At 40.9% G+C, this 121,896-nt stretch overlaps 2 protein-coding genes and 1 pseudogene across 5 annotated transcripts; all 3 read left to right on the forward strand.

Annotated features, from left to right (window-relative positions):
• The first annotated feature begins 16,302 nt into the window (after positions 1-16,302).
• Positions 16,303-44,851, forward strand: UBAC1 (UBA domain containing 1). Its single transcript, XM_084650154.1, has 10 exons — positions 16,303-16,607; positions 24,356-24,476; positions 28,970-29,043; positions 31,798-31,905; positions 33,660-33,762; positions 35,719-35,827; positions 37,579-37,810; positions 41,123-41,209; positions 42,076-42,214; positions 44,657-44,851. The coding sequence occupies exons 1-10, from the start codon at positions 16,470-16,472 to the stop codon at positions 44,770-44,772; spliced, it is 1,227 nt and encodes a 408-aa protein (XP_084506280.1). The 5' UTR covers positions 16,303-16,469; the 3' UTR covers positions 44,773-44,851.
• CAMSAP1 (calmodulin regulated spectrin associated protein 1) lies at positions 42,076-120,921 on the forward strand. Of its 3 annotated transcripts, XM_084650151.1 has the most exons (21): positions 53,083-53,177; positions 53,866-53,957; positions 61,633-61,753; positions 75,604-75,766; positions 89,164-89,426; positions 89,632-89,793; positions 91,686-91,766; positions 92,776-92,808; positions 97,919-98,060; positions 99,748-99,887; positions 99,973-100,069; positions 104,268-104,445; positions 106,813-106,904; positions 108,421-108,505; positions 108,921-111,357; positions 114,714-114,850; positions 114,959-115,167; positions 115,248-115,350; positions 115,695-115,810; positions 116,657-116,775; positions 118,843-120,921. In XM_084650151.1, the coding sequence occupies exons 3-21, from the start codon at positions 61,694-61,696 to the stop codon at positions 119,143-119,145; spliced, it is 4,920 nt and encodes a 1,639-aa protein (XP_084506277.1). In that variant the 5' UTR covers positions 53,083-53,177; positions 53,866-53,957; positions 61,633-61,693; the 3' UTR covers positions 119,146-120,921. The 3 variants fall into 3 exon arrangements, with proteins under 3 accessions (XP_084506278.1, XP_084506277.1, XP_084506279.1); XM_084650152.1 differs by lacking the exons at positions 53,083-53,177; positions 53,866-53,957; positions 92,776-92,808 and adding an exon at positions 42,076-42,214; XM_084650153.1 differs by lacking the exons at positions 53,083-53,177; positions 53,866-53,957; positions 61,633-61,753 and adding an exon at positions 74,552-74,827.
• LOC311532121 (small ribosomal subunit protein uS11 pseudogene) lies at positions 85,226-85,935 on the forward strand (annotated as a pseudogene). Its single transcript has one exon. The product of its transcript is annotated as a small ribosomal subunit protein uS11 pseudogene (transcript).
• Positions 120,922-121,896: the final 975 nt, after the last annotated feature.

Genomic DNA, 121,896 nt, shown 5'->3' on the forward strand with positions numbered 1-121,896 from the left:
CATCCATTGTACGGAAATAGGTATGTCCGCTGAAGCAATGTGAACATTGTTTATGCTGGATGTTTTCCCAAAGCAACATTGTAACCATCCTTGAATACTCATAAGTGGATGAACTGAGCAGCATGATGTTTCTGTACATCAGAGGTAAGCATGGCCACCTCCAGCCTAGAGATACGTTTACAGTCCCTTTCATTCCAAGCTTTCAAAGCGCTTTGCAAACATCAATCAACGGGAGAGTCATCTCCCCACAGAAAGGCGGGTGAGCATCATTATCCCCATTTTACAGATGGGAAAACAGAGGCACAATGAAATTAAGGCTCAGATTTTCCAAATTTCCCTCTAACTCTGGTGCCTCAACTCTTGGGTGCCCAACTTTAGATACTGAGGTTCTGATTTGCACAGGCGCTGAGCAGCCACAGCTCCCACTGACTTCAGCTGGAGCTATAGGGGCTCATTCCCTGTTAGTATTTAGATGTGTTTGTTAGCCTGAGATAGAATTTTGGGTTTGATTTTTGATACATTTATATCCTTACTAATATGTGTGAACAAAGACCCAGGGAGTTGCTTCTGCCTAACCAGATGGGCTTTATAGCACAATGAGAAGAGATAAGGAAGTGAGTTAAAGTCTTGCTGGGTATGGTGGGAGTTTAATGTATAAGCATGCACCTGAAGACGGTCTCAACTCCTGTCTCAAGGCAAGGTCAAGCAACAAGTTGGGAGGTGCAAAGGGGGATGGAGGGGAGGCATAAGAAACCCCAAAAAGCCAGAGAAAAGATGACCCTGGCCGGCACATAACCTCACTCCTTACCCCTCCCATGAGGCACAAAAGAGGTGATGCTGAAGCCCCCAGGCTCACGACTCTCCGAAAGGGAACATGACCATAAATTGTAAGGGGTGGGGCCGGGGGCGGGCACTACAGGTATGAATATGCCTGCTAAGAAAGAAGAGGGGGACAGGGAAAGCTCTGAGGCATGCAGAGCTATGGACATGCTTGCTTGATAACCCCGATAAATGTCACTTCAGACACTTCAGACTCTGGTCTTCTGCTTTCTGCCTGTGTGACAAGAACCAAGGGAGGGCGAGGGGAAAGCCCTAACATTGCCCCCCCCTGAAAATCAGCCCCTAGTTTTCTAAAATAAGTTACACTCCTGGGTTGTTGAAGTTGTGTGCACTGCACTCCAGTGGAGGGCAGGCTGTGCAACCCACTGGGTTTCCACCCATCGAATGGAGAAACTTTTGTCCACTCCTCTAAGGGTTCCATATGATTTCCACTGGCAGGTGTGGCTTTGAAGAGATGCTCAGCACATTCTTCCCCCCCTTCCCAGTCATTGCTGTTCCTGTCTGGTCCGTGCTGTACAAGGGAGGTGGCAGCTGCTTTCAGAGAGAGCCCTTCCTTCAGCCCTCTCTCGGTGGCTGTAGGGACTACTTGCTACTGCTGCGATAGACCCAAGAAAGAATTTAGCCCGCTGCATGAAAGGCAACGGGAGATCTTTGGATGAAAGATGCTGCTCTTAAGGAAAATTGTTATGAGTGTAAAGTGCCCTCCATTCCTTTTTCAGGACAAAAAACGCAATTAAACACCTGTTTGGAAAGGACCAAAAGCATTTTCTACCTTTTCAAAATAACATTCAAGGAAATCGGCAGCTAGCGATTGTAATTGAGATGGATGAAAAGGCATCTGACTTCCCCCAAAGCATTTCAAGCAACGCACTTGAGAAGAATAGGAAGTGCTGCTGCTCTCTAAAGATCGCCACACTGTGGCTCAATTATTAATGACTAGGAACAATTTCATATTTAATCTACAGACCATTAATTACACCGCAGAAGAGCAACACACCATCCCGAAAGCCCCTCTCACAAACTGAATAATTTAGTGATGCCCCATATTTTAATCTGATGTCAAGGAAGACAGTGACACATCCCCTTCTGTGAACAAACTGATGGCATTTTGGACGGAGATGAATGGTCCCAAAGGTAAACGGGTTTGAGGATTTCAAAAGCTTCTCAAGAGCTGGTGCCCAGTTCCCAGGTGAGCTCTGGCTTCAAAGCAGCTCATTTTTAACTGGTCTCTTGAAGTGGATCTCAAAGCTTTCGTCAGGAGTCATAGATGGACTCTTGGGTTATCGAGTCATTTCCTCTTGGCCAGCACAGGAGAAGCTCTCCGATGGCAGAGATTGGAGCAGATTTGTTTATATCCGTGGTGCTGGGTTAGTTTATGCCAGCGGGGAATTTAGCCAAGTCCGTTCCTGATGCTGTGTATGAGTCAAGTGATGGGCTAGGGAGACTGCTCTGCAGGTTGATTTAGTGAAGAAAAAGACCCAGTGAGCCCAAACTGGTGAGGTGCTCCATGTCTCCCTTGCAAAGCCATGAATATCCTCAGTTCCCATTGAAGTCAATGGGGAATTGAGGCTGCTCAGTATCTTGCAGAAGCTGTTGCGTGTCTAGCAGGGCTCAGGGCCATTGCTGGCTGGCAATCCAGGGAGTGGAGCCCTGGGTGTGCACTGCCAAGTGGGAGATCTGGATTCAAATGGTGGCCATGTGGCTTTGCTCCCCAGACCAGCAGGCAGGAGGTGCTGTACAAGGTCTAAACCTGCTGTTCTCACACTGCGATCCCAGGACATCTTGTGGGTGGTCTGCAGAGAGCTGGTCACATAATACTGGCTCTCCTCCTTGCTTCCAGCTCCTGAATCGTACCGATGGACAGCTAAAAACATGCCAAATACTCCCCCAGCATGGCTTCTCTGTGAGAGCAATGGCTGCCATCACCACCGGGACGGCAGGCAGTCACCAGTGTGTGTGTGTGTGGGGGGGTGGTCTGAGCTATCACTTCTACGAGCTTATGAAGCCACTGACTCCTGCTTCCACTCTGCCCATGGCCTCCTCCGTCTGGGGGTTTGGATCGCCTGCCCATCCGCATCTCCCTCCAGCCAATGCTGCCCCTGCTCACCCCCATCCCTGGTTCTCCAAACCTGTCTTCACCGGCGTGCCCGCAGGTCACTCCTGTCTGGCACTGGGGAGCTGGGCCAACTGCTCTTCTGTTCAACTCTGTTCATTCTGTTGCTGTACCCACCCTTCCCACCCTGTGTGTGATTTGTCCCCCTGTCTGTCAGGTAGATGGGAGCTCCCTGCAGTCGGGATGGTTTTTGTTACATGACTGTGCAGCACCCTGATCCTTGACAGGGGTTCCTCGGTGCTCCCCCAAGTAACAACCTATAGACTAGGCTGCCTAGTAAAGACCCACTTGGCCCACACATCATGTTTCCCCCGTGGGTTTGACAGCTGCCTGTGGCTGGCAGCCTGAAAAGAGACTGCAGCAGGGAGGTGGGGGAAGGGTGCTAAGTATCTCTCCTTGCTGTCAGCTAAAGAGAGAGCGAGAACAACCCCCTCAGTGATCTGCAGCAGGTCAACAGCTTGGCAAAGCACCAGCTGTACAGGGTGTTCCAGCTGAGCGGAGCTGTATTTATATGCAGAGAGGCTACTGGAGTAGTGAGAGCCAGGGCTGAGTGTGCACAAGCAGGCTTTGCTCACCTCATCTCAACAGCCGGCATGGGGCTGCTCTTTTGGTAGCCTGAGACGGACAAAGCCAATCTAGGTAGCGTGGTGCATTTGCAATAAACAGCAAAACCGGGGCTGTGGGGGTGGGGGTGTCTGTGTTGCTTTGATCAGTGCTGTCCCTAGAGCTGATTCAAGCACCCGTTGGGCATTGCAAAGACTGGGCCTCGCTCTAGCTTAGGTTGTAGCTCTCAGAACGACAGCCCAGTTCCGGAGGTCACAGAGTCAGAGAGTTTAAGGCCAGCTAGGCTGAGCTCCTGTCTATCACAGGCCACCACCCCCATCCAGCACCCGCATGCTAACCCCAACAACTAGAATGAGACCCAAGTATCACAGCCCACAGGAGACTAGCCTATGACGTGCCACAGGCCAAGAAGAGGAGGAGCCGGGGGGCACCAGGGAGCCTGAGACCCCAGCAATGGCAGAGAAATGATGAAGTGAGAGAGACCCAGATAATCCTGGCTAGTGGCCCCCCCCCCACTCTCGCACTGCAGTAGAAGGTGAAAAACCCACAAGGTCCCTGCTAATCTGACCGGGCGGGGGAGGGGGGAATATTCCTGCCCAACCCACCTAGGGCAATCAGACCCTGTGCTTATGACCAAGAGCCAGGCAACCTAGTGCCTGAGAGAGAGACTGCTCAGGGCCATCTTAGAGTCCTGGCCCACCCCATCCAATGGCCCATCTCCAGCCATGGGTGGGCATCTTTGATGCTTCAGAGGAAGGAGATAAAAAAATCCCTCCCTACACAGCGGTGGGGTGGGGGTGGGGGGTGCGGGGTAGAGCCCTTCCTGACACTGCAGGTGGCCGGCTGAAACCCTTACTCAGACCTCACTTTCCTTGTACCCAGTATGGTGCAGGCCTTCCCTCACAGCACCCCTCCTCCCCAAAACAAGAGGCAATGTTTACCCTGCCCCTGCACACTCATCCCCTCTCCCTTGGAGTGCTCGTCTCCTCCCTGCCAGTACTGGGGGAGAGGCCTGGTCAGGATGGGGTGGAGACCTTATTGCATGAGCTTCCCTGCGTCCGCTGGCATCTCTGAACAGCAGCTGTGTGGACTCCCTCCCACCCTGGTCAGCCCAGCCTTAGTGAGGTTGCTGCAGAGCTCCCACGTGCCCCATGCTGGTAAGACCAGAGGGCTGGGCACCCTTTAGGGCTGGGCAGATGGGAGTGTTACCTGAGCAGAGGCTTTTGGTGTAATCTGATTGGTCTCCTTGTCCAGGTTCTGCGTGTGCTGTGTAAATACCTACAGCTGTTTGTTTTTTTACAGATGTTTACTTGTCCGCCATTAGCGTTAAGCTCGCTGATCACTATTATGGTGATTCTAGGGATGATCATTAAAACGTGCAATGGGCTGTTTAATAATAATGCGTAGAGCGTGCAGTTTGCTTCACATTATGGGGAAGTTTAAGCAGAAGCCCAATTAAGTTCCTGAATATTCCCAGTTATGCAAACTATTAGGCAAACTACAGGCTCCCCTGGAGCCTGGCATTCTGCAAGCAAGTCCCTGCTATCCTGAAGCCAAATGAAAATCCTATTGTGCTGGTGCTGTTCATATTTCATGCTCTTGTTTCCAACAATTAAATTGTGACATTTTGCCAGACATTATGAGGAAATGAAACCACATCCTTTACCAGCAGAGAGGAGAATTCCAATGATCCCTTGTGGCTCCTAGATACTGTGGTGATGGTCACAATACAAACTGCAGTTGACTGGATTAGGTAAAATGATGGAGATGGTGGGAGGGGCGTTTACATAACAATTGTAAGCTTTTTTTTTTGTTTCTTTTTTTTTTTCTCCAGATATAAATCATTGCATCAGATCCTCAGCTGGTGGAAACCAGTGTAGTTCCACTGAAGTCAGTAGAGCTAAGCTCATTTACACCAGGTCAGAATCTAGCCCAAAATGTATTTTCTCCTGATCTTTAAAAGCAAAATGTTTAATACCCACACTTCTGACTTACATTACTGTACAAACACTGAGGACCTGGTTCTGCCATCCTTCCTCACCTTGAGCAGGTGCTAATTCCATGAATAGCTCATTGACTGCTAATTTGTCCTACCAGTCCCCACACTCTAAGTTCCTGTGAGCTAGGGTTATTAATCCATTTGGGGTTTTTTCTTTCTCTTTCAGGTGAATTTGATGCTGGTGAAAAATAACAGAGTGGTAGCTCTGGAGTGAGAATTTCTTTGTAGCCAAAGTCAATGTACAGCCTAGGCAGCAGCTGTGCAAGCTTTACTGTGCTACCTTGCATGGCCTGGATGGAGGAAAACCCCTAAGTAGGTGAGAGGGGTGTCGCGACTCTCTGACCCATTGAATCTGTGGCCTCTCTGCTGAGACAATTGGACTGGTGGAGCATGGTGATGCGGATACACGTCTACAGGCAAGGTCTGAAAACCACAAAGCCCATGTCGCTGAGCAGCCGCCAGACGGAAATAACGTTTGGTCCCAACCATCCTGTACTAGATGGCAGCTGGCGAGACAGAAGGGAAAGTGCCCATCTGCCGGTCACCGTCCTCTGTGCTATCCAGCCTCCTTTCTAACCCTTGTGTTTCCACATGCAACACTGGGTGCTGGAGTGGAAAGGTTGGAATTCAAGCAACATCCTCCAGCACTTTGTATTTCCCGTTTTAAGCCTGAAATGTCTGGGGCCTGAATCTGATCTCACTTGCAAGGCAAGAGTAATCCATGGCAGTCAGCAAGATTCATACAGTCACAGAGTTTAAGGGCACAAAGCCACAAGGGACTAACTGACCATTTAGTCTGAGCTCCTGCGTAGCACGGGCCCCCAACACCTGCACACTAAAGCCAATTGTAACAGGTAGTCCCATGCTTCTTCTGATCACAATGAAGTGAACCTTCTCCAAGCACAAAAAAAAAGTGTTTAGGTATGGCACATGGGGTGTTACAGAGGGCCCAGACTCCAAGGCATGGGCTTGCAAAGGCTGCCTGATTGCCCTTGCCTGTTTTTAAGTAGATGCCAGCTGTTCTTTAAACAATCTCTTCCTAAGGTAATAAGGCACACTGCTGAAAAGAGATTCTCTCAGATGAAAAGGGCAGAAATTGATATAAAATTATCTGTATTGCCTGGAATTCTGACTAGATAAAACCAGATGTGGCGAAAACAAGCTTGTTTAAAAAAGAAATGACTATTTGGTCACTGCTTAAAAGTTGGTACTTAGACATTCCATGAATTTTAAAATAAAGACATCATGAGATTTGAACATTCTTTGACTACACACAAACTGCGGTATCTAATACCTTCCTTGCCCATTAAAGAGCTGTGCTGGAAAGCAGAGTATGTTAAGTATTATACTGATAGAGTAGTTAGTTAAATAGGATAATAGAACCGTGTTTGTAAGGGTTGGAGTCAAGGTATAGAGACCACACATAAACAAGGCCATTACCAACCATGGTAAGCAGAGAGAGAGAATTTCATGGATATCTCCACAAAAGGCTTTGTATATTTATAACAACCCTGCACAATGGTTTGGAACACAGTCAGAGGGCTTTCAGAATGATTCTGGGAGTTAAATATCACTGCATAAATATGTCTTACATCACTTTGGAATCAGCCATAAACCCAGCTTCTAGGGGCTCTGACCCAAAGTGAGGCTGGAGCCTAGAGCCCTGCACCCCTTCATTGATTAATGATGGCAAACATTTTTAGGCAGAGCACAATGAAGGCAAATAGAAAATGGTTTTGAGACACTGGGGTGTAAAAATAATTGTATGATCATCATGCTGATTCTTTATTTGTGTGATGCTAGCACACACAGGTCATGTGTGACCCCATTGTGCTGAGCACTACGCAAAGTTATAGAACTAGAGCTGCTTGGAAATTTTCTCATGGAATGTTTTTCCCTGGGAAAATGCTATTTCATCAAAACCAAATTTTTCCATGGGATTTTCAATGAAATTTCATTTCGAAATAAAAAGTGTTTTGATAAGACTGAAGCAGAACATGTTGAATGCAGTCAAATGGAATACTCATTTTCAAAGGACATTTGTTTGGAAATTAATTTTTTTATATTGTTACTTATGTTGTTGTTTTTAAAAGTCTGAACTGGACAAAAAAAATGGTTTTGATTTTGTTTAAATGGAATATCTCGACGGGCCCAAAATGAGATTATTTTTCAAAGATCTTCTTTCGTGAGACATTTTGATTTGGTTTTGGTTCTTGTTCCAGTTTGGAATGGAAACAAATGTTGAACCATTGGGATGTCCCGGGGGACAGAAATTCCAAGTTTTGACCAACTCTCGTCACAACATCTGTAATGATATCTCAGACACATAGGAGCTAGATCCTCAGTGGGATTTATACCAGCTGAGGATTTGGGTCACAAGAATCTCTCAGAAGGAACCATTCTGATCATCTGGTCCAACCTACTACATCACACAGGCCAGAGAATCTCACCCAGTGGTTCCCTCATCAAGCCTCTAAGATTCTTGGTGGATTCTTTTCTATCTGAGGGCTCCCTGCCTCCTCCATGTGCAAACAGAGCCACAAACTGAAACGAACATGGCTTTTGTGTGTGTGTAAGTTTCAGTCTACTCTTCTCTGGCAGGTGGAGGAGAAAAGCAGAGAGGGTAGAGGAGCAAGAGAGGCTAGGCAGAGGAGCTTATTCTTTAGCATGTAGGAGAGCAGCAAACAGAGGGATGCAAATGTCAGGAACCTCCATGGCTGGAAATCACATAGAAGGAGTGAATTGGTGAGTCAACTCTCTTGATATTACCAAATGAAGATCAACCGCTAGTGGAAACATGCTCTGCTTCCCAAGCTGAGATGTAAAGTTAAGAGCAAATGAAATTCATGTCCCTTCCCCATGTTGTAGATGATGAAGATGACAAAAAAGACAGACTTTTCCAGATGGATTGAAATGTAAATCAAAAATGGAGAAATTAATCTGGGCACTTTCCACTCACCCATGTGTCTTTAACATACTAACCCCACAGCCAAATGATAGGGTTCCTGCAAGACTCAAGACAGCTACAGGGTATAAATAAAGTTCACAGCCAATCAATGGAGGCTGTTGATACCTGAAGGCAGGTAGAGTCTCCTTCATGATAGGGAGCAGACAGGACTCAGCAGTAATGAATATAGAGTAGACTCCTTCTTAAGGCTGCTGGACCCAGGCAGATCCTGTGGTTCTCTCTGATTCCTTTTGTTACAACACAGGGTCACTGAGAAGTCATATAAGAAACTGCTGACTACATGACAGCAGCGTACAAAGATGCTGCTCAGATCCAATGTACCAATAGTTCCTATGATTCAAAACAGCCTAGTCAGAGCAACCCTGCATGCCCTGAGAGCCACCTCTGCAAGGAATTCAGACTCTGTGTAAAGTAATTGCAAGAGATCACCATCCAAAGCATATTGATTGCTTTAATTTCAATAAATAGGTATTTTGTATTTACAAAAACTTTACTCTGCAACTGCTGCAAAATCCGAAATGAAGCGATACAGCAGTGCGGCACTATCCATAATAAAATGCTAATTGCAATTCATAAATTATATTGGGCTGCACAGGACTATTGAGGAGCCCTGAATGAAATGTAGTGTTCAATTTATCCTATGCATGCTGCCAACTATGCTGCCAGCCTCCTCCATGTCCCCCTGTGTTATTTTGTCATTTCTGTACTATCACCAATTTATCACAAAGGCAACTGAACCCTGCGATGTCCACCCCCCAGGTGACTGTGTCCTCGCTACTCTATGACTTCTAAATTAAATTGTCAAAACATATTATGGAGAAAAATATTGTGAAGGGAAAGTTCTTTACCCCTTTATCCCATCGGAGGAGTGAATCTGTTTGATTGGTGGAAGACAAATCTGCTTCATTATCCTTTCCACTAGCATATTTCTTCACTCAAAGCCATCAGGAAAGATACTCAGTGCTGAAGTCTTGAAATAAATGATGATCTTCCTGCAGTAGGTGTGTATGCCACAGAGACCCTTGGCAACGGGTCCTCTGTTCTTTGCAAACAACTTTCACCTCAGACCTGCCAAACTCACTCCACCAAACACATATCTTGCAGGGTATTTATCCATAAGGGGTATCATGTGAGGTGATTACAGAAAGCTCATAACTTGTCAAGACTCATAATCATACTAAGACATGTGTACGGGAAATATTTAAGGAACAGTGTGTTTATAGTCAAGGTATGTTTTCTGGACTTGGAGTTGAAGGTCATGGCCCAGTCATGCCACGGGGAGCTGTCACTCTGCCCTGTCTGGCCCATGATGCAATATTAGGTTCAATTGCTTAGCCTCTTTCAATACTAACACATTGAATGGGAAACCATCAGAGGCCACGACAGAGTCGAAACCGCTTAAAGGTAAAATAGAAACTGCAGCAAGACAGGGTTCACCCTGTCTGCGAATAGAAACAATAGCCTGTTTCAATATCACAGAGTGAGGGGAAGGATGTTCTGGGTCCATTCGCTGAGGAAACCCTCCGTGGGGAGCAGGGGTGAGATGGGACATTCATGGATGCTTGGATTCTGGGTTGTCTGAAATCAGCCAGCTCTACAAAAGACTGAACTTCAGGGGAAAATCAGTTGTATTAGATAGGAAAGGAGCCACTGATAAGTGTAGACCCAGATTCACGTTCTATGTTTTGTTTTGTATTGTAACCAGATGTTTCCACCATTCTCCCCTCTTTCTAGTTATTTCTTTATTACTTTTTAAATAAATCTACTTTACCTTTACCATAGGTGCTCACAAGTGATGTGTGGTTCACAGGATTGGGGGCTTAGGGTGAAACTGGTAAATTGAGGCACACTGCACCTTCAGAGACAAAGGCTCTGGAAGCTCTGTGAGTAGTCAGTGACAAGCGCTGGGTATCTCAGGGGAGTGATTCAAAGAGATTCAGGGGTTGGGGTGCACCTATTGTTAACCTGGCAAGGCAAGGAAAAGGCTGGCCTAGCCCAGAAGAGTGTGCTTGAGTGGCTGAAGGGCTGTCAGTGTCAGGGATCTAATGCTGAGCTACCACAAGCAACACTCCCTCTTGCTGGAGGTGGGCGGGGGTGGGAGGTAACCAGATGTATCACAGTTCTGGGTACCCTGAGAACCATCACAGTGTGTGTGCGTGCGCACTTAATCAGGGCACGAGAAAGGGGCCAATTCTCACCCATGCACAGACTCACTGTAAGCCCCTCGATGGGAATGCCTCGCACATAGGGGAGTCCCCAGCTGGTTCCTACACTGCCCTTCTTGGAGCACCTGGAACAGAGGGTATGTCAGGGAAAGAGAGCAGCCACAGCAAATGCACTCTAGGTATCCTCAGCCAGTGTGTCATCTCTAGGGGACCAGAAGCAGTTTGCAGATGTTAGAGCAGCCTTAATGCTGCTCTGACTTGCACTTGGCACCATGAAGAGAATAAAGGAGGCATAACCAACTCCCTGACAGCTCCTCTCCTCTCTGTTGGGACCATCGTAAGGTAACATCAGAGAATCTGTCCCAAGATATGTAGTGATTATGGCCTGGATACCCACTGAGAAACACATGGCATAGCTCTAGAGGGACTTGCAAAGGTGGGTGGTCTTTGCACTCCCCTCTGTATATTTCTGGTCCCTTGGTGTCATTTAGAGCAGCCCCCATGCCAAATCCGAGTCACATTAAATCAACGGGAGCTCTGCAACCTTATTTGGTGAGACTAGTATTTGGCCCAGTCTCTAAAATCAAGGAGATTCTTGCTGCTGGAAGCAATCACCAAAAAAAAAAATTGAGCCAGAAACATAAAATGGCAGATATGGGTTCTCAAAGGAAAAAAGACTTTGGTTTCCACCTTTCATCATTCACACATTTGGTCTTTAAGTTTGGTGTATTGGTAATAAAAAGCAGGTAACACACTATGCACTGTTTGGCTTTGGATGATATTAACATAATAAACAGATTATGTATTTATTCTGCTACAGGGCAAATAAAGCAGGTAATGTCCCTCCTTTAAACAGACTATTTTTAAATGCTCACAGTTCTTTAGCCTTTATGATGCATTACCCATCAGTAGCCAAATTGCCCTGTATTTGCAACTTTATGGGCACATTTTATCAAACAAACAGGGGCTGCACTCAAAGCATGGAAATAAACCATTCAGCTTCAGTTTGGCATATAATATTCATGTGCAAAAAATGGCCAGAAAAAATCCTTTTCTCTGCTGCAGTTCCACACTCCTCTCCAAACCACCTCAGCCCTTGTGGAGAAGGGGCTGTGTTCACTTGAAGTTGTTTGATATGAGAGGTTGTTCTAGGATAAATGTTGTTAAGCAAAATTGTATGATGGAGTATGTTGATGGACAAAACCTAGAAGAACATATGTTGCAGGGTGCCCGGAGACACAGGCTCAGAGTTTGGGATGCAAACTCCATCCCAGTTCTCATTTGGCACTTTGGGGAGTTGAATTTGGAGGGTGGTCGGAAGGCTCCCGAGCAGAGAGGGAGCAGAATCACAGAGGGGGTTAGGGAGCTAAACTGTGATCAGGAACGGAAGCCCGGCCAGGCTTTCCCTTTAGGAGAAGGAAGTAGAAGAGTCGCTGCTCACGACTGTTATGTTTAATCTGGTTAAATACAAGTTTAGCCATTTTTAAACCCAGAAGACAGAGGCATAGTAAATCAGTAACATTTTCAAGAGAGCTGCAGGATCACCAGAACATAAGAACAACCATACTGGGTCAGACCAAAGGTCCATCTAGCCCAGTGTCCTGTCTACCGACAGTGGCCAATGCCAGGTGCTTCAGAGGGAATGAACAGAACAGATAATCATCAAGTGATTCATGCCCCATCGCCCATTCCCAGCTTTGGGCCCTTGAAATACAGTTAGGAAAAGCCGCCAGAATCACCCGATATCCACAGGAAAGTGTCCTGACAGGAAGCTTAGAAGGGTAAACAACTGTACTAGTGACCCAGAGACACCAGTGTTGAAAAAGGTGTGTGCCAAGGAAGGGGTGGGTCATCACAGTCCAGCACCAAGGGCTGCTGACAACCTATGGTCGTGCCAAAGTCTACACAGCTTAGACGGGCGTAGAGCTCACTGCTGAATTTAGCCCATTGTGGAAATCGCCTGAATGTTTCATTGGTTTTAAACATCTCCTAACTAAATATACTGATTCCTTCTGGCTTAGGTGAGAGGAGCTGCGAGGACCTCAGCTAGCTGCATTGTTCATTCAGAAGCCAAATGTTCATCTTTTCCCAGGACTGTGGAACCCATACATGTCCCACTAAAGAAATAATAATAGTAATGATAATAAAAGTATGGCTGCTGGTTCCTTTGGGGAGGAAGACTGACAGTGTTGCTGGCAACTACCACAGGCCTGGCAAAGGCTGAGCCACAGCAACAGCTGTGCACAGACGTGTAATTGCGGGAATGCTTTATGTTAGTAGAAAGTAGGTGTGAAGGGTCCCAGGCTAACGGAAGAACACCAAGGTGCCTGGGAAGCCAAGGGCTAATCTGCTGCCCACTGAAGTCAATGGGAAAGCTGAGACTGACTTCAGTCGGAATTGGATCAAGGCCCAAATGTGCTGTGATGAGTAAACTGCTAAGGGTGGGAGAGTGGGGCATATGTTTCAGCACCTTGGAGAGGAGGCAGTGAGACATACACAAAACTACAAACTCCCCCCGCCTCCTCCTCACACCCCTAAAAAGAACATATACATGAGCCCCTTCTGCTAAGAACTGCCCAGGTAAAAGCACCAGGCTGAACCACAAGCAAAACCACAAAGTGCTTTTGTGTCTATTATTATTTGGTTATTTGACTTGTATCGATGAGCAGAGATAATCTCTAATGAGAAAGGATTTCTGGAACTGTCAGCCAAGGGCATCATGAGTGAAGGGCGGTTAGCCTGGGTATGGGAAGAGGGATATAATACTGCAATGTCACAGCCCTTCCTTTCTTTTAATTTTAGTTCCCTTTTGTTATTCCATTAATAATGGAGGGGATCCCTGTCAACAGATGTGAAGGGAAACCAGCAGGACATTCAAATAGCTTATAGGGTAAAGCAATGGTCTTTTTTATGAGAAGACAATCTAATCATCAGCTGGAAGGCTCTTGCAGTCTCTCCCCAGAGTTGATGGTAGGTGGCAGGGGATCATCAAAGAGAAATTTGCTCCCTCTTGTGGTCTGTTAAGCCGAGATCTCAGAGGCTTTAGGTTGGTACAAGATGCATTTGTTTAATTTGACTTTGTGACTAGGGCTAATAGCTGAGTGGGTATTTATTGTCTTGAAGGACATGACAGTAGTGAGGAACAAACAACTAGTTAATTTTGGTTGCCAATCACTTTTATTTTAATTTCTATAAATTTACCCACATATTTTCATTATGCATGTGATACAGAATACAGTAGAACCCCTATTTTATGAACTAACTGGGGACTGAGGAGTTCACAAAATTTAAAACTTCATAAAATTGAACATCTCCAAATTACAGCAGGTAGGATACGTACATTGCACGATGATGCACTACGTTAGACACTTCAAGATTCTACCATGGAAAAAGGTACTATGTAAGTGCTGCATGTATTATTTTTTTTATAATTGTATTTATTTATGATGATGATCTTGAGATGGGAGTCAGGCAGAGTGAAGATGGAATAAAAACAGTGTAAGGACTGCTTTGGCCATAATCTTTTCAAGACAAGACCATATCATCCTAAATATACACCACTTGTTTAGCACTCTGATTTTTGCTACAATAACCTTCACCCTACTAGGTATATATTCTGACTCTCGGGGACATGGTGGGGCAGGCTGATTGTAGCAAAATTGTCTTCAAAAGAAATAATTAATAATGATGAATAATAAAATCCCTAGCTCTTAGTGCATTTCATCAGGCGAGCTGAAAGAACTGGTACAGGTTTGGTGTGCAATCGGAAATGGGGTGCACCACAGCCAGTAGCCATGTGTATGTGTACAACTGGGGCGATACAATGGGCCTTTCAAAATCATTGACAAATTTTGACCAGACTCCTCACCTTGAGAAATAAATGTTCAGTGCATGAACCCACCGAGCCACTAGGAGTGTTTGGATTTATTTTTTCCAGAAAGCTTCATCTGCCTGTCAACCACACTTTATATTTCCAGTAATCCTTCCTTCCTTTTCAAAAAATCCTAAATACAGTTTATTGTCTCCCCCCAATGGCCAAATTGAAAACTTCCTGTAAAGTCCCACAACTTCCAGGGGTTTGTAGAAATAGGTGCCCAAATGTTCATAAAATACCTAGTTACCTATACATAAGGGTTTTTTTAAAACAGGAAACCGATGTGCCTACAGAAATGGAAGAACACAAAAATAATATCCAGTATTTCACAGGTTTCAGAGTAAGAGCCGTGTTAGTCTGTATTCGCAAAAAGAAAAGGAGTACTTGTGGCACCTTAGAGACTAACCAATTTATTTGAGCATAAGCTTTCGTGCTTAGTCGCTAAGGTGCCACAAGTACTCCTTTTTAGTATTTCACAGTGTTTCAAAGCTACTTTGAAAGTCCCCGGGGCATGGTGGGGGTTGTACTCTCCTCAAACAACGTGCCTTGTGGGGATTGCACATCCTCTCTCTGAATACAAAGGGCTGCCAAGTGCCAAGGGAAAGTACATAAATTCGTTTATCACCTTCATTACAAAACATTGTCAAGTACAATTCTCCTAAAATGACATCTTCTCTTTTGTTCCTACATCAACAAGAGGGAGACTAGAAGATGCAAAGGGCTGCGTGTCTGACACCTAGGTCCCGGCTTTGAACCCAGCCCATTAGTGGTAGGGCGGATGCCTGTGAGATGTTTTGTAGTTGTGAGAGAAAAAACGCAGAGAGAGCTAGAATAGATAGAGTACAGTGGGTTGTTTCCGAACCAGGACTACAATTCCCATAATGACAGGTTTCAGAGTAGCAGCCCTGTTAGTCTGTATTCGCAAAAAGAAAAGGAGGACTTGTGGCACCTAAGCGACTAACCAATTTATTTGAGCATCAGCTTTGGTGAGCTGCAGCTCACTTCATCAGATGCATTCTCCCATAATGCACTTGTGGTTTGTTTTTCTAACAGAGACTACTACTCCCACAATGCACTTGGGCTTTTTTTCGGGGCTAAGACTACAATGCCCATAATGCTCTTAAGCGTTATTTTTTTCCAATAGGGCCTGCTACTCCCATAATGCATTTGGCCCACTTAATTTTCTGTCCGGGACTACAAATTCCACCATGCACTGGCAATTCACTTGGCAGCCCTTTGTATTCAGAGAGAGGATGTGCAATCCCCACAAGGCACGTTGTTTGAGGAGAGTACAACCCCCACCATGCCCCGGGGACTGCAAGTTTACAGTGCGCCATGCCCTTCTGCGGGTGCGGGCTCCAACTCCCATCAGAAACCAGGAGGCTTCCCGCCTCCCTGCCCGCCCCAGGTAAAAAACTACAGCTCCCAGAGTGCACTGGGCTCCCTTCTGGCGTAGGGTTCCCAGTTTTAGTTGGGCATATTCCCCGCGGTTTCATCACATGACAGAATCTTTAACTAAAAATAATCTTTCATTCCTGGAGGGTTGGCAACTGGAGAGGGAGGTAGAGGGGGAAACCTACAGCTCCCGACAGGCCCCTGGGCCCGCACTTCCGGGGCTGTGGCAGGACGGGAGGGCGGAGAAAACTACAAGTCCCAGCATGCAGTGCGTCTCCCGCTTCCGGAGCCGTGTCATCCTCCGGCAAGGGCGCTGAGGGCGAAGAAAACTACAAGCCCCAGCATGCCGTGTAGCCCCTCCCTCACTTCCGGCGCTGGGCGGTTGCGGGAGCCCCCCGGCCGCGACTGCGAGCGCACGCAGGGCGGCGGTGACAGGAGCTGCCGCCGGAGCCTGGGGCGTGCGGGAGGCGCCGAGCGAGGGGCCGGGCCCGCGCCCCGGGCAGCCGGCCGCAGCCGCCATGGCCGCGGGCTGGTGAGGGCGGCCGGGCGCCATGTTCGTGCAGGAGGAGAAGCTCTTCGCCGGGCGGGTGCTGAGGCTCCATGTCTGCTCCGCGGAGGGCGCGGAGTGGCTGGAGGAGGTGCCCGAGGACACGACGGTGGAGAAGCTCAAGGAGCGGTGCTTGAAACACGTCAGTGAGGCCACCCCCCCCTCCGGCCCGCTCCCCGCCCCCCCCTTCCCAGGCCCCTGGCTATTTACAGACCCCCTGCAGGCTGCCGGGGGGGGCGGTCTGCAGAGCATTGGCGATAGGCCCCGAGTGTGCGGGGGGGGGCAGCTGTACCGTCCACCCCCTCCCGCGCTGTCTGTAGCCAGCCTGGGGCGGGCCGGGGGGCGCGGGGTCCCTAGTGCCCTCTGCCTCTTTCCCCCACCCCACACAAGAAGAGTTCCCTTGACGCCATTTCGTGGGGGGGGTGGGGGGGCCTGCGGTCAGTTCCCTTTGACTGGAGCGAGTTGTTGCATGTCCTTGGGGGTGGGGCGGGGGTGTAACGATTACGTGCCTAGGGGGTGCCATTGCAGTCTGGAGGCGTCGTACGCTATGTGACCCCTGAGCCTGCTGGCCCAGGTGGATACTGCAGTGGGTACTAAATATTTCAGAATTCATATGTCTCCTCTCTCTCCCCCCCCCCCCCCTTTAAAGGTGCTGTGGAAAAATAGAGAGTTGTTTTCCCTCCCGACTCCTTCCTTTGCTGTGTCTGTAATTGTCCCACAAAAATTGAGGCATGGTGCATTTCAGCCTATGAGATGAATACCTGCTTCAGAAAGTTACAAGTTCATGGGGGGAAAACGGGATTAATATGGGAATTGCTCTGCAATCTTTAATGACAGGAGTTTGGATTCATGGGACCCCTAGACTACATATTTCTAGCTCTTATACTCACAGTATTGTGCGAGTTGGCAGATACAGCTTGTGAGAAATTGCTGAAGTGGTTTTGGATGATTCCCTACAAGCGACTGCAATGTTTTTTTGTTCCTTGGTTTTCTGTGTTTTCAGAACAAACATAAAGAACAGGGGTAATAACTACAAGTTCTTTGAAGTTGGCAGTGGGGCAGTACTTGTGGGAAGATTACTACTTACTACATCACTACTGCTTAATAGGTGCAGTATTGTTGTGGGTTTCATGTTCTCCTTACCTTCAATCGATTAAGACTTTCACATGTCTCACAGTCCTTTGCCCTCTAGGAAACTGATTGCACTGAAGAGAGAATATGTAAAGGTGTCATTGTAGCAATGTGGCTGAAACACAGGGGGTTTCTTCATTCTAGTTTGCTTATTTACCATACATGTCTTGTTGGTGACAGGCTTTGGATCTGTTCACCAAGTAAATGAGTCAGTTTGTTGGAGGGTCTATTGGACTGCAATTCTAAGCTTGTAATAACTGTTCTATTTTTCAATAAAATGTGACAAATACAGTAACGTATAGGATCTCCGTACATGAGACACTTACCATGGTTTGCCCCAGAAGATGCAATTCCTGGGCCAAGACAGCGTGTTCTAGTTGTCTGAGCCAGGAACTCCTGAGTTCTAATCTTGACTCTGACGCTAAATGGCTGTGTAACTGAAAAGGGGGTGGGCGGGGGGCAGTCCTTGCCTATTTCTCGGAGGAGTAAAGGATATTGCCTTGCAAAGCACTTTTCCTTTTCAAAGTGTTGTTGAAATGTGAAGTTTTGTGTCTTAGTAATTGTGTGTGTGTGTATAGATTTTACATATAGATATATGAGAGCAAGCAGTTATAGCAGGAGCCTATAATTATGTTTACGCTTTCTGTTGCTTACATAACTTTAAGTGAAGGGGTTTGTCTCTTAGATGTGTAGTGATTCTGTTTCAGTAAGGGTGGCCAGTAAGCTAAATGTAGTACACAAAATTTTTATAATGGGTCCCCTCGCTGTTTATTTTAAAATACAGAGCCCCTGGAAGCAATAGGTCTCAGCATGCAATATTCCAACTTGATGACCAGTGCAACTGTTGGTTGGGCAAAATTAGGGTGCCTCTGCATTATAGAATAGGTGTGGGACTACCACATCTTGCAGAGCTCATGGAGAATTATCATGTTGCTATCCTTATTCAGCCCAACTGCGTGATTATGCACAAGAGTGGTGTGAGGATTGCCAAGGCAGAGTAGTACAGTGATTGCATGCATAAGTGCAGATCTGAAAGACCTTTAATTTTCAGGAAGCCTAATTGAAGAAGTGCTTGTAGGTAATGTGAGTCAGGGCAGAAGACAATTAATAACTAGGCAGTGGTGGTTGATCTCATTCTGTCTGCTTCTTAGTGGTAATGGTGTGGATTTGCATAGCCATTATGGATAATATATAACCTTATGAAGAGGAAAAATGGAAATGGGAAAATCGTGTCTAGTGATCACAAGCATATTGTAATGAATCTTGGTAGCACCTTCAGATAACTAATGCAGCCACCTCTAATGAGATGCTAATTAATCTGTTCCCCAAAGCCCCTGCAATCACTATTGCTGTGAGTAGTAGAAAGTAACATTCGCTACATAGTCCTACTTTGGATAAGGAAAGGAGGTGTTCCATTTCTCACCCCTTTTCCCCTCCAGTAGCTTCCAAAAGGTCACTGAGCTCCAAAGTTGTCACTAAGTATCCTGATGTCTTTTCCTAACTAATTCTGCACTCTGATCCAGTGGCGAGCTCTTTATCCCTAATTAGCTTTCCACTTGGAGGGGTGTCTGTTGCAAGTGTTTGTGCCTACAAAAGGGAAGCATTTTCCCCCAGTTATCTGTGACCCAAGACCCCAGTCCTACAAGCTGCTCTGTGTGGGAAGATGCCTGCCGCTGTGTGGAGCCCCACAAACTTCAGTGGGGCTTGGTGCCATGGTCACACGACACCTCGCAATATCAGGACCCAAATTTGCCCAGTTCTGGTTTTGAAACTGGCAGTTTTTAAAGAGATTTTTTTTAACAGTCTGTTCAACCACACACAAGTGGGCATAATTACATTGCACTTTAGCAATTGGCGGTTCAGGAAATGACACTGTGGTTGGTGGAGACATTTCGGAATAATTCCAATGCTCAATTGTTAAGCAAAGAGGAGGGTACATGAGTCTAACATGGGGGATTTGTCACTTTGAAGAGGTGACTCTACAGAAAATACAGTATCTTCATCATTGTGACAGATCCCAAAGGGTTGTAGCCTACTTGCAGGTCAAGCACCTCCCAGATCAGCCTCTAGCTAAATCCTTAAGGTGGTCTGGCTGGATGTTCAATCTTTGTCCACCATATGTTTAGTGGTGTGATAAGAGACAATGGCACACTGCAACCAGATGGCCCTGGAGTCCGATTGTAGATGTGTAGTGCAAATTTTAATAACCCACACTCTTGCTGTAACTAGAAAAGCAAAAAAGAATTTCAAAGAAAAATGTATTGAAAGCAAAAACACACAAACTCCCAACGATAGCTTCTTGTCTACCAAGGAAGATAGCAGTGCAAGCAAATATTAGTGTTGTGTACCCATGATTTTGCATACTTTAAACAAAAATTTAACTGCAGCCCTTAGATTCCTACCAAGACGCCAGTATGATACCAATAGTTGCAAAGCTCTGTAGTTTAATCTAAGCTATTTCCCCTAGAGTTATCAGCAGGGCCAGCTCTAGGTTTTTTGCCGCTCCAAGAGCATAACTGCCCAAGGAAAAAAAGAGAAGGGTGGCTGGAATGCCGCCCCAAGCACGTGCTTGCTTTGCTGGTGCCTGGAGCTGGTCCTGGTCATCAGCCCCATGTTCTTTCACAGAAGAGCCTTAATCCAAGGATTTGTGAAACTAGCATCCCTATGGTGTCTAGAGTTCAAACGCACCACTGATGGTTTCTTCTCATGCATTTTGGGTACCTCGTTAGATCAATTTTAGGAGTTTCTGTTTGATCCTAGATTCTAATGCAGTCTTTGGATTTAGATCAGCAGTTAACATGCTGAAGGACTAGTTGTAAGTCACGGGTATGCAAAGCTAAAACAATCTCACTGCAGCCCTGTTGATGTGTTAGGTGTTCAGAAATAATTTAAAATCGGGAGCTGAAGACTTTTGGTGAAAACTGGTGCATTTTGATGTATAAGTAAAGGAACAAACAGTTGAGCTCTCTAATGACCACACTGAATGCAGGGCAGGTAGAGAGATCATGGATTCTGAAAGCACTCTGAAGACCCTGAGTTAGATTAATACTAATGTTTGCAAAAAACCCATTGCAGTCGATGGTAAATGCCTTCTTCTAGAGGTGAAAGACACTTGCAAAGAACAGACTAAAAATGCTTAGTTAAAAATGTATATTGAAAATAATCTCATTCAGAAAGCTCTTTTCATTTTTGTGAACAACTTTGTAAGGTCTTGCTCAAGGTTGTTGTTAAGTGTTTTGCTTGTCCTCAGTGTGCTGCCTGGGTGAGATGAGTGACTTTATCAGTCTTTAGAGTAGCAGCCGTGTTAGTCTGTATTCGCAAAAAAGAAAAGGAGTACTTGTGGCACTTTAGAGACTAACAAATTTATTTGAGCATAAGCTTTCATGAGCTACAGCTCACTTCATCGGATGCATTCAGTCTTGTGGCTTCAGTGATTTTAGTTTCTCCCTTTCTAACATTTCAACTGTTATATTCCCTATTTCCCCTGGAATAAATGAGAAGCCTCTAGATGCACTGATGTAATGTTGTTCTGGGAGTCTATCGCTCTGGGTCACTGAACCATTCTCGCGTGAAGATGAGCCAGTTCAAGCTGTGGATGGATTCGTATTTTGTGTCGCAATGCTAAAATAGCCAAGCAGGGTGAAACGCCAGGCTCCTTTTCTAAAGTTCCACTGTGGTGCGTACATTCAGAGGCTAGATGCTTACATTTGCTGAGCTTACCAAAAGCTTAATCCTGTGCAGTCTTTCTTTGATACCTGGACAAAAAGGGCCAGATCCTCAGCTGGTGTAGATCAGCAGAGCGCCGTTGACTTCAGTGGAATTTTGCCAATTTACACCTGCTGTGGGCCTGATGCATAGTCTTAGTTTATATACTTGGTGCTACGGAACAGTTTTCAATATTCTAATCAGATTTTTTTTCCGAGAAAGAGGAGAATCCCTGGTTTTGTGTCGGGCTTTGTAAATACACTGTTCATTGCTGAGCACTGTTGTAATCTAACTTCTGACAACATTTCTATGGGAAGCCCAAGGGTTTTGAGATTCCCGTTTCCTAATGAGAATGCAGTGACACATGCTGCAAAAATATCTTCAAATGCTCCGGTACCCTACTTCTGTTTATAATGGTTGGTGCATTTTTAGACATAGAATACTAGGAGAAACATGAGATTTACTGTGAATATTTCTCAGATCAAGAAGAAAAGCTACAGAAAACACTGTTCAGTCTAGTGGTTTACAGACAAAAGGGATTCTTGAGGCTAACTCTGTTGTTGATTCCATTGAGTGACCTTGGGCAAGACACAGAAATTCTTCTACTATTTGTGTGTTCTTCTGTACAACAGGGAGTTCTTGTTGTGCTTAGTGTTTGCAAGTGCTGTGAGATCCTCTGACAGGTGCAATAGAAGTGCAAAGTATCACTACATATGATACTGCGTGAGGAAATAGTGATTACTAGATTAGGGAGAAGGCATGTGCATTTAGCACTCCTTGTGAAGGAGATGCCTGATAGCGGCATTGCAACCTTCAGTATTGCAAGAATGCTTTAAAAGCTCAGTATTAGTTTTCTTTAGCCTTTTAACTTGAAGGCCTAATTGCTACTGTCTGAGCTGTCAGTCTTTTCCCCAAGTCTCCCTTTTGTCTGTATATTGGCCCTAGTGCCCAGAGATTTCACCCCTGAGCACTGGTGTTAGACTCTGCTCTTACACCAGTGTAAATCCAGTCTACATGGAGTTATATTGATGTACTTGAGATCAGAAGCTGACTCACTGAATGCAGATCTTCGTTAACTGCTACTGTCCTCACCTCCAATTCTTCCGGAGGTAGCTGATCACAAATGTCACCTATTAAAAGTGAAATTGTTGGTTCGGCTTTAAAGCAGTTTTCTTAGCAAACCCGTTCTATCTGTGGAATTAGGAAATATGTTTGCTTTTATTAGTGATAGAAAAATTGCAAACCATCTGCATCACCCCAACCCATAGAAACATAGGACTGGAAGGGACCTTGAGAGATCATCTAGTCCAGTCCCCTGCACTCATGGCAGGACTAAGTATTGTCTAGACCAGTGGTTCTCAAAGCTGGTCTGCTGCTTGTTCAGGGAAAGCCCCTGGCGCGCTGGACCAGTTTGTTTACCTGCTACGTCCGCAGGTTTGGCTGATCGCGGCTCCCACTGGCTGTGGTTTGCCGCTCCAGGTCAATGGGGGCCGCAGGAAGCGGCACGGGTCAAGGGACATGCTGGCCGCCCTTCCCACAGCCCCCATTGGCCTGGAGCGGCGAACTGCGGCCAGTGGGAGCCGCGATCAGCTGAACCTGCGGACGTGGCAGGTAAACAAACTGGTCTGGTGTGCCACGGGCTTTCCCTGAACAAGCGGCGGACGGGCTTTGAGAACCACTGATCTAGACCATCCTTGACAGGTGTTTGTATAACTTGCTCTTAAAAATCTCCAAGGATGGAGATTCCACAACCTCCCTGGGCAATTTATTCCAGTGCTTAACCATTCTGACAGTTAAGAGGTTTTTCCTAATGTCCAACCTAAATCTCCCTTGCTGCAATTTAAGCCCATTGCTTCTTGTCCTATCCTCAGAGATTAAGGAGAACAATTTTTCTTCTTCCTCTGTGTAGCAACCTTTTACGTACTTGAAAACAGTGATCATGTCCCCTCTCAGTCTTCTCTTCTCCAGACTAAACAAACCTAGTTTTTTCAATTTTCTCTCATAGGTCATGTTTTCTAGACCTTTAATTATTTTTGTTGCGCGTCCCTGGACTTTCTCCAATGTGTCCAGTCTGGGTGCCTCACTTCAGGAAGGATGTGGACAAAATAGTCCAGTTGCAGCCTACTCAGCGTGGAATAGTCTCTCGAACCGTGACTGCTCCTGAGGTGCTCAGACTGAAATGAACATAGGACATTATTTACGCTCAAACCTATTTTTCTCAGCAGTACATATTTTTTTAAAAAATCCCTAGAAACTCTGAGTCTGGACATTAGGAGGGCAGACCTAATCAAATGCTAGCAATTCCAGTTGAGAGGCCTACCACTTTAAAGCAGTATTTTAGCATTGGTCTTATATATTTCATTTGAAAAGTCTTAAGGGTTTTTGGACTAATTTGTCACTTTTTAAAGAGAGAAACAAAATTAACCCACTCCGATAGTGCTAAATTAATGGTCCCTCATTCCCATGTTTTCCAGATCACCATATTAAATAAATTGTCATAATAAAATATTATGTCTTACCAAATATTTCTATCTGACATTTTTCAGTTTTTTGAGACCTGATCATGTAGCTATTACATGAGTAGCCTACTGACTTCCAAAGGACCATCCATATGTGAAAGGGCTGCAGGGTTTGGTCTTTGAAGTTAGCTGTTTCAAAAAATTGTTTAGAGCGTCAGTCAGTCAGCAGGAACCTAGATGTTGCTTTTTGCCAGCTTTTAATTTTAAAAGCATCACTATGATAAATCTGAAATCCTCCTTTTGGATATTTTCCCCTCTCAGCCGGGGCACTTGGCTATGTGGAAAAAAACCCATTTTCTTGTTCACTACCACAGTGAGTACTGTTACACCATGACTCAAATCTCCATTTTTTTAGTGCATATTATACTCAGCACATTAGCCTCTGGCATACTGTCTATTACTTAAGCTATTAAGAGATTCGTAAATGCTGGCACAGTTCAAATGTGGCGACTCCCTTTAAGACGAGGTATAGTGATTTATGCAGTAGGCTTATTATTCTTGTCCTCTGATGCTTAGTATTTATCACTTTCTCTAGTGTGTACCTGGGAGCTTAGAGGATCCAAAAAGCATAACGCATCATAAATTGATCCATGCTACTTCAGAGAAGGTCCTGACAGATACGAAAACAGTCTTGGAGGAAAACATTCAAGATAAAGGTAGGAGAGCTTTATGATTAAACCTCATTCATGCAATCGTAGCCTGTGAGCCTAGTAACATGAGACTGTATTTAATTGTGAGGTGCATGCCAAACTGTGACCTTAACGCCTATTCTGGATTCTGATACAAGGGCACTGATAAAATGGCTAAAAGGTACAGGAAATAGAAAGTGTTTAGACTATCAAATATGTTTTTGTTGCTTGCTGCAACATTGTGTGTTCTTTTTTTTTAAAGAAATAAACATGAATTATACACACCGTAGTTGAGCCAGTAGATTAAATGATTTTTTTATTTTGTAAATCTGTTTTAACACAAACAAAAAAAGGAACTACAGTTATAAGCTGATATGTCTCATAGGTTCATACAGCTTTTACCCTTTGCAATTGTGTTTGAGGACGGTAAATACAAATTAGGCCATTAGGCCTAATACCACCCCATGCATTCTTTTATTTTTACTTGGCTTTTGGATATTTGGTAGGGCTGTAAAGCGATTAATCGCGCGATTAATTTTGCTTGATCATGCTGTTAAACAATAATAGAATACCAATTTTTAACATGTTTGGATATTTTCTGCATTTTCAGATATATTGATTTCAATTACAGCACAGAATACAAAGTGTACAGTGCTCACTTTATATTTATTTTTGATTACAAGCATTTGCCCTGTAAAAAAAAAAAAATAGTATTTTTCAATTCACCTAATACAAGTACTGTAGTGCAGTCTCTTTATCACGAAAGTTGAACTTACAAATGTAGAATTAGGTACCAAAAAACCTGCATTCAAATATAAAACAATGTAAAATTTTAGTGCCTGCAAGTCCACTCAGTCCTACTTCTTGTTCAGTTAGTTGCTCAGACAAACAGGTTTGTTTACATTTGCAGGAGATAATGCTGCCCGCTTCTTGTTTACAATGTCACCTAAAAGTGAGTACAGGCGTTCACATGGCACTGTTGTAGCCGGTATCGCAAGATATTTACATGCCAGATGTGCTAAAGATTCATTTGTCCCTTCATGCTTCAACCACCATTCCAAGGGATATACGTCCATGGTGATGATGGGTTCTGCTTGATAACAATCCCAAGTAGCGTGGACCAACGCATGTTCATTTTCGTTATCTAAGTCAGATGCCACCAGCAGAAGGTTGGTTTTCTCTTTTGGTGGTTCGGATTCTGTAGTTTCCGCATCAGAGTGTTGTTCTTTTAAAAGCTCTGAAAACATACTCCACACCTTATCCCTCTCAGATTTTGGAAGGCATTTCAGATTCTTAAACCTTTGGTCGAGTGCTGTAGCTATATTTTGAAATCTTACATTGGTACCACCTTTGTGTTTTGTCAGATCTGCAGTGAAAGTGTTCTTAAAACGAACAAGATGTGCTGGGTCATCATCCGAGACTGCTATAACATGAAATATATGGCAGAATGCGGGTAAAACACAGAGCAGGGGACGTACAATTTCCCCCCAAGGAGTTCAGTCACCATTTAATTAACGCATTATTTTTTTAACAAGCGTCATCAGCGTGGAAGCATGTCCTCTGGAATGGTGGCCAAAGCATGAAGGGGCATACCAATCTTTAGCATATCTGGCATGTAAATACCTTGAAATGCTGGCTACAAAAGTGCCATGCAAATGCCTGTTCTCACTTTCTGGTGACATTGTAAATAAGAAGAGGGAAGTATTATATTCTGTAAATGTAAACAAACTTGTTTGTCTTAGCGATTGGCTGAACAAGAGGTAGGACTGAGTGGACTTGTAGGCTCTGAAGTTTTACACTGTTTTGTTTTTGAGTGCAGTTACGTAACAAAAAAACGCTACGTTTGTAAGTTGCACTTTCATGAGAAAGAGACTGCACTACAGTATTTGTATGGGTTGAATTGAAAAGTACTATTTCTTTTATCATTTTTTACAGTGCAAATATTTGATAAAAAATAATATACACTTTGATTTCAGTTACAACCCAGAATACAATATATACAAAAATGTAGAAAACATTCAAAATATATAATAAATTTCAATTGGTATTCTATTGTTTAACAGCCCAATTAAAACTGCGATTAATCGCGATTAATTTTTGTAATTGTGATTAATTTTTTGAGTTAATCGTGAGAGTTAACTGCGATTAATTGACAGCCCTAATATTTGGCTATAAGTAAATAAAAATAATAGATTAAAAAAAAAAAAGAAAGAAACCACCTTTATCAGATCAGGTCTCTAAGTCAAATCGTGGGCTTATGTTGCTTTCTGAAGATTCTGTTTCAGCGTTTCAGTTTTATGGCTCTGTACACTTATGCTGTGCTTTGCAGATTTAGATCAGAATGGATACCTAGTATAACTCTGCTGGCTATAATGGAATTGCGCCAAGTGTGCATTTAGCCTGTAGAATTAAAATGCAAAAAGGCTTAGTGTGAAACAAAGGACGGTCTAAAGGTTAGAGTAGCCAGGTAACTGGATTCTATTCATATTGGGCATTTAAATTTTCAGAAATGCCCATTAATTTAGGCCTCAACATCTTTGTCTCCCCATTTCCCCTCCTGTAAATTGTTATATTAATGACCTATGTCACAGGGGTACTGGAGACTTAATTAAGCCAATGGATGTAAAGTGCTTTGAGACCTTTGGAAGAAAAGGTGCTTTGTAAGTGCAAAATATTAGTATGAAAAGCCTAAAGGGAAAGCATGTGATGCGTCCTGAGATCTTTCAGACTTACCTTTATCTACCCAGAAGATTTCCTCCAGTTATAGGCATTGCTGGGCAGTCACCAGTGCAGACACCTAGTCTAAGCGGAGAGAGCTGCTCTAAGCTGCCATTTGCACCTCAGTTTCAAGTATGGGTAAGCTTCACTACTGCAGGTAGTGGCTTTACATGCATATACTAGGGGTTTGCACTGGTGCAGCTATACAGGTGGCTGGCAACTCATGGCTACAATTAGGGCAAATCCCCAGTGTAAAGAACACCGTAGGTGGTTTGGCTCTAGGTTTTCTTTCCAGCCTCTGGTTTGGCAGGAAACACATTGCTACAGGATTCTTATTGTGTTGGAGCAATTGTTGTCACTTTTGCAAACAGCACAATCCATTTTAGGGGACTTGGGGCCCACAAGGAGCTCCTTTCCTGGGGCAGGGGGGAGGCGGGGAGCAGAACTAGGGATAAGCGGGTTTAACATGTAGACAAAGTATAACTAATGATGAGCCATGTTCTGAATTCTATTAGAACTGTAAATCCAGGATCAATCCATTGTTTAACTGATGTCAAAATTTGGCTGCAAAGGTCTAACTTTTTAACTGTACATATTAAAATAAGCCATTTCCAAGCAATATCTCAGATGATTACGACTGAAAGGATTGTTCAAATCTAACTTTTCAGCATTTTATTTACTCTTTGTATGTCACTCCGCCTCACCCATAGACCAGTCAGTTTAACTTTGTCCAGTACTTTATTGTCAGTTTGTTTTTTTTACTTTTATGCCCTAATATAGAGATACAGCAGTTGAATTGCTTGCACTAGCATAATGCTGGAGTGCATGAGTTGCAAACAGAGAAGGGGAATGTTTAGATCCAAAAACAGTTAAATCTGGAAAATCCCTGAAACAGTGCAAAGAATGCAAACAAAACCCCATTTCTATTAAAACCTTCATTTTACAATTTCTGATGTAACTGATGTTGCAATCACATGCAATATCTCTGGGGACTGTATTGTATTTATCACTGTGGGGCAGGGATTGTATGCAACTCCAGTGGGGAGGGTTATCACAGCTCCTCCAGGAACCGAAAATAGTAAGGGGTGACTTAGGTGAAACACCTTTGGAAATGTGCCACTCTCTGGGATGGCCGGTATATACCGATGCAAAGTGGATTTTCCAGAGACCAACAAAGGAAGGGTTTGGGGCATAAAAAAGCTGCATTTAAACTGATTCAGGCCTTCTTTCTGATCCAGCAAATGGACAGGACCTTCTGTCCAGGGGCCCCAACCCTTGTGGAAGGGTTGGGAAGATTTTGGCCCCATAAGACTGATGGGTGACCTCTGGTAAGCTTTTTGCATGCATATAGGAAATTTCATTGGGTTTTTTTTTGTTTACTCTGTAATGCTTTTACTTCAAGAATAAAGGTGCTAGCTCAGAAAGAGCTGAGCAGTACCTTGTAACTGCTGGGGTTATGCTGTTCATGCCCCTCGAGGAGAGAAAGCAACACACGGGCTGCTGGCAAAGTCTGTCCGGCAAACTGGCTTGCTGGGTCATCACAGTGGATGGTGCGGGGCTGTGCAGCCTTAAAACCCCAGTCGGCAGGGAGAGAAATACAGGTCTCTGCTCAAGAGAGGTGCATCTGGGAGCTGGAAGCTCTCAGTGGATGTCCTTGAGGGACCATGCAGGGGGTATACAGGAGCAATTAGCCCAAAACTAACATCCTTCATTTTACAGTTTGTAAATTTTGGGTTCTGAATTGCCCGACAGTGACCCATTGCATGTTACTTCTAACATATTCCAGTATCTTCTCTTTCTAGATGTCTTGTTGTTGGTAAAGAAGCGAGCTCCCCCTCCACCTCCCAAAATGGCAGAAGTATCAGCAGAGGAAAAAGTGAGTTCAGAAGATTTGTAGGTTTTTCTAGTCTGCATTTCCCCCCTTTTATTAACAACTTGGAAAAGCGTAGCTGTGGGTGTTCACTAGTTATTTATGGAGGCAAATGCATCCATTTAATTAAAGATTAAATAAATTAATTTCAGGAGGACTCATGTTCCTTTGAAACTTCCCAGAGAATACCATAAGCATTAGGACTGAAAATTAACAATAATGTTTGACTCAAACAGGATAGATACGCTCTGTGGAAATGCTGTAAGGTTGATCTTTGAATGTCTAATAACAGAATAAATCTATTATTTTAAGTTGTGCCATGTTGTGCCTTCAGATAGATCTGCCCTTTAGAAAGTTGTCTAATTGCTCTAATTTCTGTCTTTAGCTCTACTTGGTCTCTGTAACCAGGAGTTTGTCTACACTGGAGCTGGGAGCCAGCCAAAATAGCTGTGGGGATGTTACAGCACCAGCAGGGAGCTCAGATCTAGGGGGTAGAATCCACACAACTATTTTTAGCGCATTAGCGCAAGCACCACTAACACAAGTCTGTCGGCTCGAGCTGGAGGACTGGCTCCCAGCCCCAGTGTAGACATACCCTGGGGCACAAGCATTGACCCTACTAGAACTTCAGTTTTTTTCTCCAACTGGGATAACAGTGGGTTACTCCTCCCCCCGCCCCCCGGGGTGTAATTGTTATTACAGTGGGTCAACGCTCTCCAAAAGGACATTTCTGCCCTGGTGGTGCAGTAGCTGCCATCATCTGCAGATGTACTGAGCTGTGCCTTTGCTTGTCCTTGTGAATTGCTGGCGGTCTCTCCTTGTATGTGCAAACCTGTTTTTCTCTTCTGGCATTTGCTTCCTGTAGGTATCTGTATTTCCCTGTGCACTGCCCTTCTGAGGTCTTGCTGTGCTGCGTGTCACACACTCTTCCTCACACTATGTCCTCTGTGCATCTGTGTCTTTGGGCTTCAAGCCTTCCATTTTTGGACTGTATGTTGAAAATTTGGAGCTAGTCCAGGGCACTGTATTTCCCCATGCTGTATTTATAAACAATGCAGCGCTTTCAGTATTAAATGGCACATAAGGTGTTGACACAACTCACGTCTCCCTACTAATTTTGAACAGAAAACAGATGCATTTGAAGAGAGTACCCTACAGGGAAGGAACACTGTGACAGGATTGGGCCCTTTGGGGTGTCACCTGATGTGCTGGGATGTCACTGAGTTAGCCTATCCTTCCAACTATGCCACTGTAACCATGCCTCAGTGGGCCACAAATGAGGATGCCAAATTCAGAACAAACTGCTGAGAAACAGGGCAAACATAACCCAAAACTGGTGGTTATTCTTTCATAAGATATCGCAAACCAGCCACACAAGTAAACTCCTGTTTCACCACACTGGCTAACAAGAAGTCATTAAAAGCAGTTTCCTTGGGCATTCCAGTTCTTATATCGCCACCAAAAACACTGGATTCAGAGATTAGTGGTTCTTTACAACCAGTCTCATCAAATGAAAGGTTCTTCTGATCCCAAAGGACCAGCCACACACTCAGGTCAATATATAGCTTAGATCTTACCCAAAAATCACGCTGATGCCAATCCCTTAGAATTTAAAATCTGACAGTTTATAAATAGAAAGAAAGGTGAGAGTTAAAATTGGTTAAAATAATCAAATATGTACAGTAATTGCAGAGTTCATGGTTCAGGCTTGTAGCAGTGATGGAATAAACGGCTGGCTTAAGTCAAGTCTCTGGAATACATCCACAGCTTGGATGGGTCATTCAGTCCTTTGTTCAGAGCTTCAGTTTGTAGCAAAGTTCCTCCAGAGGTAAGAAGCAGGATTGAAGATCAAATTGAGGTGTTTCCAGGGCCTTTTATAGTCCTGTCCCCCCCCCACATGTGGAGGGCATCCCATTGTTCTTACTGTGGAAAATTACAGCAACAAGATGGAGTTCGGAGTCACATGGGCAAATCCCATGCCCAGGCATGTCGCCCAGTCACAGCAGGAAATTCCATTAAGTGTAGATGGGCGTCTCCCATGATCCATTGTCAATTAAATGTTCTTTTGATGGGCCATTTAATTTGAATAGTCCCTCCAAGATGTGCTGGTTAGCTACCTTGTGGGCGTTACCCCAGGAGCAAACATTTGAAATCCAAGTCTAGAGCCGATACTTATAATTCAAATGGAAAAATGATACATTCAGACAGGATAATCATAACCAGCAAATCATAACCTTTTCATAGACACCTCAGTTGACAACCTTTTGTACAAGATTTTCTGGAAATATATAACAGTGGTTGCAACAATGATCTATATGGTCATATTTTAATCAGATAAAGTCACAAACATATCATAGTGGTTGGAGCATGGGACTGGGAATGGAGACTCCTGGTTTCTATTTCCCAACACTGTGTGACCTTTGAGTCAGTTCCCCCTCTCTGTGCCTCCATTTCCCCATCTGCAAAATGGGGATAGTTAAATGAAAAGCACTATGTGGCCCTGTGAAGAATGTGGGAAAACTGATTTATTTTTATGAAAAATATGTGACACCGCAGGTCTGATTTGGAACTGTGATTACAAAGTATTGGTGCTATTAACCAATTGCACTGCTAGTCAATTCCCCTAGTCACAAGTTACCTTACATCGCTTGCTTGCCTACAAGAGAATATGAAATCAGTCAGCTATAGCATAATTTTTATTACTGTATTTCAGTGGATAACAAACTGTAAAATCTGATCATGCTTCCTTTTCTTGGTTAGAGGAAGCAGGAACAGAAAGCTCCCGATAAGGATGCTATTATCAAAGCAACAGCAAATCTGCCCTCTCGCAATGTAGATCGCACTGTGGCCCACCACAACATGAGGGATGTAAGTATGGTGCTTTTTATCTCCTTTAATTTACGTGCTAAATCTAGATTTCCTCCCTGATTTAACCCTTCTCTGCCACATCCATAGGTTAGTTCATCTTGTCTTGAAGACTTCGCTGAAACTTGGGCCTATTGCTTATTTCTTTTGAAATAAGTGAAAATCTATGGTTCATGTCTCATGTGAAAAATAATATTTTTGGTGGGGGGTGTGCTTAATATACCAGTAGCGCAGATAATTTAAAACTGAATTTTAAGAATCAAATTAGGGTTTTTCCCTGATTATGCTGTGTTTTACTTCTTGCATTTCTCACGGAATGATACAGCCTAGTCACTTTCAGGTTCTAATGCACTAGCACAGCAGTGCAAAGTTTGATTGGAAATACTGCAGGGGAATGTGGGTTTTTTTTGTTTTTAAAGAGAAATATGATCTTCGTTCCCTGGTTTTAGGGTATTCTCATACATGGTGGTAATAGTGAAACTGCCCTATACCTGTACAAATATTTACCCAGTTTGTTCCATGTTTTTCCCCAAAGGAGTTTTTTTTTTAAAAAAGTACCTGATCTTTTGTCTTAGTGGCTACCTGCATGGTTCTAATAAAGATCTTAATTAAAAGACCAGTGTGATTATAAACTGTTCTCCACAGAAAATAAACTTTTTTAATTCCAAGTTTGTACTGCATTCTGGGTTACATTAAGGTTCCGTTTATAAAGGATTAATGAATACTTATTAGAAGTTTTAATAAATGGGTTAATCAAATGTTAGACTAACAGGTCAGTGGGTTGCTTATAACCATCTATAATGCCTCATGCTGATATGGTTATAGCACCTAAGATACTTAATACATCTGATCATTTCTTAACCCTTTATGTTACGGTTCCGTTTATAAAGTGTGACTGCATTTTGTTTGCATAAAATTTTTGATTATACATTGAGTTTGAGGCAGTTAGTTTTCCTCTTGGCTCTATTTTCAAAGTTTAAAACTGCCCCAGCACTGTACAGCTTTCAAAATGCTGAAGGACCTTGTGAGTATGTGTTCAATGTGTGTTCAATAGTGTGATTTCCTTCTTCAGGTTTGATGCTGCCATGTGCATGAAGTAGAAAAGCCCTACGTGCATAGTATATGCTATTAAATAATCAATAAATAAAATATTGAAAATTTTTCTTTTTTTAAAAAAAGTTAAATGTTCCTAGCACTTACTATTAATTAAAATGAAGCATGGAAAACTTAATACGTTTAGTGAGCAGCTTGCCCTGTTGTATATGGTATATAGTAAAAATCTTTCCAGATGAAGGAAGGGAAGCCATGACACATGGGTATGACAAATCTCAGAAGAAGCTGGTCGTAGGAAGAAAATGACACTAGCCAAGAAAACTCATCCCTTAATAGAAACAGTCCTGAAAGGAACTCCACAGCATCTGACCAGAGGCCCACTGACTTCTGTCTGCCCACACAAAGCTCCTTACAGGGTTGGGCACGTTTCCATTAAGAAATAAGCTTTCTCAGCTAGTGTCATTTTCTTATGGGACTAAAAGCAGTGGAAGAAATAAACAACCCTTTCTGCATGTCAATTCTTGCTCTATATAGCACTCCACGGGAAACAGGCTAAACGCAGTGAAAGCAAAGCCATAATAAAGCAACTTCCTCTACAGGGGGCAAGGGCATAGCGTACAGACTCTCTAACAATAGATGTATTAAGTGAAGATGGCTATTGGTAGCTTCCTATCTAAATGTTTTGACAGTTTCCTTTCTTGCAGTTCCAGACAGAGCTCCGGAAGATCTTAGTTTCACTTATAGAAGTTGCGCAGAAATTGCTGGCACTGAACCCGGATGCAGTTGAACTATTTAAGAAGGCAAATGGTAAGAACATGTCCCTAATGTGTTTTGTGGATCCTTGTTTTGACTAGTCTTGTCAAGAAGTACCAAAAATGTTTATTCATCCTATTACAAAAGGCTTGTAGCCATACACACCTTGTTCTGTGATTCCGTCATCTCTCCCAAGCTAAGCAGAGGTGGGATGGGTCAATATATCAGTGGGACTCTTCTGAGGAATACCCAGGTGCAGAGGAAGGAAGTGCTGTTGGATATTCAGTAGGTAACACTCTTCCCTCTGACTAATCAGTCTCAATTTGATGGCTTATTTTTTAAAATATGCCTGTCCTATATTTAGGACCCTACCAAATTAACAGCTGTGGAAAAACATGTCCTGGACTGTGAAATCTGGCTAGTGTAGAGGAGGGACAGGGTTGGGGCCTCTTACCATGTGCTGGTCTCCAGATGCTGGGGAGGGACCGCTCCCGGGACCGGGTCAGACCCATCTCTGGGAACTGCCCCCTGCTGCAGGTAGCTCCACGGCTGCTGGCTATGAGCCCAGCCCTGAAGGCAGCGCCACCCCAGCAGTAGCGCACAAGTAAGGGTGGCAACACCCGGGCCCCCGGTTATAACACTGTGAAGTTTCAGATTTAAATATCTGAAACTGTGAAATGTACGATTTTTTTAAAAACCTATGACTGTGAAATTGACCAAAATGGACTGAGAGTTTGGTAGGGCCCTACCCATACTTTAGGGGACACAGAGCAGCAGGATGTGGCATATTTTCAATGAGACATAACCATAGCCAAGGTCTTGACAACTCATGATCACTAGAGACCTTATGGCATTTTTCACAAGAGCAGGGGTCATAGGCCATGATGTCTTGCCAGATTCCACTTAAATAACATTTGACCTCCTTAACACGCCATTTGGTTTCAGTTGGGTGCAGTATTTGTCATTGATTGCATAGGGTTGCTATAGGCTATAAAAAAAGCTGTTAACTTCCACTCCATGTGTGTACACTTCAGTGTCAGGGGAAGCATTCCTGGGCTGAAACCCAGATCCCATTGAAGTCAATAGCAGAATTCTCATTGAATTGAATTGGGGAGGATTTCATCCCTGATGTATTGGTTTTTGTTTTAAAAGCACTTTGGGATGAGAGGTACCATGTAAATGTAAAATTATTCCTAGTATAACTACTGGAAAACTTCACTCAAACTGCAGCTCTAGGGATGGTGAGGAATGGTTTAGGGTGTAGGGCACTAAAAGGTATGTCTACACTGCAAAAAAACAAAAACAAAAGTATGTTCTTAACTCCAGTTGGCTAACCTGCGTTAGCTTACTGGGGTTAAATAGCAGTGAAGACTCGGTAACTTGTCTTTTAACTTGGGTTAGCAGCTAGAGGTAAAGGCTATAGGGGACCGTAGGGTTGAACTCAAACTGCTAACCTAAGTTGCCATGTCTTCAGGGCTATTTTAACGCAAATTAAGAAAACCCTTTTTTTTGTGTAGACCTACCCTAAGAGTTAGGATTAAATGGAGAAAAGGGAAAAAGTAGGGTGAATATAATGGAAAACTTCCTGACTCTGGGATTTATTAGGGCCTGATCCCACCACAGTTCTCTCTCTCTCTCTCTCTCAAATAATTCTTTAATGTGTTTCATAGAAGTCTGCAGCACTGCTTGTTTGCGTAAGGACTGCTCATGTCTAAATGCTTGAAAGCTCAGTCCCGAGTGGAATAGAATGTTAAGGGTAGTGGGGAAACCCACGCCGCATCATTTGAGATGTTGAACACTGTTCTTGACAAAGCCCTGGGAACAGTCCAGCGTTAGCTGAGCTAATGGGGTTGAACTAAAAGACTTTATAGGTTTTTCTCTCTCCCCTTCTGATTTGTTAGGGTGGGAAAGGGAAGACTAAGGATTCAAACTTAGCAGATATCTTTCCAGATGGAGCAGGGACTTATTTTGGCTTGAAATACTAACCTGAATTTGTTTTTTTGTCTGTAGCCATGTTGGATGAGGATGAGGAAGACAGAGTGGATGAAATAGCCCTGCGCCAGCTTACAGAAATGGGGTTTCCAGAGAGCCGAGCTGTCAAAGCCCTTCGTTTAAACCAGTGAGTATACGCATCACCCAGCATACAGAATTGCTAATTACTGAGATAATTGGTGCACATAATTATTTGGATAATAATGCATTTGCTGTAAACCGCCTCTTGGAGCACCTAAACCAAGATGATACAAAGCACTAGCACAGGGAACAACCCTGCTCAGGGTAGAGGTCCATCCGGGGGCAAAGAGGTTTCGAGTGAGAGAACCTTACTCTGCTGCTGACTGTGCTGGACTTGTTCTGAGAATAAATGGAGGTCTGTATATTTGGCATCATTCATGAGTATTAAATTCACGCTCTCAATTTAAAAAAAGAAAAGAAAAAAACAGACCCAATCCTTAAACTGCAGAAGAAATGTTTCACACTGACTTCTAAAACCATTTTAAATTATTCATTTCTGTCCCCACATCCAAACAGTGATATCAAGGGCTGTTCTTTTCTTCTTTGGTTATAAAATTACTTGTGTGGTTATGCCAATCCCATCTCTGGATTTTTCCTTTCTCTGCTTTCCCCAGGGCACAAATCGGGGAGTGATATGCTGTTACTATCCCAAGCTTCACCTATGTCAGATACCAAAATGACATGACACAGCAGATTATGCAGAGGTTCAAAATATGATCACAGTGATCTTCTTGAGTTTGGCGTCTTTTCAGTGGAGTTCAAATGCTCATAGGCGCTGCTTGGTGGGGCTCAGATGCTCTTTTGGGCTCCAAGGATAAGTGTGGGGGAAAGAAGGGGTGATGCTCACCCAAGCAGCATCCAGTCCTCGTACCAAAATGAGCTGTCACTCATGATAAATTGTGTACATGTGATGTGCTTGTTCCTCTCCTTATTTTCATGCTTTGATTGACAGTGAAACAGTTCCCAATGTTGACATTTTCAATGATAGTCACTGGGTATCTGAATTAACACTCCAGAGAGATGAACAGGGGCAGTTCACCTCTCTAGACTATGGTTTCAGGTTCCGTGGAAACTTGGGCAGACATCACATTGTTAATTCACCCAAAAATTGCAAAGTGAGAGTTTCTTCTGACTTGTAAGGGGAAGAGTGACTTTCTATGTTGAAATGAAGCTGAGGTTCTGGAGAGCAGGCGATGCCCTCAAAAGCCTGTTTAAAAATGCTAGATTGCTAGTTCAGCTCATCTTGAACCTTGGCTTTCCTCTATCTCCACCTCTCCTCTCTTTTCACTATTAGCTCAGGAGAAATCAGTTTGTGGTGTCTGTGGTATTTCAGGAACATCAAGTCTGAGATGTTGCACCAAAGTTATTTTATAACCAAGCACAAAGAAAGCTTAAAGGAAGCAAATTTGTATTTCGTGACCTCTGATACAAACTAGCTAGTGACGATGAAAGTCCTAGGAACAAAAGCCAAACCTGTGTGAGATGATGATTTACTCACTGACGTCTGTCTACCCTGCAGCTGGGAGTAAGCCTCCCAGACTCCATCGGCTTGAGCGTAGACGTTGCAGCTCGGGCTCTCAAGCCCAACTGATCCCCTGATCTGAGCTCAGGTGACTAGCCAGTGTCTCTGCTGGAGCCACAGTGTCAACACCGATGAAGTGAGCTGTAGCTCACGAAAGCTCATGCTCAAATAAATTGGTTAGTCTCTAAGGTGCCACAAGTACTCCTTTTCTTTTTACTGTTAAGCTAGTGGGAGTCTGTCTAGCTTGGCTCAGAGGCTCGCTCTGAGCTGCAGAGTAGAACATACCTGTTGAGCTTTGACTCCCCATAATCGTTTCCATTAACTTTGTGTCTCAGTATGTCAGTGACGCAAGCAATGGAGTGGTTGATAGAACACGCAGATGACCCCACGGTTGACGCACCGCTTCCAGGTCAAACCTCATTAGAAGCTGCCTCTGAAGTGGGTGCTTCCTCTGCTGGAGCAATTGCTGGTCCTAGTTTGGAAGCTGGTGGGGAAGAGCCCAAGGATGAGCTGACGGAAATATTCAAAAAAATCCGCAGGAAAAGAGAATTTCGTCCGGACCCACGAGTATGTCTTGTCTGTCTTTTACTCTTTACGCAACAAATGTAATATGAAGGAAACCATGGGGACACAGTGGGCTCCAAATAACGATGTTTTCTAACTATATGCAACATGTAAGGTCTGGATACCTAAATACACTGCTGCTCCGGGAGGGTTCTGGAGGCTTTTAAACACAGAAGATGTTGAGGACCATTAGAGGACTCTTAAAATATTTAAAAGAGTACCACCCAGTACCTACATGCTACAGTCTCTAATGCAGGTGCATCTAAATTACCAGTGTTGTTAGGTCTGCCCTAGTGTTGGGGCTAATCTCTTGACGTAGCCTTTTGTAATCATGACTTGCTTCCACCACTAAAGCCAGTGGAAATAATGCAGTTGTGTGTATTGGTGAAGAAGCACCATAGGGTATTAATTATGGTGCCCTGAGGACTCTTACCGTAGAAGGGTACAAAAGAGCATTTAAACTGAATCTTGAAGAGTTTGCAGAAGTGACAGTGAAACATCTTTTCAAGCTGTTTATCTGAACAGTTATAAATACCTTGCATAGAAAATGTATCCCTGTTCAGAACAACCAGGAGGTGCTGTTTAGAATTCAAGATAGATCTGCTTTTACCACTGAAGATTTCCTGAGACTTTGACAAGATTCATCAACAACTTAATAGCTAATATTAAGACATGAGTAAAATTACTTAGGTCTGAAAAAGACCTTTTAAAATATTCAGATACACAGTTCTAAATATTTAGTGCGCACCAGGACTAAATCTAATTACTAGAACTTGCAAATGCACATGACAGCATGTGTGTTATTGCCAGAAAACCACAAGCCTTGGATAGGGAGTATAAAGTACAAGTTTTAAAATCCTGTCTCCCATCCCCAGCATTCCAGTTATCTGGCTCCATACCAGATCATGGCTGTGTTCTCATAACTTGCATGGCTGCATTTCCAAACACTAAATTCCACTCTGTTGCACCAGTGGAAATTTCAGAGGAACTTCAGTGAACTCCTAGATTCACACCAGTGTAGTTAAGAACAGAATTTGGCTTACAAACTCTACTTTCTGCTTCCCTTTAAAAAATCTGCAGTTGTTCCCTTGGGTCTTGCCTCCTCTCTAATATTTCACAACACATTTCAGATTCTGCTTGCTCATTTCTTACCTTTTTCATTCTGCTGCTTAATCGTCTAATCTAAATCATGAGTATTACAGGCAGTTAACCTTCTTAAAAAGACCAAGCTGAATACACTTGTCTTGCCAATCTATATTTCAACTGTGCCTACTGTTTAATGTCCTAATCACTAAATAACCTGGATCCAATTTGTTTGTTTGTAAATTGTTTTCTTTCTGTGCCATGAGGAAGGTCACCTGTACATGAAATCTCAATTTGCCTACATTGCAATGAAATAATGTAGTGATGGAAAGTGGACTAGTTCCAGATCAATGTTTAGGAATCATTATTTGTGTAGCACCATAACATCTGGAGTATTTGGCCTTGTAAGAACAGTTAATAAAGGAAGCCCCTTAACCACAGGAGTGAAATCCTGGCACCACTGAAGTTAATGGGAGTTTTTCCCTGTGTGGAGCCAGGTTTCTATCCTTAGGATAGAATCCTGGGTTCCTTTTGCCTCGGGCAGACTAGATGGTGGCTGGGTTTCCTAAGATAACTGTTCCCAATAGATGTAAGTACATTTCTACTTTTTGAGTTGCATACAAATAGGAAACAGGAATAAAACTATCCCATCTCTAGATACAGAAATGGAAACCAAAATATCTGAAGAGTACGATGGGATATTAGAAATGACTGATGCAAACAGCAGCCTTCCTTGTCCTTATTCCAAGGAGTGTGTTGAACCTGAAGGAAACCGTGGGCTACAACCAAATGCTGCTTAGTTACGCAGCTGGAACCTTCACTGAAATCAACCTGGTTTGACCCTGTGTAACTGAGAGCAAAATCTACCCCTACAAATGCATAGTGGTAAAGGGGAAATGGAAGTAAGTTGATTCAAAGCAAGTAACTTCTGTCCTTCAGTACAAAACAAGTTACTTTCAAATGTGGATGTGAGACTTAAAGCAAACTGTCCCATTTGACATGTGGTTTAGACTTTAACCTACTTCTTAAGAGACTCTCTATCCTGGCTTCTGACCCATCACAACCCTCTCCTAAATGTCACATTGCCCAATCTAAAATTAGTGCCACAGCCTGCAAAGGGCACATGTACTGTAATTGAACACCTGACGCTCATTTAAAAAGAAGGCATTCTGATATGAACACATCCTGATACAAGCAGCTAAGGTGTATGACCAGAGAAGAGTAAGAAAAGGAAAAGAACTAGTTCTTCCAGTGCTTGTTTGATGTGTAGGAGCTAGGTATGGAGAAGTTCACCTCTTGCGTGCTGGGGGCTGCATTTCCTTATATATAATTTTACATTGGTGCTGCTGTGTTTGCCCAGATGTTCTGTGTAAGTAGTAGGTGCAGGATGGAGACTGCCAGATTACCAGCAAAAAGAGAGGCTTCTGGTGAGAGTAATCTGTTTCCTCTCTGAGTCCCAAGGATATTGATGTGGAACAATATTATAACAAGGGATCATTCAATCATTTCTCTTTCACCTGTGCGTTGGAACAGTGCAGTAATACTTAGTACTCTTAATCTTCAAATAGCTCTGCAAACATTTTCCCTCACAGTGTGCTAGTGAGATAGGTAAGTCTGAGCACTCTGACTGATGAGCGGGAGGGAAGACAGAGGCAATGGAGATGAGTGAATTGCTCATGGTCGCAGAAGGAATGTGTGTTAGACATGGGAGCTCCTACTACCCATCCTATCCTGCTTTTTTAGAGCCAAGTCCTGCTCCTTATTTTAATAGAAGCAGGATTTGGCTGCTGCTATTTTATTATTCCTTGTATTACAGTACTGTCTAAGGACTCCAGTCACAGATCAGGGCCTGGTTGTGCCATTGCATTGGAAACAAGCTACTTGTAGCCTGATGGTAGACCTTTAAAATCTCTTGAATCTCTGCTAGCCAACAGTTTGCACCCAATAAAAGCCTTTTAGAAAAAAAAATAGTCGAAAGGGAATATATTCTGCTATATTCTCCTCTCAGTTACACAGAAAATCCCATTGGCTCCTCTAGTGAGGAGAATCTGACTTAATAAAGCCTGTCAGGATTCTTAAAACCGGGACCATCGCCTTCTGCTCCTTTGCTGTATGTGGAGAAGGAAAAGCTTTTCTCCAGAAGAAGGGATACGATTCATTCCTTGTGTGTGTTGTAGCTGCCATGGACCAAGCTAAATGCTGTGTGTAATAAGCTGTGTGTTTCTGATTTAGGCTGTCATTGCCTTGATGGAGATGGGCTTTGATGAAAAAGAGGTGATAGATGCACTAAGAGTAAACAACAACCAGCAAAACGCAGCTGTGAGTATCCTCTGTTGTTTTATTCCTAATTGCTATGATGATCATTTGCTCAATTGAGAATTCTTGATCGTTGAACTGGATGGCGCTTGGTCATATTTTTAATTCAAACTAGCCTCATGTTACATGGTCTTGCTCTTTGTATTCCAGCCCTAGCAGTTATTGGAGTTGAAACAAACATGATTAAATATTGTGCATCTTTGAAACTAGCTACGTACACCACTGGAAAGCAGTCACTTCTGGGCTGGAGAGTGGCAGTCAACCAGCATCCTGCACAATGTTGAGAGAACTACTTGCAGAGTGGAAATGTTGAGATGGAGAACTTTGGCCAGGGACATGAAATTGGTTTTTGAGGTTCTCTTCTGAAGGACCACACACGCATGCATACAGAGGAATGCTCATTTTATCCTCTCCTGAAGGAAAAAGGGCTGAGCTGACCTTGTTGGGATTTTGAGATGTGCTTCTGGCACTTAGATCAGTGAGCCTGCCCTCCAGCTTTGGATTCGGGAATCCTGGCCAGTTCTTGGGTAGGAGGAGGACAGTCCTGGAGCAAGCTGTAGATTTCCAGTGTGATATATAGAATGTCACCTCATGTGGGTTTGAAAGCTAGAAATCACTTTTATTGCTGTATCAGGCTCTAGTCCAGCTCCCGCTGGAGTAATGGGAGCCTTGCAGTTGACCTAGAGCAGGACTTAAGTGAATAGTAGTTAATGTATTACATGGTTTAGTCTTCAAATTGCATGCAGGGATGATAAACTTTGTCTAGGATGTTCTATCTTGTGCCTTACTTACATGCGGGATTGAAGTCTCATGAGCTTGCGTTTTAATGGAACTAATTATAAACTTGTCATGCCTGCTGACTTTTACAGTGTGAATGGCTGCTGGGAGACAGACAGCCATCTCCAGAGGATTTGGATAAGGGAATTGACACCACTAGCCCTCTCTTCCAAGCCATCCTGGAAAACCCAGTGGTACAGTTAGGGCTAACGAACCCTAAAACGCTGTTAGGTAAGTACTGTCCTGGCTTCTGACAAAGAAGCCTTGCCTGCACAGTTGCTGACTATCAGAAAATACTCTGAGTAAAGCTAAGGGAATAAACGGGGAGGGGGCAGCCTGACGGCTTGCTTTGTAGTGCTGCGTATGATGCCATGTGGGCAGCAGGGGCTTGGAACAATCATGGGGCCGTCACAGATATGACACTGAATCTCCAGGGCAATGGTTTCAACCTGCAACCATCTAGAATGTCATGGCTGCTGGCTAGAGTATCCGTGTGGATCTAGGAGACTTGTTGCACTCAACTTGGCCAGAGTTTGGCAGGGAAAATGTAGATCTCTGCTTGGTATCCTGGGGTCCTTAGCTGCAAAAAAAGGTGTGGAAGAGAATGCATGCTGTAGTACAGCTCACTATTGATTGAAGTCTGCTTATTACTCAGAGGGCAGTGATTGGCTGAGTTTAACTGAACTGAAAGCTGCAAGCTAAGGACTTCTGTGTGTGTCCTGCCAAGGCTGAAATAACAGCTATGGACACATGCTTCACCCTTTTTGGAGGTTTGCCCTGTAGAGCATCTGTGTTTTCTCAGTCAAAAAGCATCTGTGGCTCGGAAAGCCGCATCACTAATGAGTCCAAAAAAGACTGAAATGTAAATCTGTGGTTGATGGGTCACTCTGAGGAAACTGTGCACAGGGAGATATTTAGTAGGGAGAAATTTGGCATTTCTGCAATATATAAACGTGCTTAATCTTTGGCCTCAGTGGTTAAAGGCATGTTTTAAAACATACATTGCATATGAATTCCTTTGCAGTAGATCTTTTGAACACTTACATTTACTGTGAAGTTTTGTGGGTTTTAAATAATGCAGGAGCAGAACCTGCCCACCCTGATTTCTAAACAAGTGGCATCTTCGTTTCAGAGGAAGGTTCCATGCTGCAGCGCAGGATATAAAAATAGAAAATGAAATGTCATTGTACACATGTATAATGCTTGGATGAGCATCAGAGCATGTACTGTTGCTAATGATACCTCGGCTTATTGCCAGTGTCATGCATTTTAACATGAATATTTGCATTGAATTAGAAAATTCCTAGTTATGAAAAAGATGATGAAAAGTCCTTTAGTTCAATATATTTTTAATCTCTCGCTTCTCCCCAAAAGAGGAGGTCTAGTGGTTGAAGCATGAGAGCTATATTTTATTCTCAGTTCTGCCAGAGACCTACTTTGTAACCTTAGCAAAGTATTTATAGTGTGGCATTCAGAGGTGTTGAGTACCTACAGCTCTCGTTGACTTTATTGGGAGTTGTAGGTGCTTATCACCTTTGGAAAATTGGATCATTAACCTCTATGCCAGAGTTTGCCAGACTCTGTTATGTAAATTGTTACACTGATCTTTAGGTGACTTCTGAAAAGGTCAGACTTTGTGTGTGTGTGTGTGTGTGTGTGTGTGGCCCGTGAGTAAGTTCCAAATGTCCCAAGCATCTGTAAACTGTTGGCTCAAATGTTCTTGTTTCCTGCTGTGTTTGCAACCCAAATCTTGCAGCAATGTACTAGTGCATGAGAACCACACAGTGGCACTGACTTTTCTGTGAATCATCCAAGCTGAGTGAAATGCAAAATAAGTTCAGTCAAAAGTAAATAAGTGGAATAATCTTGGGATAGAGGGGTTATTTGACACAGGTAAAGAGAACTATTTTTAGCCATTTGGGCCTAGGTCATCCTTCCTTCCAAAATCTGCAAATGGAGGGGACCCTTCTACCTGCACACACCATGGAAATTGGGGTCTACTGTCTCCATGGCATCATGCATGCCCTTGACTCCAGTCCAAGGTGAGAGGGCAGTGATTAGGCTGGTGGAGGAAGGAGCTTGCTGGCTGGTGGGATAATATACATTATTCCCTCTCTAGCCCCAGAGAATTTTTCCAGGAAGGAAGGATTGTCTTGTGGCCAAGGCACTTGAGTGGGAATCAGGAGATTATAGTTCACTTCCTGGCTCTGCCATGGGCGACCTAGGGGCATGCATCTGTGCCTTAGTTTCACCCCTTGTAAAATGGGGATAATGCTTTACCTCACAGGGGTGTTGAGAGAGTAAACTCATTGCTGGAGGCATTGAGGTACTGTGGTGATGGGCACCATAGGAGTACCTAGGTAGAACATAACACAGCTGGCTTTTGTACTACCTCCTTCTCATCACCCCCAATAGTCACAGCCAGGAGGAGTCGCCGGCAGTGCCGCTCCAATGGAGTTGTGTTGCCAGGGAGCTTGGTGGTGGGGGGAAGGCCTCTGCGTGGGTGGCTCTGGCCTCCCAAGATCTGTCCTGATGGAGTTGTGGTGATCAAAGCAAGTCATGATTCCTACTGCAATTTAAACTAACTTTTTATTTTGTAAAACATCCAAAATACCCAATATTTGCCAAATAAAACATCATGAACTGAGTGTTGCCACCTCCTTTTCTCGGCAGCCTTTGAAGATATGCTTGAAAACCCCTTAAACAGCACTCAGTGGATGAACGATCCAGAGACGGGACCTGTCATGCTACAGATCTCTCGAATCTTTCAGACGCTGAACCGCACGTAGAGGGGAATGCCGATCCACTGTGCCACTTCTTGCTGTCTCTAGCTTCATTTCCTGAACAAGAAGGAACATAGATTTTTGGGGGCGGGGGGGGGGGGGAAATGAAGGGGGGTCTGAGGGAAGAAGGTAGCAGAGGAAGCAAAATAGCTTTTTGTTGTTTGGGTAGGCACGTCTCAAATAAGAGTGTGTGTAGTTATGGCCATCCTGAAGTTAATAGCCTTGTGGATTTAGTGGAGGAGGTTTGAAGACTTGTTCTGGGGGTTTTTTTGCTTTCGGATGGTAGGTTGAAAATGAAATATATATCCAAATACAGGAAAAAGCTTTGTAACACAACTGAGCATCTGATTGACCGAGAAAATAATATGATGACATTGCCTCATGTTTCGATCTTCTTGCTCAAAAGGCCTATGACAGCAGTTTTACTAGCCAGTGGTTATAGCAGCATCTGGCTAGTGTTTACAAAAGGTCACTGACCACTATCATAGGATAATAATCATACTATTCATCTCTATACAGTGTTAATTTATGTCTATATCAAAATACAAAATACTTTTTAAATTGACACTTAGGAACTTGTTTTTTAAAATAAGTCCAAATGTTGAGAGAACATGTTTTTATCCAGACTTGTCTGTCTTACATTTTAATTTAAACAGAATAATTCATAGATGGAATTTCTTTAATTAATAAATAGCGTTACTTTTTCCTATTTATTTTCTGCGTTAGTGTTGTTCCAATCCTGTGAGCTCATGTGTTTGCAGGAGATTTCACTCAACTAGGTTAAAGATGCAGTATCTCCTTTCAGAAAAATGTAATTTGTCATTCCAGCAGTTTGGTTCTCAAGTGCTACAGTTCATAGGTTTGTCCTGTTTTAACATATCTTAGTTTGAAAGGTGACATGTTTCCATGTACTTTTGCATTTCTGAATGTATATTTTAGGAAAGGAGTTCTGTTTTGCAGGCATCTTCCTTTTCTCTGCTTGCAATGCCAAAAGCTACTAACTTGCTTGGTTTTTAATTGAAAGGTCACCTGCACAATGAAACAAGAATCCATACAAAAATATTTAGGTTTGTGTCCTGTTTTTGCTTGCTTGTTGTATAAAACACACTTGAAATGATTGCCCTCTTCCAAATAAGGAATTTTCCCCTGCTTGTACTTTACCTTAGAAATATCAGGAATTTCAAGTCTTGTCTTCCCTTGTCTTTATTGGAAGACTTGCTGGAGGTCTCAGGTGTGTATTGTGAGTTTTGTCAGGCTGCTAACTAAAGGAGTACACATGCTGAATCTCGCACATAGATCTCTTCTTCCAACTATTTATGCTGCAGTTGAGTTACACGGGTGGTGATAAAATTTTTAAATAGCTGGACTAAAAATCATTTCCCTTTTCCATCAAGTTTCACTTGCTTGGTGTCTGCAGTGTAATAAACCAATCCTCCGCTAGTCTATACAGTCTGCCATGAAAAACAGGGTAAACAAGACCTGGATTTCTAATGTAAAAAGTATGCTGAGAAAATTAAACCTTTTAAGTTTTCATTAGCCACCATAAAGGTGTGTATATGTTTTGTGAGAGGATATTCTGCATAACTTTGTAGGTCGCCTTTTAAAGTGATCTTACTGAGGGCATCTAGATTCAGACCTAAACCACAGAACAAGTTTTGGCCTGATCTTGGCATCTGAACTGTAGTAATATGCAGCTGAGACACAGAAGTTGCCAATTTCACATAATGTGGATGGGTGGGGAAGTCAGTCACTCAGATCTTATCTTTATGTACTATCCCAGTTTTATTTTTGGCTTTTGTAATATCATTAACAGTCTATTGCACTTAAACAGATTTCTGTAAGGCACTTAGATTTCCAAATCCAAAAGTAACCATTTTCAGCACCCCTGTTTTTCTTTCAACCCGTTCTTGGCATCCTCAAAACTTAATTGCAGTTTTGGTTTTAAAATCTGAGTCTGATTCTTCAACACAGTAATTACTCAAATTAGTCAAATTTCATTTCATTGCAACTACTCACGTGAGTAAGGGTTATAGATATAATATTGAGAATAATATTTAAGCAAGTTTCCTGATACTGAAGGATTTCAGTTGTTCGTTCGATCAGGCTTTTTGTTTTGCAATGGTTTCCTTGAACTACTACCTGAAGATGTTATTACTTGAAGTTCTAAGCATTTGAGGCACTGATATGTATGATATTCCCTCTTCCATCCAAGTTCTTGTAAATAATCAGTGCTTGTTTCTACAGGACAATATTAGGTAGAACCACCATCATGTGATTATACTGATTTCCTTACTAAACAAGAATTGTTCCAGACTGCGGTTCTGAATGTATTGGACACAAGTTGAGACAGCAGCATGTCCTGTAATAACTTACGGTCTGATCATGTTCCCATTAAGTCGTGCCCAAGCTCCCATTAACTTTCATGCAGTAAGATCAGACACTTTTTTAAAATAATTCATAAACTGATTCCACAAAGAACTAACATATTGTTTTTATCTACATATCCTTCATACTTAAGCCTTCTCTTTCAAGGAGCAGAATGGTTCACTTTTAGACTGTAAGTTCTGCTGTTTGTATACCTCTGCATTATCCCCATGGCAATGGACTTGAGTTAGATTGTATGGTTTCATCACTGTCTGTTTCTGAACAGGGTGTATTTGTTTCTATGTCAGGCTTATCTAGGTGACACAAATACATCAAAACTGCACTTGTTGTCTTGTCGCAACAGGTTCAACGCATCTTTTAAAATAGCTTTCAATAGAATTGCAGTAGAGAAACTGAAATAAATGAAGGCAAGAATGCCTTGTGTATCAGCTTTCCTAATAAAATTAATATGGCAACTATGATATAAGAAACCTTGTGATTAAAGGAATACTGCATCTTTAAAAAACTAAAAAGTTTGAGGATATGCAGTTTTAGACTCTATTATTTCAGAGCTTTACTCCTGTACAGTGTAAGTGTAGAAGGAGAGAGGCTGGTTATCATTATAAAGTGTCCTCCAGCCTTGGTTTTTTCATATGGCTTTTTATTTTTAAATGCTGCTTGACTTTTGAAAACACAAGTTTCCAGTGGCCAATATCTGGGATTAGTGGAAGGTTATATGGATTTAATGTTTTTCAGCAAGACTTGGGCATGAATAAAGATGTACTTAACTATGTCAATTCAAATGTAACTTAGAATGCCACTTAAGGAATCAGTTGATTCAGCTCATTAGTATGAATGTCTGACACTAATACATGCTGTGTGCTGCCAGCGCCTCGGGAGCTAGAAGTCCAGTGGCACGTCCTGTGAGCTGGATGGGTTGCTACTCCAAGGTTACTATTGCTTTTTAAGTCCATTGTGGTTGCAGTTGTGGCAATTCTCCTGTGCTTTCTAGAATTCTGAAAGCATAAAGATCCCTACATGGGCAATGAGGCTGGGATTCAGCATTTGAAGGGGCTGGTTCCAGGTAGTGTCATGATGAAAGGACTGTGGGTTCAAATCTGCAAAACCACAAGAATCTTGGGAGTAGACGTTTTTTAAAAATCAATGGGATTACGTGTGTGAGTAAGTAGTAGTTGCGTGAGTAAGGATTTGCAGGTTTGAGCCATGTGCTTGCATGTCTGAAGTCTCGATTAAAGTTAGCAAAGAGATTAGCAGTGGTGCTGGCTTCATTGTAAAGTGTCTTATTGCATCATCGGAACTAGGTCAAGGGAAAAAGTGGAAGATAGATAAAACCAAGGAAAAATGAGGAAATGGGCCAGGTAGGTGGATTATCTGCTGCAATATTGACTGCTTATAATTGTTCTTATGCTTGGTCTATACTTGCCCCATCAGTTGACATAGACAATCTCTTACCTTTTGATATGTGTGACTCTTAAAAGCTAGCTAGCTATTTATTTAAATATATATATGTGTAACTTATAATTTTGTCATCACAAAGCTTTGATATTTTTAATAGAAATGTTCTATATAGAAGTTTGTTCTCAGGGCTTCATATTTATACTATAGGGCAATTCATTTAAAGGGATGTATTTGGGGTGTGGGGGGGAAGCTAGTTGCCACTTTGCAACTTAAATGTTGGTTAGTCTAGACCTGTGAGACCGAGCTAGCATGAGACTCCTCTGAGCCACTGTAATAGACAAGTCCAAAGAATCCACCGTTGTTTCCTCTTCCATCTCTTGAGGATGGTGGAAATGGTCACACAAGAATACACAGCAGCTTTGCACATTGTTGTCCTTTACACAGTTCCAAGGACACTTCTGCTTTGTGTGTATTGATGGAAGTGGAAAGCTAATTCACGCAGTTTCTAGTGCAGTGGTCAATACACCTGCACTCTGCTAGGAGTCCAAGAACGCATGGCTGCAAGAGCTCTTAGGTTTCCAGACCATCTCCCCACATTTGGCTACTTGCAGTCTGTCACAGTTGTTCCCCAGAACCTTTTACCCCATTTTGCCTGGAGCCAAACTTGACTTCTAGAGGTGGCTCTTGGTATCTGAGAAATGGTTGTGTTTATTCAAATGCTTTTTAGTTGGAGCAAGTTGCAGTCTTCTGGCATCATGATCCATGGGCTGAGAATCTTTGAATTACTGCATTGGAAGCAACTGTGCAGATGGACACAACACCAAATGATGATTGTATTCTATCACTGTGTCGGTATATCTTGTCTATTGAGCAGGCACACAAGTTGTTCCCAGTAGTCTGAGGTTCAAAGGCACTATTTACAAGATAGAGTGTTATCCAAAGGAAATACCTCATTTTTCTGCTAATTAGAGTGGCATTTTTATCAGTTATTAATCTTTACTCCTAGGACTTTATAAAGAGCTGATGGAATAACTGCATCCACAGCTGGCCATTTACATCCACAGATATGTTGGATAAGATAATTTAAAAGGGATATAAATCCTCATGCTTCAGGGCGTAACCCAACCACTAAATGCATCTTCACTTATGGGCAGATTATTCCTCTGAAGCATTTGGTGCTGGCCATTGTTAGACTAGTTAGCAGACTAGCTTAGCCACTAGTCTGAGTCAGGATGGCAAATCCTATGAAAGAAAAGCAAGCAGTGCATATTACGTTTACATGAACATGGTTTAAAAAGTCCTGTTCACTTGCATCCCAACCTTTCGTCATTAGAGACGGCATGTATTTAACATGTGGTGAACCTTTTGCTCTAGGCTTAAAGAACTTACATGCAGATCCCTGTTTGAAGCATACAAACTTTAATAAATGTGAAAGCATTAAATTCTTATTGAATTTGGTTATAGTTTTTTTTATATCATGTTCTGGACCGGGGAAAAATTGTGCTAACATTTTAAACTAAAAACCTACCAAATGAAATGTGTGTTGTCTTGTTGCAGCAGGTAGGAAAGGCGTGTAGACCTTTTTTAATTTGCAAGTTTATTTTTATTATAGTTTAATGAACTGTACAAGAATGTGATTTGCCATACAGCACTGACCACAAAGTAGCACTAGTGAAGTTATACTGTAAGGTACTATGACTTTTCATTTCATCGGTGTATAGAATGGGTACAGTACATAGTTTTTATATGGAATTGACACTGATGTGTGGCATGCACAGTTGTTTTTAAGATGTAATGTTACTTTTATGAAGTTTAACTTGGGTCAACATCAACAAACCTATAGAATTCAGGGTTCATTCTAAAACTTACTAGCATGGGTCAGTGATCTGCTACACATCTGCAGAAAGATTCAGCAACGACTAGTGCTAATACTAAACATTTGTCACCCATTTTTGCTTTAATATGATTGTCTGACCAAAATAAAATCAATTCTGCATTGTTACTAATCTGATCCCTTTTAAACAGTCAGGCTGTTATCTGCAGAAATGTATTCTGAGAGACTATCACGAGTGTTTGGTTCGTGTGGCTTTGCTGGTAACTATTACCTACGTTAGTATGGCTAAGTTGGACCCATGAGCGTGATTAGAATGAACGCTGAGTCTTTTAAACCTACACACGCGCACTCTGAGAATGATCTGGTAATGTGTGTTGTACATTTATAACATCAAATAAAGTTTTTTGATTTATTACGAGCTGTTTCTAAACCTTTTGAAAAGTGTCATTGGGCTGACAAATCCAGGTTACTGACCAGTCTGTATCGGAAGGATTCTAGAACTGTGTGCCTATTGGTAAGCTTCAGAGTAGCAGCCATGTTAGTCTGTATTTGCAAAAAGAAAAGGAGTACTTGTGGCACCTTAGAGACAAATTTATTTGAGCATAAGCTTTTGTGAGCTACAGCTGATGAAGTGAGCTGTAGCTCATGAAAGCTTATGCTCAAATAAATTTGTTAGTCTCTAAGGCGCTATTGGTAAGCGATTCATTAACAGACTATCTTTTACTGACCAGCTCTACTGGTGAGCAAACCTGGAACAAAGAGTGAGCAGCACAGTCTGATTCCAATAATCATTTCTGCATCTGGGAAATATTCCTCTTCCTTCCTATCAACTTGGCTCCTTCAGGGTGAAATTTACCCTAAGGGCTTAAATGGAGCATAGACCTTGTGCTGGCCTTCTGCATAGTGGTGAATGTTTGCTTACCAGGGATTATCCTGAATCTTAGTTGATTTGTTGAGCTGAAAAAAGTCATATCCAGCATGCGCTGCACTCTCGCAACAGACTGACTGGAAAATTCTGGGCTAGAAAGAAATGGAGCTAAAGTAAATAGGGGTAGTGCGGAAGCAAGGTGGGATGCATCAGTACGATCGTTTGCATATGAGTTACCTAAAATGCTGCTCCTACTCACGTTCCAGTACTACTGTGGCTATTTGGGAACATCCTTGAAGACTTTCTCCCTAAGTTTGCCTGTGTGTGGTTGCCTTGGAGGCTGCTGAGCATGAAACGTAGCTGTGTCAGATGGTTACTCTGGAGAGCATCTGGGATTTATTAAAACTTTAACAAAATGTATAGAGGAGAGAAGAGCCTCTGCAAAGAAGAATTGGACACTGTGCAGCGTGTAATAAAGAGCCTGCCATAACCCTGACTACATCCTTTGCAGAAAGGAGATGACTTGGCTCCCAATTCCTATCAGGTATTCCTTCAGAATTCTTCCTCTCCTCTGCCTATGCCATGTGGCACAGTACAGGTTAGATAGTTTGAGGTGGCTCCAGAGAGCAACTGATTGGGATTTTGGAAAGGTTTCCATTAGGAAGTTTACAAATATCCTAGATCAGCTGGACTCGAGAGTAACCTTGAGTAATTGTCTTGAGTTTGCAGATGACAAAAAAATTGGGGAGGGGTAAATAAGGAAGAGGTCACTGGTTCAGAGCATCCCTGATCACTTGGTAAACTGGGCACAAGTGAACAATGTGTTTTAATACGGCGCAAGTAAATGTATACTAGGAACAAAGAATGTAGACCATACTTACAGAATGGGGAACTCTATCCTGGGAAGCAGTGGCTCTGAAAAAGATTTGGTGCAGGGTATGATGGATAATCAGCTGAACATGAGCTCTGTGTGATTCTGTGGCCAAAAGAACTAATGCGATCTTGGGATGCATAAACAGGAGACTCTCGAGTAGAGTTAGGGAGGTTTTTACCTCAGTCTTTGGCATTGGTGTGACCATGGCTGGAGTACTGTGTCCGGTTCTAGTGTCCACAATTCAAGAAGAATGTTGATTTTAAATTGGAGAGAGTTCAGGGAAGAACCACAAGAATGATTAGTAGATTAGAAAAGATGCCTTCTAGTGATAAACTTAGAGTTCAGTCAATCTAATTAACAAAGAGAAGGTTCAGGGATGACTTGATTAGTCTGTAAGTACCTACATGGGGAACAAATATTTTATAATGGACTCTTAGAGCATGATCCAACGGCTGGAAGTTGAACCGAGACAAATTCAGACTGGAAATAAGGTGTACACTTTTAAAAGTGAGGTAATTAATTAACCACTGGAAAATTTACTGAAGGTCATGGTAGATTCTGCATTGCTGACAATTTTTAAAACGAGATAGGATGTTTTTTTAAGTAATCTGTTCTAGGAATTATTTTGGAGAAGTTCTCTGGCCTCTGTTAGAAAGGAGGTCAGACCAGGTGATCACAGTGATCCCTTTCTGGCCTTGGAATCGATGAACCTCCAGTTCTTCAATAGTCAGTTCTTTAAAAGTCTTCAATCATGGTTTGACTGCTGCACATGATTAGGTAGTAGCACTTCAAACTGAATCTAAATGGGCACAGCAGGGTTTCTCACATGTAGCGGCTGGCATCTCAATAACCAAAGTTTAGACATTGATTCAGTCTGTGTTCAGAAATCACTTAAGTGCTGAAAATGGCTAAGTGCGATTATTACTAATGTTGTTCTTCAGCAGTGCTGACCAGAAGTGATCCTCTATTCTGGTCTCAAAGTTGCAGTGCATTACCTTGACTGAGACCTTGTGGTCAAAACCTGTGTTCTGCCCTGAAAAAGGATGGGAAAGGTAAGTGCTCAAAGCATGGCATCAATCTGAGCCTAGTCCTTATCTCAGGCCTTATGGACAGCAGCAAAATGTAGACACTAACCAGCCTTCACCCTAGGTTGGCTCATCCTTGGGTTACTTCCTGCAAGCCCTTTTTGCCCTTGCCTCTCCAACTTGTCTGTCTCTCTGAAGGGGGAAGAGAATGCTCCCCCACCTTCTTTACCCTGAATTGGAGCTAATGAGTAGAGATGCTCTAAAAATAAGGGGTAGAATCCAGTGTAAAATTGTTTGACCAGCTCAACTAATGTATGCCGTCTGGACTGGGTTCAAGGATAGAGCAGAATGAGTCAGCAGATGCTGTCCCTGTGAGGTCCTAAAATCTGGAAGTCCATCATAAACAGGTCATGGATATAGTCCCCTCAAGAGCATGTATCCATCTAATATCTCATAGTACGTTTGATCTTACTGTTAAATACAGTAAACTTGTGATAAGGAACATCCAGAGTACTGGAAAGAGTCAGCCAGTAGAAAACTGCTCTGAGATGAGGGTACTTCAGTGGTTGTCTAAGATGGGATTGCAATATTTGGGGTGGGGAAGGAGGATGGGTTCTCTTGGGGCAGAATAAATGGTATTAACTCCTCTCATCCCACCCCCCAGCCAAAAATTCCTAACTCCAAGTAAAACTTTGATGTGTGTGTTTGAACCTAGCCATAGCTCAAATGTCTTTAGCCTGGAAGTTGACTTTCAGCTGGAAAACATCTCCAAAGTGAATGTGGAAGCACTGGCGGAAGACCTACCACGTAAGTGCAGTGAGACCTGAGAATAGCCTCCTGTTGGCCAAACCCTTGTGTATCTAGTATCACTAACAATCCTGTGCCATTTTATATAAGCAGGCCAGAAGCAATGTGTCCTTTTGAGATGTAAAGGACTAGACCGTACTCTACCAGAATACGAGTGGACGGTGTGGCTAATGTTTTCAAACATGAGTGTTTAAACTTTGATGCCTAAACAGGGACCTGCGTTAAATAAGTGGCCTAATTTTCAAAGGTGCTGTGAACCCTTAGCTCCCCCGGAGATCACTGAGGGCTGTGGGTGCTCAGCTCTGGAAAATGTGGCTGCTTATTTTAATGCCTCATTATGAAACAGGGTCCTTAACTTCAGGCAGTTGAGTTTTGCAATCATTGGCCTGTGATTCTGTGCAGTCTGGATTAGGCCCTGGTCATGCGCATTGTTAAAAAGGTACAGAATTAACCAGATTACTTATTCAATTGTCTCTCTAGCATTGCTGTGATTAACCAGTTCTCTAACCTGTTTCATTAGACCTCGCTGAATATTCTGAAGACGACACCAGTGATTGCACAAAGGGCTCTCTCTCATTTAGTCTGGAAAAGTCATGTACATCAAGCTGGGAGCTTGCTTAACTGGTTGAACTTCTGATCACTTGCCAGCATGTGTGCACTGATGAAACCAACTTATGCCCAGATCATACTTAAGATTTATTCTCAGCAAATGCTATTTAAATTCCATTAAATGTATGTATTTAGCTGTAAATGTCTGCTGTAAATATCCAAATGCAGCTGCTGGTGCACTCCTAAAGAAAGTGGTTTAATCAAAGATTTCCTTCTGTTATGTCAGAGCTGATTGACAAAATCCATGGAGCTATGGCCGAACTCCTGATTTTAAAAATGCACAGTAAGAGTGAAGCACTTGTCCCTTCCCCCGAGAGTGTTTTGGGTTTGTCTTGTATACCCCTCTTCATCACTCCCCCCCGCCCCCCCCCCCACACACAGAGCTTTTTATAGTGAATTATTTATTCTGGAGCTTTTTGACATCCATCCATACTGTTGCCAGAAGAATAGTACCATTTCTAAAAAGGCTATTTGAAGTAATTGACTGACCTGAATAATGCCAGTGTGGCGCTTACTAGATCTCCAATTCTTGCGCTGTCAAGGGCTGTGTGTATGCAGGAGGAGGGATGGAGATTAAGACAATTTTTGGATTCTTTGGTAATGAGATTTTTTTTATTTTTCTCCCCTTCTTGTGCATTCCCTTTCTCCGTACAGAAAGGGGCAGCAGTAACATTGCAATAGCCAGAAAATGCTCACTGCCAATTTACAACCATGTGACTGAACTCCATGCAGCCAGTGCATGGAAACGTATTTAGCTCAGCTGTCCAGAAGACAAGGGAAATACTTTTAGTTCAGCCCTTCTGAATTCCCCTAAAAGGACACTGCCATGGGACTTCCATATTGCTGCCGACTCTTAACAACAGCCCTGTCATGGGTGTGTTTCTCTACACACAAGCTTGTTGCTCGTGGTGACTGCTGGGCTTTAACGAGGTTCTCTTCTCTCTTTAATAATCTAGCAGCATATTTACCTCTGTAAATCACAAAACTGTAAGGATTTTGATCTCGGTTCCTCATGTGTGTTTCCTTCTTCCCCAAGAAGGGGCAATATGCTCTCAAAAAAAATCTGCTATCAGTACAGTCCTGTATTTGTTCAGAGCTCTGAAACTACAGTAGAAAACCATAAGTGATGGGAAATGTAGCATCTTGGTCCTTGAGGTTGCTTCTCTTCCCAGCTGTGTCCCGGGGTCCTGGCTGACAAGGGATATCGCTGCCAGAAGAGGGAGGTGGAGGTCTCATTAGTTGAGATCTGGGAACAAAAAATTAGCTTAGATCATCTTCCAATTTAGATAGAAGTGAAGTGTGTGTGGTTTTTTTTGTTTGTTTGTTTTGTTTTTGTTTTTAAATAACAGGCCACCCATATATTTGGGAACAGAGGCAGAGATAGATAGAAAGGCCTGGTGAAGTACACAATGGAGGATCAATTTAGGCCATGTTTTGCAATGGTCTCCATAGTGTTGGACCCATGTGCCCCTGCTCAGCTCATTGCAGGATCAAGTGTAAATTATGCTCCCCATGCCCCCCTTGCTTGGGTGAAATGGCCCAAGAGTGAGACCCTTTATAACTCTCTGGCATTCATCAATGTTACATTTCCTGAGCGAATAAGTCTATCAGGTTTCCATCAGTTAATACTATGTCTATATATAGCTTTCCTTTCTGAAAATAAACGCTTATGGTACTTGAGCAGTGGTCTATTCCATGACCCCGGCTTCATATGAAAAAGTACATAGGAAAAACTGCCAGAGGAGTGGGGAGCCATGCATGCAGGCACTAGGGACAAGTCATTCATGTGTGTAACTCCTCATGCAAATGGCTCTCTAAGAAATAAAAGCAGTTGAAATTACAGTATTTCTTAATTTTTAGATTAGGTGGGAAGTCTGTTTCACTGCAGCTAACTAATTTCCTACCATCACTTTATGCTAAATGTGGAGCCTTGCACAGAATTTTTACTAAAAAATATTTCTTGCTGTCATCTCTGGCTAGGAGATCAAATAAACAAAGCCTGTGACTGAGAGATAATGAAGCTTCAGTATTTCTGGTTTTGTTTATTTGATCTTATAGAAGAAAGGTACTCACAGCATTGCTGTGAGTAACAACTCTGTGAAATGCATCAAATTATGAAAATATTTGTTTCTGAATGTAAAGTTAACATGACATTTGCTTTAGAGTAGCATGTGTATTTTAATAGTTCTCTAGCATCTTTAGCCAAGGAACTCAGTGTTTCCAGACTTAGGAACTGATCTTACCAGCTTGTCCATGCAGGCAGAGCCTATGGGGCTCTACATGAGCAAGATTCCCGCCTGCGCAGAGCAGACCTCAGGAGTGGGGCTCAAGTGCCTTAGGCAGTCTCCCAATGCCCCTGTGAGGCAGGTAAAGTAGCTCGATGATTAAAGAGAGGCACCGATTCAGTTGCTTGCCAAAGGCCAGACAAGGAGACAGTGGTAGAACTGAAGAGAGTGCTTGAGAGTCCTGCTCCCGGTGCTGTGCTTTAACCAAATGGCTCTGGAGGTATAATCACCCTAAGGCCGAGGGAGGCTCTCAAGGGCTGGAATGTTGGGCCATGTCTGCATTTCTAAGAAACATTTTTTTCCTAAGCTCTGACTCAAAGATGCAACTATCTGATGACTAGTCTGAATCCAGTATGTAACTAGTGAGTGGTCTAACTGCAGGTCCTAACAGACAGGGCATCACAAATAGCTTCCCCATCCTAATGGGCAGAGATGTGATGGAGACTGAACTTCCCCCTCATCTCTCCAGCACACAGAGCAGACTGGGGCACGTGAGGAAGCTTGTTCTGCTGGTCTCTACAGTGAATGTATTTCAGGGCTAAACAGAAGGCTTCAGGTTCCACTCCTCTGCATGTGGCACCTTTCCAAAGCAATCAGTAGATCTTATTTTTTAAAGATGATGTGCCCAGGAGTTTTAAAAATAGAGCTTGGGCCTTTTGATTCTGCGGTGTCTGAAAAAGGCTTGACAGGGTTTTGTTTAGGCTCGGACTTCGTTTTGTTTTTACTTTCAGGCAATGTCTAAACTATGCGCTGGGGGTATGATTCCCCTGCTCATGTACGCACATGCTAGCTCTCCTTGAACTAGCATGAGTATAAATAATAGTGAAGCCGCAGCAGTGCGGGTAGCAGAAGGGGAACCATGGCTGAGCCATATGCGTCTGTACTAAGCACAGCTCGGCTATGCCTCCTTTGCTACCACAGCTAAGCTGCTGTTTATACTTGTGCTTGCTCCATGAGAGCTGGCGTCAGCGTGAGTACACGAGCAGGGGCACAACACCCCTACCTCGTAATATAGACGTAGCCTTAGAAATATCGGGACTCTCAAAGCTGCTCTTCCCTTGTTTTGCTGGTGGACCTCTTGGGGAGGGGTGTGGGTGTGAGAGTGAGTGAGTGCATCTGTACCGTGAGTTCTTTCACTTGAGAGGGGCGGGGCTGCTCAATCCGTGACAGATATTTCCTCCAGAATGTATGTTAGTCATTGAAGTAAAGCAGGCACGAACAGAAACTAGCAAACCAGTGCGTTAAGCAGTCTGACTAACAATCCCTTGCCCCCTCAGCTGTTGTGGTGTGCTCATTTCACTGTCATTCATTCATGACATTCAGGACCGATGAAACCTGAATTTCTAACACAAAAAACCCCCATTGCACATGGGGGGAGACAACTGTCTGTCCGGCCTTCTTTAGCCCTCAAAAGGAAACCTAAGCAAGGGATATAAGCACAATTTCCCGCCCTTCATGCAGGTCCCCTTTAAAGCAGGCTGTGTCTTGACAGTAAATGTAAATGCTGGGTGTGTCTTGCTAGCATTTGCCCAGCAGGGGGAGATGTACTAGAAGAGAACAAAGCATAGCAAGGGCAAAATAACACATGCTGCTGCTAAATGCTAGCAGAGAAAAGTGATCGCTAGGGCCAAAGAAGACGACAGGCAATGAATGGAACAAAAGTGAGCAGTGAGGTTAGGAAGTGATGCGTAGTTAGTCAGGGGAATAATCCCAAATGCACGAGGACAGGGCAGTTTCTCTCTCCTGTTGGACTATAATAGAGGACAAATGGCCCTAGACTGTATAACTGTCTAATGATCTGAATTAAATGATAAATTTAACTTCTGTAGCCTAGCTCATAACAAATTCATCCCTGTGTCTGTTTCTCTCTGTACGCAGGCTGAAAAACTAGCAGTGCTATGAAGATGGTACTATTAACTATTTTAAAACAAAGCCCTTAGAAACTCAGTCCTTAAACTAGCTCAGATTTGCCAGTGAAACAAAGAACCGAATGAAGTGTCTGGGGAAGTCTTGTAACAATGCCACTTAATACAAGGTACTTAAACTAACAGGGCAATCTAAGGGATTGGATGCTGATTCAGCTGCATAAGGAAAATGGAAATATAGTAAATTATACTGGCATGGCTACAGAGCTAACTGCCCCCTTGGCCCTGCTCCACACATGCTCTACTCACCCCAGTATTTCTCATCAGTTGGGGCAGCCATGAGGGGCTTGTCCCCCTGCAGAACAGGCCTTAGCCAAGCAATGCCTTTTGTAAATGAGGGGTCCCCAACTTTTGCTAGGTATGAACCCTCAAACCTTCCCCTGAGTTGAGTTCCATTCTCTGCCCCTCCCCTGAGTGGGGTCAGGATCCCCTCTGGCAACACCCCAGCTCCCCCATTGAGGGGTGGCTGTGGACTAGCCCTTTGACCGCCTGGGCTTGCACCCTGCATGGAGGCTGTGGGGCCCCTTTGTTCCATATCTGCTGAGTAGAGGTGAGCCGTGCTTCCTCCCCCATCTGACTCAAGGACGTTTCTATTGGGGATCTGGCTGTATTTTTCTCTTGGGGTGCAGCAGGATAGGTGCACAGATTGCTGAAGTATGAATTCAGTCACATGTGCATTTAACCTCCCCTTTGGGGCTATATCCTCCTGATTAGTCTGCTGCATTGGAGGGCCAGCATCCCAGCCCTCCTCTGGCCTGAATATCAATATGCTCACCTGCCAGGGCTCCATGTCAGTGGCTGAGCCCTGGGTAGTTGGCCTGTTGGTGTTCTGATCCCTGGCAGCTAGAACACCTCAGATCTCTGGTCTGTTTCCTCCCACCTCAGTCCAGTGTTGGTCCTTGGTTCCTTTCCAGAGCGTCAGAATACACTGGATTAACTGATGTGGTCCGCTCTTGAGAGTTGAGCTGCCTGTCTGCATAACTCCGCCTGCTGACTTTTCTTGAGTTGCTTGTAACCCATCCTTCATGTCCATCTTTTCCCTATTCTCTTCCTGGAAAAGAATATAGGGCTGGTTTTCTCTTTTCTTTTTCTTCTGCAGTATTTGCTTTCACTGCTCTTGGCACTTCACCACTGTCCCCATCTCACTGTTGCCTCCAAATATGTCCCAGTTACGACACTAACTACACTTCTGACCACTCCTGGGGTCCCTTGAAACACCCCCACACACACACCCCCAATGCAAGGTCTTGGGCCTTTAGCCATCTGGAATCACACAATTCTCTCACACTCAGAACGGCCCCTGGGTTGCAGTATATCAACAGAAATTATCTCAGCAGGTCTGACTTCGGTTCAGACCCTGCAGTTTTGTTCCCTCTAGAGCTAGGATGATAGTATCCAGAAATGAAACAGCCCCCTTAGAGCAAAGTATTTATTTAGAACAAAAGCGTTTCAGAGAAAACAGACCTTGAAACAATCAACCAGGCTATATGCATGAGTGCCTTTCCCTAAGGCTTATCCTTCCCTGGATCTAGGATCCAATGCTTTCCAACTCCTCCAGAGTCTCTCCCCATCAGCTGGTCTCTCCCTGGGCAGCACCCAATTGACCTCATTTGTCCCAAGGAAGGTTTTTTAACTGTTTCCTTTTCTTTTGATGTCCAGTCTCCCAGCCTGGCAAAACAACTGTCACTTTGGCCTGGAGTCTGAAAGTAGGCCATTGTCAATCATGTGTGTGCTGGGGTGTTCTCATTTGGGGAGCCATTTCCTTGCCTTCCTGTTTGTTCTTCCCAGACCATCTATTAAGTGAGATCAATGCATTTATACAGGCAAGTCTTACTACCCACTATGCAATAACTTCACTGACCAGGTCACCTGCAGTGTTCATCAGATTATTACATCTCAGTATGCTTAGATTATTACGTGGCAGCTCCTCATCCATCTCAAATACCCACCTTTGCTTATGGGATCAGATTCAGTTAAAACTTCCTTGTCTCTCTAATTATAAACTGTTCAATTACAAAATAAACAACACTGTAGTGGTATTCATCACTGTACCTACTGGATAGCAGATGCATACATAGTTACATACAATACACACAATAAACCAGCTTAGTTCTGGCTTTGGTAAAAGACTTACCAAAGAAAAGTACGTAAGATGCTATCAATAACCATTTTAGAAATTTCATTGTAAAGGGTTGATGTATTATAGATACTTGTATCTTGGTGAACAAGCAGATATTACTCAAATTAGGTTTGTATTATTACTATCATAATGACTCTTAACTCTGGATGTGCATGATGGGCTAAATCTTCCAGTGCTTCACTGGGAGTTTTGACTGTAAATGAACTGCCGGATTTGGGAACATAAGTCATGCCCAGGGCACGGCCTAGGAAAGAGCCAGGAACAAAATGGTAAAATGTCACATGTTGTGACACTTGCATCTGAGATCAAAAGGATTTCACAGCTTCTCATGTGCAAAATGATCCTTGGGGTAGTTTCTCACGAAAAAAGATACTGTTTTAATCCTCCATTTTAATGTCTGCTTAAGGAGTGATTTATCCATGGCAGGGTTTACCTAAAGCCTCCATTGTTAATGCTAAATCTCTCCCTTCGTTATAACCGCTAATAAATATTTGATGGTGAAATTCACAAATTAGGTGACTGGGGCACAATAGATAACTTAGTTATTTCTCACCCTTGGGGGCAGAAATGTCAGATTGATGGAACCTATCCTGAACAGATGGCTGCTTGTCTCAGCTCAATTTGTGAGGGAGGGAATATAACCCACTATCCAGTATTATCAGGCTTTCCATCCATTCATCTGATGTTATTTGCATTTTATTTTTCTTTTCTCAAAGGAGATGGAGGACCAGGATTTCCTGATTTAACATGCAAGACCTGCTGCCCTGAGCCTTGCACATGCAGTGGTTAGGCAGTTGGTGGTGCCAGTCAGGTCCTGAATCACAAAGAAGGAAAGAGGTAGGTTTTACAGGCTGTGACAAATTTCTCTCCTCTTGGGCTTAGAGCCTAAGCAAAGGGAGAGGAGTAGCCTTCACTGATGAACCAGTGTGTCAGTTATTGAGTGGCTGTCACTGCAGAACTGTTGGGAAGCCATCAATAGAGGTTGCTATGCTACCACCACTAGTAAGAGTCAGAGGAGGAAGGGTGTGCAAATAAAAGGACAATAATAGTAAGTGTTGATATCAACAGGGAGCTGGGATAAGCACCTGCCTCAGCCTGGTGCATAAAAGCAAAAGCCCTTAAAGAAACCATCAGAAAACTTGGGGCCAAATGTAAGTTTCATGTTTAAAAAAAAAAAAAAAAGTTATAAAACATGCTTTTAAATTTAAGAAGAAACTCTTATGATTGGACTTACGGTTTTTCTATTCCCCTGTAGCCAAGTATTGCAGCATTGTGCTAATGCATGAGAACCAGAAAGCAAAAGTTGAGTCTATGTGCACCATCCAACTTGAAGGTTGATTAAAAAGTCAAGCAAATATTTAAAACTGTTTTGGTTGTTAACTAAAAGTAGTGCTGGTAATATAGATAAGAATTTTAAAAAAATCTTCTGAATACACCTAATGGGTATATATCACATTGGCAAGAGAGATAATTTGACTTGCTAATTGACGAAGTCTTGTTCTTTTAGAGCAAACTTTAGCTTTTCTCATGAGTTCAATGTGTAATTTGTCTGTTTTACTTGGCTGACTTATCAGGCAACTATCACTGCAGTAATAACTTTCAACTTTCTTCACATGTTTAAAGACATGATTGTCTTAATAAATTAACAGCAGCAGGGTTTCCTCTTTCTAGATACACGGTAAATCTTAGTTACTGTTCCATCTAGTTTAATCCTGTACATTCATTTCTCTAGGCTCCAGAAGCCATCTCTTGTTTGAAAGGCTAGAGAGGTGGTTGTGGCAACATGTTAATAACAGATTTCAAATTTATGATCTGACATGCATGCCTTGTACACCTGAAGCCTGATTTTTCTCATTGTCCTGCACCTTGGGTCGTCAATTATATTGTGCAAAATGGGTGTGAAATGTACCAAGTTAGCATGGTATTGTTTGTAAAGGATGTAGGGCAATTGAGAACCAGGCCCTTAAACTCTCTAGTTAATTGGAGCAAATGACAATTCCCTTGTCTGCCTGGAGAAATTTACCAGCATTACTACTGGTTTAATTATACCTGTATACATCCCAGTGTGGACAGCCCAGAATATCAGTGGCCTTTTCTTCTGTATAAGAAAAACCGATAAAGGGCCACTGTTGTTCTGGATAAGAGTGTCCACGTGGGAAGTCATTGTGTTGGTATAGTATTGCTGGTAAATTTCCTCACATAGACCAGCCCCTTTGTACAAGGAATGCAGAATTAGGCCTTAGACCTACAGAGAAAATAATCTGAGGCCATACGAGAGAGGTGCGTTCGTTTAACTAGATTGACTTAAAAATTGGTTCTGTTAGCACGTTCAGCTGCGTTATTTGGAGACACTGGCCTGTCTGGAACTACGGATCAGCAAAATTCTAATTCATGTAAATAAAACCTGCTTTGCAGCTAGCTTTTTCTCCCCTAGGAGGATTCAGAGTTGTCTCCCTGTAAGCCTTCTAGTTTTAGGGTTTACATAAGCTAAATCAAAGTAAGGTAAGGATTAAACTGATTTAAGTGCATCTGCATTAGGGGTTAGCACCAACAAAACTGATTTTTAAACTGATTTAGTTACTCCAGATGAGGCCCAAACCCACATGTAAGTGAGAGATTATTTTGGCTGGTGTTTTATGGTGGTCTCTCCCCCTGCCCCCCATTATAGTTAAATCAGACCAGTTTCAGTTAGGGGGGCTTGAACAGAAGATCTGTTATGTCAATGGGGCTCATATCCTGTCTGCTATGGAACCACAGAGGCTGTACCATTTGGATCCCCCATCCTAAATTCTGCCCTGGAGGTGGCCTTTTTTACAGCAGATTGAAAATATCATCCTGAGGTCAGCTTTTGTCAAGGAACAAAGCAGAAATTTAAATGGATTCAGTCGTTCTCAGCCTATCCTAATTATGCAGATGCACACAGAAAATAGAAATACCCTCCATGCTTCAGGAATTGGCTGGCAACCAAAATGTTACCCTGGGGGAAGAAAACGGAATTGAAATGTCGTCTTCAGACATAATGTTCTTACTTTAATGAGCAAGGGGGGAAAAAATCCCACTAGCCGCTTGGTGTTTTCATCCTATCTCTACTGCAGGTGGAGGCAGAGGGCACTTCTCTGCGCTTGAGCTCTTTGCTGTCTCGATTGTGGGTATAACATACACAGATTGCTCTGCCTGGAAATACTTCATCTCTCCCCCCCTCCCCCTTCTTCCCCCCACTTCTCTTGCTTTTTTGTGATGTCACGTTATAAAATGATCGATTCATTTTGTGGTTGCCATGGTGATGTTTGCTATGCTCGTGTTCAGATCCACCACATTTGCAGCAGTCATTCACTGGAATGAGTCAGAGAATGTGAGTTGGAGGCCAAAGCCTGTGTCGGTGAGCAGCTAGCTGAAGCGCACAGACAGTGGCTGTGTTTGCTTATGCAGGGAGTCACTTGAGCACCAGGTGATTAAGGAGACTGCAAAGATTCAGGCAGAAAAGGCCAAAAGTGCAGTTACCTCCAGTAAGTTAATAGTACAGGTAAAATACCCTGCTACAGCGCTTTCCACCCAAGGGTCTTCAAGCACTCAGCTGTACATCCCTATGGGAGATGGGGCAAAACAGGGCCAGGGAAGGTTGGGACGTGCCCCAGGTCTCTCAGATGGTCTGTGGCATAGCTGGAAGTAGAATACTGATCTTACTGCATCTGAGGAAGTGAGCTGTAGCTCACGAAAGCTTATGCTCTAATAAATTGGTTAGTCTCTAAGGTGCCACAAGTACTCCTTTTCTTTTTGCGAATACTGATCTTGTGACTCCCAGTACTGTCCTTCAGCCACAAGGCTACAGCTTGCAGTATCCCTGCTGCAAGAAAGAACAGGAAGCGGGAGAAGTGTGGTGCATGGAGAAATCTGTCAGTCAGGCCTTGATCCTTCATGGAGAGCCAGGCAGGTGGAATACCTGTGAAGTCAGTCAGGGAAGAGGGATAGCTCAGTGGTTTGAGCATTGGCCTGCTAAACCTAGGGTTGTGAGCTCAATCCTTGAGGGGGCCATTTAGGGATCGGGGGCAAAAATTGGGGATTGGTCCTGCTTTGAGCAGGGGGTTTGACTAGATGATCTCCTGAGGTCCCTTCCAACCCTGATATTCTGTTAATCAAAGCCTCTGCAGGAGTGCTGGCCTCTGGCTGCCTAGTTCTCAATGCAGGATGAGGTGGTGACTTGGCACCCGATTTGCCTTCAAATTTTGGCTTCTCGTCTCTAATCTTTCCCTGCCCTGTAGTTAAAATTAATAAATCAAGGGGGGGAGGAGGGGCTATTCTGACTTACTCAAAAGAAAAACTGTTCTTGTTTTTAAACTGTGGCTTAACCTGATACTCACGAAAGTGTGGGAGCTAATAACATGGGTTAGGGGAAGGCTTATCTGGAGTAGATGCTGTCATGGAATGTGGGGGAGTCAGGGCCCTGCGCCCCCCACTTCCTGAGATTCACCATGACTCTGTCAGTCAATAAAACAGAAGGTTTATTAGATGACAGGAACACAGTCCAAAACAGATCTTGTAGATACAGAGAACAGGACCCCGCAGTCAGGTCCATATTGGGGGTGGGTAGGGAGCCAGGAGCCCAGACCCGGGTTCTGGGCCTCCCTCCGTTTCCCCAGCCAGCTCCAAACTGAAACCCCTGCAGCAGTATCCCCCCGGCTCCTCCTCCTCCAGCCTTTGTCCAGTTTCCTGGGCAGAAGGTGTCACCTGGCCCCAACCCCCTCCTGGGCTCAGGTAATGTGCTCAAGTATCATCCCTCAAGTGAAGTCACACCCTTATATCCCACCACCATTTAGTATTAATGCAGACAGTAAACTAGTAAAACTCCCATGCAACATTACCAGGTTAATACTCTCTACTCTGTCACAGGTGCCATTCTGTCTGTCTTCATGTATACATGAGCACCATCACTTTTGCTGTATAAAAGAGAGACTCCAAAACAAAGCGGGGGGAAAAAAGAAAAGAAAAGCACAAGCAGGATCCAACCACCAAGACTAAACATGTAGAGACAGCGATAAATGGAGAAGTAGGCTAAAAAAAGACCTCGGACTATTCCATATTTGGCCTCATTAGATGAATGTGCAGTGACCAAAAGACATTCAGATAAGCACCTGAATGCATATCTCAAATGAACCTGAGGATATTGACTTGTTCTCTATTTGGTACAGACCTGCCATTGTACAGTGCCATAAACACTTACAGAGATGCGGTGGGCGAGGTAATAATTTCTGTTGGTGAAAGAGAGAAGCTGTGGAGCTACACAGAGCTCTTCTTTAGGTCTCCTATATGTTTAAAGTACTTTATAAATGGTTGTTGATGAAAACTCAGATGCAGTGAACCCAGAAGCTTTGCAGACATTTTTAGTTCCAAAACAAGTTACTTACCCAGAATGGAGGGGTCACAACTGACAATCAGGGCCAGACCCCGTTGTCCCAGTGCAGGCACAATTCTCAATCATTTCCATGGCAGTTTTGCCTGTATAAACCTCAGACTGTGCCATCTTGTTTATAACTGAGCAAAACTCTTGCTATTTTTTTGCTGTGAAGTCTCCCCCAGTGAAGAGAATCCATCTATTCCATTGCACTTCAGTAGGGGTTAAAGTTATAAGCACCTCAATAGTCTTCAAACATTGGTGTCACTGCTTAGGGAGTGTTACAAATGCATCTTTTCATGGGCCTTTCCCTCAACCTCTTTATATATAATCTGGCTGTTTAAAGATGGGGAATGGCAGAGCCATTGAGTTAAAAGATTTAGCTTCAGAATTGTATTTGTTGTTGGAGGTGTTCAGATCTGCAATATAATGTTTTTAAATACAGAGCAATATCTAAGTGTCCTATAACTAAGAAGGCTCTTGTACTACTCTGGACATAGACTTATCAGCCTTAGCTTGTCCTAGTCACTCAGTGACTAATGTTGCAAGTTAACATTTTCCTGTGGCAATAGATGTAACAGTGAAGGGCTCAGCCAGCAACAGGCTGTCTATTGCAGTAAAGGAATCTGCAAGCACCTTATAAAGGATGAATATTCTGTCTTAGTGAATTAATGTGGTGGAGAGATGGCTTCAGAGTTTTCTTTGGTCTCCTGTGAGGCAGTGTAACAGATACAGCGTGGTTCCAGTAGGACAGGTAAACTTCCTTACGTCATGCTGCCACTGAGACTGCACTTCGTGTTGGAAGGATCCACCTCTAGGGGTTCATTCTCTGAGATTCATTCAGTCCTTTTAGCTCAGACTGCCCATAAGGAAGAGTCAGTGCTGCTTTTGTGATGACAACATTCATCGAGTGGAAGCTGAGCTGACCCCACCAAACCCAGCAGACCATCAAACAGCTGTCATATGGTTACTGCTAATCACTACTGGCCAGGGCTGAATTCGGACCCATCAAGTTAAGGTGTAAGGTTCTATCCAGTTACCCATCCCTGGAGCCAAGCCTGCCCTTCAGAGGAAAATACGTTGTTCAGTATTATATAACATGATCTGAAACACTGCAGCTCGTCTTAGAGATCCTGCAGCAGCTAGGGCAGCTGCTGCTAAATACAGTAGTGTTTTTCGTTAGGGTGTTCTCCCTTTTATGTACTATCAAAAGATTTATTATATTAATAAATGGCCCAGAGCAAGAGAAGGCTCAAATTCATTCTGAGGTCTTGCTTCTGTTTATAAGCCACTTGAGCTAAACTTGCACACATTATGAAATTTATTGTTTCCCTGGAGTGAGCTCTAGTCTTATGTTCGTGCTCCAGGGCCATTTGTTATCTACTATCTTATTCTCTGCTTAGGGAGTAATGGCATAATGTAGAAATGGAACCCCATTCTTAGAAATACTATATTGCATACATATCCCAGGCCATTATAGAAACTGATTACAAATGTAACAAATGTCTCGGTCAAATAAATCATCCATGTATCTTAGAGCATGTGCTTTCCCAAGATATGCCTGGAAAATTCTGTCTTCATTTATCCCACAATGAGACTGGAACACAGTGGCCCCAGTTTTGTTCCCATGCTAACACCCACCTCTGTACAGAATTCTCCAGTGAATGCAAAACATTTAAGTGAAAATAAATGTGGTACAAGCTTTAGAAAGATGTTGGTAGGAGTCCACTCTTTCTAAAGGTAATATTTTAGTGCAGTTTAGACCATTGTTGCTGAGAATACCAGGTATAGACATCTGAAGCATGAGTGGGGTATGTGTTGTTTAACTGGAACTGAAATGTGCCAATGTCCTGAGACTTATACACCTCTGTCCACAAAAGAGGTACTCCTAAATTGGCATGAAGATGCTGCTATGTATATCAAAAAATGCCAATTGTTATAATATGCCACCCAGAATGGAATGGACCTGAGCATGTGGGGGTGTAGCACTTCAATTAGATATTTTTCTTATTCATTTTTCTATCCTTCCATTAATCATTGCATTCCAATAATATTTAAATAGTATAAAAGTTGGGAATAGTCATTTACAATAGGGTGGAATTTTACTTTTCAAGGTATCTTTCAGGAAACTAGTGCTCTGTAAGAAAACTATTTTTGTTTTTAAATATTGTGACAGGGTCGGGCCAGATGGCTACAGGAGAGTAATAGAAGGCAGATATATTAGCCCCAGGTTAAGTAGGTCCCTTTTCACTGGGTAAGGTAACAGGGAAGGTTCCAGAACAATCAGGAACCTTCTGGAGACAATTAAGACAGACAGACTGATTGGCTGGAGGTGTTCTAATCAAGAAGCTGCTAGAATCAATTAAGGCAGGCTAATCAGGGCACCTGGGTTTAAAAATGAGTTTACTTCAGTTTGTGGTGCGTGTGTAAGGAGCTGGGAGTGAGAACACGGACTGTTGGAGGACTGAGGAGTACAAGCATTATCAGACACCAGGAGGAAGGTCCTATGGTGAGGATAAAGAAGGTATTGGGAGGAGGCCATGGGGAAGTAGCCCAGGGAGTTGTAGCTGTCGCTCAGCTGTTCCAGGAGGCACTCTAGACAGCTGCATTCCACAGGGCCCTGGGCTGGAACCCAGAGTAGAGGGCGGGTCCGGGTTCCCCCCAAACATCCCAACTCCTGGTCAGACACAAGAGGAGTTGACCTGGACTGTGGGTTCACGAAAACAGCCAAACCGAGGGCTGCCGTGAAGCTCCAAGGCGAGCAAATCTGCCAATAAGCACAAGACCCACCAAGGTAGAGGAGGAACTTTGTCACAATATATAGTAAATGTAAAACAAATGAATAATTCCCACCAAAAAGCCGTTGAAGTAGGGTGGGTTTTGTTTTGCCCATCTGAGAATTATCTGACTGTTTGATTTAATGTTTTTGATTAGATTGTGGCAACACCCAAAAAACTTTCCAAATGCCCTGTATCTCTGGGGCGGGACTGGAAAAACAAGAACAAAGGCAAAGATAGGATGCTAAAAAATATCTCTTATGGAAAACCAAACTAGTTTGTAAGTACTGTTGCACCATCATATTCCTGAAAAACATGATGTAACTCTGCAACTATAAGAAACACATGAACTGACTGTATGCAAGGTATTTTTATTTAATACTGTCCAATTTTAATAAAAAATTAAAACCCAAGGACTTCTTCACTAAAGCTCTAATTATTAAGAACTATCACAATTCTGAGTGAGGAAAAATTGCAAATTCTTCACATTTGGTAAATCAAATAGGAGAGATGGAAGAACTGGGAGGCTAAAGAAAAGAATTAGAGGAAAAATAGGAAAAGACAGCCTCCCTGCCAATAACTGATTCATTCATGTTGGTTAAGCTCTTTGAAGATAAGTGCTTAGTAGTAATATTACTTTGAGTAAGATGACTATCATACTGGGGCAATGAACAATAAATGGGTAAGTTGCCCCTTTCTGTAACATGTTGGTACTCAGCACCACGCTCTGTATTCACTTACAAGGGAAGTCATCTTCCCTGATTTTCGGTTAGAGTTAGCTTACAAGAGTAATGCTGGAGTGGGCCCATAGACTGCAACCTACAGACTGTTGGTGGGAAGTTCCACCAGGCTTAAAAACAGTGAAAATAGTTTTTTAAATAACAGTGCTACTAGGATAACACTCTGAAATACAACATATTTAAAGTGAGGGAAAATAGCATGTGCCCAGATAACTATATGGGTTGCATCAGTGTAGTTTCTGGGCTTTATGTACATTTTATATCTTAAATAATTATTAAATGGATTAGGATACACTTTATTTTGTCTGCATTATTAATAGAACATCTTCACTCTATTTTTTCTGCAAAAGAATCTGTTTGTTGCATGTGGCCTACTCTTATTTCCCCAATGCATAAAGAAAACACGCGATCATGTATTTCTGATGCGATATGGATCTGAAGCTCGGTAATCACTGACAATTGCATTACACTGTAGAAACTGTTCCTGTATTATTGATAATTGCACTATGACTGTTCCTGTATTACTAAGACTATTATTTTGATCTCTCTTCCTAAAGGATGGATACATAATGAACTGTCATGAGATAGGATTTTGTACATTGGGGAGAAAGACATTTAAAAACTGTCAAGGCAACAGCTGAATTAAAGCCCTGCCTAATTCCTTATTTCATATTCACATCATATGGGATTATCAAGTCCCATTTCTCAGTGTGCTGTCTTAAATACCATATTTTATTTATTTAAAATGTCCAGTAAGACAATATTACTGTATAATATTTTAATAGCTATTTTTTAACTTGATCAGGTATGTTTTAGAGTTATATTAAAACCTAATGGCATGATGATGGAAAAAATCTGTTGTTTTACTGACGCTCTCCCATGCCATCCATGACAGGATATAGGCAAGAACAATTGTGCAGAGATGAAGGCAGGGATACTGTTAAAACAACTTCCAGATAAAGCTAACTACCCTGGCATGCATAGGAGGATTGGCAGGTGGTCCCATAGAAATGCTAATGAGCCACACCAGCAGCAGACAGCTGATTCCCAGAAGGATGTGGGTTATAAATCAGATGGAAGGAAGGGAGAGCTGGAGTATGAGACACCAACGTGGTTGTTTCTTCTTTGCACTGTGGCCAAGCTGCCAGAAGCAAACCAACCTTTATACCATTTATAGCTTTGGTAGGGAAAACCTTGATATATTATGGACCATTTTTTGCGGGGGTTGGAGAGGAAAAACTTCCCTACTCAACCAGTGACTGGCTCTATTATTTTGGATTTCTTATCGTTCCTAATCCCTAAAATGGGGATAACACTTGCCTTTGGAGAAGTGTTTTGAGAGCTTCGTATAATAACCACACTTTATTAGCACTTTACAGCAGTAGCTGTTAAAGCTCTGAAAAGGTCAGGATTGTTCTCCCAATTTTACAGATGGGGAAATGGGCACAGAGAGGCAATGATCCTTCATGCAAGGTCACTGAATAGACCTGGTGGTGGAGCCAGGAGTAGAACCCAGGTGTCCCAAGTCCCAGTCCAGTGTTCTGTCCTCCAGGCAACATGGCCTCAATATAGCAATGAAACAAATCCTGAATGACAGCAGAGTGTTCTTATGAGATGGTAGGTTGTACGTGGTGCGGCTGCTACCTTTACTAGCCAGAGTTATCCAGTGTGACAAAATGCCCCAGTCACAAATCCTCCCTGCCCATTTTTGTGAATTTAGTGTTGGTGAAAGATGTGTGAGTGACAGCCCCAGCCCTTGGAATCTTCTGCTTATCCATAGAGCAGATGCTGGACAGACAGTGGCAGTATAAACTTTCCATGTCCTCTCCCACTGTAATACTCCATCTCTGATCTGAAGGGATCTGTTGTAGGTCTGAGAGAGTTTTAATACCCCATTGCCTGTTCAGTTCTTGGCCTCTGAGACTGCCAACAAAGGTGCCGCTAGTGGGTGGGGTCAGTTCATTCTGTCTCTGCAGCTGAATGATCTACGACGGCAATATTGAAGATCGTTGCAGTGTGGCAGAATACCAATGTGTTTCATTGTGAATTTACCTCTGTGTATCATTGGTCTGGTACAAGTTGGTATTTTTGCCCTTTAGGAGAGCCAAACTGGTTTGTGTTTAAAAAAAAAAAAAAAAGTAAAATTCCAAGCATTCTTCCAAAAAGGCAAGGAAATCAGGAGCATGGTTCTAGCTTTGCCATCTACAATATCACTGGGAAAGGTGCCATGTTTTGATACAAAGGTGGCACAGACTAGCTAATGATCTCAGAGTACTCCTGAAAAAATGAGTTACACAACAGTCCTCAGTGCATATGTACACTCACTCTGATGATAAATCAAGGAGAGCATCATAAAAGAAAAATGATTTCATATGAAAAAGCAATAAATTAACACTTTTCAGCAACTAAGTCTTAAAGTATTATAGCACAAGATGGGGCTAGGAGCAATTGGTATGTGAATAATAACAGTTTGCTACTACTTAATGCTGCAGAACACGGGATAGTCATTAACATTCTCATGGCAAAAGCAAACAAGTTTAACAACTCACTGATATCCCTCCCATTTTAAATACAGGCTTTTCATCACTTATGTGGTTTTGACGATGCCAGTGTTACTAGAACATCAGGCACTGTTGAGTGCCTGACAAGCCACTTAATCATCAGATCCAGAGCTTCTGCAAGCATCAGTTTTTGTTTCCATATTAGAACACAAGTTCCCTAAGTAAGGCAGTTACAAGATACTACCATGCAGGAAGAAGTCATAGTACATTTTGCATCAGGAGCAGAAGACAGCACAGGTAAAACTGCCTAGGCACTCAGAGCCCTACTGATTTCAACAGGGCTCCACATGAATGCAGGGATCTGTCCCTCAGATTGCAAGCTCTTCAGGACAAGCAATGGTATCTTTTTACTTGCCTTATGCTGCCTAAAAACTTACTGTAAAATAATAAAATGGTCATTTTAGTGCAAGAAGCCAAAACACTATTTACCACTCCAAATTTTTGTAAAGCAATGAGGTAACATTTTCTATCCCTGCTAGCAAAAGGCCTGTCACAACAGGGCATAATCAATAAATCACATGTGATTATTTTGCAGATCAAACTGTGTTTCTATATTCATGTCCAGACTGTAACAATGTTTGCATGATCTTGTTGGATTTTTCCAGTTCCTTGCTGCTAGTTTCATTTTTTAAATTCTCAATTCATAGTGACTGTAGGAGAAACCAAACTGCAATATAAGAATCAGCAGAAGACTCCATTTAACAGATATCTCTCCCCTCCATGGCTTTGTGATGGAAACTCACGCTCAAGTGAACAAACTGCCTTTCTGCTAAGAAATCTGCAGAACATGTCACCTAGTCACCATTATGAAAAAACAAAGTCACCTTTGACATTGACAGATCATGAGCTTATTGGTACATGGCACATCCAAATCAGAAAAATTATTCTAGATAAATAACCTGATAATTCCAGTAGTTCTCTGTGTTCCATAAGAGGCAAGAGACCTTGAACCTACAATTAGGTACCTGTTTTTACTTCAGTGGTTCATGTAGTTAGGTGTTTTCAGGTTCACTAGGTAAACCAAGGATCAAAACTTTCAGAAATGGACACCTTGGAAACATATCCTGACATTAACAAACACAAGTTATAATGATACTGTAAGAATATGTGGAGATGTTTGGGTATAGCAGGCCTGTCAGACCAGTGGCCAAGCTCTCTCTGACTGGGTTAGGTTCCAGCACAAGTCACCATTACAGCACTGATCCTGCAGTGGATCTACCAGAATGGATCCCTGAGCCCAGGCAAAACCCCAAAAGGTGCTAACAGTACTGATTGAAGGACTGGGGCCTTAGTTACAGATCACTTATGAAAATATACACAGGAGCAGAGGCACAAAATGATCAGTTCAACACTACTTATGAACCTATTTTAGCTTCCTGCTGGGCTTTGATACAATTATTGGCTATATTTTTTTAAACAAAACAATATTAGCAACACTAAATTCAAAAATCATGAGTCTGTTTCCAAAAACCATAAGGTGGGCTTAAGAATCATGATATTTAAAAAAATTTTTTTTTATTTGCATTTGGGTTTTTGAGCAGGTTGAAATCACATTTTGCAGCTTTTACTCGGCAGCCAAGAGGGCTACAACCATTTTTGTCCCTAGATAGGGAGCTAGGGCTTTAAGAAAAACATGAAATATTGATGGAGGGGGTGACAGGGCCTGGCTGCGACCTGAGCCACTTACTAGGCTGGACACATTAAGTTTTGGGACAGGAATTTCCCACAACCATCTTCCTTCTAGGTGCATCCACCACGGCAGTGCCCATACCGCCCCAATGCTACCAGCCCCTGCTTGGGGTGGGGATGCCAGGACCTGGGTCCCAAGGTCACCGCAGACACACCCACCCAAAGGCACCTGCTAGGGACCACCTATGTGCCTGGGAAGGACGGAGACCTGAGCCAGCTCCTGAGGCTCCACTGGCCTGGGGCACCTGGCAGATGCCCTGCCCTGATAACTCCACCCAGACCCCTCAGCAGGACGGCAGCATGCACAGCTCAGACTGGGCCTGAGCAGGTCTTTATATACAACTCCCCGCCCCTCTCATCACCAGGGGACCGTTGGTGGGGAAGACGAGGCAGCCAATGACAGGCTTTAGCCCTTGCGCCTGCGCAGCGCCCGAAAGGCGGGGCGGTTGCCCACGCGAGAGCTGGAGCGCGAGCGCAGGTCCCGCTCCCCTTTCTTCGAACGCGGGCGCGAGCCGCTCCCGCCCCCGCCCCCCTTCCTCGCTAGCAGGCGGCCGGCAGCGCGCGCGCGCGCCGTCTGGGGGACTCGGGGCTGAGAGCGAGAGCGGGCGCGCGCCAGCCAGCCAGCCCCGGGCCGACGGCGGCTCCTCCTCCCGTCCGCGCGAGCGGCGCACCGGGACCGGCCTTTCAGCCTCCCAGTCCCCGCCGCCCGCGCGCTCCGCCCGGGCCCGGGCATGAAGCTGCCGTAGCCCTGCGAGGTGAGCGGGGGGCGGCCGGGCCTACAGGCCGCGGGGGGCCGGGCCGAGGGCTCCATGGGGAGCAGCCTCCTGGCAGCAGGGTGGGTCGAAAGCCCCCCGGTCTCTCCGGCAGCCTCGGGCCGCCTTCCTCCTCCTCCTCGGCCGGCCGGCCGGCCCCTGAGAGGCTGGCGGCGGCATCTCCTCAGGGGGAGCAATCTCGGGGCCTGACTCGGTGCCCGGCCTGGGAAGGCGCCTGAGGTGCTGCCCCCCGCCCCCACCACAGCCCGGCAGGGATGCCCGGGGGCGGGCGGGCGGGCGGCGCGACCTGCCCCCGGCAGCAGCTTGGTACCTGCTCGTGTTGCCGGGGGGGACAGGGTGCCTGCGGCAGGCAGGAGCCGAAGGGGACCTTGTGAGAGGGCTGGAGGCTGAGCCTCAGCTTTTCTTTATCTGACCGGCTGTGATGGAGGTGGGATTTGTGCCTCTGCCTTGTTGGTTCGGGCTGGTAACAACTGCGAAGGGCGGTGGGGGTTTTTTTTTTAAGCAAAACTGAAATGCAGGGCTCAAAAGGAGAAGGTGGGCGTGCGTACGTGTCTTTCAGTCGTGGGTGAATTTTCAGTTGCCAAATAGATCGAGCAAATAAAAATCTTTCCGGGGTCTGAAGGCCTGTGTTGTTCAGTCTACCCTACACTATTGTGCCTGGTGCGATGCATTTGAATGATCTGTTCACGCAGCTAGTCTTTATGTGTGTGTTTTATTTTTGAAATGTAATGGAAACCATTGCATTGTTTTTGTTTTAGATGGTGGATGTTGATGTTTGTGCTGTTGGAGATAGCACCAGAAGAAAAATGGATGCCCTGACAGATAGTGCAGTTGAGATTGTCCCTTTGGAGCTCTATGATTCAGCCAGAGCAAAAATAGCTGCTAATCTACAATGGATCTGTGCTAAAGCCTATGGAATAGGTAAAATCACTTTCGTCGGGCAATCGTTCTTGTCTCTCTTTTTGCCCTTTTCATTTGCCCTGCCATCCCACAAGTAATTAAGTCAGTCTTAAATAACCTTTGCTTTCATTATCAGTAATGTGTCAAACCTATTTCCATGTAATAATCCAGTGTTTCATGATGCATCTAATAAGAATAAAACAAAGAATCAGAATAAACTGGTGTATCAGGAGATCTGACAGTGAACGCTATCTATTGTCACTATGAATGATTTGTACTTCCAAAATCTTATTGTTTTTAGTAAATAGGATTTTCCTAAACCGAGCTTTTTTGTTACCACCTGCAAACCTTTAGCTCCTATAGGCCTCAAAGGCTTTATCATGATTCCTTGTCTCGTCATCTTTGCAGATTGGTGCTAGGAACTTGATGCTGTTTTTTAGCAGATTGTCGTGTTAACTTAAAATTAAAATAAAAGAAGCTATGTCATTTATGAATCTGCCTGTAATGAGTAGCAGACTATTCCTTTTTTCCAAAAATGCGAACCAGTCTAATTTGAGTTACAAATGCATTTATCTACATTCTAGAATACAGGGGAGGAGGTAGCATGTGATAAAGGAAGGGGAGATACTTTTATAAACTGGTCTTTGTCAGAAACCGTTGAAAGCCAAAGTGTTTTCCTATGGCAATAATAAAGATTATGTTGGAACCTTGCAGTACTTTCATAGGCATCTGTATCTACTGATTTTTTGCATTGCAGTAGACGTGCTTGTATATTGTGAATTTTTGTTTGCTACCATTTGAACATAAATAACCATGCTGTATATAAACTTGATAGAATACTTGTCTTTAGACAAAACATATCAAAAAACATGCAAAATCTTGTTTTGGAAAATTAGATAGCCCTGTTAATCTAACTCTAATTTGCCAAACTCTAATATGCTTACTGGATTAACACTAGCTTATTTTGTGACAGGGCTGAGCAAAACAATACATTCCTGTAATTAAATATTTTAGACTATTTTCAACAAGAATATTGCTCTCTTTTAGTGTTTTCAGAACTGTCAATATTTTCTGTCACTTTTGCATTTTTCTACAATGAAGAGTAGAAAGGGGATAGTGATCTTGTTACTTTAAGATGTATTTTCCTTTCTACAGAGTGTGAAGTTATTGCATTTTATGAAAGGAGTAAAGGGTAAAATAACAATAGTATAATTATCTAAACAAAAAAATTCTGATGCAGCCTTTGGGGTTGTACATGTAATATAAATGTTGACTACTGCTACCAATATTAATAATTGGAGACTCATGAAAACTAAACAGGCATTGTCCTGCATGAATGTAATTCAAGTGCTTCAGTTGTTTGTAAAGCCTCATTAAAAACATTTTTAGTGAGTAGAAATAAAACATGCTTTGCAAGTTATAGAGGTTCATTGTTTATATTTTGGCTTTGTTTCAAAAGGCAGACCTAATCCTGCATTAGGATCCACTAGCATGTATCCTGTGGTGCAGAGGAAGGATGACTGACTGCCTCATGTTTACATTGGCATTAACCTCTGTGGGACTCCGTAGGCTCAGGGATCTGTGCTTATGCCTTAATCCTGCTTCAATTTGCTAAATTTGTAGCGTATACCAGATAGAGAACTAGCTGCTGTTCAATCAGTTGGCCTTTTCTACACTAAAAACTTTTCCAAAAATTCTCATTTTTATTAAAAACAATACAGCATTGCCAGTGATAGACATAGTGGGAACACTTGTATAGAGAAGACTCCTGTGGCTGCTGGCATTTTTTTCCCACTGTCATTTAGACCTGCTTGGATCAAATGTAAATAAGAGTTAAATGTCAGCAACAGCAGGAGCATTATTTTAACTAGGACTTTCATTGTTGCTACCATTGGTTGGCTTCAATCGGACTAGTTGCAGTGTGTAAAGTTAAGCACATGCATAAATATTTGTAGGAGCTGGACCTGCGTGAATTTTAGTTAGGTTTTGCTGTGGTCTCTCCACAATGTAATGAAAATTAAGATAATTTTTCACAGAATTATAACTTGCATTTAAAAGAAAAATTTGATGGTCTGAAATATAGCATGCAGAATCTTTGATCCAGGAACAAATGTGCTTTTTACAACACTTCTGTGGGAGGATTATTAAAAGTAGTAGTTTCAGGTGTGTCTCGTGTCTCTCTTAACTTAATATCCTTTAAAACTGAATATTTTCAGGCTACCCATCTATAATAGATCTGTCTCTTTTGGATTCTGCTATTACTCGGTGGATTTTTGAGGGGAGGTATAGACAGGTCAAGATAATTTCATTTGGATTTTTGTTATGCTGACCTGATTTGTGTATACAGTATATTTTACATCATTCAGAGCAGTTTTGGTCAATTTGGTAGAAGAAATACACAGTTTCCGTTTGTAGATTATAAACAGCATTTTTATGGTCCTGAAATCACTCAATAGACTTCCTTCATTTTTTTTTTTTTTTTTAATGAGTACTTAAGGAGAAGGTTTTTTCTGACTTTTTCTGATCTTGCATATGCTTATTCAGGTGCTGAATTTTAATCACATGAGTCAAGTTTAAATACATGCTTAAATTTTTGCAGGATTGAAAATTTAAATTGGATTCCAATACTGATCATGTAATTTGTCAGCAGTATGCTCACAAATATCAATTTTAGTTTTTATTTTCCAATATATATTGCATTGTGTGTGTATGAAGTGATTCTCGTCATCTAACTTTGCGGTGCTTATCAAAAATGATACTTACAAAAGAAGAAAATAACTTTTGGGGGCATGACAGATAATTTGGAGTTCAACTGCACCTTTGTACCTCAGCACTGAAGTACACATGGATCCTAGATTACACCCTCTCATGAAAAGGGGGCGTGATTTCATGATGTACCCCCTCTGGAGTTCGCTTTTCACTGTTCCCCTTCAATGGAGGTGTTTGAGTGGCCACAGATCATAGCAGCCTAGGCACTACACTAATACTACTACTAATAGGAGCCTCATTCTCCCCAACTCCATGCACCTGGAGCACTTGTGGAGAAAGGGCTATTCTTTCTGCAGAGGAAGGAGTTGAGCTGTGCGGATTGTCTCTGCATTGCTGTCCCTCCTGTTTCTGACAGCATGTCTCCTAGCTGCATCCCACAGTGAAATTTGGAAACAGCAGGGGATGGGGCTGTGGAGGGTAGCATTTCTCCTGTTCCAGTTGTCCCTGTTCTCTCTACCCTCCTCACAATTTGGGAGTCCTGTCTGAAAGAAGCCAGGGTGTGGGTACAATAGTTTAGTAGTTCTCTGAAGAAATTCAGAGGTCTGTGTATGAATGTCTAGATGATTTCTGACAACAGTCCTAAAGGATACCTTATTTAGGTGTAATTCAGTGGATCAAGGATGAAGTTTGACCTGAACTGAGCATCCTTTTTGTCAGCTGAAACCAAACATTAAAACTGAATTGTATTTTGTTCATCATGCCAATGATTTTATTGACACAGGTACTTTAACATTTCAGGATTAGAGTATAAAATCTGTTTATGGGCCTGCCAATCTGAAGATACTTAGAAATATCCTAGACAGTACAACTTGAAAAAGGTTTTATTTTTTAACCTGTTGTATTTCCCCATGCTTCTAACCAGATACTGTGCACAAAACTGACTAAGTGGTTAAGCCAACAATGGAACTTTGTCTCCATATAGTGATACAAAAAAAGTTGCTTTGATGTATGTATCTTTGCATTACTCTGCTTTTTCTGTCCTAATCACAATCCATCTTTTTCTACGTTGTCTTCAGTGACTGCTTTCCTCCATGGCTTTATCTCTTGCCTTGCATGATGCTTGTTCTTTCTCTGTTGTCTTCTTATAAAATCTGTATCATACTCCATTTCTAATTTTATGCCGTTCTCCTCTACTCCTCACTCCCACATGCTTATTATTTATTTTTGTTATGATGGCATCCAAGGATCTCAATGAAAATTGACTCTACTCTGCTGGTGGTTTAGAGATACAGGAAAACATCATCCTTGCCCCAAAGAGCTTAATTTTAGTGCTTGACTACACAATGGGTTAACGCGCATAACAGGCCTGTGATTTCTAAAGCACGCTGATGTGCTGTGCATTAATTGGACTGTGTAGATCTTTCTGGTGCATTCTAAAGTTTACTTTGTGCACTTTAACATAATGCTGTTTGAAAAAGTACTACGTTAAAGCGCACTAGGAACCTTCAGTGCACACCAGAATGGTCTACTCGGTTGAGTCAATGCACAGCACATCAGACCAGTTACTGTGCTTTAGAAAACACAACCCTGCACTGCACATTATCCTACCACATTGACGATACCTGATAAGTAAATGTAACAAAAAGTGGAGAAAGGGAAAATAACAGTGATAGGATTACACTGTTACCTAGGTTGACTATATGCTTATGGTTCCAGATCACTTAAACTTTTCACATTCACATAAATGGAGCTTAAAAATTTTCAAGACACCTACTTAAACATTATACAATGCACTAGGTGAAAGTCAAGCCCCACTGCCTGCAAGCAGCTGAGATTTCTACCACTGCTGTTTAGTGTTAGGCTGGCTAGTAGATAACTGAGAAATAAGAAGTGCACCAACAGCCTCCTCTGGCTGCTGAAAGGAAGGACCTCTCTGGCTGTGGGGACGGATTTGTGAAAAAACAAGAGTTTTCGGGGGTGGGGGGGGTGGGGAATAACCCCTTTTCTTTTTCCTTTTGAACAGCTATTTCACTGAAGTATTTACATGAATATAATATTTGAGAGCTGTGAGTACTAAAAAAGTGTTCAGTTTTGTCTGAATATCAGCTGTAACTGTTCAAAAATGTTAAAAGGGAGATATTGAGAACATTAAGGTTCTTGTTATGCCTGTTCGTCTGGTTAGGAAATAATGAGAAAGTTGTCCAACTGTCTAGAAGCACAGAAGGAAAGGGGAATGGGTGGAGTTGTTAGTCATTATAGGGGTGTGGCTAATGGTTAGAATAAACTCTCATTGGATGTTGAAGAGGGGAGTAGATGGAGCTGTGAATTTTTATGCAGGCTTGGTTTACTAGAATCTAGAAAGGTCTGGAAGGTGGGCAGAACATCTGGCCACTTTTGTTTTATATATAAAGTTGTCAAGGTTATCTTATTGTTTCATGCTTCTGTGTTGAACTTACAAGGTGATGATTTCTCAGTCTAACTATAGTAAACATGAAAGCCAATGATCAGTACTGCAAATTGGTTAATGTTTAGTGATTTACCAAATGTTGGTGTATGAATTTATCTGAATTAGCATGGCTAAAGTTGAAAGAAATGGTAGGAGAAAAATTGAATGGACTAAAGTAATGAAAATCTAATTTGCAAGTAAAATGTATACACCATCAAGAGTTAGATGGGTAACAGAAAGAAAAGGAGTACTTGTGGCACGGCTGTTACTCTGAAATGGGTAACAGAGTTTTGCTCATCTGAAAGTGCAGGGAATTTTTTTTCATATATTTCAAGATCAATCGGGCTGTTGAATGAAACTTTTCTATTGAAAGTAGAAGAGCAGAAAATTGATGAGATTGTTCTGCAAGTGAGATCTCTTTATGCCATTGTCTTTAAAAACATAGCTGTGATCGTTTAAGCCCCTATCTTGGGTTTATCATCATCATCATTCAGGAACAGTCTGTGATGGTCTTTAGTACCTAAAATACAGTAAAGATCAATTTGTGATTATGCCTTAAACTGACAGGCAAAACTCGAACTTGATAAGAAATTTTCAGCCTTTGTTCATGCTAGCACAAAATGAACAATTAAAAAAAAATTAGTGGAGCACTTTGCCCTTGATACATTCTTCTAGACTAATGTAAACTATCCGGACCATTACTAGAATAAGAAATAGGAAAAACAAAAGAAAGAACTAATAGACTCTACATTGACATTTGTTGGTGGAATGAGGAATAACCCAGTAATTGCTATATGCATCTATATAAGAAGAATACGTTGCTATTTAATGCTATCGATTCTTTATCTGACAAGAAACTTGTAGAATACTGTGTTTCAGTTCCTGAAGAAGTCATCACAAATGTAGACTAGTATAATAAGGAGATCTTTGCTGTTTAACTCAAAGGATGTAAAGTTTGCAGTTGTCATAAACTTTGATGTTTGAGTGCTCAACTGAAGTCTCTCGAGTGCTTTTGAAAATCCCGCCTTAACTTTCAAAAGCAATTGAAGGAAGTTTTAAAGGAACTTGGCAGTCTAAGGGTGCTATTTTTGCAGACTCATTGCTTGATTTAAACAGTAGGCCACATGCTGAAAAACACTTGCCAAACAGCAGAGTGAAATGGACCTGATCTTTGTCAGTTTTATTCTCAGGGCTCTGAATAGCAGCAGTCAAAACTGACAAAATTGGTCAGTTTTCATTTTGCTGAGTCTTGGAAAAACAGTGAGCAGCAATAAAGCTATTGGAGCTCTGCAGGTTTAGTAAGACAATATTACATCACTTTACATTTGGAAAGTTATCTTCATAACTCTCAAGATGAGAAGCTTTAAATTCTTAAATGAAAACTCAGAATCTACAAAATAAATGGAAACTTTCCTTGGTGAATGTCTACTTGCTAAGGCTAAGTGCATTTTTTTCAAACTCTGGCCTATAAAAACGTCATTGCCTCTGTTTAACAGATGGAAAAACAGAGCAAAAAAAAGTCTTGGTTGGAAGCACTGTAGTCTGGTGGCTTACTCAGAGGACTTGTAAGGGAAGGGTCAGACCTGGTTCCTAATTTTGGTTCTAGTAGTAGTTGCTATGACCTCAGGCAAGTCAGATAACCTCTGAGCCTTTGTTTTCCTGTCTGTGAAGTGGCAGTAGTATTTACACACTAATGTTTTATGGTGGTATATAAGGGCAAGTATTACTGGCAAATGTGAAATGGAGCTTCTGGTTCCCAGCGCCATGCTAAATCCACTAGATCATTAGGCTTCAGAGGTGGCATCTTCAAAAATACAAATTTATTAAAGTAGCTCTTTGCTATTTTGCAAAGACTCTAAATTACAAAACATTTTTCTGAATATTTGTGAAATTACTACAATTTCATTGAAGTTTTACATTTTTAAAACATGCAAATTTCATGGAGGAAGGAAGTCCACAATTAATATTTTATCCACTTTACTTCTGTCTACATTTGTACTTTTTAGTTTGAGCACCAAATGCCATAAACATTAACTTTATTACATTTTGACCGTAAAATTGGATCTAGGTCCAGTCCACATCACTCTTGAGACTGTGATAGCAACATCTGTGTACAAGGTTTCTAGCCTGGTTTCCCTGACTGATGTGGGTAGGGTTTTTTCCCTCCCAAATAACATCATTATAGAAGACTTAGAGAAGTCTATAATAGGGTTCTATAATACAATTATAAGGACAAAAATCTCTTCTAATTGGTCAGGGAAACATGCAGGAATGACTTCAGACCATAATATGGACAAGGCCTTAATTGCAGAGCAGGAGTGATTAATGCTTTATTGCATTTTAATGCAGCTTAAAGTATACACATGCAGGGCTTACTTAAATTATTGTGTAGACTTACTAATCAGTTAAAATTTGATATAAAATGAAATTCTTTCTTGGATTTTGGTTCTCTATCCTGCCAGTTTTTCATGATACCACACCTCAAACAGCATTATACTACTACCTGCTTTTGTAGTTTAGATGACAATTCAGATGTTTCAAACTGCTGCGTTATTCCTTAACCATAGGGAGTGGGGGTGGGGAGGAGGGTAAGCAAATTGTATCTTGTGGGCATGGGAAGAACCTGGAAAATGTATAGCTGGCTGCTGTTAAATTTGAAGTTATTTTAAAAGTTACTTAAGTAACTTTAAGTGATCTGTTGTATACCAAGTGATTGATTTAAACTTAATACTGCTCACTTTTGGGGGAAAAAACAGATTTCATTAGCATGTGTTAGAATAAAAACTTTCTAATCAGGAATAATGCAGATTTACTTTTGAGTATTTCTTTGGTGAAAATAGCTCACCTATCTTTCTGCTATACTCACTGGAACAAGAGCACTTAAGATTCTGTGCTGCTGAGACTTGAATGTTAAAATAGATTATTACCTCATTATAACTCCTACTTGCATATCAGATTAATTGAGAGAGATCAATTATCTTCTCTCCAGAGTGGGTTGTCTAGCAGCTTGTCCATGTAGTTATGCAGACAGGTATCCCCTTGTGAGATTTGCATAAAATCAACGTATGAGGGAGATCCAGCCATCTCTTTTTAATGTAGCACATTGGATTTTTAGACAAAATAGTATTCCCAGAACATGCTGAATAAGTGACTCATGCCCTCCCCCCATCTGATTTTGCAGATTGAACACTATAGTTCTGCATATTTCTGTAAGCAAACATTGTTTTTTGAGCACCTAAATTTGACTAAAACTAGCAATTGGGAGACTGTGAAATCCTCTGCCATTATATTATTAGGAACAACTGATCAAAAAGTTTGATATGCAAAACAAGTTATTTGTGCAAAATTTTATATGTAGCATTGCTTGTTACTTGAAAACTGGCAACTTTGGGGATTAATATGGTAGTATAGTGTTTTGGGTTTTGTTTTTTTTTTTAAATACACTAAGTGTTTGGGGCTTCTTGTTTTACAAGGGTATACGTTAGTTATTAAACTAATGAGTTCAAATTAGGATTTTTATACTGTATCTTAGATGTAATAGTTTTAGAGTTAACATTTTTTTCTTCTTCAGAGAAGTCGGAGGCTTTGTCTACACTACCATTTATGCCAACAAATTTTATGTTTCTTGGGTGTGGGGAAAAAAACACTTCTGAGCAACGTAAGTTTCGCCAGCATAAGTGCTAGTGTGCACAGTGCTATGTCGGTGGGAGAACTTCTCCCACCGACATAGCTACCGCCGCTCATTGGGGTGCTTTTATTATGTGGATGGGAAAGTGGCTTTAAGTGGTGTAGCTGCATCGGTACAGCTGTGCTGCTGTAAGCTCGCTAGTGTAGACGTAGCCTAAATGCATTCACAGTTTAAAAATGCTAATATGTGTAAAAGGATACTTAGAAAAAGTGAACTGGACTGTTTGGTTATCTGACTTGTACTTGGCTATTGTGTGTTTAAAAGCTGCTTATGAGCACTGGAGCACACTTTTTATTTAAAAAAAAAAATTGAATTTTTTAATGGGGAGGCAGAGTAAAAATATATATGGTATTTTAAAGTTTATGCCACTATATGAGGGGTTGTGATGGGAAAAGGTACCTTAAAATTTTAGAATGTTTTTTGTGTTGTTTAAGACTGTACCAGTAGACTAATTCAATTGATCTAATTGTTAGCATATTCCCCACATTTGGGAGGTGTATGAATTTTTGAATCCATAAATATTGTGTGTGGATGGGGGAGAAGGGGACAGGAGGTGTTTTTGTTGTTGTATATGGCTGTGTGCTACATATAGAGATAATTGGCAGTTAGAGATGTGAGATTTTGACTTGTTAGGTGATCTGGCCAAGAGGACGCACCGCGTAAGGGTAAGGAGAAGAAGGAAGAGAAGGTCATCAGCTTGGGACCGCAGGTTGCCGAAGGGGAAAACGTGTTTGACGTCTGCCATATCTTCGCTTCCTTCAATGACACTTTTGTCCATGTAACTGATCTCTCTGCCAAGGAAACCATCTGCCGAGTGACTGGTGGTATTCAGGTGAAGGCTGACAGACGAGTCTTCGCCCTATGCTACTATGTTGGCAGCCCAGGATGTTGTCCAGCGGTGCAAGGAGCTGTGCATCACAGCCCTTCACATCAAGCTGCGAGCTCCAGGTGGAGATAGGACCAAGACTCCAGGACCTGGTACCCAGTCAGCCCTCGGAGCTCTCGCTCATTCTGAAATGAAGATTGGGAGCATTGAGGATATCACCCCCATCTCCTCTGACAGCACTCGCAGAAAGGGTGGTCACCCGGGTCGTCATCTGTAAACCGTGGCTGGCTTTTGTTTCATCATTAAATCAAAGAAAAAAAAAGGGTGGTTGGACCTTAGCAGTGATGTTTGCTAAGGAAGACAGTCTCCTAGACCAAGGAATAACCTAAATTTGTAATAGTGTGATGTTGCTAGGAAAGCTTTTATTGCCACATGTTTGAGATTAATACTTTAAATGGTGCAGAGCCACAAGGGTATTATTCGAATCTTCTGAAACTCGTGGTAGTAAACATTATACCATTCATTCTGCATCACATTTTGTCCCACTTAAGTTTTTTTAGTTTCCAAATTTTCTGCTTCATTAATCAAGCTAGTTACTAAGATTCCAGTATTCTTCCAATGGGTTTATTTTAATGATATCCACAAGAACAGTATAAAGTAAATCTGTATTATAAATACAAAAGCTTACATTGTTACAGTTCTTAGTCGTTGACTCTAGCTATGAGAGTTGCCAAACAAATCCTGTAAAATTGGTTTAAATTTATAAAGTATCTTGAGAGACTTTGCTTCCAAATCTGTTATTACTAGAATCAGTGGTTAAAAATCCTGTTGAGTTGAATGGGTGTAATATTAAGTCTATCAGGAGTTAATGTTGCCGATCGTGATTATATGTTGTATGTTTCTATGTGTAATTTGGTAAAACTGTGATACGCCTTAGCATTTAGGCATTAAATCGATTAAACTTCCTTGGATTTTTTTCTGAAGGAATAGTCTTACTTCTAACTCTGATATATATGGTACAAAAATTCCTAGAAAACTAGACTGGACAAACATTGCTATGGAATTAATCTGTAACATTAAAGAACAGCAGTAAACCTCAAATGATTTTTGGTAGTATGTGCAGATTGAAATTATTTTTAGCTTTGACCTTCATGTTCATTGTTCAGAACAGCAGACGGTGATGTTTTTGGATGGGCTGTAGACTGCGTACTATACTGCCCATCATAAACTGAGGCAAATTAATTCTTCCAATTAGCTTTAAAATATTTTTCTTAAATTCAAACCAAAAATCTTAGGATGGCATTACAGAAAGCTAGGTTAACAGTGCTGCTGTACCTTAAATTGCTGAATATGCAGTCTCTTTATTCAGATGGGGACTTGAAGGGATAGCATCAAATTGAAAACTACTCAGTTTCAGAAGTGAAGTGAAAAGTAGTTTCAGGTACTACATTTATTGTGGGCCCTTCTGCCAATTTTTGTAGTTGTACAATCACATTTTCATGTCTTTGAAATGTTTTTCTCTTCTATTGCCCTGTCAAAACCCACCAAAATTGTGAAGCTATATAGGGCAATCAGTGAAAAGAGCTATACATAAAGTGCTTTCAATTGCACGAAGAAAAAACAAGCAGAATTTTCTGCAATCTTTTATAGTAATCTTAGATGTTATTTGTAATGAAGTTGTAAAATAATATTAGGAAACTATTTGAACTGTCTGAATGCGACTTAACTAGAAACAAGGAGAGCCAGCACTACGTGACCAGCCAAAATGGTCTGTGGACCATATTTTGAGAAATGCTGATTTACTGCATATTTTTATTTCGGCACTGGATATCAGATGCAGTTATGTTTGTATAATTGTTTACACACAGCACAAATACTCGTTTTTTTTAAACAGTGTACATGTTATGGATTATAGATAATTTGTGAAATCAAAGTTGTTTATAGTTTAATATTGAGTAAAGATAAAAACTATAGATAGCATTTGGGGGGGAGTATGAGTTAATTCTTAAGAACTGGAAGAGTTCAGTGAATGTAAATGCATGTGAACAAAGTACAGAAATTCTGGAAACTCTGAGGGTATACATTTTTAAAATTGTTGAAGTTAATATAGGGAACAGTCTTCAGGGTGATTAAAAATAACATGAAATGCAATCTATATTTAAAATAATAGAATGCCTGACTTTTTATTTATAAAAACAAAACCAAAAAACTTTCAAGTTGAGAAATTGTCTTCTCTGGGACTGGAGGCAATCCCTGTTACTGGTGGCTATTTAAAAGTTGTTTGCATCTGATCCAGTGACCCAGATTTAAATTGCATGGATTAAAATGGCATACGTATCAAAAAATAATCTGTTTACTGCTATTACAGTAGCATAACTAAGGCTGGGTATACTTTAGAAATTTTTTTCCTAAAATTTTCCCCTATTGGTGTAACTGATTCAAATCTATCATTGGTAGCAACATCATTGAGTATTAGTGTAGGCAGGATTCCAGGTGGCTGTAAGGATTTTAAACACTGTCATGTAACCCTGCCTAGACACAGTGATGATAGTATAGGTGATCACTGGTGCTTTGTCTATCCTAGCACTGCTGCTGTGAAGCTGCACTGATAGTAGCAAATGTAGGCATTCTAAGGAAAAAAATCCTACTGTAGACAAGGCTGAAGTCTTCTGCATTCATAATTTAAAGTGTATGTAAACTACTGTGCTCGGGGTCCCATGTTCAAGTTTATAAAAACATTAACATGTGGAAACTCTGTTTTCCATGCTGAAGGCAATGAGGTGATCATTGGAAATCCCAGTTAAATAACTTTTCCTTCACATATTCATAAAAAGGGCTTCAAGAGAAGTATGGTTTTAGCTTCCATGCCTTCATTATGTTGGGGAAAAAAGGGTTTAAAAAAAAAAAAGTACCAAAGCGAAGACTAATCTATTTCTTAAACAATCTGTAAAGCAGCTGAGACTTTTTTTCTTTAATCAGATTCTGGGCTTTCTTGGTAACTGCTTCTATTTAAGCTTTATGTACGTTTCCCGTCACATAACCCTTAATCTTGGGTTAAAGATTTTTTGATCCTCCTTTTTCATATGATTGTGTCCACCCCAACCCCTCTTAATAATTGAGCGCTAAAATAATTTAGAATAAAGTGGAAACATCTTTACTATGAGCAGGTGCTTGTGGATGCTGCTTGAATTAACCTACAGGTTTGCTTTGAAACTGTATTTTGTACATCTGTGATAAACTGCATCTATAGCCTGGATGCTCTGAATAAATGATTCACAGTATTACTCTTAATTTTAATTGTAAATCTCTCATGCACTACCCAGCACGTACATAGACCTTGGTTCAGAAGAACCTTCCTATTCAGGAAAGCACTTAAGTATGTGTTTAAGTCTAAATTAAATCAGTGGGACTTAAATATGTGCTTAGGTGCTTTCCTGAATTGAGGCCCGTGTGATTTAAGAGAGAGAACTAGAAGTGCATTGGTTTTTAATGTAACAGTACTGTGTATAGAAGGAGGGAATTACGTATGTTGCTACTTTAATCAAGCGCATGCGGTTAAATATAATTGAAAACTATTTGGCATATAAAACTACAGACTTAATTTTTTTTCCCATTCAGTATTTTTATAGACCCAGTTTGTTTTTAATGTATATGTTTTCTCTCTTATGTTAGTTTTGAATTCAGGTACAAAGTTTATACTTTTCTTACAACTGAATCCACTTGTTTGAGACTCTTCCTCTTTGTTTCAGATAATATCCCAGAAGAGCTGAAGGACCCATTTTACATAGACCAGTATGAGCAAGAACATATTAAACCACCTGTCATCAAGCTGTTGCTGTCCAGTGAGCTATATTGTCGTGTCTGTAGCCTCATTCTAAAAGGGGATCAGGTGGCTGCTCTGCAGGGACACCAGTCAGTGATTCAGGCTCTATCTCGGAAAGGGATTTACGTCATGGAGAGTGATGATACCCCTGTGTCTGAATCTGATCTCACCTGTGCACCAATCAAAATGGTTAGCTTAAAGTTCAGAGATGGATTTAATCATTAAATCTCACCCTTGACTTTGGGGATAGACAATGGAGTAAAGCGCATTTCACCTCTAGGTGGCTGGTCTCAGCAGTTTTTCATGCAAATATATTGTAAATACAGTTAATATGTAAAGGTGTTTATTTCTTGATGTATGTTTGACTGCAAATACTTTTTGGTTTGCTCCTTAGAGTTCTCATATGGCAATGATTGATGCTCTAATGATGGCATACACTGTAGAAATGATCAGCATTGAAAAGGTGGTTGCTAGTGTCAAACGTTTTTCTACGTTCAGTGCCTCAAAAGAACTACCCTATGATCTGGAAGATGCAATGGTTTTCTGGATTAATAAGGTAAAGCTGATATTTAGAAAGGTTTGCTTCTAGAAAATTGTAACTTCTAAAACTGTTTGTTAAAAAGGGCTTGATTAGTGCTTTCTCCATGTTTTGTTAGGCTTCCATTGCTGGAAATGCCCTCTTCTGGTATGGAAGAAGACTATTTTTAATTATTTTAGAATGTCTTGGCTCTGCACAGTGACAGTGAGCTAACCACCTGTATTCCTAGAGTTATACGGATAGTAGTTATTGCTTCCTTTTTGTGCACCTGCAGCTTTTTTAGATTTCTTCCTTGTTGGCTTCCTCATCCCCCTCCAAATGCAAATCAATATTTGCCAAGAGGAAAGGGACAAGACTAGTAGGGGAAATGCATTTCCTTTTTTTGGCACAATGGTAGATTTTGTTACCTTTTCAATATAAATTTAAAATTCACAGGATGTTTACTAATCAAATTAGAAAATAGTGCAGTTGGTCTGTTTCCGCCTAAGCTACTCGCCAACTCTTTCAGGCACACTGTGGAAAAATATATATTTTTTAAACATTTATGTTTTAAAATTGTAAATGGAAGTTGAACCAATATTTATTATCAGGTTAGAATCTGCCAAATAGGAGTTGGAAATAAAATTGATTGTAGATACTAACATACCAGATGATTTTTAGTAGTGGAAACTGTTGCTATTAAAAATACTGCTAATGATGCAATTTTTAAAAGTGTTTGGAGAGAGGGGTTTGGAAGAGATGGCCTATGTTTGTTTAATTTTTAAATCTGTAAGTAGTATATGCAACTTAAAAATAAAAATCGCTTTTCTAAAGGGAATCACGTAACTTTGTGAAGTTATATTTGTTTGGTAGATGAGGAAAGCGTATGGTTTCATGTTCACTAGCCAGTTAGATTTGATTTTGAATATATTCTACTTCAACCACTTATGAAACTTTTCAGAGGCTATCAGTTTAGAGTTTATGCGTGAAACCCTTGAGTAGTAGTTTCCTTTACATTCCACACTTCTTCCTCCCACAGATTTTAGTGCAGTACTATAAATCTTGTATTGGATAAAAAGTTAATAGTAAATCTGGCTCTCGGTATATTTTTTTAATAAAAACAAATTTTCAAGAAATCAGGAAGCTGGTCTACATAACTGTTAAAGCAAAATTACTTCTCAGATGTTTTTATTTGCGCAAAACTTTTATTGAAAAGTAACTTCTCGGGTTATTAATCTGCAACTTGTTCTGATAACCTTTGCATTCTGTCAGAATTGTGCTCTATTGCCAATGGGTAAGAAGTTCAGCTATATAGAGGAGTGGGAAGAGACTATTATTTAAGAGATTTGGGAACAATTCATTGCACTTACTGACCCCTGCTTTTGTTCTTGAACAACTTGTCTGTCTGTGGCTACACTGAAACTATTTACAGAGAGTCAGTTTCTACAGTGCCAATTTTATAGTACAGGCAACCCCAACACAACTAGAGGAGAATAGTCTCCTTTGTTGTGTAATAGTGGTATACACAATGAAAGATGAAAGTTAATTGAATTATTATAGTTTATATTGTAGAAACATATCTGCCTCTCTCAGGAGAACTAAGAATGTAAATTTACACTTACGTTTTCATTTCTAAGGATTTATTTTAAATACATTTGAACATTTTTTGGAAGAAATTACTATGTTATGGCTATATTACTAATTAAGCAATTGTATTTGCAAAGCGGTACCTTATGTCGCTGCAAAACTTACCTATATCAGTGGAATGTCAGTTGAATTCAGAAGCAGAGTTTAAAAAAACCCAAAATCATGGGTAGTATGAGTCATATTTCTACAATGGTGGGAAATAAAGATTGATCATTATGTTAAGTGATGACTTCTGCAAATTGGTATGCAATTGCTTTTTTATTCTCTTTTCCCAACTATTTTAGGTGAACCTTAAAATGAGAGAGATAACAGAGAAAGAGGTCAAATTAAAACAGCAATTACTGGAAAGCCCAGGTCACCAAAAGGTAAAATATATTTAATTTTCTTAGTAGCTGAATTATGAATCTTGTCAGTTAAAACTGAAATCATGATGTGGAATCGGATATAAATGAGTTTCAGTACTTTTTTTTTATAAAATTCATATGAGGCATCTTCCCCAGTGAAATTCATTTGAGATTTTGTGTATACAGTTTGTTTTCTATTTATCTGCAATGCCCTTACTTCCCTTTAATCCTGTTAGTGCCTTTTGACTTATCTTTTTAAGTTCTGGTTAGAATTGAAATAGCTTGTTCAAACTTTGAATGCTGTGATTTTGATAAATACAGTTCAATTTCAATACCACAAAACATACAGCGTATGTTTTTGAAGTCCTTTCAGGCACAGATTCTTTGTGCATAAAATGACTATAGCAAGGAAATTCAGGAGGTTAACCTATCTCTAATAAGTATGTTCTAAGCAGTCAAATGGTATATTTGTGTATGTGTGCAATTTTTACCCTGTTCCCCCTTAACTTATGTCACAATGCACTAATGTTGCAAAGATATAGTACACTTTCATTACTGGAGAATGTAAAATGGATTTTCCTCAAATATAAATAAATATAATACTGATAATCTCAATTTATGTCTTAATGAATCCTAAAAATAGCTTTCCCATACTTATCCCTCAAATTGGCACTGTTGAGTAAAGTGATACAATTGTAATATGCATAAATGAGGCAAAGATGTTTTACTTTCCATATTGAGGAAGAGTTACTATTTTTTCAGATCCTTTGACACAATAACATGCTTCAATTTAAAAGGTTTATGTAGTTTTTTTAACTTACAAGTGGTCTTGAGGATCCTGTTACAATTTGGCTATCAGTTGAACATCTTGGATTTCACTGTAATACTTTAAAACTGATCTTTTGGACTAAAATCCCTCTAAAATATGAAAGTGTTCATTGCTTAAGTGCATTTAAGTATTGCTGTGTATAACTTGCTCTGCTGATGTTCCTCTCCTATTCCTACATTCCTTTCCTTGCTTCCTGAGCAGTCTCCTTCCAAATGGTATTGGAAATTAGTACCTGTAAGTGAACTACTTTTTACACCAGTTGTCTTCCACAAAACCATTGCTTTTAAACTTTTTCAGAGTGCTTGCTTCCATTAAAATGCTGGTTAGACAAAAAAGTTAAAAACCTTTCTAGTTAAGGTTTTTGGAAATAAAGTTTAGTTTCCATAACATGATTTTACATACTGTACATACAGCATAATCATCACTATACAGCATTTCAGGACTCCAGAATTGTGTTAAAAATACAAGTGAGGGATAGGGTGAAATAAAATTACCGTAAGAGAAAATTAGAAGTTTTCGGAATTGTGCTTTTTGCTCAAGGTAGACAATTATTTATTACAGCACTAAGGTGATATAAAAACTGGTCAGTTTAAATTTAATAGGTACTTGAATTTTTTAGTAACTAATTAGATGCATTGCTTGCACTCCCTCATATAATGCTTTGTAGTTAAACTTTGCTAAAAAAATAACTTTGCTAAAAAAAATTCAAACTATTTATTAACTTTCTATTTATTTAACAATAACACCCTTAGAATCCTAACTCAGTTAACAGAAGGCTTGAGCCTTCCCTTGCTGGTGTTTACTCCGTTGGTAACCCAGCAAATGTAGGACACCATTGTCCAGTGAGGTGGGTTAGAAGACATGATGGTAAAACATTTGAACACTAAGTTACTGCAGCTGGTGGAAGTGCATCCTTGGTGACTTAATGAAAGTAGAGGCAACATACTAGGGAGAAACATAATTAACATATTTTTAGGCCTGATCCAGGGAGACTTTCCTTCCACCTGTTGGCAGAAGTATCTACATGAAAAGAGATTTTTAATGGAATTGAACTTACGTTGTACAAATCTACTTGCTTTTGGCTGGGGTAGCAAGTTATATGAATAGGCCCTTACCGAATTCACAGCCATGAAAAACGCATCATATACTGTGAAATCTGGTGTGTCTCCCCCCCCCCCAATGAAATCTGTGTTTTGTGTGCTCTTACCCTATACTATACAGATTTCACAGGGGAGACCAGCGTTTCTCAGACTGGGGATCCTGACCCAAAAGGGAGTTGAAGAGGGTCACAAGGTTTTTTAGGGGGGTCATAGTATTGCCACCCTGACTTCTGCATTGACTTCAGAGCTGGGTGGCCAGAGAGCAGTGGCTGCTGGCTGGGCCCCCAGCTCTGCTGGCTGGGCCCCCAGCTCTGCTGGCTGGGCCCCCAGCTCTGCTGGCTGGGCCCCCAGCTCTGCTGGCTGGGCCCCCAGCTCTGCTGGCTGGGCCCCGCCAGCTGCACCACAGAAGTAAGGGTGGCAATAACAGACCATGTCATCCTTACTTCTGCGCTGCTGCTGATTGGGTGCCCAGCTCTGCAGGCAGCAGCGCAGAAGGGTGGCAGTATTATATCATGCTATCCTCACTTCTGCACTGCTGCCTTCAGAGTTGGGCTCCCAGCCAGCAGCGGCTGCTCTCCAGCTGCCCAGCTCGGAAGGCAGCGCCACCGCCAGCAGCAGCACAGAAGTAAGGGTAGCAGTACCGCAACCTTCCCGCAATAACCTTGCAACCTTCTCTTCCCTCTTCCCCCCCCATTCCTTTTTGGGTCAGGACCCCTACAATTACAACACTGAAATTTCAGATTTAAATAGCTGAAATCATGAAATTTATGCTTTTTTAAATCCCGGTACCACGAAATTGACCAAAATGGACCTTGAATTTGGTAGGACTCTGTATGTTAACATTCTGTGTTCTCCTGTTCCTCAGTTCCTCCTTGGCTGTGATATCCCTTCCCTGTCTCTTACAGTATTTGCTTTGTTCATCATTTTCATCATCTAGGGAGTATGGGAACCATCATCTTGGTTGTAAGCTGGAAAGAGCGCCAAATTTGGGAGGGACAGGCACAGTAAATGCAGTTGCTCATCCCTCAGTCATTCCTGTGTTTCTGCAAAGAACTGCTGGTTTGGTCAGTCCCACACACACCATTCCCATATTTTATTTGTTTGAGCCAAATATGAGGTCCAAATTAAATTATTTAAATATCTAAAATAAAGAACTGTCATAGGGTGGTCAAATCTGTACTTTTACCCTCACACCCATGACTTGTCTGTCTGTACCACAAGTGACACTGTAGCCAGGTGTTTACCTAGTGCTTCATACCCAGACTAAAACAATGGTACTTCACACTAATGGCTCTTTGTTTAGAAGTGGCCTGAAAAGTAAAATAATTTGAAAGATCCTAAAACAGGAAAAAGTATGAAACTTTTAAAATCTAGTGCTGATCATATCTATAGATGATCCTTAGCTTTCCCTGAACCTAAGTAATGTGTCCAGAAGACTTTCTGAGCTATATTCTCTGGTCTGAACCAGAAGGGTTTGATGCAGGTCCAAAGGGATATACAAAGGTGGCTGTAAGTTGTCTTTTCCCCTTCCCAAGCCTCGGTCTGCCAGGCTAGTTGCTGACAAATTAGAATGGCCTTTAGGATCAGCTGGATTCAGGGATAGGTGGCATAAGAGGGGCAGTGGCAACCCTAAATTCCCATACACTGTGGGAATTCTCCAATGACTGGATATGCTGCTTTTAGTGTTGCTTTATGCTACCAGACTTCATTAAACAGGTGGATTTCACAGGAGAGTTAGGGGCCCCTATTTTTCCTGCCATAATGATGTTGCAGTCACCAAAAAATAGATTGAAAAACCCATTTCAATTAATTATTTTATAAATATTTTCATTTTAGGATATAATATTTTATGCTTAATATCAGTCCAAACACGTTTGAATTTGACTGTGCTTATCTGAGATTCATGCTCTATGCTGCATCAAGAGAGCAGTCAAAATATCTATTTGTATTTCATTAATACCTAAAGGCACCAACTGAGATTGGGGCCCTATTGTGCAAGGCATTGTACAAACACATAACAAGGAACAATCCCTGCCCAAAGAACTTGCAGTTTAAATAGTCAAGACATGCAAAAGGTGTGAGAGGAAACAGGGACAGAGAATGGAAGTGACTTGCCCAAAGTTTCAAAGCAAGTCAATGGCAAAGTGAGGAATAGAATCTCCTTGACTACCAGTCCAGTGCCCTGTAGATCACCCTGGACTGTGTGCCATCCATTATGTCACTTTCAATGCTTTAATTTTATAGCAGGGATACTCCACTTTATACTGAAATTAAACAGTCATTTCAGCACGGAAGACACAGGTTTAAGAGAATAATGGATTGAAAATAACTATTTAGAATGGAGTGGATCGTTCAGACTCTATTTTTTATTGTAAATGTAATGTCTTTCACGCCAGTAAAGGAAATGAGGAAACCTGTAGTTTGGAATGCTAAGGATTGCTAATGACTGTCTCAAATGTAATAATATATATATATATATTGGCACTATATTTAAAATGGATATAAAACTTCTCCATTTTAGTAGTCTTAGGTTTAAAGAGAAATCTTTGAAGTTCACCATTAAACTGCTTAACTCTACTGAATAATGTGTAAATAATACACTTTTTAAACTAACCAGATCACCTTAGTATAGGTACTCATTTTATTTGATTTTGCAACCACATTTCCAGTGCATAATAGATTTGATTGTTTCATGACTCTGATTCTTCATCATCATCTTACTATTTCTTTTTGTGTAAGCCTGATCTGATGCATGCCCTATCGCACTGCATGCTGGAACCAGTGGAGTATGCGCGTGTGGTACAGTATGATTAACATTATATTACATATGTATGGAGAGCTCCAGGCTGGGGAAAAAACAAATCTGCACATGGTAAAGAAAACAAATGTTCTACCAAAAAAATTAAGATAGCTTTGCCTACAGTGTAGCAAATATTGTTTACCTCTCTCTTCATACAATATAGATATTATTTAACAGACTTAAAAAGCTATATATCCTTTGCAATGGAAACTTAAAGCTAAACTTTATGTATTAAATAACGTAACTTGAAATATGCTGTCACCTAGTTAATTTCTTACTTTTTAATTTGTTATTGAGTGACCTTTGTTCCATTGAACAGAATTTTTCTCAGCCGGTGCCATCCTCAAATATATATATATTTTTGTAGAACGACACACCTTTCCTGAGCTGTCTTGCAGAATGTATAGTATCATTCAGAAAAAAAATGTTTTTTAAAAATAAATACATTTTATGTATATATTTAGAGTAGAATATAGTGGCATAGTAGACCAGATTATAGTAGTCAAAATAGATTCTCAAATGTAGATTTTTTTTTATGTATAAATGAATATTTTCATTCTAAAAAGGATTTCTGCTAGGATTCATAGTGTAATAATTTGTGATGTCATTCCATTAATTAGCTAGAACTTAAACAGCACACTCTTAAACTGCTGAGGTACTTTACTAACCAGCATGTGACTTCTTAATAATATTAACATTAAATAATTTTTAGATTGGAAAATTACCTAGCAGGAGTTCCAAATGATTTTACTTTCTGTAGTTAGACGACTTTGAGTAGTCAGCTCCTACTTCCCAGAATCTTTAGGGTGGGGTTTTCAGAAGTGCTCAGTATTGACTTGAGCTGCTCATGCTGAAATCTTTGGGAGTTTTGCCACTAACTTCTGTGGCCTCTAGTTTTGCTGTCATTTCTGATCACTTTTGAAAATCCAACCCCAAATTTCTTTTTCTGCTGTACAAAACTCTGTTGATGAAATTTTCTATGGTATTCAGTGTCCATTCAAGAGATGTTTGATCCAGATAACTCCTTGCCTGTGAGGTCTGGGTTGATATTAGTAGGGGACAAATGAGAATCTGACACCCTTGCCATGATCAAGTTTTGCATTGGCTTTTCAGGTTTTAAGTGGGTTTGGCCTAGTAGTCTTTGTCTTTTGTATTTGAGCTGTTGCACTCACACCTCTAATTGGGTGGAGCTTGACTTAATCTGCTTTTAGTTTAGGTTAGATTTAGTGTTGGGGAGTGCTTCCAAATGTTATAGAAAAATGTTAAAAAGTAAGTATAATAGTATTCAAACTTGACTTCCATTGAGGGAAGAGGCTAACTTTCTAAATGATTCACAGTAGATATAACCAATTAAAACTAAAGATGCACCATAGGGTATTTCAGTAATTATTCAATAAAACATTGCACCTCTTATTAGCATAATATGACTGTGTCTTTTATTTAGGTGCGTTATCGACGAGACCATCTTTCAAGCAGGCAATTACCTTATTTTCCATTACTTGAAGACCTGATGAAGGATGGCAGTGATGGTGCTGCTCTTCTAGCTGTGATACACTATTATTGCCCAGAACAAATGAAGTTAGATGGTATGTGAAGAAACTTTTTTTAAAATTACTTTTAATTGAAAAAATTCAACTACAAACATGGTCAGATATAAAAATATGCAATTGATATATACAGTTAGTCAGTCATTTTTTGTGCTGCATTGTAGTATTTGTTAAACTATAGCATAACCCAATAATTAATCTCTTGTCCAAAATTAACTTCAAGTCAGGCAAATACAAATTTTTCATAAGATCAATATTTGGTGTTTCTAAAACAGCCTTTTGATTCATTACTTTGCATCCAAAGGCATTCTGAAGAATATAACTACTGTAGTTCCATATCTAATAAATTCTGATGTACATCTTTATTTTGTTTTACAAATCTAGGAATATCTAAGAATGTTTTTGTTAAAAGGAGTTATTTTAGTAATATGCCTTCAAACTTAGTCTCAGGAGAAAGAATATGTATACAACTGTCCATTTATCTTTAATATTTTTGCCATTCATACATAATTTGGTAACATATAATTTGTATATGTGGAGAAAATTTAATCAAATTTAAAAATATAAACTTTTTTTGAAATGTTTCGGAATATACAAATAATAAACTTGGATATCTACCCTGAGATTTATTTTCCAGGTATTGTTTTCCTGTATGATTCATTTTCTTTATTGAACTATACATATTTCTAAGTTTAACTCCTTTATTAAATTTTCTGCTCTCCTACCGTGCAGAGTTATTTACATATGTGCAGAATGGCTTAAAATGCCAGCTGTTCAATTGATTCTTATATTTTAATAAGCCAAGTCCTGGAGTTATCTCAATTTCATTCCTTTTTGATCAGTTTGTTCAAAGTAAAGAGTAATATCTTAATAGATAATGGCATATAAATACCAAATATTTAAAAGCCAGACAGCAGAATGTATTCCATTTCTTTAAACTCTTAAATAAGTTCTGGAAAGAAAAAGGTAAAGATGATGTGATGGTAGCTCTTTTTTGTTTAATAATTGTCAAAGTATACACAGTTACTTAGCTAACAATTTGTAAAGTCTGACAGTGGATTGTGATGTACTAATCTGACACTCAAATACATAGTTTTTAAATGTTCTACTGCTTTAATACAATATCAGGGATTTTGTAGCTTTATAATGGAAACAATGTTTTTTTTCTTTGCAGTAAAGTTTGCTCCTTCAGGACAAACAGCTTTGTATTCAGTTGGCATGGTTTTGTGTGTTCTGCTTACATTATTTTACCATGCCTATCACTGCGGTTTACAAGCCCTTGTTTGAATGGGTGTTCCAAATTGAATACAAAACCATTTGTTATGCCTATGTTTGTTCCTTCCTCCTTTCACGTATATATGACTTCATTATGATGGTTGATTTCAATTTAGGACCAGTTTAGATGCGTCGCCAAGGATTCCTCAACTTTTCATTCTGGAAACTGTTTTCTTCCAGTTAAATCTGTCTCCAAAGATGATTGTAGCTACAAGGGTGCTTAAAGTCCATCTGCCTGGTAGATAAATGTCACTACTGGTCCATAGGTTGGTCAAGGGGTTCAAGCAGTTTTCTGTATTGGAGTCTCCTATATCCCTGTTCTGAAGCTGAGGGTTCTTTTTTTTCTTTTTCTGCGTGTATTGTTTACAGTAGCTATGAAGTAAACTGTGAAGCCAGTATTCAATTCACCAGGATAGTTTCAATAATACTTAACTTTATCTTTCCACACCAGATATCTGTTTGAAGGAGGTAACCTCAATTGCAGACAGCCTCTATAATATTCAGCTTCTGAGAGAATTTTCAAATGAGTATCTAAACAAATGTTTTTACCTTACATTGGAGGACATGCTGTATGCTCCTTTAGTTCTGAAGGTAAGACTTGTAACGGAAAACACATTTTTAAGCGAAATGTAGGTAAGCCACTAACCTAAACTTTTTTTATTTATTTTTTTTAAAGCCTAATGTTATGGTTTTCATTGCGGAACTATTCTGGTGGTTTGAGAATGTCAAGCCAGACTTTGTACAGCCCAGGGACATTCAAGAAATAAAAGATGGTGAGATATTTTGACTTTTTGGTAACTATTAAGTCTATTCTATTTGTTTAAGCAAATATAAACTAATGAAATTGCTTGTTTTTTCTGCATTGCTCTCTCCATTGATTGATTTCCACCAAAATATTTTGTTGTTTGAAGTTTCTTGAAAATGTGTACATTTAAAAAAAAAATTGCCTTGAGATCCAGCTGTGGATTGAAAGACATGTAATTGTATCATCTGCTGTCATGTTTCACATTTTAAATAGTTTTAAATAGTTCTATAGCAACTTCCAGTCTTGAATGGAGAAGGATGTTAAAATTTTTCCTCATTGTTAATAATTAAAACTTCATAGAACACCATCAAATCAGATACAGTGAAGAGAAGTCAACCACTAGATCATTTCCACTTCTTATTATGAGTTTACATATAACTTTCTCCAGCTTTGGGAGTTTTTTGCTTGCTTTTGTTATAGAAGTGCTAATGGCTCACTTCCCTCCTTTTTGAAACTTTGGAGGGAGTTAAACTGTAGTATAATACAGTTTTGCCAAATTGCAGTTGAGGATTTATTTCTGTCCTCTTGAGATTTTTTTCAAAGGGCAAAGGTAAATTACTTTCTTTCATCATATCACGGATCCTCTGTAACTGAAGACCTAGCCTCACTTCTTTACCAGACTAATCTGAACTTCTGAATTCATCTGTTAGGTCTCTCTCATATAATCTTAACTTCAGTGGAGTAAGTTGTGACTACTTACACCATCTGCTTATGCCTGCAGAAATGAGGCAAGAGTGCTTGCTTTAGGTCATTTCTTCTGCAGCACTGGAATTTTTTCCATTAAACAGCTGTTAAAATCTTGCTTGAATGTTCAGATGATGCAGCCCTTTTGAAAACAAGTGTGGTAATTCAAAATACTTAAAATTATTAAAAGAACAGGAGTACTTGTGGCACCGTAGAGACTAACAAATTTATTAGAGCATAAGCTTTCGTGGGCTACAGCCCACTTCATCGGATGCATAGAATGGAACATCTAGTAAGAGGATAGATCTATAGATATACACACACATACAGATAAGTTGGAAGTTGCCATACAAACTGTGAGAGGTTAATTAGGTAAGATGAGCTGTTATCAGTAGGAGAAAAAAACTTTTGTAGTGATGATCAAGATGGCCCATTTAGACAGTTAACAAGAAGGTGTGAGGATACTTAACTTAGGGAAATAGATTCAATATAGGTAATGACCCAGCCACTCCCAGTCTCAATTCAAACCCAAGTTAATGGTATCTAGTTTGCATATTAATTCAAGCTCAGCAGTTTCTCACTGAAGTCTGTTTTTGAAGCTTTTCTGTTGCAAAATTGCCACCCTTAAATCTTTTACTGAGTGGCCAGAGAGGATGAAGTGCTCTACCAGTTTTTGAATGTTATGATTCCTGATGTCAGATTTGTGTCCATTCTTTTGCTTAGAGACTGTCTGGTTTGGCCAATGTTCATTGCAGAGGGGCATAGCTGGCACATGATGGCATATATCACATTGGTAGATGTGCAGGTGAACGAGCCCCTGATGGCGTGGCTAATATGATTAGGTTCTATGATGGTGTCACTTGAATAAATATGTGGACAGAGTTGGCATCAGGCTTTGTTGCAAGGATAGGTTCCTGGGTTAGTGTTTTTGTTGTGTGGTTGCTGGAGAGTATTTGCTTCAGGTTGAGGAGCTGTCTGTAAGCGAGGACTGGTCTGTCTCCCAGGATCTGTGAGAGTGAGGGATCGTTTTTCAGGATAGGTTGTAAATCTGTGATGATGCGCTGGAGAGGTTTTAGTTGGGGGCTGAAGGTGACAGCTAGTGGTGTTCTGTTATTTTCTTTGTTGGGCCTGTCCTGTAGTAGGTGACTTCTGGGTACTCTTCTGGCTCTGTCAATCTGTTTTTTCACTTCAGCAGGTGGGTATTGTAGTTTTAAGAATGCTTGATAGAGATCTTGTAGGTGTTTGTCTCTGTCTGAGGGGTTGGAGCAAATGCGGTTGTATCTTAGAGCTTGGCTGTAGAAAGTGGATCGTGTGGTGTGTCCTGGATGGAAGCTGGAGGCAAGTACATAAGTATAGAAGTCAGTAGGTTTCCGGTATAGGGTGGTGGTTATGTGATCATCTCTTATGAGCACAGTAGTGTCCAGTATTCGCAATGTTCATGTGCACTCTTGAATAAGTGCTACTCTTCATCTTGGAAATGGCTGCATTTCAGTAAGAAATGGAATTATTACTGTGTACGAGGAGTGTCAAACACATGACCCCATGGGCAAGATCCAGCCCACAAGACATATTGGGATTGTGCAGAATCTCAGCTTTCATTTTAAAACAAAAATAAGTTCTTAGTACTTATGGCTGCAGAGTGTCTTCCAGATGTGAACAGAATGTAACCAATGTAGTCATGGTGAACTGAATCTGAAGGCAACCTGAAACAGTGTCTCAGAATTGAACTCCCCATCCTCTAGTAATCTGATTGAAGTGTCAGCTATAAAGCCCACTGGTGACCTTTAATTGCCAACATAACCATGTCATTGTTGGTAACTTCAGCAGAAGGAATGGGGAAGGCGATAGTGGGATTGCAGTTTATGGGGGTTGGGAACTGGGTGTTGCTGCAGGGAAGGAAATGAAGAGAACACAGGCTACTCAAAGACAGGGCAGGGGGAAAGAGAAACAAAAGAAAATAGGGAAACAAAGGTAGGAATAACAGTGGCCCTTAAAAAAAAAAAAAAAAAAAAAAGCATAGTTTCTGAATGAGTCAATGCGGCAATAGGGCACTGAACAAATAACTTAAGTTCTTTTACTACATAAAAGCCATATTCTCCCTTTGAGATAGAGAGCATTCTGCTGTGCATTGCATGAAGTATATAGCCCTGAATTTATTTTCCAGCCCATGGATTGTAATTAAAACATGGAATTCGACACTCTCTTCCGAATGAGTTTGACACCCTGGTATACGTATGTGAGTTTTAAAGCATTTTGGGATGAAATATACTATGTAAATGGAAGGTATTTTAATTTAAAATGCTCAGTCATCTTCCTATCAGTGACAGACTTAAATACAGTGCTGATCTGAGTCCCATCTTTATTGAATGTCACTACAATTCTTTTTTGTAATACAGCTTTTTAGCACGAAACCTTGTTCTCAGAAGTGTTATTTTAAAATACATTTAGAAAGTTTGTCATTAGTAACTTCCACATATAGTAATTAAGGTAGAGCGCAGGAAGTAGTGGAGCTCTATATTGGTTTTTTATTTTGTTGAACCGTTACCTAAAGTGCTTTAGAATCACGTCACATTATAAAATGCTGCTTCTGAATCTCATAACTTGTTACTCATGTGGGCTTGTCTTCACTGAAGTATTAACTTCAGGTATGATCAAGTGTTTCTCACAACCCAACTCATGTCCACATAAAAATCTATAGCTTGAATTAAGTGGTGCTTTAAATTTGAACTAGCTGGCGCATCAGGTGGCATTGGTTGAAGATCTGGTGCTGCCGATGGTCAAGCTAGTAATGCAGTGGGGATGCAGCTTCAGGCTATTGTTTGAGTTAGCACAGTTCATCAACTGCTATTCAGATTACTCTGTAGTTTGAATGTTTCACAGAGTGGCAGGGCTCACTTGAGCTAACTTGCAGTGAAAATGAGATGAAAAATGTGTAAGTAAATGAGAATTATGGTGAAGTTTTTTTTATTTATATGCTTAAAACTTAATAGAATCATCCATAATCCTTTTGCTGAAACTATTGAAATTGATACCAATTTTCTTATTCTCAAACTTTGTTGCATTAGTCTAAATTTTAGATTTTGTAATCTTCTTTGAGACTCAGAGCATAAAGGAAAATGAAGTAGGTAACTGTATAGTACTATTGCCTCTGAAGACCTGGATTCAACTTCATGTATAGTAAATTAGGTAATTCATCCACAGACAGATATTTTTAATTAAAAATCCACTGTTGCAGTTTGCTCTAATTAATCTGACTTTCATGATTGCTCATCACAGTGTAAGTTTCCTATCTGTTATATATTTGATTATTCTGTATTTTAACTATTCTGCATCATAAATGTTGCAAAACTAAAGTGAAATTTGAAGTATCCTGATGTTCTAATTCTGACCTTCTGCAGTGAGGTTATATGATTTTTTGTACTACTTTCTAGTATTGTTGTTGTAATTTGAAATAGTGCTGACACTTATATAAATATGTGCAGCTAAAACAGTGTTGCAGCAGAAGAGCTGTCGTCCGCCTGTTCCTATTTCCAATGCAACTAAACGAAGTTTCATGGCTAGTCCAGCTAGTACAAGTCCAGCAGACCTGCAGCCTTCAATTCAGCTACCCCCAGAAGCTTGCAACAGGTATTACCTGCACCCTGAAGAATCTGACTATCTGTAAGTCTGTCTTTCTGTCTCTAGATTCATCGTCTTGCTTCTATTTCCAGTTGGGTAATCTAGGAATTTCTATTACTGCTAAATTATCTGGTTTTGTTATATATGTGAGTTTAAGGTCTTTGCACTCAGTCTCTAAAACGTGTACAAGTCTCAAGTTTAAGGAAATATTTGACAGTGGTATATGTGATCTTCACAGCATGAGTGAAAAACTCTAATCATGATAGCAATATCACTGTATTAAAAGCTGGACTAATTCTCTGTTAGGCAAAATTTTAAAAAGGAAAGCTATTCTGGAATGGCAGTGTTACTGGTGATTTCTTATGAATGACCATACAGAAAACAAAACAAAAACCCAAACTGAAATCAGTCTACTGTATGGACAGAAGAAGAAAAAGAGAACAGTAAGCAAGAGAAATGTTTGAGGGGAAAAACAGACTAGTTTGGATCTCCATTCTAATGTTGCTTTCCATGCTGATAACTGGAAGTCTTTTAATGGTTACTGGCAATTCTGGAGTAGAGAATGGTACCCTCAAAAATGGTAGCGTACCTAGCTATTCTTCTAGTGACGGTACGGCTTCATGATTCCTATTCTTTGTAGAGGATGGAGATACACCTGGTGGGCTGCTCTTATGAGAGGTAGTAGCATTATTTAGTACGGAGGAAAGTGGACTGAGAGAAGGGACTTATCTATGCTAAAGCCTAGAAAACAATTAGCTAGACCAAGTCAAGGACTACCATCTCTTCAGATGATGTTGATCAGGACACAAATAGAGGTGTGTAAAAATTGCCTTACTGGATCAGACCATTGATTCATTTAGCACATTATTATGCCTCAATGACCATACAAGCTGCCAGGAAAAAAAGGTGAAGAACCCTGAGGTGGACAGTTTGCAGTAACCTGCCCACTGGGGACATTCCTGCCTAATCTCCTCAGAAATTGGCTTGTGCCCTAAAGCATGGGTGTTTATATGCCTTCAAACCTTTTTTTTAAAAAAAAATAATCCTATCTAATGTAGCCATGGATGTTCTGATTATTCATATAAATGTCCAATTTCATGCATTCGGTTAAGGTTTTGGCCTCAATGATACCTTGTGGCAATGAATCCCACAGTTTAATTGTGTAAATTTTTCCTTTTCAATTTTAGAGTTGCAGCCTTTCAAATTCTTCAACATTTACCTTTTCATATATTATGAAAGGAGGTAAATAGGACCAACCAGTTTACCTTCTCTTTATTTATACATTATGACCCCCCTTTTTTTGTTTCCCCTAAACTAAATGGTCCCAGTCTTTTCAGTCTCTCTTCGTATGGACACTTTCTTTTCTTGCTTCTAATACATTTTATTACTGTCTCTGAACCTTGTTTATTACTACTATATCTCTTGTCAGGGAATGTGAAAGGTGGGGACATACCAATGGCATATTATTTTCAGTATTAGTTTCCATTATAATCCTTACACAGGATTATAACATTTTAACTTTTTTCACAACTGCTGGATGTAAAGCAAAGGGATTGGTTGAACTATCCACAGTGACAAGCAGGTTTTTCCCCTGAGTTGTTAGTTAACTTAGAACCCACTAAATTGTATGAAAAGTTCAAGTTGTTATTATTTTAGAGAGAACTATCGATTAAAAAGTTGAGGCAGCAGAGCTGTGGATTGTAGCACTTTAGGAGCCAGTCTGTTAGTTCATTTTGTCTTTTGATGTAACAACCACAAAAATCTGCTACAGCATGGCATTTTGGTTTTGCCTTGTAACCCTGTAGCTTTCGTGACAACATACATATTATTTTCACATATTCATGACAATATATTTAACTTTGGCACCGATCATATTGCAGATGGTTGCTTCAGTTTAACAGCCTATTCTGGATATGTAAAATCTCTCTAACTGATTTGGGTTAAAACTCTCTGGATTTCTTTTCAAATATTCTATTCTCTTTCGGATTTAATCGTAAGATTAAACTAAAATCTTAACTCTAGGTTACTTTTGAAGAGGTGTAGGAATATAAAATTATTCAATCTTCCCTCGGTCTTCTTTCCATTAGTTATATATGTATTTGTCTCCAGTGTATTGTTAAATGAGTTACATAGTAAGATCACTGCATGTGAATAAGTAAAACATGTCAATTTGATTTTCAGTAGTAGACTGAAATGTATAATACTGTAACTGAAATATTGATTTTAATTTTTCATATGCAGCTTAGAATAACTTTCACCAGTTCTTTTATTCAGTGATACGTTTTTTCTTGGCAAGAATGGTAGGGTATCAGCTATCAGGTAACTTTCCTAGTATGTCGCTTTCCTTCTACCTTTCTAGAAAAGGTTTTCTCATGGAAGTGATTAAGTTGTTTTTGGTTTTTTCCTTAGTGGCAAAGGAAGCCCTGCCTTTAGCCCATCCCATCCATTACTGCCTTTGAGACAGAAGCAACAGAAATCATTGCAAGGGGAGGATAGCTCTGGTAAGCCTTCCATCTCAAATTTGTATGACAGTGTCCGGTGAGTTTTCTACACTGGATCACACCTATCCCTTAACACGACACTGTCAGAAATTTTTTTTTCTGGATTTAGAGACTCTAACTTAAACCTTTTTATGAACATACATATTTTTAAAGAGTTGATGTAATCCTTTGTATACTGCAGTATTTGCCTTAAAGATGGTTAAATAGAGGCCATATTGGTTATTGTATTTTTAAAAGGCTTAATGTTAATCTGTAATACAGTATTCAGAGAATCCATCTGAATTTTCAGAGGCTTTTAAAAACATAGGCATACTGAGAACATAATGAATTGTAAATGCAGACCTCTTTTTGGCAGGAACTAGACTGCGTGTTCATCTAGTGAATATAAAGCTGACAAGGAGTCAGGATTCCTCCTATTCCCAGTGCTCTCACAGACTTGCTGTGTGAGTCTGGCAACTCACTTTATCATTCTTCAATATTGTGTATGTTAAGCAAAACTGACTTTTGAGGATGGATTTTGGGATTCATCAATCTGGAAGATGTTGACCAAGAAGTAGCCAGGGTTGGAAGGGACCTCAGGAGGTCATCTAGTCCAACCCCCTGCTCAAAGCAGGACCAATCCCCAATTTTTGCCCCCAATCCGTAAATGGCCCCCTCAAGGATTGAACTCACAACCCTTGGTTTAGCAGGCCAATGCTCAAACCACTGAGCTATCCCTCCCCCCTTAATTCGGGGGAAAGGTGGGGAGATGAGTTGCATTTGTTGCTATATGTGGTTCATAAGTGAACAATCTAAAATTGAATTAAACAGTCAATCAATATGCAGTCACGTATGTATCTATTGTGGTTAAAGATTGCTTCAGAATTTAATATTGACCACATAAATTTCTTGGTATGAAAAGGATTTTTAAGATGTCTTCAAGAAAAATATTGTAAGAGTGCAAAGTATTATCAATATAATTTGTTTCAAAAGTGAGTGTGCTTCTTAATTAAATGTACAAGAAATGAACACAAACAATTTGAGTTTCTTGGCACAAAAAAAGCAGCAACGTATCAGAGGTGTGGAGACCTTTGACAAAAGGGTTAGGAAATAAGATGGTTGTCAATAAAAGCAAATTTACTCAGTGTTCCAATATGTTTTGCATATCTTTGTATTGAGAATTATTTTTTAAAAATGGCTGTATGAAAGGATCATATTCAAGTTTTATATTTATAATTAAAACAAATGCTAGATGACTTGTTTTATAATCTTTGATATTAAGGATTTCTTTATACCTGTATTGTCTACAGTCCTCCTAAAACACATCCATTTGTTGCAGGTTAGCTTTTACTTTTCATATCTGTTTTAAATATTGAATTCGGTTTTATTTCATTTTTTCCTGCTTAAGTATGCTAAAGTTTACCTGTTTTATGCTGCCATCTCTTGGTGATGTAGTTTATTGTGTTTAATGTTTTAAAATGATGATATAAAAACACCATTTCCAAAGCTTTCAGTAAACATTTAAAAAATATTATAGGTCATAGACATCGTTCTAATTCTTTGACACGAGTTGATGGGCAGCCACGAGGTTCTGTTCTTGCATGGCCAGAGAAAAAACCCAGGTAATTGCTCTGTTTGATGTAAGAACTTTGTTTGTTCAGAAGAGGGGGTTAGACTATATGGCAAGTTGACTGCAGTAGTGTGTAGTCTGAATTGTTGGGAACCAGGCATATGTAGTATATTTAACTTTATTTAAACACACTGGCCTACATGTTCAGAGGTGATTGGTGATTTGGGTGCCTCAATCTTTGGGTGACAATTTGAGATGCCTAAAGGGATGTGATTTTTTTTTTCAGAAAGTGGCAAACACTGCCCAGCCTCTCAAGGTCAAGGCATCTCAAATTGCCACCTGGTATCAAAGAAAATCACTAATCACTAGTCACTCTTGATATAGGCCAGATTTTTATATGTTGTAGTCACTGCAAATTTTTTACTTTTGCATCAGTAGATTCTCTTTAATGGCTCTGTCTCTTCTAGGCCTCTGTCTCAGCCAACACCATTTGCTCTTCATCATGCCACAAGTAGCGATGTGGACCCTGGATCTGGTGATAGCATTAGCCTGGCTAGATCAATCAGTAAAGACAGCCTAGCTTCAAATATTGTCAATCTAACTCCGAAACACCAGTCTCATCCTTCATCAATGAAAACGAATGGAAAAAGCTTGCTGAATAATGTTGAAATTGAGGATGAAGATGAAGAACTTATTGCAATAATCAGATCTGATGAACTACCAGACAGGGGTGATCTCAACCTGAAAACTGTATCATCCAGGGCACCTAGCCTAGTTGCAACCGCATGGTCTTCAAAAACACAAAGTGAGGCCGTAGAAAGCAAACCAGATAGTTTTTATTTAGAACCTTTAATGCCTGCAGTCCTAAAACCAGCAAAGGAAAAACAAATGATCAATAAAGAGGATGAGTGTGGCGAGGGGAAACAAAGGGGCTTCATAACAAAAAGGCTAAGTGAGGGGCACGTCCCTATGGTCCGTAAAAAAGCAAATAGCAATCATGGGGATCATGATATTAATAGGACTTTTACTCCAATTTCTAGTTCTGATTTCACCGCAGTTGCAGCTCCCTGTACTGCAGATTCAATGACACTCTTCGAGGCAGGATTAGAAGCTCCTAGTCCGTTAGCTAGTAGCAGTTTAGAGCCTTCGTCTCAGGAGCAATCCACTGGAGGATTCTTCCTTCATACTGCCAAAGTTGATGAAGATGTAACAAGCAAAGTCAATGTCAGCTACGTGAAAAGTACTAATCCACATGTTCCCAGTACCACATGGACTATGGTGAGACAAGATTCTGATTCAGATCTCGATGCAGAGGTGGCTGAACAAGATTTGGTGGTAGTAGATGACCATCCAGTAGTCACTAAATATATAGGTGAAGAAGAATCGGCAAAGTTACAAGAGGATATGAAGGTAAAGGAACACGAAGATAAGGATGATGCCAGTGGACGTTCAAGTCCATGTCTGAGTACAATTTCTCAAGTTAGCAGTGTGTCCATGACTAGTGGGAGTGTCAGAATGACTAACTTTGCAGAACGGAAGCTCCAAAGACTTAATAGCTATGAAACAAAGTCCAGTACAAGTAGTTCCCAAAAGACCACACCAGATGGGTCAGAGAGCTGCCCAGCACCATTAACGACATGGAAACAAAAGCGAGAGCAAAGCCCCACCAGACAAAATAAAGATAATGTCAATCTCTTGGCTTCTGAACTGGTACAGCTCCACATGCAGTTGGAGGAGAAGCGAAGAGCAATAGAAGCTCAAAAGAAAAAAATGGAGGCTCTGTCTGCTAGGCAGCGACTAAAGCTGGGTAAGGCAGCTTTCTTGCATGTTGTTAAAAAAGGGAAAGCTGTTGATGTTCCACAGCCACTTAAACCGGAACACTTTGCAAAAGAATACTCTCGGAACAGTGGTGAAGATTTAGATGATGTGTCTTTGAGTTCAAAGTCTGAGGAATTTCTCGTAAGAGAGGAAGAGAGAGAAGAAATGCTTTATGATTCACAAGAAGTAACAAAAGTGAAAATGCAAGAAAATATAGCTTTTGTTGAGCTACACAAACCAAAAGAATCTGCTGCTATGCATGAAATAGAAAAAAGCAAGATTATTTCTGCTGCTCTTCTAGAAGATAATGGTGCTGAAGTGGTGGATATAAATGAATGTGATCTTTCCATTGAAAAACTAAATGAAACAATCAGTACGCTTCAGCAGGCTATATTAAAGATTTCTCACCAGCAAGAACTTCTTATGAAATCTCCAACGGTACCATCACCAAGTACAAGAAATAATTCACAGGATCAAAAGGTAAAACCATCAATTCATTTTGTTGAACCCCTCTCTCCAACTGGAATGAGCAATCTTCGTAAACCACCTCGACTTGTTCAAGGGCGGAGTCCTCGCTCTGGAAGACCAGTTGAACTGAAAGTTGCTAAAGACAGACATCAAAACTCAACACGTATTAAAACCCCGACACAAAGTGTAGAAACCTTACCACATTTAAGACCATTTCCATCTAATAATACATTCAGGACACCAACAGAAACTGGTTTTGAAAATAGTCCAGATCATGGAAGTGGCTCTCAAGATAAGTTTTTCTTTGATAGCTATAGATGCCATGATGAGAGTAATCAACGGGCATGTGTTCTTTCCACTTCCAAAGATGCAAATATTCTCTCTGAAATGAGCAAAGATATGAATAGCAGCTTAAAAGAAGGATTAAATTCTTCCGATTGCTCAGGAAAAGAAAACGTCCCAGTGGATGAACCACTGAGAAGCAAGGTTAATCTCATAGAAGTAGACCTGTCTGACTTAAAAGCCCCGGATGAAGAAGGAGAAATTGAAAGTCAGGATAGCTCTACAGACATAATTAATGAAGGTGATCAGAAGTCTGGGGTAGGGTTTTTCTTCAAGGTAAGCACAGGACATTTTCATTTTCATGTATATGAAGCATCATTAGACATTTGTTTAATATTAGAATCTAGTGTGTCTGTTTATTCCTCAAACTCCTTTGGCCCAACTCACCACAGTGTGGATGCACTTTTATGATAAAACTTGAATCTGAAAAAAGCTCTTTGTATAGAAAAGAGTTCTTTAAACTCATGGATGAAAAGCTCCTGTTGATTTCAATGGCACCAGGAATTTACTCCATATTTTTTTTTACTAATATGGTCAAAGGGATTTATTCTCTATATTCAGAAGATAAATGCAATGGGAAGGATACGTTGCTTGCATTACATATATATTTTATGAAAGTAACTTACTATTGCTCATTTACCATCCTGCTCTCAAAAGTTGGGATAGGGAAAAAAGGATTGGCTGGAATACACATTTCATTTTCACTATGCAGTTATTAGATTGGGTGGGCAAACTTTTTGGCCCGAGGGCTACATCGGGGTTGCAAAACTATATGGAGGGCCAGGTAGGGAAGGCTGTCTCCCCAAACAGCCTGGCCCCCACCCCCTATCCGCTCCCTCCCACTTCCTGCCCCTGACTGCCCCTCTCAGAACCCCTGACCCATCCAAACCCGCCCCCTATCCAACCACCCCTTCTTCTTGTGCCCTGACTGCCATCCCCGCCCCCAACAGACCCCCTGGAACTCCCACACCTATCCAGCCCCCCCGTTCCCCCTTCCCTGTCCGCTCCCTGCTCTCTGTCCCCTGACTGCCTCCCCGAGACCCCCCGCCCCCTTACCATGTCGGAGCCAGCCACGCCGCTGTGCTGCCCGGCAGGAGCGGTGGGCCAGAGTGCTGAGGCTGCAGGAGAGGAGGAACAGCAGGGGAGGGGCTGGGGACTAGCCTCCCCAGCTGGGAGCTTAGGGGCCAGACAGGACGGTCCCGTGGGCCGGATGTGGCCTGTGGACCATAGTTTGCCCACCTCTGCATTAGATGGATTTTCATCATGTGATGTATGAAGCTGGATATAATTTCAACAATCTGTTAACTTCATGACTAAGTTCCATGCTACTGGAGGCATATTAAACGGTCATTTACTTCTGGTGATTCAGTTTCCAGATATCATCTGATACTCTTCAATCTGTATAATGTGAGCCATGGTGGTAGAAATAATGGAAACAATATTAAAATATTTTAAAAGCCTGTTAAAGGTATATACCTTCCAGATACATAAACTATGTTCTGTTATTTTAAGGTTTGTTGTGGTATACATGAAACTGTCTGAGATAAATAATTAAAAATAACTGTGTTTTGTTAATTTAAACATCCTGTCAAACAAATAATTGGGTTCCCCATGAGATGATTTAATCTGTCACTACCATTTTATCTTGCATCCTGGGAACTCTAAGAAGCATCTTCAAGGTTGCAGAAATACTTCATCTGCAATTTTTGAATTGTTTGACTCTCCATTTGGTGTTCTGACGTAACTGTAGCTTGAAATATTTACCCAACACCACGAAGTTGCAAACATACAAAAGATGGATGTTGTGGCTGTAGTTCCTGGCAGATATAAACGCATGCACGAGTGAAAAATTTGTGTGATATATGCCCAGCTGCTGGAAAATGAGAATTTTTATATCATCTGACAAACTTCTTGTATCTACCTCCTATTTCCAGTGAGTTGAGGAGGAGAGGGAGCGCTACATCTTTTTCTCTTTCTTGCTGTCTTCCTTGCCCAGGCTGCTGGAAGGGGATGGAAGGTTTCTTTCCTCCATCCACTGGCTGATATTAAGAAAAAACTTTTTCCTTTATTGGTCTCTTCCATCCTACATTTTCTGGAGGCTTTTTTTCCCCAAATGTGTGCCTTTTTGAAAACATAAATTCTGTCTTTTGTGTATTGAAATCGTTTCTCTGCTGTTCATCTGTTGAGCTGGACAGGGTATAGAATTATTTGCATAACTGGTCATAAAAATTTCAGCAAAGCATTTTTGATCAGAGTTAGCCTATTCATCAAAATTAAAGCATTTGGCAGGACCACATCAATTGCAACAAAATTTTGACAGAACCATACCTCCAAGGCAGGTTTCAAAACCTGGCTGGTTTCCTGTTAGCTTACCTGCCCAACATGTCAGCAGCCCTCATTATGGGCTGGGTTTTCAGGCTCCCAGTTCCTTGGCAGCCTAGATGTCTATTCTCCTGGCTCAACAGCTGCCTGAGCTCCCAGGGCTTCCATGGCTTTAAAGCAGCCCACCATATGGGCTGCCTCAGAGTTGGGACTGCCAGGGTCCCCAGCACACGGTAGAGATGTGCAGAGAATGGTAATTTTGTTACATGGAGAATTTAGAAATTTCCAGGTTTTTCTCCAGATTGGCGCAAAACCATATCTTGAAATCCTCTGCTAAAGGGAATTACTGTTTCCCAGCCAGCTCTAATTATCTGTATTGTGGTACTGCATGGGAGCCTAGGTCCTGGACGAGGGGCCATTGTGTAGGGCACTGTACAAACATATAACAAAAAGATGGTTCTTGCTCCAAGGATATTAAATCTAAGTAATGCACTAACAGGCCTTCTTTGTTTCATCACTGGCTCTAGAATGTGTAAGGGCAAGTTATTAGAGCTGAATTATATTAATGCTATGATATTTATAGAAGCACTAAATATTTTTCAAATGTAATATTCTTTGCAGCTGTTAAAATTTAAAGAAGCTACAGGATATTGTGTATGCTTGCGTTTCTCTATAGTATTAATTATAGTGAGTATCACAAGCACGGCAACTTCACAGTGTCTTTTAAATTCTAATTAAATTAGTTTGAAAGAGAAGCTGTTTAAACTTCAGTGAATTTGACTTTTGCCTTGGTATAGTATAGTTTGGTAGTAATTCACTCCAGTAAGTACATTTGTAGAATAGAATTACTGATACAAGATGTCCTGGCCAATGTGAGAATTACATTGCACGGTGTAGTTTGCAGTTTAAGATATGCTTCCTGTATTATGTATGTTTTGATAATGAAATTATAGTGGACTATGAGGCTGATTTTCCCCCTTGGATCTCCATGAACACTAAATGTGTATTTTTCACAAGATTTTCTTATTGAGCAAAAACGCTGAAAACTACTTATGTAGTGCACAACTCCTTAACTTATTATATTGTGAAGTCTGGTAAAGTGTAGACTTCACTGGATATTTGGAAACTATTCTATACCAGTAGAGTAGATTATTGGAATGTATCTTATACATTCCTCGAGGTACTCACAGCATAAAAATGAGCTTTTTGAAGTTTTCACTTTTGACCCCAAGTATTTGTTGATCTCCAGTGTTATGTCCCTTCTCCTACATCCAAAGCTTTGTATCTTACGTGGAATTTCAATTCTGCAGGATGAACAGAAAGCAGAAGATGAACTAGCAAAAAAGCGCGCAGCATTCCTTTTAAAACAGCAGCGGAAAGCTGAAGAGGCTCGGATCCGAAAACAGCAGCTTGAGGCAGAAGTTGAACAAAAAAGAGACGAAGCCCGGTAAATGTAACATTTACACTGCTATGGAAAGAAATAATTTTACAGCCTCTCTTTTTCCTTCAGAAAATGGGAAGTTAATAGATTCTGAAAACCATGTTTGCTTTTCAGTCGCAAAGCTGAAGAGGACCGAATACGAAAAGAGGAAGAGAAGGCCCGAAGAGAACTCATCAAACAAGAATACTTGAGAAAAAAACAGCAGCAAATTTTGGAAGAGCAAGGACTTGGAAAACCCAAATCAAAACCCAAGAAACCTAGGCCAAAGTCTGTCCATCGAGAAGAGTCATACAGTGATTCAGGAACAAAGTGTTCTTCTACACGTAAGTGTTTTTTCATTCCCACTCGAGTCCACAATCTGTTTTAGCAAAATCATATTTCATGTCGTCTTTTTTTCCTATAGCTGATAATCTAAGTAGTGCTCAGTCTGGTTCCAGCCTGTCTTTGGCCTCAGCAGCAACTACTGAACCTGAAAGCATACACTCTGGTGGCACTCCTTCCCAACGGTAAAGACCATTAAAAATAAATCCTATATTATGAAATCGGACTGGGATTAAATGTTGATGATGTAATGAATAATTCTTAATTTATTTTATAAAGTTATTAATAGGCATAAAATGGCATCTGGATGGGGTTCTTCATCGGTTCTATTTGGATCTAAATTTTTTTATAATACACATTACATTGTATTCATCTTTTAAAAATAGGGATGATAGAAACTGGCCATCTTTTGGGAGGGGCAGTTATGCTGGAGAATTGCTTTTCTCATTAAGAGAAAATGCCTGGTGAATGTGAAATAATTTATTTAACAAAAAACTCAAACTGGTGATCCCCTGCTTTGCTCCAACAGAGTAGAGTCAATGGAATCCTTACCAATACTGAGCAGGAATCCAAGCAGAAACACAGAGAGAGATTGGGAAAATGCGTCAACAGCATCTTCAATTGCTTCAGTGGCAGAGTACACAGGTAAATGCTTTCATTTTAGGTTAATCATTTCTAACTAACAAGTATTAAATAATGCCAAACAAATAATAAATGTTATGGTGTGATGAGTTCTTGTTTCTGGAAGCTCAGGTGTGTTAGAATGCTTGAATGTTTCGAAAGTGCCAGTGATCTAATTTAAATAGTGAATATTAGATATAGAAAATGCTTCAGATGTGTTCCATTTGATATATATTACTTTTTGCTATAATCAGTGCAAAATCCTTCAATATTTGGAGTTGCTGCAATAGGTAGGTAAAATCAACATTGTTGTAATGAATTTGGGAGAAACTTTTTGCTAATTTGTTCCATAAACACAATGCTTATAGTCTTGGTGGCTACTTTTGAGCTTCCTAGTTGTTAGCTGCTGAGCCAGAATGTTAGTTGCCTGATGTAGCTGCTGAGGGAATGGGAAAAGGATTTTAAAGCAGAAAATGGTTGCTCGGAAAGAGGGGATTCCCCAGAAGCCTAAAATTCCCACTAGAACTTTGCCAGCTTCTAGTACAGATTCAGGAGCATATGTAGGAATGAGGAACCCCTCTGGGTTTATGCACTGGAAAGAGAATCCATCCATGACTGTGTTGAGTCCTTCAGTACATACAGGATAAACTTTTATTTAAAGTTACTTTTCACTTAGTTTTTTTAAATCCGTGATGCTTCCTTAAAGAAGTGATATTTTGCATCATAAACATGTAAGCCATTGTTCCCATCAATTTGAAACTGCAGCTTTTAGCTTTACATATTTATTTAATAGAATTAAAATTTAAGAACCATTATTAAATTTACCTAGTTATAATATTTAGTAAATAACTCGTTTCTTATCTTTCTTAGGTCCAAAATTATTTAAAGAACCCAGCAGCAAGTCAAACAAACCAATTATTCACAATGCTATATCCCATTGCTGTCTTGCTGGAAAAGTGAATGAACCACATAAGAATTCAATATTAGAGGTAAGTAGTTATTTATTAAAACTGCAGTGTTAGTTTACTGCAGGTGCATTCATATAACCTGTAAGGCTTATTTCATAATTTTGTTAATAGCATGTTATCTCGAATGCTCTTCCCATAACGTGCCTATGAAGTCAAGCATGTTGTTGTTTTCATTAACACAGCAGACTGATGTTCTTCTTTCTTCCTCCCTCCTTATTCCTCCCTTCCCCAAATCTGCATTTGGAAGAATTTTCTGCATGCTCCTATTTAAACAATTAGGAAAGTTGAAAATTAAGTTCAGTTTTATTTGTTAAAATGTGGATGTTTCCATTTGGCAACACGTGTTCTGAGTAAAACACATTCATTTACTTGGAGGTGGTCAGTGATGCAAAGTTAAGCAGAAGTAGGCTTTAAGGAAAGAAAAATTAACTTTAGTGTTTAAATGCTACAATGATAATATTAGAGAAAAACTTAAGCTAGATAGATTTGAAGGATGAGGCAAAAGGATAATCATTAAAAATCTTGAGGCAATTTCTTTTTATTACTGAGAAAAAAGACTTTTTCCCAGTTTGTGGAAATAATGTGTCCTAAGATACTATTATGAGCTGGGTTCGCTTACATCAGAAAAGGATTTCATTTGTGATTTCTGAGATTTCTCAAATAAACTCAGTTTTGTTTCAGAAATATGTATAGTGTCTTACACCATCACAAACAATAACTTGCAAAAATTAAAAACAGTTTATGTGAGGCAAGTAAATATAAATGCCCAAGGACTGCATTTCCAGAAGTCCTGATGTGATGTACATATGAGACTAACTGTACCACAACCGAAGGAAGGGCAGCTCTGCTTTATGGTGGGGAGGAAGGAGGTCAGAAACTGCTGTAACAAGGTGCTTGGTGGTCAGCTTTGCAGCAATGTCTCTGTCTCTGTCTGTCGCGCACGCACACACCGGAGTGTGCATAACGGTATGCAACCTGGGTGGGGCAAGTCTCTTTGTTCCACACAGTGAGGAAGCCAGCACTCACCCTCCTTCCCTCCCTCCCCTAGTGGAGGCAAATGGCAGGTTGGGTTAGGACCTGCTGTAGGCATTACGCTAGTCACCCCTTTTTCCCATGCTACCGGAATTGGCTTCAGTGGTGTATGGTTTTTTCACCTTCCCCACAGTGGGTGTGAGGGAGGACCTTTTCTGGTGAATAGAAAAGGTGTTAGCAACTTATTTTGTAAGGTTGGGTGGATGTTGAGTGCAGGTACTCCATAGGGAGGGCAGCCAGTGATCAGATAAATGGCCTGGTGAAGGACTTAAAAGGGGAGGTACTGGATAAAGGAGCAGAACAGGGGAAGGGGGTTGGGGACTCCTATGATTGGTACGGCAGGTAAAAGCTTAGTGCTCCTCTATGGGTTAGTCACCAGGAGGTGCTCATATAGCAAGAGAATGTCAAGTTTTCATCCCTGTAGCCCAATGTAATTAGTGTATCCAATCCCTGTATTTTAAGCAATATATTATCATTGCAGGGTAGGATTTCTATGCTGTTAATATCAAATACAGAAGAAATTAAGTTAATTAGATCACTGTTTGTATATTGGATGGTACTGGTTTTTCCCTTTTGTCTCGCCCTTCTGTGTGATGATAATTTTTTTCAGAAGTTTAGAATAAACTTATTTTTAAATTTGACAACATTAAAATAAGCAGAAGCGTAATGAAAATTGTTGACAAGAAAGTGTGTTGTCCTCTCCCCAGTCTGATGAGGTTTTTGCATCCCATTGTTTTTAGCTTGGAGATTCCTCTTTTAATAGTTAAGTTCTTTCTGTGTCATGAGTTCTCCTTTTCTTCAGTATTACATTATATTGTTACGTGGCAGATCAGCATCTCCTGTGCTCTGTATTAGTGTTATATCTGGAAAACCCAGCTAACAACGTTAGAGGTCATGGGGAAAACAGCAGAAAACACTATTTTAAATGTTTAACTTTTCAAAAATTCCAAATTAAGCAACTTTTAGTCTTCATACCTTTAATTTACTGAGTACCCAGTATTGCTTCATAGTCTTCTTTATGAATAGTCCTCAGCATTTTTCTTTTTTAAAATATAGGAACTAGAGAAGTGTGATGCCAACCACTACATTATTTTGTTCCGTGATGCTGGCTGCCAGTTTAGAGCACTTTACTGCTACTACCCTGACACTGAAGAAATCTACAAGCTGACTGGAACAGGGCCAAAGAGCATCAATAAGAAAATGATTGACAAGCTTTATAAATATAGCTCAGACAGAAAACAGTTTAATGTAATTCCAGCCAAAACCATGTCTGTCAGCGTGGATGCTCTTACTATTCATAACTATTTGTGGCAAGCCAAGCGACCTGCAGTGCCAAAGAAGACTCAGACTCGTAAATGACACTGAATTTTTGGGGCGAAGATTGCTGAATGGGATTACATTGAAAGAAAAAACGGTTATCGTTTTCCTCCAGTTGGGTATGAAATGTGCAGAACCGTAAACATTTTTGAGAGGCTTCTAAACAAAAACCATGGATGCAAGTAAATCAGAATGAAGGAGCAATGCCAGTGTTTTGTATGAATGATAAATCTGCTGTTACACCCAATGCTAACTACTGAAGCTTTCAAATGAGAGACTGCATGTAGCAAGATCTTTAATCAGTGGATTTCCTTTTACTTGAAGTTCTTCGTCGGTACAAATTGGGAATAATTTAGTTTTGTTTTTCTCTCCACCTCTTTTCCCCATCACTCTTAAAGTTGGCAAGCTCTGAACTTCAGTAGAAGAATTGAAAACAGATCTTAGGTGGTAAGAGGGTTGTTGTTTTGTTTTTTTTAACGTTCTTTAGGGAAAATCATCTCGTGAGAATTTTTTTGAGGAACTGTATGATATATCAGATTGTTGTACTGTATCTGCTGCCAACATTAAGTTCAGTGCTCAGATTTCTGAAAAAGCCCCAGCCTATGCTGCTCAGAACAAAGTTTACGTATAGTATCTGTTCACTATAAGCACTGAAAGATTGCAAAGTCTGTCTTTTTTTAAAATAAAGGTTGCAAATTTAAAGATGAATATTTCTGGAACACAATCATGAAGAGGCATACAGGTGCTAATAGCTGGAATATGCCTGACTGAAACTTGAGGCAAGCTATGTGGACAACAGTTATCATTATTTCAGTTTCAGGTAGTGTCCTAAAGATTTGTTTGCTTTAATAAAGACAGATTCTGGTAGATGTAGAACATTTCCACTGAGCACGTTATTCCTGTATGATGGTGCACTTAAAGATCACAAATTTTAATGTTTTTATTATGTCATGAAATGTAATTCTACTTTCTTTGTCCTGTCTTTATTCTGAATGAGCAGCATGCTCTAAAATGAAGAGTATGTACATTTTTTTTTTTATTTGGGGTGATATATTAATATATATTGGTTTGTTTTCCTCATTTAAAAGCAATTTTTGAACAGAAATTTGCATTTGTTTCAAAAGCCCAAATAAGTCAAATGGCTTTGATTTCTTTTCATGTTGAAATATTAAATCTTGAGTTATGACCTTAAAAATCTTTGTGGTGTTCAGCAGATCAAATTTTTGTTTGGGGGGCAACAGGGCATATTTGCAGTTTTATTTGTTAATGCTCTCATTTCCCTTTACTATCCATGCTTTAAAGTAACTAGAGTGCTGTAGCTACAACATAACTTATCCATTAGCAGCATGTCCATACTACATCATACTTTGACACTACTACCTGAGGATTTTGTAGGTTTATAACTTTGATTTGCACATGTTTACTTTATTTGAGGTGTTACTTGAATATATGTCTTTTAGCGCAGAGGGCACTATTCAAATCCTAGATATAAAACTGAAGCTCTAAAATACAATATAGTGTAATTATTAAACTTTACAAAGAATGGGAGTTATAAACTGAGTCGTGTACATAAGGGGGAAAATAGGGTACGTGATAAAATGCTAGCTAGAGCAAAGTGAAGGTCTTCCATTGCAGTCTTCTCAATTCCCCACCCCACCCACCCCAATACTTTTTAAATAGGCTGCTGCAACTTTGTAAATTTTGTTAGATAGCTGGTTGCGTGTAAATAACTAAAGGCTTTATGATTTCTAAAGTGCTAAGTATTAAACACTATTATGAGTGTAATTTTTCAGTTACCATGCTTTTCATGCTTGTGCTTTATTTCTCACTGTTTGATATTATATACCATATTTATTTTATGAAGCACTGAAATTTAATAAAAATCATTAACTGATTTCCTTTTTTATTTCATGTGTACCTTTTGTTGCAACATCCTATCAAAGAACTAATCATAAGCTTTAAAGATGTGCTATTCTATGTTTACATATAGATGAAGATTATTATAAGGCAGAAGTCGCTATAATAGTTGGCATAGTATCATCCTTTTGACCTTTTTCTAAACAATAACATTTGACCAAAATCATGTAGGGGTTTCCAGCAAAGCATACAACAGTTTAAAAAAAATTCATACTCATAGTATGTTTCATTCAAAGCACTTTGTAAATTAAGTATTTTATCACCAGTTTACATATAGAAAAACTAAGACACAGACTCTGAAGTTACACAGTGAGTCAGTGATAAAGCTAGAAATGAAATCCCAGGTCTCCTGTCTGAGTCTTGTCCCCTGTCTACTGGATCTTGTTGCTTCCTGAAGTCATTTAGTTTAGTTTATTATCATCGTACAGAATTTCAAAAGCACTAATATTTTCCCAAACTGGGCATCAGTGTTAATCTGTGAGATTATTTTGAGGCACCAGTTACGGCTCCACAGGTAAAGTTGAAATCACCCTGTTTTGTATGAAAAGTAAAGCAGATCCTCCCCACCCCCCCAAAAAGCCACAGCCCTTTTTTGGGGGGCATAGAATGAATTTTCTGAGACTGCAGTAAATCCATTCATTAGTTTAGGCGTCGAAATTAATTTTAAAATGGGTCCTTTCAGAACTTTAGCATCCAATGTCCCACCTTTTTGTTCCTCATTATCGTAACAGAATAATGCAAACTCCTGTTCATTGAAGAAATTCTTTTTAGGATTAATGACCATTTTTCCCATTCTTCTTCATACCTCAAAGTTTCTTCTTCAGCAGAGATGGAAAAATAATCTTCAGAGAATTCCATGAAGAGCTTCCCTCCTTC

This window comes from Lepidochelys olivacea (assembly GCF_965140295.1).
Source record: "Lepidochelys olivacea isolate rLepOli2 genome assembly, chromosome: 16".
Taxonomy (NCBI): Eukaryota; Metazoa; Chordata; order Testudines; family Cheloniidae; genus Lepidochelys; species Lepidochelys olivacea.

Coding starts and splice junctions, on each gene's coding strand:
- UBAC1 (XM_084650154.1), top strand. CDS start 16,470: ATGTTCGTGCAGGAGGAGAAGCTCTTCGCCGGGCGGGTGCTGAGGCTC. Junction 16,608..24,355: donor AGGAGCGGTGCTTGAAACAC/GTCAGTGAGGCC, acceptor CACTTTCTCTAG/TGTGTACCTGGGAGCTTAGA. Junction 24,477..28,969: donor GGAAAACATTCAAGATAAAG/GTAGGAGAGCTT, acceptor TTCTCTTTCTAG/ATGTCTTGTTGTTGGTAAAG.
- CAMSAP1 (XM_084650151.1), top strand. CDS start 61,694: ATGCAGTGGTTAGGCAGTTGGTGGTGCCAGTCAGGTCCTGAATCACAA. Junction 92,809..97,918: donor GGTATTGGAAATTAGTACCT/GTAAGTGAACTA, acceptor TCTTTTATTTAG/GTGCGTTATCGACGAGACCA. Junction 116,776..118,842: donor ATAAGAATTCAATATTAGAG/GTAAGTAGTTAT, acceptor TTTAAAATATAG/GAACTAGAGAAGTGTGATGC.